This window comes from Mercenaria mercenaria, chromosome 18 (genome assembly GCF_021730395.1).
Source record: "Mercenaria mercenaria strain notata chromosome 18, MADL_Memer_1, whole genome shotgun sequence".
Taxonomy (NCBI): domain Eukaryota; kingdom Metazoa; phylum Mollusca; class Bivalvia; order Venerida; family Veneridae; genus Mercenaria; species Mercenaria mercenaria.
The window spans coordinates 51,044,524-51,160,606 of record NC_069378.1 but is presented as its reverse complement, the minus strand read 5'-3'; the positions used below and the strand labels follow the sequence as shown (position 1 = coordinate 51,160,606).

The 116,083-nt window shown below is 35.6% G+C and overlaps 3 protein-coding genes across 5 annotated transcripts; all 3 read right to left on the bottom strand.

Moving 5' to 3' along the window:
* Nucleotides 1-33,905: 33,905 nt before the first annotated feature.
* On the bottom strand, nucleotides 33,906-56,909 carry LOC123538200 (methionyl-tRNA formyltransferase, mitochondrial-like). Of its 3 annotated transcripts, none has more exons than XM_053529635.1 (11): nucleotides 56,836-56,909; nucleotides 51,697-52,478; nucleotides 51,123-51,177; nucleotides 47,571-47,713; nucleotides 44,753-44,875; nucleotides 42,944-43,046; nucleotides 41,156-41,231; nucleotides 40,582-40,673; nucleotides 38,906-38,978; nucleotides 37,765-37,871; nucleotides 33,906-35,106 (listed from the first exon to the last, which is right to left on the bottom strand). In XM_053529635.1, exons 2-11 carry the CDS (start codon nucleotides 52,464-52,466, stop codon nucleotides 34,939-34,941), a joined length of 1,710 nt encoding a protein of 569 aa, XP_053385610.1. In that variant the 5' UTR covers nucleotides 52,467-52,478; nucleotides 56,836-56,909; the 3' UTR covers nucleotides 33,906-34,938. The 3 variants fall into 3 exon arrangements, with proteins under 3 accessions (XP_053385610.1, XP_053385609.1, XP_053385611.1); XM_053529634.1 differs by lacking the exon at nucleotides 56,836-56,909 and adding an exon at nucleotides 55,972-55,993; XM_053529636.1 differs by lacking the exon at nucleotides 56,836-56,909 and having other exon boundaries at nucleotides 51,112-51,177; nucleotides 51,697-51,753.
* Nucleotides 56,910-57,973: 1,064 nt separating this feature from the next.
* LOC128550477 (pleckstrin homology domain-containing family A member 8-like) lies at nucleotides 57,974-87,127 on the bottom strand. Its single transcript, XM_053529633.1, has 12 exons — nucleotides 86,914-87,127; nucleotides 84,207-84,323; nucleotides 83,247-83,396; nucleotides 80,666-80,790; nucleotides 80,034-80,210; nucleotides 76,604-76,638; nucleotides 75,547-76,032; nucleotides 67,547-67,632; nucleotides 66,609-66,667; nucleotides 64,662-64,792; nucleotides 63,882-64,014; nucleotides 57,974-63,166 (listed from the first exon to the last, which is right to left on the bottom strand). The coding sequence occupies exons 1-12, from the start codon at nucleotides 87,014-87,016 to the stop codon at nucleotides 62,969-62,971; spliced, it is 1,800 nt and encodes a 599-aa protein (XP_053385608.1). The 5' UTR covers nucleotides 87,017-87,127; the 3' UTR covers nucleotides 57,974-62,968.
* Nucleotides 87,128-99,399: 12,272 nt separating this feature from the next.
* Nucleotides 99,400-113,929, bottom strand: LOC128550476 (ubiquitin-like modifier-activating enzyme 5). Its single transcript, XM_053529631.1, has 11 exons — nucleotides 113,887-113,929; nucleotides 113,257-113,346; nucleotides 109,690-109,799; nucleotides 109,165-109,251; nucleotides 108,313-108,397; nucleotides 107,377-107,481; nucleotides 106,237-106,364; nucleotides 105,457-105,592; nucleotides 103,464-103,542; nucleotides 102,570-102,682; nucleotides 99,400-101,149 (listed from the first exon to the last, which is right to left on the bottom strand). Exons 1-11 carry the CDS (start codon nucleotides 113,923-113,925, stop codon nucleotides 101,072-101,074), a joined length of 1,050 nt encoding a protein of 349 aa, XP_053385606.1. The 5' UTR covers nucleotides 113,926-113,929; the 3' UTR covers nucleotides 99,400-101,071.
* Nucleotides 113,930-116,083: the final 2,154 nt, after the last annotated feature.

The window sequence follows — 116,083 nt, the reverse complement described above, 5'->3', positions numbered from 1 at the left end:
TGGATAACAGTTTGCCCGCTTGCACGCTGTTTTATAAGACTAATTATTGGGAATTAAATGCAAACTTCCTGACATTTAAATTGGTTTAAAAATTAAATAACAAACAAAACAAACATACAAACTAACTTGATTATGCTTAATACATCGCCGGACAACAATAGGTTGATTTTCACACCTTGCAAATAACATGGATATTTTTGAAAAGCTGTGATATCGACGAAACCAGGTGTAGAAACAGTACATGTAAGTTGACGGGACTGAAAAAATCGCATCGAGCTAAACAAAATATCGAGCTAATCATATCGAGGTAATGATAAATAATTACATTAAAATATATAGGGAAAATCGGGACCGACTAAAACACATCGTGCTAACCGGAGTATCGAGCTAACCGATATCGAGGTAACGATATTCAAATGTATATTGTTTTTGATTAAAAAAAATAAAATGAAAATTCAAACACATGTTTAACACGTGAGTTTTTATTGATTTTCCCGATAGATCAAAATAACATGTAATTTAATATTTTTATCAGAATTATCTGATACTATCGGCTACACAATATTGTATATAGAACCATCGAATACATTTGCCCTTCCCCTATCCTCACAGTAAGTCAACAAATTAGAATCAACAAAGTCAATAACGTAGACCTAGTGCAAAGTAACAAAACAAATTGTTCCTTCTTTTTTTCAGCATCTTGGTCGTCATTATACAGTGCCCTGAATCTCTCGAATGTCAGGCTTTAACTAAAATACAAACCAAAATATTCATAGAGGCCTCAGGCTATGTTAAGAAAAAAAAGAAATATACAACTTTGAGCTATCAAGGAGTCTATTCAACATGTGTAGTAGTGTTCCGCTTTAGCCGGTGCTACGGGACGTGAGAGGTGTTGCACATTTCATTACCTCTCATCAACATACTCATTCAATCTGAGCCTGCTATTATTCTTCTTGGTTGCATTCTATGCTTCGAAAGGATCTTTGTACAGACTTTATTTACAAATTTTGGTCGGATTGCTAAACTCAATAACCTCTCGAACATAGGTTCAAAACCAGATCATCAGCCACATCTGAATTTTTATGAGAAATATCAAAATATAGAAGCCGTCGGAATAAAATTTTGTACAACACAAGGCCAAAGTTCTATTTAATTAGCCATGTTACGTAAAGGCAGACAAAATAAAGGGACGTAAAATGAAGTGTGTTTTGTACGTGAGTGTCTGCACTGCTGTATTTTACGTTGTAGGGTAACTGTGATTAAGGAACGTAGCATTTCCTTTTGAATATTTATCCTTGTTCCACCTTCCACTTCATCCCCCATTTCCTACCACTATTTTTTCAATATTTTGCATAAAATTTAAATATACTTGTTAGATATTTGAAGCAACTCGTCTATAATAATTTTCCGTTACAGCTTTTTTTAGTTGTGGGCTTACTTTTCAAATGCGTGGCTCTGGGGCTGTGTTTGTGGTGCTCTGTGCTTCCGAGAAAACCACCCTTACCTATCATCTTTTCGTCGCCTGATTCTTATAGTGCTCTATCTCCATTTTTTTTACAAAATGAGATTTTTACATCATTTTGTTTGTCTCGCCGAGCTCTATCGTTCTGGAGCAAGAAAACGTAACTTTTGACGTCATAGAGGAAGACCCTGCGTAATACTTTGCTCCATGTCCTCTGTTTAAATGTAACAGTAACGATTAACGTACTTTATCTCCAGGACTTAAAGCACTGTAATGTTTAAAATTATTCTGACTAATCATACACATAAACTAACATCATGTGATCATCACTAGACTTTGTAAAGGAGTGTTCTATCTCCAGGTAACTTAATCCAGAATTGCTCTAACTCTATTTTAACCAATAGAATGCACAGTTACATGCGTGTGATCACAACAAAATATGGCGGATAGGCATAGTTGTAGCATGTTTGAAATATTCTTAGAATGTCTTATACACGACATGCATAGGTGAGATTGCTTACATAGGTTATTTTATCATTTTATTACTTATACAAACACATAGCTTTGTCAAGCCACAGGCAGAAAATGCATGCAAGATTTGCAACAGACCTTTAGTGATTCATATTTCGGATAGAAACTATTTTCGTCATTTTGAAGCTGTATCTTAAGAAATACCATTGAATATAACAGCGGTATTTGCAAACATGTTTCCGAGAAGCAAATTTGTGATAGTAAGTTATTGTCTATTAAGAGCAGTAGAAATAAAACCGAAACAGAAAATATTTTACTTTACAAAGTTACAATAAGGCGCCAACTAATTTTGTTGTTGATCACTTGTTTTAGCTATGCAAATTTTGCTGAATGCAGGATTTGTAGGACAATAAGAACTGCCAGTACAATAACCCTACTACAAGAAGGAACTGTGAGGAATATAAATAATGATTGTGTTTGTTGAGAGAATAGATATTTCTTAGAATTTAAAGTAGTCAATACTTATTACAAATGGTTGGTGTTAATCAAAATCAATGCCACAAAACTATTAAAGTATCAGATGATGTAACTGTACCAAATATGAAACATGTGTGCTGTGACAGCAAATGTTTAATTGCAAAATAAATGCTATGCATTCTTGTTATGATACTCAGTATTAAGTTGAAATGTAGATTTGAGTACGACATGCAAAAACTAAATTGAATACTGTGAAATCATTTTTATTCGCGTAGGACGCATTTTCGCGTATTTCGCGCTAGGACCGATGCGCGAATTTAAGACCGCGCTATTATTAATTTTTGATTATATTTTTCATTGCTAAAATTGAAAATGCGCGAATTAAAGCCCGCGCGAAACAGTCCTTCCTCACGTTTGCGCGTTTCATGCCAGCGAATTTAAATGATTTCACAGTATATACAATAAGATTAGTATGAAAAGTATGACCAGGACATATTGTTTGCGATGTAATATCTTTGAGCCTTGATTTAATTGACAGAATTATGTGAAAAGTTAACAAGAGGCCTAAATGGGTCTAAGTCCTTCAACCGAAGAAAACCTTAACCATCTGACTTTGCTTCTAACTAGGTTTTGTGAAAATCTTTTAAGCTGATCATTATTTTTTATTATCATTTTGCTGTCACGCACCAAAACACATAACCATCGGAAGAAATCATTTAAAGTTATTTCGTTTTCAACACTAGTGGCCCCTAAAAGAGTCAAAGTGTCCCTATTTGAATATAAGACATAACATGGTAAAGGACCTTATAATGATGCTTCAGACAAGGTTTTATGAAGACCAATTCAGGAGTTAGAGAATAATTTAGTAAAAGATATCACTGTTTTCAACTCTAGCAGCCCTAAAAGAGGCCGCACTTATTGAATAAATTTGTTAAAGGACCCAATAAAAGTTTGATAAAGATCCATTAAGCGGTTGAGAAGTAGTCATTTAAAGGCATTATTAGCTTTAGGTATAGTGGCTCCTTAGAGGGTCAAGCGCTGCCCCACCCAAACCCACAATTAAAAAAAATGGAGGGGACCTTATAACGATGCTACGGACCGAGAATGATGACAATTCATTGGGTGGTTCATAAGAAAAAAAAACAAGGAAGAATATCCAACAGGGAAAGCCACGTTCAAAACACGCAGCCTCCCCAAAGACACACATGAACAACCCTCGCACACAACACAGAAAATGAAACACCAAAGGACAAAACAAACAAATACAGGAACACAGTGGGGCACCGCCTTGGAACGGTCGAAGAACTACATTAGAAGTAGTCATTAAAAGTAGTTTTAATTTTAGCCCTAGAATGAGCAAACAGCCTCCGTTTGAATAAAATTGGGAGAGAGCCCACTAATGATGCCACTGGCCATCTCTGATGAAGATAAGATCCGTCAAGCGGTTCATGACAAGACAGTATTTCTATTTGTAGCTCTAGTTGCCCCTAAGAAAGTGCCCGTAATCAGACAAATTTGAGAAAGGACCTTATACTGATCTCTAGACCAAGTTTGGTATCCATCAAGTGGTTCATGAGAAGTCGTTTAAAGGTATTTTTATTTTGAATTCTAACAACCCCTGAATGTGACCAAGTGCCCCAACAGAACAATTGTGGTGAAGATTCTTATAATGATGCTACAAATCAAGTTTGAAGAAGATTCATCGAGTGGTTCATGAGAAGAAATCTTTTAAAGGCATTTCATATTTTAGCTCTGGTAACCCTTCAAAGGGGCCAATCGTCCCCATTTGAACAAATTTGGGAGAGGATGTTATAATGATGCTACAGACTATGTTTGACCCATGAAGCGGTTCATGAGAAGTTCTTTAAACGTTTTTCTTTTTTTCTGGTCTGGCGGCCCTTAAAGGGGCCAAGATTAAGCATTTGATCAAAATTGATAGAGATCTATCCCAAAGTTCTACTGACCAAGTTTTGGTATAAATGTAACCAGTAGTTTCATAGGAGAAGAAGTTTAAGTACAATGTTGACGCAGGAAGACAGACGATGGACGCCATACAATCCACCTATACTAATAGCTAAAAAGAGACATGAATATAACATTAGTTGTGTTTTGTAAAAGAGAACTGGTATGACTGAGAAGTACAGTTACATGCAGAAATTGAACATAATATAAAAACTGTTGTTTTGTGAATGAATACAGTTATTACTGAGAATATTTAGTTGCAAAGACAATGTTATTAGGTATTATTATAATGCTTATGTCAAACTTAATGCAAACTGATAACAAAACATGGAAAATCTTACTCGGCGTAATGAAAAGCTAGTTGTATTTGGCAAATAGAATAGTTACGACTAAAAAGATTTTTAATCTGTTGTTCATTGTTGACAATAATTATTGCGGTTACATCTTTTTGTTGTTGTTGTTTAACACAATACCATGATATGGTTTTACGAATACCCATCTGCAAATAAGTAGGACCAATATGCCTAGTTTAATAGCCAGTTATGTCTGTAGCGTAGTACATGTAGTTCTGTTAACCCTGAACAATTTGGACAGCATGGTAAAAAATTAGCAAATCACTCCAAATCTTCTGACTTTTGAACACCTGCCCCTCACCACTGTTTGAAACCTCGCGTTTTCATGTGAGGAAGCCATCCAGTCGAGACGAAGGAAGTCAAATACCCAGGTGTATCCGCCCATGCCAAAACTAAGGCATCTAGAGTCCTCCTCCACAATACAATTCTTGAATGTTGCAATATGGCTTATAATATTGTGTCAGTTGACGATACTAAAACCAAAACCAATCCTCCTTTAATTTCAAAATGAGTACAGTGACTGTCATCACTGTTTAAGAGCTCTTGCCCTATTTTCAATATACATTTGTAATAAATATGGTACACCTTTCACATATTTTTATTTTTATTTTTATCAAATTTGCTCTATCTCCAAAGTGAAAAATGTATAATTGCAGAAAAGTAAAAACGAAATGTATTTAAAAGCATTTACAGTCTGAAAGAACTAAACTCAAGGAACATGTAGATATATTTATTATCGTTTTCGCCCAGAAATAAAGAAACTAGACGAAATTTAAACTTTGGAAGCGATTTTCGCCACGTTTAAAAAATGGTATATAGAGTATCGTTCCACTCAGGCGACGTTTGGTAGATTTTTATCAGCCTATTACCCGGACAAAATGACATAAAATATATTGTTAGTAATGCAATTGTAAAACAGACAAGTTGGTCGACAACCTTGCAATAAATACACACTGTTGCAAATGCAGTAAGAATATAGAATTGTGACAGTCAAAATGGGGTACTTTTCCAATTACTTTGATATATTCATCATTTTAAACTGTAAGTATAACCAACTTATGGAATTTATAATCCTGTCAAACAATTTATAATCGTGTAATGCAGGACTATCATTTAACTCTTTCCCAGTTACAACTTTTGCCAATAATTATTCCAACGTGCAATATGTTATAATTGAACTGCAAAACATAATATCTTAGAAGCCGATCCAATGCCCAATGCATTTGAAAAACAGATGCGACTTATCTATAAAAACCTATCAATAAGGTCTGAAAAAATATATGTATGATGAATTACTAGATTTTGAAGGACTATTGAACAAATAAACGTAGAATGATGGCAGGCAATGATATATATGTAGTTTGCATTTCTAATTAAACGCACTGCAAAGGCGATCACGTATGTACTTCTTTCTGCATTGGAAATCTCTTATTCTTTCTTTTTCACACAAATACTGTATCTTATTTGGTTGGGGCTTTGATTTTCTTCATAGCTCACCACTACTTCCTCTTAAGTATGCAGCATGTATATATATAAAACAAAACAGAAATGAAATAGAAAAATAAACAAAAAAATCAAAGAATATGAAACTAAATTAAGAATGATTCATTTGAATTATATTTGATAAAAGTTACAGACAGTCAAAAAGAGACGCGATCTAGTCAGGATCCATGGCTGTTCGCTAACGGTTTCTCTAATTGAAATAGGCTTTGAAAGCGAACAGCACATATCTCGATCCGACTGCACAAACGCATTATGTTGGTTTTCTCATGGGGCTGCTAAAATATAAAAGACATCATGTATGCAGATCAATATGGAAAATTTCAAGAACGTGTAGCAATACTTACATTGAATATCTTAGCTCTTAAAACACCTGTGTAAATTCAGATTAGATGTGGTAATACGACTGAAACTTAAACATTTAATCTATTCAGAATATGCTTTAGGTGACAACACATAATCCTTGAGAGTATACAAACGTTCCTAACAATTATTTAATCAGTAAGGCTCTACAAGTTTTCCTAACAATTATACGATATTATGTGTCAGTAACAAAGTTTTGGTGTATATGTATTTTATCCGACACCAAAAGAAGCTAGCTCTATAATGTACATCTCTACTGTACATAGAACAGCAGCATCATGCATCTCGAGCCATTAATGATGTCTCATGAAAAAGACGCTGGTCATAATAATAAATATAACTGTTATCGGCTAGCAGTATTCCATGTTTTATTTCTTCCGGTATAAAATATGAAGTTGTATCAGTTTAATTTTGTGTCGACACATTTCACATAAAGTACGGGGAAAAGTCTTTGCCGTTTGGTTCGAATATTTATTCCTACATTCCAATTCTGGTCTATTTCTTCTCCAATAATGATCTCATCTCCTCTCTTAAGTAGTAACTCACCAAGCTCTTGTGGAGCGAAGTCGTACAATACTTAGGCTTTCCTCTGAAACACATAGATGTAGAAGCAAAATGAAAAGGAAAACAAAACAGAAAAAAAGTAAAGAGTGTCTTTTTGGAGGGTATTCATGTATATATGGAAGTATCATTGATGTTCATCCAATAAGGGAAAACATTTTGTTTAGGGTAAGTATATTGACAAATCCGTTTCAAACCCTCAACTATAACAATTATTTATTTCTGTATTAGATTACCCTAGTCTGTATATGAGAGGTGAAGCATTGTGCAGCACCTCCCATGCCCCCAGTCACTGACTTATAATACCATGATGCAAACGGTCAAGATTATATAATAATCTTATATATCAATCCAAATTATTTCGTGAACCATATTTGTTTCACATCTATATATGTTTAACCAATTTGAACCTTTCTTTCTTTCACGTGACAATACAATAGAAACCAGTATTGTACTGTGTGTCACATTTTCTTAAGTATATATAGTAACATCCGAAATCTACAATCCAAAAACTCCATATTTTATTCATATTGGACTCCAGTCCCCAAAACCCGTATCTTTTTTCATATTGGACGGGACAAATCTTCCGATTCCTTTTAATGAGATTTGGAATTACTTCCCTTGTATATAGCGACAGCAGTAATTTTTATTCTGAAAAAAATGCAATAACTTTCTTATTTTTGAACGAAACATGTTAGTGTGAGCACTCAATGTCTTAATTAGAATGTTTCCTATCCAATTATATTGGTTTCGGTTCAAAATTTCACGAAAAGTTGTTTTCGAAATTTTTGGCACCGGGAGTAAATCTAACTTATAGAATCTATGTGTTATCAGAAAAGAACGTATTTTAAGTTAATGTGTGTTGTGGGTTACGAGTTGAAATGTATGAAGTTTTTTCTACATCTATCTTTTTATGGTATGAAATAAAGAAGTAATTTAACAGTGTTGAGTACAATACTGAATTTAATTGGACTCGTACACAGCAGTAATTATTCATATTTGGACGAGGCCGAGTCCAAATATGGATTAATACTGCTGTGTCTGTAATAGAATTCAGTATTGTACTCAACACTGTTAATAACCTCATATATATTTATATGAATGCTGTAAATGAATACCGTGAGAATGAATCGGCATCTGAATATGATATAAGGATCAAGCGTTTTACTTTGAGACAACCGAACGAGAGTTGAAAATGCCCTCGAAATAATCGGAACTTTGTGATAAGCGTGTTTGAGATATCAAGTTTCAATTTTATGCATTTTTAATTCTTCTTGGAAGAAAATCTATTGAAACATTTTATTCTGTTTAAGTGTTACAATTCAAACGATAATACACATACAGTAAGAATCTGAGGTTCGTTCTACGTGACTTTGACATAAGAGTCACCCCCAACACACACCCCAAAAACCACTCACACGCACGTTACTTTGTCAGTTGGTAATATGTAGTGGTGTGTAGAGACTTTGTAAGTACGGTCTTACTGTATCTGCATTTGCTGTGCCTGTGGTATTAGTGTTGATGCTCTGAAAGCATTGTGTAAGTAAATTTGTTATATTTCGGCCGTCTCAGACCTTATGATATGTAATGGTCCGTTGAGGTTCTGGAAACATTTTGAAGTAAATTTGCTTTAGTATGAGTGTGCCTTGTTCGGTAATATGCCACGGTTTGTAGAGGTTATGAAAGTAGTGTGATATTGAATTTGCGCCTGTGTTGGAAATAACAATAGATACAGGGAAAATGGCCAATTTGTGATAACAAGTAGCTGTATTGATAGGGATTTGATGTGATTTGGAGGTGGAGAAGATGTTGTACCGGAACTGTAGGGGGAATGTTTAGCTGCCCCCGCACACTCCCCACATTTCTGAAGTCATCCCTGCGCCTATCTTAAATACATTTAATAGTAGTGTGGAGGCTCTGGAAGTTTTGTGTAAATATATTTGGTGTATTACGACTATGCCTTGGTTGATAACATCTTGTTGTGGAGCGGAGATTCTAAAAGTTTTGTATAAGAATATTTGGTGTATTACGACTATGCCTTGGTTGATAACATCTTGTTGTGGAGCGGAGGCTTTGAAAGTTTTGTATAAGAATATTTGTTGTATTACGACTATGCCTCGGTTGATAACATTTAGTTGTGGAGCGGAGGCTCTGAAAGTTTTGTATAAGAATATTTGTTGTATTACGACTATGCCTTGGTTGATAACATTTAGTTGTGGAGTGGAGGCTCTGGAAGTTTTGTGTAAATATTTTTTTTTTCATTTTTGGCCCCTTGCGGGTAACCCCGTTCATTTTTTAATACATGATACTTAAACATACAGTTCATATATATACGTAATCTTGACAATATTATGGTTAACATAGTCTTATTTTCAATTTAGATTTTAATATCGTGTATTTAATAACATGAAAAGTAAAGAAAAATAATGATATTTTTGTTGCTATCCCACTTAATAGAAGAGTTTAGAAATAAAATAACATGAGAAAAGGACTACGTCAAAAAGGATAAAAAGGACAAAAGAAAAAAGTGTGTGTGTTGGGGTGGGGGGGGGGTAATGATTGTATCATCTTACACTGTTGTAGATGTTTAAAAGATTGAACAATTGAGAGACAGTAATGAGATGTCAAAGGAATCTTTGCCATTTTTGTTTGAAGAGGTCTAGTTTTTCCTTTCTAAAAGCTATTTCTTTTTCCAGTAAGATTCTGTTTTCTAAGATCTTAATAAAACTTTTTATTTTTGGGATTGTTTTACAATTTTTCATTTGCAGAAAATAATACTTACACAGAATACTTATAAAATTTATAGTGGCATTTGTTAAACCTTGTTCTTGTATACCAAAACAAATTTTCTGAATATTGAATTTTATATCGATGCTTTTTGTTTTTAAGTAATCGCTAAGTTTACTCCACATATTTTGTGCAACTGGTGTATTGCGACTATGCTTTGGTTGATAACATTAAGTTGTGGAGCGGAGGCTCTGAAAGTTTTGTGCAAATATATTTGGTGTATTGCGACTATGCCTGGGTTGATAACATTTAGTTGTGGAGCGGAGGCTCTGGAAGTTTTGTGTAAATATATTTGGTGTATTACGACTATGCCTTGGTTGATAACATTTAGTTGTGGTGTGTAAGCTCTATAATATTGTGTAAGTAAAGTTTCTTTTATCAAGACTGTGCCTAGGTTGATAACATTGAGTTAATGTATGGAGGCTCTAGAAGTTTTGTGTACTAAGTACATTTTCTACATTACGACTGTGCCTAGGTTGGATACAAGAACTGGTGTTCTGGAGGCTCTGGAAGCTTTGTGTAAGTACTTCTATATTACGACTGTGCCTAGGTTTGTACCATGAACATGTTTTCTGGGGGCTCTAGACGTTTTGTGTAAGTACATTTGCTGTAAACAACAACTGATCCTAGATTGGTAACGTGTATTGGTGTTCTGGCGAGTCCTGACATGTAATGTAAGCACGTTCTTTTTACAATTTTAACGATATAACCAATCTTTCAAGTATTCATATCTTGTCAACTTTTATCTGACTGTATGATTACAATCTACTAACATTTGTTTGTGGTGTTTCTAAGTGTCTTATTTAAGATAGTGACGTGCCGTCGTTTATCTTGAAACCGGATTCGGCATACCGAAACGTAAATAAGACCATAAATGAACTGCAACCTTCGTATTAATTGATAAAATCGACAACGTTATCTTTATGACCAAATCTCAAAATTAGTCATAAAATCAGCTTGTACTTAGTCTCTTAAGTCATGGGAAAATATCTTAAATATAAGCACACGGATTTATAACTTGCATTTTTTAAAACCAAAAGAAGATAATACGAAAATTTATAATATGAGAAATTTCATTACATTGTACTAAAAGACGTATTTTCTGTAAGTAAAAATTGTGTCCGAACAGTAAAGTCATTTACTTTCTCTTGCCTAGTTATGTTCGTGCTATTTATTAAAAATCTTTTTTAGAATCGCTAAAGGAAAATTATTTTTAAGAGATTTAATCACTTATCTTTTCATGTTCTAGTAGATATCTCCTTATGTGTTACACTTTAATAAAGAGCCATTGCATAGTTACTTATAAGCTGCATATCAGTGGATTTAGAATGGTATTTGTATGACAGGTAAAATGTAATAGTAGTTGAATGACACTCCTGTATGAGGGTATCAAAATCTGAAAATCATGGGCATGTTCTTAACATGATCTGCCTATTTTGACATACATCAAATGTTTGGCGTTCAGTCCGTTTACATCTGGTTTCTGATTGTGTCTGATTAAATAAGACGAACGAGAGTTGCTTTTTTGCATAAAATTGGTCCTGTTGAGTGTATTCACAAACACACATTTAACCTTAGGCCAATTCTGACATTATCTAAAACGTGCTTTAAGGGCATTGTGTACACACGCATCTAGCTTAATTTTCAGCGTATGTTAATAGACTAGTTTACAATGGCAGGTCTGTTCTTCTAAAGTTAACATGATCCTAGTTAGTCAAGACCAGGCAAAAGCCATGGCCATTCACAATGAGTAGTTTTGACCTGATGTTCGGATTGCATTTTGTAACTCTTACCATGCTAAATTTCTGTAATGAACTCATCCCTCAAATTTGGAGAGTACCATTCACTTTTAAAAGGGGTGTTTACCAAAAACATACTGGCTGAATAGCGAGAAGCGCATATCATGATCAGACTGCGCGACAAAGAATTGTTGTCCTGTTTTTATCACAGAAAAAGTTTTTACGGAAGACATTAATTAGAATAGACACAAAATTGCAATGTCAAAAAATACATTTGAAATTTGACCACTCACGATAGGAACGGCTGGAATTTTGGACTTCAGAATTTCAAATAACTACAACGACCCGGAAGTACACCGGGCTTACAACGCTTGTCGTATCGGAAGTGACCGCTTTACGTCATTTATCAAAATAACCTCGAATAATCGAAACTGGCAACACTTACATCATTCTAAATATTAAATCAAATTACAAATTTGTTTGTAGTGGAGAGAGTGACTGTAAGCTCTAGTAGCTTTCAATTCAATTCACTTGTCTTGATATTTGTATTGTATGGTTGTTATACGTATGGATATGATATGTCATGTATATCATGATAAATGAACATGTTTATACCAAATTTGTTTACGTGTTGTGAACGCCAAGAAGGAAAAGAAATAAATACGTGTTGAATATTAATAAATAATACTGACATAAATAAACAATTTAGATAATTTAATTTTGTTTTAAGCAGGGACTAAATTCTAATACCAGAATTAAAGAAATTCCACCAAAGAAGTAGGCAAATGTGTTGTTCTTTGAAGATTCTGAAGTGGTCGTTTTTATATGAATATGATACAAATCTTATTTAGTGAACTTTATGAATAGTCTAGCATCACCATTGCAGCCAAGAAATGGTACAACAAAGGAATGTTCAGCGTTTTGCAAATTCTTTTTTCTTTTTGCAGAGATTAACCGCAAACGAGCGTTTGATTCTATTTTATTTTTATATTTTTCAGCCATCGCTGAATGAGCTCTTGATATTGACAACTGCGAGCACTACATCATATGGATCAAATATGTTTTTCTTAATACCGGCTATTTATAGTCTTCTGGGCGATTTGAGGTCATTTGTTGAAAACTAAAAAAAACTATTCATAGGACAAACAAATTTGTGTGTAGGATGCATAGAATGTTATAGTATCTGTCCTTAGAAAATACTTCTTCAATTATTCATATTTATTTTCAGAAATATTATAGTGGATTCTTATGCAGCAAATTTACATGTAAGCCGCGCCATGAGAAAACCAACATAGTGCATTTGCGACCAGCATGGATCCGCGCAGTCTGGTCAGGATCCATACTCTTCGCTTTAAAAGCCTATTGCAATTAGAGAAACTAATAGCATACAGCATGGATCCTGGCAAGACTGTGTGGATGCGTAGGCTGGTCAGGATCCTTGCTGGTCGCAAAAGCACTGTGTTGGTTTTCTCATGGCGCGGCTCATATTTCCAAATTGGAGTAACAAAATGAAGCGTGACCTTGAAGTAAATTATAATCAATTGTTATACTCAAACGTTTCGATATTTGATCCATCTTTGCGACAGCTAGATTGTTATCAATGTTTCAAATAAATACTTAAGAATAATTAGAAGTAATTTAACAATCGGTTTATAATAGTTTTGATGACGACTAACAATTTTATTTTCTTCAGATTTTACTGCATGACTTAACAGTAACTTGCAGTCTTTAAAATATATGGCAACATTTCGTGTATAACCTTAGGCAATTATACAAATTTTATTTTAATAAATCTATATTAAACTTTCATTGGACGTAGCGTGTAGCAATAGCTTTATTCATTACTGGTTTCTTTTTTCTTCTTTTTTGAAGTATTTACTCAAATTTCTTTGATTTTTTGCGGGTTTTTTTTTTGGTAACATTTTGAATATGTGCGAGAATGATTGAAATTTTAACCAGTTTTCAGCTCCACTATTCGGAAAATAGGGGTGCTATTCTACTCGCCCCGGCGTTAGCGTGAACTTTCTTTGTTCAGGTTTATCGGCAAACTTTGTTTTTCTTTATGACTATTTCTTATATATTCTGTAACTTCACATTAACATTGTTCAGCATGCAGACAAAGTATGTGCAGAAGATGGGGCCATTATACTCAAGGTCAAGGTCACCAAGTTGTTACATATAGGTTATATTTAAGGTTTTAAGTTTTCCGGCAACCCTTGTCTTTCTGTCATATCTTTGTTACTATTGCTTATATCTTCCGTAAACTTCACATAAACATTGTCCAGCATAGACACTAAGTATGTGCAGCGGCTGGGCACATTATACATAAGGTCAAAGCCACCAAGGTGTTATACTTAAGTTAGTTTCGAGAATATCGTTGTAACTATTGCATATATCTTATTGTCAGTTCACATAAACATTGCCCAGCATACACATTAAATATGTGCCAGGGCTGGGCTCATTACACCAAAGGTCATGGTCGCCAAATTATTATACTCATATTATTTTCTTGTTTTTGTTGTTGTTGTTGTTGTTTTTGTTTCTTTATTTTTTCAAAAGCAACGTTATAAAATAGAGAAAAGTAGAAACTTCTATAAGTCATATCTGTGTTACTTTAAAATAATATGACTTGAAATTAAAAACGTTTCTTTATAATCATCATTTGTATGTATGGTTACAATCCCCATACCTATAATTATATTTTAACAGCATTATGAACCATTCATACTTAAAGTTCTTTTGGCATCTTCGCTTGCTGGATAAAAATTTAGTACAATATAAAGTAATGACTTGAAACTTAAAATGTATCTTTATCATCATCAGCTGCAAGTGTGGTAACAATCTCCATAACTCTATAATAATTTCTGGTCATAACTTTGGCATCATACAAGATAATGGCTTGAAACTCATAATTTATCTTAACCATCATCAAAATTCATCATCTGCACGTGTGGTAACAATCCAGACAATGCTAATTTGTATTCTTGAAAGAACTATGCCCCTTTCATACATCAAGTTTTAGGGCAAACTTTGTTTTCTGGACATAACTTTAGTAATATAAAAGATAACTTGAAACTTAAAATTTATTTTTGTCATCATCATCTGCATGTCTGGTAACAATTCACATAACTCTGATTTGTATATTTTTACCAAATTATGTCCCTCTCATACTTCAATGTTTTGATAAACTTCGTTTTCTGGACATAACTTTGTAGTAACTTTGGTACCACATGTGTATATACGATAATGACTTGAAGCTCAAAATATATCTTTAGCATCGTCATCTGTACAGTATGTGTGATAATATGTTTTCTGGACAGAATTATGCCTCCTTAATACTTAATGTGCATGTTTCTTGGACTTTTTTTCTGATACAATTTAATTCAGTCAACATAAAGAATGTCAGTACCCCTTCTATACTTGACCTTTAACCCCTCTGTGTAGTAGGGTGTTTCTATATATTGGTGTATCTTCCTTTTTAAGTAGAATTCTTTTATTGAGACATCAATTCATTTTACTGTCAAATCGCCGAATAGTGGAGTGCGCTTTCTTTCGGACAGCTCTTGTTCCATATTTAATTATATTGAATTTATGCGAGTGTTTGAATGCTTTGGTTTTATTGGTATATTTATCTCTAAGGGGTATTTTTGTGTTACGTCTGGAGTATTTAATCTATGGATAATAAGCTCACGTGAGCCAAAGGCTCATGGTGAGCTTTTGTGACCGCTCAATGTCCGTCGTGTATCGTGCGTCGTCCTTCCGTCAATTCTTTTTCTTTAAAACTACCAGACAGAATTACACCAAACTACATAGGAATGATCCTTGGGTAGCCTTCTTTCAAATTATTAAAAACAAATTAATTCCATGCAGAACTCTAGTTGCCATGGCAACCGAAAGGGAAAAAAAATCTTCTTGTCCAAAACTTGAAGGCGCAGAGCCTTGATATTTGCTTGTGACATCATCAAATGGTCTTGTATGAAGTTTTTCCAAATTGTGCTCCTGAGAAGAAAAGAGGTCCCCTACCGGGGGTCACAAGTTTTATATTGACTTATGTGGAGGGAAAGAAACTTAAAATCTTCTTGTGTAAAACTACAAGACCTATGCCTTTGATATTTGGTTAGAGCTTTGCCTTGTGGTCCTCTACTAAAATTGTTCAAATTATAACCCTTGGGTGAAAAGAGGCCCTGCCACAGAGCGTCTCAAGTTTTACATAGACTTGTATAGGAAAAAAACTTTAAAAATCTTCTTGCCTGAAACTGCAAGGCCTAGGCTTTTTTATATTTTGCATGTTGCATCGTCTTTTAATCCTACACCAAAATTGTTCAAATCATGCCCCTGTGGTGATAATAGGCCCTGCACTGGCGGTCCCAAATTAAACATAGACTTATATAGGGAAAAAATAAAAATCTTCTTGTCTGAAAGTTCAAGCGTTACTTTGATATTTGATATGTAGCACTGCCTGGTGGATCTCTTACAAGATGGTTCAAATTATGCCCTTTGGGTGAAAAAAGGCCCCGCCCTGGGGTTCACTTGCTATATGAGTTATATAGGAATAAATACTTCAAAAATTATTAGATTATATGTCTTAAACTATTTAATTTCAATTACCTGATGACCCCAAGCGATTAGGGATCTCTTGACTGTGGCCTTGACATACTGATCTACTTTCTTGTTTTTAAGATACAGTCTTTAAATTTGGATGACAGTAGTTTTGCACACCAATCTTAAAACTGACTTTCAGTGACCATGAATGTGACCTACTGACCTACTTTCTGATACTTTAGCATCAGTTTCCCATTTTAAACATGTGGCTCATATTACCCAGGTGAGCGATCCAGGGTTATCATGACCCTCTTGGTTTACCGTAAATAATCCTATATCAACATTCATTCAAGATTGGAATAGGAGAATATTTGAATAGGAGAATATACTTTTAAGTAAAGAATTTACCACTTTTATCAACACATTTTTCTGTCACTCTAAAACAAATATTGACTCTCGAGTACATACCCTGTTCTATTGAAAGTAGTATATAATGGTTGAAGAGTCAATGATTGTATTGATAGAAAAAAAATGACAACCTTGTTGATTCGATGCTAGAACAGTCTTTCAATACATGTTTTAGTGAATAATATTATTTGGCTATTAGAGTGTAATATATATGAAGGTTTCGTAGAGTAGAATATCAGATATACATGAATTTTTCAATGGCTAGAAACCACAAATGGGTAAAATTTAGATACAAACATGAAATAACAAAAACAAGCGTGTTTGTTTTTGTGAATAAAAATGTTTCACTCGTGAACACCTTGTCTGATATTCTCCTATGAAATTATTGCATCAGACGTTTACTCGGTCACAGATAAATATATTTTAATTTTACAATGAAACAAACACATATCCTCTACATCTAAACATGTACTAGAATAGCTCCAGTTTATTTTAATATATATTTTTTTCTTTTATGTATTTTCTTTTTAAATTATTTTGCTCGAGCGATCATACAGAGGGAGGTAATTAGTGCATCCTGAGTACAACTTTTACAGCAGTACGTAATAAGAGTTGTCGTCCTGAAACTAACGCTATCATATTGCTACGTGACGTTTTTTGTCGATATATACAAATGTAGAATGTAATTTCTCATGTTTATTACTACAATGTAAGTGTAAATTAATATTAAAGCGAGGTCAATTAAGTGTCAGTATTCATTTATAAAGTCACTCCAAGTGTAATGTGTAAAAGGCTATTTAGTATTGTAGTCATGTTGTTTTAAAAAATATACCATTACCAAAAATGTCATATTAAGCTATACTGATTAGGAAGCGTTACGTTTATACAGATACTTATTAGTATTGATTTTGTTATATACGTTTGAAAGTGCATATCTTGTCTAAAGGAGGATTATTTCTAAAACTAAGACGTTTCTTTCAAGACTGAAGGCGTGACTCTTTTAACTTAAGGTTTGTCTATTAAAACTGAAGGTGTTCTATTCAAGTTAAGTGTGTGTCTATTAAAACTGAAGGTGTTCTATTCAAGTTAAATGTGTGTCTATTCAAACTGGAAGTGTGTCTATATAAACTGAAGGTGTGCCTCTTTACACTAGAAACTATTGTAGCTGTAGCATAAAAATCTTGTTACTCGCACTGGAAGGTACAAAATGCCGTATATGTTTGTTTACTCTGTAATGTGGGACATATGCTAAATAAATCTGGTAAAAATATCTGTCTTTGTCTTCTATTTATTACTGAGAACTCAATTCTCTGCCTGTTGTAGCGGACAATGTTGTTTCAATATTAACCCACATCATGCTGCACACGATTGGTTCTGCCTTTGCGACCAATGTATATCATGATCAGCCTGCACTTTATTCTACTCCACTCATTTTAATATACACCAAGTTCCTTTCAACAGGATGTTATTTGTACGAGTTATGCACAGCGTTCTGTTGTAGTTTTAACTTTTAGCCTGCTAAATTTCTAAAATGGACTAGTCCATTATTCGATTTGGGCAAAACCATTTATTAATCAAAAGGGGTGATCACTGAAAATTTACTGATTGAACAGCGAACAGTGCAGACCGTGACGGTTGTGCAGGCTGATCTTGGTCGGCACTGAATCATTTTAAGCATGGTGAGTGTTAAACTATTCAAGGTCAAAAATTGGGTCAAAACAGTACTACAAAATAATCAGATAAGAAAGTCCTGACAACACAAGCGTATCTTTTTTTGATAATGACGTATACAAAGTTTTATTTAATTTGGATGATAACTGTAAGAAGAATTGCGTACACAATGTTCTGATGTAATATTTCTAAGTCTAAGAAAGGCCATTACTTCAGAAAACAAGAGCTCCGCCAAGCGGGCGGTATAAGCCCGAAGGGTTTTATCAGAGGATGGGGACAAAATCCAAAGAACTTGACTGTTGAAGGGCTAAGAACAACAACGGGAAGAATTTAAACAAGAGTGTCATGATGACCTGAGAAATATGAGCTACTTGTTTCAAATGTCAAACTGATGCTAAAACATTACGAAAGTAGGTCAGTAGGCCACATTAATGGTGACTGAACGTGAGTTTTACGATCAGTCTGGAAAACTACGTCACATCAAAATTTCAAGGCTGTATCTTAAAAAGCAAAGTAGGTCATTAGGTCATATTCATGGTCACTGAAATTCAGTTTTAAGATCAGTCTGCAAAATTGTAGAAATTACATGTCATTCAAATTTAAAAACAAGAAAGTAGGTCAGTAGGTCAAATCCATGGTCACTGAAAATCAGTTTTGAGGTCGGTGTACTAAACTGTACATGTCACCTAAATTTCAAATCTGTATCTTAAACATTAAGAAAGTAGGTCAGTAGGTCACATTCATGGTCATATCCACGGTCACTGAATGTCAGTTTTGAGATCGGTGTACTAATCTGTACAGGTCGTCCAAATTTCAAGGCTGTATCTTAAAAACAAGAGATCACAGAGTGATCTTGGCGCCCACCAATGTGCCATTTTTGAGTGTTCCAAATTTCAAGACTTACTGACTAGCTCAAGGTCAAATTTCATTTCCGTACACAACACTGTGCATGTGGTCCAAATTAGAAAGATGTAGCTTGAGAAATGTGAAAGTAGGTCACTAGATCAATTTCAAGGACAAAGTTCTTTGTACACAAAACTATGCATGTGCATCAAGTTTGAAGGCTGTAGTTTGAGAAATTTGAAAGTAGGTCACTAGGTCAATCTTAAGGTCAAAGTTTATTTCGGTACACAAAACTATGCAAGTGGTCCAAATTTGAAGGCTGTAGCTTGAGAAATGTGAAAGTAGGTCACTAGGTCAAAATCAAGGTCATATTTCACTTCACAACACAAATCTATGCATGTGGTCCAAATTTGAAGCCTGTATCTTCAAAAATGTGAAAGTAGGTCACTAGGTCAAAATCAAGGTCAAATTTTATTTCGAAATACAGAACTATGCATGTGGTCCAAATCTGAAGCTTGTACCTTCAACAAGAGGGCCAAGATGGCCCTAGGTCGCTCACCTAAGAAACACTCCATAACAGTGTAAAACATGTTTGACCTAGTGATTTCAAGGAAACAAATATTCTGACCAATTTCCATTAAGATTGGACCAAAAAATTGGTCTCTTGCGATAAAACAAGCATTTGCTTAGATATGACCTAGTTTTTGACCCTAGATGACCCATTTTCAAACTCGACCTAGATTTTATCAAGGCAATCATTCTGACCAAAATTCATGAAGATCAACTGAAAAATACAGCCTCTATCACATACAGAAGTTTTTTCTTTGATTTGACCAAGTGACCTAGTTTTTGACCTCAGATGACCCATATTCAAATTCGACCTAGATTTCATTAAGGCAATCAACCTGACCAAATTTCATAAAAATCAATTGAAAAAAAAGTCTCTATCGCATACACAAGATTTCTCTTTAATTTGACCTAGTGACCTAGTTTTTGACCTCAGATAACCCATATTCAAAATCGACCTAGATTTCATCAAGACAATCATTCTGACCAAATTTCATACAGATCAATTGAAAAATACATCCTATATTGCATACACAATGTTTTTCTTCGATTTGACCTAGTGACCTAGTTTTTGACCCGAGATGACCCATTTTCGAACACGGCCTAGATATTATCAAGGTAATCATTCTGGCTAAATTTCATGAAGATCAGTTGAAAAATACAGCCTCTACTGCATACACAAGGTTTTTCTTTGATTTGACCTAGTGACCTAGTTTTTGACCCCAGATGACCTATTTCCGAACTTTGTCTAAATTTCATCAAGGTAATCATTCTGACCAAAATTCATGAAGATCAATTGAAAAATACAGCCTCTATCGCATACACAAGGTTTTTACGTGATATGACCTAGTGACCTAGTTTTTGACCCCAGATGACCCATTTTCGAACTCGGCCTAGATTTCATCAAGGTAATCATTCTGACCAAAATTCATGAAGATCAATTGAAAAATACCGCCTCTATCGCATACACAAGGTTTTTCTTTGGTTTGACCTAGTGACCTAGTTTTTGACCCGAGATGACCCGTTTTCGAATTCGGCCTAGATTTCATCAAGGCAATCATTCTGACCAAAATTCATGAAGATCAATTGAAAAATACAGCCTCTATCGCATACACAAGGTTTTTCTTTGATTTGACCTAGTGACCTAGTTTTTGATCCGAGATGACCCATTTTCGAACTCGGCCTAGATTTCATCAAGGTTATCATTCTGACCAATATTCATGAAGAAGAATTGAAAAATACAGCCTCTATCGCATACACAAGGTTTTTCTTTGATTTGACCTAGTGACCTAGTTTTTGACCCGAGATGACCCATTTTCGAACTCGGCTTAGATTTTGTCAAGGTTATCATTCTGACCAATATTCATGAAGATTAATTGAAAAATACCGCCTCTATCGCATACACAAGGTTTTTCTTTGATTTGACCTAGTGACCTAGTTTTTGACCCAAGATGACCCATTTTCGAACTCGGCTTAGATTTCATCAAAGTTATCATTCTGACCAATATTCATGAAGATTAAATGAAAAATACAGCCTCTATCGCATACACAAGGTTTTTCTTTGATTTGACCTAGTGACCTAGTTTTTGACCCGAGATGACCCATTTTCGAACTCGGCCTAGATTTCATCAAGGTTATCATTCTGACCAGTATTCATGAAGATTAATTGAAAATTACAGCCTCTATCGCATACACAACCTAAATGTTGACAGACGACGGACGACAGACGACAGACGACGGACGACGGACGCCGGACATCGAGCGATCAGAAAAACTCACCTGAGCATTGCTCAGGTGAGCTAAAAATGTGAAAGTAGGTCACTAGGTCAATGTAAAGGTCAAAGTTTGTTTCGGTACACAAAACCATGCATGTGGTCCAAATTTGAAGGCTGTAGCTTGAGAAATGTGAAAGTAGGTTACTAGGTCAAAATCAAGGTCAAATTGTATTTCGGAATACAGAACTATGCATGTGGTCCAAATTTGAAGCCTGTACCTTCAAAAATGTGAAAGTAGGTCACTAGGTCAATGTAAAGGTCAAAGTTTGTTTCGGTACATAAAACCATGCATGTGGTCCAAATTTGAAGGCTGTAGCTTGAGAAATGTGAAAGTAGGTCACTGGGTCAAAATCAAGGTCAAATTTCATTTCGGAACACGAAACTATGCATGTGGTCCAAATTGGAAGCCTGTACCTTCAAAAATGTGAAAGTAGGTCACTAGGTCAATGTCAAGGTCAAAGTTTTTTTCAGTGCACAAAACTATGCATGTGGTCCAAATTTGAAGGTTGTAGCTACAGAAATGTGAAAGTAGGTCACTAGGTCAAAATCAAGGTCAACTCATGTCAAGGTTCATCTTGCCACTCAAAACCATACATGTGGTCCAAATTTGAATGTTGTAGGTTATTGACAAGAAGTTTTTAAAAGCTTTTCCCTATATATGTCTATATGAACCATGTGACCCCCAGGGCGGGGCCATATTTGACCCTAGGGAGATAATTTTAACAAACTTGGTAGAGAACCACTAGATGGTGCTACATTACAAATATCAAAGCCCTAGGCTTTGTGGTTTGGACAAGAAGATTTTCAAAGTTTTTCCCTATATAAGTCTATGTAAACCATGTGACCCCCGGGGCGGGGCCATATTTGACCCTAGGGGGATAATTTGAACAAACTTAGTAGAAGACCACTAGATGATGTCACATACAAAATATCAAAGCCCTAGGCCCTGTGGTTTTGGACAAGAGGTTTTTCAAAGTTTTTCCCTATATAAGTCTATATAAACCATGTGACCCCCGGGGCGGGGCCATATTAGACCCATAGGAAATAATTTGAATCTTCTTGGTAGAGGACCACTAGATGATGCTTCATACCAAATATCAAAGCCCTAGGCTCTGTGGTTTTGGACAAGAAGATTTTTAAAGTTTTTCCTTATATAAATCTATGTAAATTATAGAAATAAACAAGGGGCCGTAACTTACTAAAAAATTGTTGAACCAGTCTGATTTTCAGGGGGACACAACTAGGGTACCAATACATCATTCTGACAAAGTTTGATCAAAATCCCCCTGGTAGTTTCTGAGGAGATGCGATAACGAGAAATTGTTAACGGAAGGACGGACGGACGGACGGACGGAAGGACGCCGGACCACGGACGCAGAGTGATTTGAATAGCCCACCATCTGCTGATGGTGGGCTAACAAGAAAGTAGGTCAGTAGGTCACATTCTACATGACCCAGATTGGCCCTTGACATTAAGATAATCAAGGTTGACATTCTGACAAAGTTTCTTGAAGATACAGTTATAAATGTGGAGTGTTAACAAGCTGTTCCTTTGATTTGACCTGGTGACCTAGTTTTTGACCAACCTGACCAAGATTAAAAAACTTGACCTAGAACCATCAACATTAACATTCTGACCAAGATTCATAGAAATATTTTTATAATGTGGCATCTAAATACCTTTTCCTTTGATTTATTCTGGTGACCTATTTTTTTGAACCCACCTGACCCAGATTCAAACCAGACCTAAAGATCATCATGATTAACATTCTGACCAAGTTTCATGAAGATACAGTCATAAATGTGGCCTCTAAATTGTTAAGCTTTTCCTTTGATTTGACCTGGTGACCTAGTTTTTGATCCAAACTGACCCAGATTCGAACCAGACCTAAAGAACATCAAGATTAACATTCTTAATAAGTTTCATGAAGATACAGTTATAAATGTGGCCTCCAGAGTGTTTACAAGCTTTTCCTTTGATTTGAACTGGTGACCTAGTTTTTGACCCAACATGATCAAGATTTGAAGATGACCTTAAGATCATCAAGATTAACATTATGGTAAAAAATACAGTAATAAATGTGGCTTCTAGAGTTTTTATCAAGCATTTCCTTTGACCTGGTGACCTAGTTTTTGAACCAAGATGAACCAATTTCGAACTCGTCCCAGATTGTATTGAAGGTAACATTCTGACCAAGTTTCATTAAGATTAGGCCAAAATTGTGACCTCTACAGTGTTAACAGTCAAATTGTTTACGACGCCCGACGGACACGAGGCGATCACAAAAGCTAACCTTGAGCTCTTCCTGCTGAGGTGAGCTAAAAAAATACAAAATAAGCTATTCGTAGTAACATAAAAAGGAAGTAATTAAAACTAGAAATGTGTCCATGGGACACAGATGCCCCCACTACAAGACATTAAAATGACAATTTTTTCCCAGGTCAGGGGCCAGAACTCCTACAATACTGAATGAATCCGGATGCGAAACCCCAGGTGCACAACTGCACATGCTGACCAACATTCCTGTAAACTTTGGTGACTATAGGTCAAATACTTTTGGAGCTACGCTCGACACAACATTAAAATGACCCATTTTTAACTAAGTCAGTGGCTATAACTTCTACACGACTGAATGAATCCGGACGCGTAACCCCAGGTGCACAACTGCATATGCTGACCAACATTCCTGTAAACTTTGGCGAGTCTAGGTCAAATACTTTGGAGCGATGCGCAACACAACATTAAAATGACCAATTTTTTACTAAGTCAGGGGCCATAACTCCTACATGACTGGATGAATCCGGACGCGAAACTCCAGGTGCACAACTACACATGCTGACCAACATGCCTGTGAAGTTTTGTGACTCTAGGTCATATACTTTTGGAGCTAGGCGCGACACAACATTAAAATGACCATTTTTTACAAAGTCAGGGGTCATAACTTCTACATGACTGAATAGCGAGTAAGATATAGAACAAAAAATGGCAAAAATGTTCCCGTTTGTGAAGAAAGCACCAAATTTTGCATGAAATTACTTTAAGGTATCCCAAATCCTACAAGAGGAGGAGACACGCTATATCTGCCCTGGAACCTCCTTTTAAATCAATTTAAAAAAGGGAGGTAAAAAGGTCTTGAAAAAAGTAATTTTTTTCTTTAAATCAAAATTCATCTATAAAATAATGTTTCATATGATCTAAACATGGATAACATATCACTATCATAGACAAACAACCATTTGGTATTGACAAATATACGAAGTTTACTACAAAATACTCTTATTTCTTAAGATACATACTAAAAAGGGAGGTAATCAGATCTTACAGTAATGTTTAATTTCAAAACTGCGTGTGAAAAGATGTTTCTTATGAAGAAAGAATGAAAGTTTGTATTTAAGTATTATAATGTATACTGGATCAGAAATGGACTACATATACGATTTGTTGGCTTGAATAGACCAAAACATGAGGCTCCAAAGGGGATCTACCTTTCATTTAGTTCAATTAAATATATCTAGAACAATTTCAAAAATGTTAATTCATTACCTTAACCAGTTAGAACCCTTGACACAAAATTTATTCAGTTGCATTTTATACACATTCAATATACTTGATTCAGGAAAAATAATATGAAGCCCTTAAAGGGGAAATTGTTACATATCACATTTTAAGGGCAAATTAATTTATTTCAATCGTTAAAATATCATATTACTGAACTAAACATAAGTAAAGAAACAGAATTCATGGATCTTATGTATAAAATATCAAAAAGTAAAAAATATTCACATGTTTAGGTCCATGAGGTAACATGTATACCTGTATTTATCAGGACAATAGATTTATATAAAAAGAGAGGCCCTTCAATGGATCATTTTTGTATGTGACATAACAGTATATGACATAATCATGTTTTCAAATCAAATGACTCATCAAAAGACAAATAAAATAAAAGAAACTGATATTTACACTCTTTGAGTCCCTTTCAGTAGATATCTAAGAATTGTAATAGGTTTCCCAGTACTTCTCTAATACATTTGTTTGACAAAATTATATTTCTTATACATGAATGTGTTATTGCACTGGCATTTACTTGCTTCTATGAAGTGCACATAGTAATGAAAGTCAAGTGTCATTACTGGTCAATCCTGATTCAACAGAATTAAGCAATGCAAGGGTCATAATAAGGTATACAGACAAAAAATCATGATAGTCGCAAAATGGCGCATTCAAAGGGTCCTCCTTCTTTGCTCTGAGCTTTATTCCTTCCTTTTACATTTTTTTTGCTGAAATCACAAAACAGATCTATCCTTGACATATAGGAAGCATTTTCACAAAAATATGATAGCATGGCAGATTTATTATGGAAATGTAGGTCATACAATTTCGGGTATCATTTTAGTTGATATTGTAGTTGGTTTGTTTGACTGAAGTACATGACCCCCAATTTTCTTTTGATGTTTTTTTTTCAGCACTGACAATATTCTTTAAGAAAATGTAAAAATGTAAGCTACAGACATTTAAAATGGGTCCTGGCTTGTACTGTAGCCATTTGAAATCTGTTAATTTTATCTAGAATAAAGAAGGCCAGCTATTAAGTATGTTCATACCTTAATGTCTCTCCCCAAACATGGCTGCTTATATAAATATTAGAAATGTGAACATCAGGTAGTTTAGATGTTTTATGCTGTCTATTTCCTTTAGGAACTAGAATTTTATCTGGCACCATTTACTGACTAACAGCTTGATACTTCTGTTTATAACATGACCATGTATTGTTCCAAAAGTCTGAAGTCACAACATGTGGTGCACTAACTGGTATGTGACATGGTACACATTTGTTTGCTGCAGATGCATCAAAACAAAACCACAAAGGGATAATGTTACCAGCAACCAATACTGATACACACTGTTATTTTCTATAGTAAAATAGTTTGCTAGTTGTTAGCTGTAGCTTCATTTGGCCGTTCAAAACAGTTCTGATACATGCTGACTAATACCGTAGTAAGCCGTCTTTTTGGCATAAAAACAAGGACAAAAATCCAACTGGAAAAGACTCACCAGAGAGAGTAGACTTTGACTTAAAGCTAACATTCTTTATAATATATTATCTGGTTGTGATTCTGTCTCAATACGTTTAAAAGGCATGGGATATCTTTACTTATGGTTATGCCGTGTTAAAAGATTCAAGAAGTGCAAATGACAACTGGAAGGATAAATTGTTCTATCATGCAAAGAAATATCAAAATGAAACCAAAGAATATATTTTCTTAAGCAATTAGACGCATTGAAAGCAACCCCATAAGAGATGTTCACGTATGTAGCAAATACCACTGTATCAAACAAGTTGTAGACAGGCATTTATAGCATACATTGACATTTCTAATCCTGTCAACTGGAAATGGTCAAGAGAACAGATACTTGGCTTTAATTATGTAATACGCTTCATAATTAGCTGCTATAAGTTGGAGGAAACGCATCGATATAACAGCAAGAATACATAAAAAGGCAGATATAATTGTATTAAGCCAATTCTGTGTACTTAGACATTTTGAAGACATGTGTGCCAGAGAGTGAAATACTGGCAAATCTGTTACAGTTTTTGTTAAATATTAAAAGGGATGTTACGCCTAAAATTAAAAGCTGTTTGTTTAGGGTAACCAGATCGTAACTTTTCTTTCAACGTTTGTAAGTTTACGAAAAATGCTTGAGGCATTGCACTAAACAAGCAATTATTCTAGGACTTATAATTGCGCTACTGAGAGGTATTCCTAACTAGGTATTTGACAGAGAGCACATATCAGCTATGATTATAACTAGGATGGTCTGCAGTGCTGAATGAGCTCCATTGGCTGTACCGAGATGCAGAGTATACTGAACTCTGACCCACAAGTACAGTTCTGAATTATCATTTCTTTATCAAATACATGATATCATTATATAGGCCGAGTTGGAACCTAAGACAGAAAATACACTATTTCGTTGCTTGTCAAAGGCTTAATATGCAAAACAGCTGTAGCTTAGTATATTTTAAGGAGACAGTGTTTATAAACTAATCGATTTATCTTTACCTATCTAACTTTATTTGGTACGACTTTCTTTATTTCTGTGTCATATTTTCATCTTGAACAAAATTTTATATGTAACTATCTGCGTTTTTGGGGTGTCTGCAGTAAATCCCAGCACTTCAGAAATGTTTATAGTTATAAGCTCTGTGGATGGGTACAGTGAGAGAGACCGTCTAGTGGTAAAGGTATTGTCAGATCAATAGGAAGGTCGTTGGTTCAAACCGTACAAAGGTTAATCTATCGTACAATACCAGTGCTCTTTTCAAGAAAGCGGAATTTAGACTGATTCTAAAACTTGAAATTTTAATCAAATTCAAATAAATTAGTATCATTGAATAAAGTATAAATTAGCAATAATAAATACAACAATACATTTAGTTTACATTCCATATTCTTGTTGTAAAGAAAGCATTAGGATGATCGTATGCTTTAGCTTGAAGTCAATAATTGTCTTGAAAAACATAAATTATGTTTTATGTAATACGTTTTACATGAATTTAAATTAAATATTGAAATACAAGAAAAAACACAAAATAACTCCTTCTTTAGCTGCTCTTTTGAATGCTTAATATTAATATTTATAGGGAAATCGAACTATCGGTACCACATGTACAGTAATCGATTATATGAATTACAGTATGTACGTATATGTGAACTTGTTTTATAAAATACCCTTAACGAACCTCAAAATGTAAAGAATGTTTAAATAATATTTTGATATAATTAGATACTAAAGTTAGTTTTGTTTGTCTGAGTGATATAATATTCACACTTAAAAATAAAGTCATCCTGTAAATGAAATTGTTAAACAATTTCCCCCTTTTAGGGCCTCATCTATGTCCTATATACTATATGAGTATAAAATTTAAGAAAATAAATATTATGTCTATAATATTTACTTACTTAGGTTATAAAATTAAACTTTTAGACATTGCTGTCAAAAATATATTATTAAAATAAATAAAATATAGGTCCCTTTTTGGGGCCTCATTTTAAGCTAATTGAGGTTAGCGAACTGCGTGTCTCCTCCTTTTTTTGATTCAGCATACTTCAAAATAGTTACATACAAAGTTTGGTGCTTTCTTCACAAAAGGAAACATCTTTTTCCTATAACCTACTCACTAGAATGAATCCGGACGCGAAACCCCAGGTGCACAACTACACATGCTGACCAACATTCCTGTAAAGTTTTGTGACTCTACGTCAAATACTTTCACAGCTACGCGCGATACAACATTTTCGGAAGGACGGACGGACAAGAGCAAATCTATATGCACCCACCCCCCACCAAAGTGGGGGCATAAAAAAATATTGTAAGTGAACAAACAAGAGGGCCAAGATGGCCCTTGATCACTCACCTGAGAAAAACACCATTACAGTGTAAACATGGGAACAAATATAAAAACAAGAGCTGTCGGATGACAGCGCGCTCGACTATTTGAAGAACTGATTGAAGAACGGGGTCGAAATATTACCAAGGATTTTCAGACAAAAGAAAACAGTTAGATCAGACAAAAAATGTTCCTGTATTTGTAGATTTCGATAAGTCTTGCACTAAATGGCAATGTGTAACCATGATGATAAGGAAGTGTTCAAAGTTTCAAAGTCACATATCAAACAGTTAAAAGAAAATATGGAATGATATGATAAACTTATTTCTATGTCAAAAAGGGCTAAACTGAGTTAAAGTCCTTGGCCTAGTTATGAAGTCTTGCCTGTAATATAATGTACACTATGATGGTAAACAAGTGGTCAACGTTTCAAAGCCATATGACAAACTGGTAAGGCAAAATATGGACTTGTATGATTTTTTTTACTGATTTCCAAGTCCAAAAAGGGCCATAATTCAGCCAAAATAGTTGACATAGTTACGTACTCTTGCCTACAGATCGAAATCATGTTGATAAACAAGTTTCAAAGTTTCAAAGCCACAGTTCAAATAGTTTTGACAAAAAGCTGAATTGTACAAAACAAAGAACCAATTTCAAAGTCCAAAAAGGGCCATAATTCAGCCAAAATAGTTGTCAGAGTTATATACTCTTGCCTACAGATGGAAATAATGATGAGGAACAAGTGTTCAAAGTTTAAAAGCCATATGTCAAATAGTTTTGACAAAACGTGGACTTGTACGAAAACAGAATCAATTTCAAAGTCCAAAAAGAGCCAAAATAGATGACAGAGTTATGTACTCTTGCCTGTAGATAGAGACTATTATACTGAACAAGTAATAAAAGTTTTAAAGCCATGTGTCAAACACTTTACACAAAGTATGAACTGGTACGAAAAACTTAATCATGATCTTTAAGTCAAAAGGGGCCATAATTCAGCCACAATCGTTGATGGAGTTATGTACTCTTGCCTATAACTGGACATGGTGATGTTTAACAAGTGCTGAAAGTTTCAAAGCTTTATCTCAAAAGACCTTGTCAAAATGTGGACTGGTACGAAAAACTTAACCAAGATTTCTAAGTCAAAAGGGGCCATAATTCAGCCAAGATCCTTGATGGAGTTATGTACTCTTGCCTATAACTGGACATGATGATGGTTAACAAGTGCTGAAAGCTCCAAAGCTTTACCTCAAAAGATTTTGTCAAATTATGAACTGGTACGAAAAACTTAACCAATATTTTTAAGTCAAAAGGGGCCATAATTCAGCCAAAATCCTTGATGGAGTTATGTACTCTTGCCTATAACTGGACATGGTGATGGTTAACAAGTGCTGAAAGTTTCAAAGCTTTATCTAAAAAGACTTTGTCAAAATGTGGACTGGTACGAAAACCTTAACCAAGATTTCTAAGTCAAAAGGGGCCATAATTCAGCCAAAATCCTTGATGGAGTTATGTACTCTTGCCTTTAACTGGACATGATGATGGTTAACAAGTGTTGAAAGTTTCAAAGCTTTATCTCAAAAGACTGTCAAAATGTGGACTGGTATGAAAACCTTAACCAAGATTTAAAAGTCAAAAGGGGCCATAATTCAGCCAAGATCCTTGATGGAGTTATGTACTCTTGCCTATAACTGGACATGATGATGGTTAACAAGTGTTGAAAGTTTCAAAGCTTTATCTCAAAAGAGTTTGTCAAAATGTGGAATGGTACGAAAAACTTAACCAAGGTGTGACGCCGACACCGACACCGACGCCGTGGTTAGTAGGATAGCTCTACTTATTCTCCGAATAGTCGAGCTAACAAGAGGTATGGAATCAAAATCTGCATACCTGTTGAAATCACAGAGTTACTGCAAAACCGAATGTTAAGACCCTATTAGTCGCCTCTTACGATCATGCAAGGGTAAGTCAGTGGTTCCAGTTCTTTTCATACACAGATCGTCCAGAACCACATGGGGCAAGATATGGTCATAAACGTGGCCTCTAAAGTGTTATCAAGATTTTCGTTTGATATGACTTGATGACCTAGTTATTTTCCCCAGATGACCCACATTTGAATCTGGCCTAGATTTCATTAAGGTAATCATTCTGACTAAATTTTATGAATATCCAGTGTAAAATGCAGCCCCTACCGGGGCTATTGCATACACAAGGTTTTTCTAAGTTTTTGACCCTAGATGACCCATATTCGAACTTGACCTAGATGTCATCCAGACAATTATTCTGATCAAAATTCATTTACAGTGTAAAATGCAGTCCCTATTGCATACACAAGGTTTTCCTTTGATATGACCTAGTGACCTAGTTTTTGACCCCAGATGACCAATATTCGAACCTGGCCTAGATTTCATCATGGCAATCATTCCGACAACAGGAGGCAAACAGGGATGCACAATGTTAGGGTTTCTGTTCTTACAAGCAATTGACTTTGGCTAAGATTCAAACACCAGTTAAAATAGACCAATTTATCTATTTATTTAGTTGGGTTTAACGTCGCACCGACACAATTATAGGTCATATTTTTTTTTTTTGGATTTAACGTCGCACCGACACATGATAGGTCATATGGCGACTTTCCAGCTTTAATGGTGGAGGAAGACCCCAGGTGCCCCTCCGTGCATTATTTCATCACGAGCGGGCACCTGGGTAGAACCACCGACCTTCCGTAAGCCAGCTGGATGGCTTCCTCACATGAAGAATTCAACGCCCCGAGTGAGGCTCGAACCCACATCGATGAGGGGCAAGTGATTTGAAGTCAGCGACCTTAACCACTCGGCCACGTATAGGTCATATGGCGACTTTCCAGCTTTAATGGTGGAGGAAGACCCCAGGTGCCCCTCCGTGCATTTTTTCATCACGAGCGGGCACCTGGGTAGAACCACCGACCTTCCGTAAGCCAGCTGGATGTCTTCCTCACATGAAGAAGTCAACGCCCCGAGTGAGGCTCGAACCCACATCGATGAGGGGCAAGTGATTTGAAGTCAGCGACCTTAACCACTCGGCCACGGAGGCCCCTAAAATAGACCAAACAAACATAGAAGATGCAGAAACATTCACATATCTTGGTGGAATAATTACATCAAAAGGAGGCAGTGACGAAGCCATCGATAGTTGAATAGGCAAAGGCAGAAATCAATTTCGCAGACTGAGAAAAACCTGGACATCTTTTATCTTCTCCATTCAGACTAAAGTCAAACTCTTCAATAGCTTAGTCGTGTCAGTGTTACTTTATGGAAGTGAAACATGGAAAACAACAGAACAAGACAAAAGGAAACTTGACACATTTCAGAACAGATGCCTGAGACAGATTTTTAGGATAAGGTGGCCCAAACAAAATCAGAAACGAAGACCTACACAAGAGAGCTGAAACGACCAAAGCCAGTGAAACATTCACAATCAGAAAAAGGAAGTGGATTGGCGAAATCTTAAAACAAGAAAACAACATCTGCAACACAGCACTTACATGGCAGCCAAAAGGGAAAATAAAAGTGAACAGGCCAGAGACAACATGGAGAAGGAACCGAACAAGAACGAAAACAGCTCAGATCGAACAGTTGGGCAACAGCTTGAACAGTTGCGAAAGACAGGAATCAATGGAAATGGCGCATTAAGGCCTTATACACCAATAGGTGTGAAGAGAATAGGTGAGGTGAGGTGAGGTAATCATTGTGACCAAATTTTATGAAAATCAATTAAAAAATACAGCCTATATCGCATACACAATCTAAATGATGACAGACGACAGACGCCGGACATCGAGCAATCGCAATTACTCACATTGCTCAGGTGAGCTAAAAAGTGATCTGCCAAATAAAAACAAGAGCACTGAAATGCAGAGCAATATACACACGAAACAAAGTTATTTGGTATTTGACCCCCAAGTGTGACCTTGACCTTGAAGCAAGCTATCCGAAACATGCACTCTGCAAATCGTCTCGATGTGATGAACATTTGTGCAATGTTTCTTTGAAATCCTTCAAGCAGTTCAAGAGTTAAAGAGCAGATATAAAACAAAAGCATGCAATGGTTGTATTCTCCAGCTCACCGCGCATGTTTCAACAATGTGTCATTTTTATAGTTTATTTCATTTCATTATTTAATTGTTAAAATGTTTATTGGGGGTTTTCCCCCTTAAAATTTTTGAAATACGGGCAGGCAATGGTGGCCTCTGGTGCCTTTTTAGGTCCAACTTTGAGGCAATGGTGGAGTTACCGATAGTACCCTCTTGATGGGGACGGCTTGTGGGGTGGAGGGTGGGGTCAGGGGGCTTTCCCCTGGAAAATTATGTAATACAGGTTTGGAATGGTGCATAGCCTCTATAGCGTTTCGGGTCTAAATTTTGAGAAAATCTTATTATTCCTTTGCCAAAATAGGAGGGTGCATCTTTGATGAGCATACTGTATAGGACACTTCTCAGCTAATTGAATGGGGGATGGGGGGAGGGGCGGGGGTCTAGAGCCTCATAAGCTGGGCCTGGAATTATATTTCAAATAAAAAGCGTTATAAATCAAACAAACAGTCTGATGCAAGATTAGAGTCTAATAGAGATTTTTGAATCTGACAATCTGATTTTAAATAAAAAATACATTTGCATAGGTTGGTCTCCTATAGTAAACAACATAATTCTCTTCTTAAGTTACGTATCTCCAAGATTGATTTATCAAACTCTTGCATACTCGTTTACTTAAGTGTAAAGGAAGCTTATTAGTCAATACACAAGATCATGTTTTGTTATCATGAGATTTCGCGAGATTTCACATTGTATTCTTACTAGTTTCAAATCTGCTATATTCTAAAGATCTATAGTTAACCCTAACCATGCTGGACACGACTGATTCAGCCTTCGTGACCAGTGTAGATCATGATCAGCCTTCACATTTGTGCAGCACCCCTTTTAACAGTCAATGGTACTGTCCATAATGGAAGGTGTACATTCATTACATAAATCTAGCAGGTAAAGAGTTTAACCTTGATAAGAGTTTTCTTTACTTTATTTTATCAATATAAATTTTGTGAAGTTTGATATCCCATGCAACTCTTCTCAACTTACTAAAAAATACAATAAACAAGATGGCCATAATGGCCGTATATCGCTCACCAGAGTTTATCTGGCCTACTGACCTAGTTTTTGACCCCAAATGACGCAGTTACGAATTTAACTTAAATATCGTCAAGACAAACATTCTGACCAAGTTTCATATAGATCGAGTCACAACTGTTGCCTTTGGAGTGTTCTCAAACTTTTCCTTTGATTTGACCATGTGACCTAATTATTGACCCAAATGACCCAGATTAAAACTGGACCTAGAGATCATCAAGACAAACATTCTGACCAAGTTTCATAAAGACTGAGTCAAAACTGTGACCTCTTAAAGAGTGTTCACAACCTTTTCCTTTGATCTGGCCTACTGATCCAGTTTCTACCCCACATGAACCAGATTCGAATTTGACCTAGAATTCATCAACACAAACATTCTGACAAAGCTTCATAAATATTGGGTCACAACTGTGGCCTCTAGAGTGTTCACAAGTTTTACCTCTGATCTGGTCTACTGACCTACTTTTTGATCGCACATTCTGACAAAATTTCATCAAGATTGAGTCACAACTGTGGCCTCTAGAGTGTTCACAAGCTTTTTCTTCGATCTAGCCTACTTACCTAGTTTTTGACTGCACATAACCCAGTTTCGAACTTGAACTAGAGATCATCAAGACAAACATTCTGAACAAGTTTAATAAAGATTGGGTCATAAATGTGGCCTCTAGAGTGTTCACAAGGCAAATGTTGATGGACGACGCATGACAGACGAAGTACAATGCACGACACACGCCGGACGCCGGACAATGACCAGTCACAATAGCTCACCTTAAGCACTTTGTGCTCTGGTGAGCTAATAAAACTCAAAAGACGAAATCACATTTTTTTTTGCTTGTGAGCAGCTTCAATTACAAATTTAACAGACATGAATTTAGCAATAAACAGAGTCTGTAAAAGCACAGTCTATGTTAAGCCTTTGATTTCACAGGAATCTTCTCTACTTTTATATACTTATTCAAATCATTGTCAAGGCTCGTAAATTTCGTGCACATATTCTTATTAATGTAACCATTGAAGAAATCTAAACCAGTCAGTCTTCTTCGAAACACAGCCTTCCTGAATCCAATTAATCTACTCTGAAAGATAAAATAACTTCTTTTTGGTAGGATTTAACATCACACCGACACAATTTTAGGTCGCATGGCGACAGCTTTTAATGATGGAGGAGGACACCAGGTGTACCTCTGTGCATTATTTCATCATAAGTCACCACCTGGGTAGAACCATCAGCTGGATGGGTTCTTCAAATGAAAAATTCTATGCACCATAGGAAATGATAATGTCATGAATTATAGCGACCTATGAATAAATTTATAACAAGAGGGTCATGATGACCCTGAATTGCTCACCTGAGTAATATGAGCCATATGTTTAAAATGGCAAAATATTACAAAGTAGGTTAGTAGGTCACAATCATTGTCAATGAAAGTCAGTTTTAAAGTCGGTGTGCAAAACTGTACAATCATGTCATCCAAATTTCAAGGCTGTATCTTAATCATCCAAATTTCAAGGCTTTATCTTAAAAAAACAAGAAAGAAGGCCAGTATGTCAATGTCACAGTCAAGAGACACCAAATCACTTGGGGTCATCAGGTTATTAAAATTAAACAGTCTAGAAATATGATCTGATTATTTCTGAAGTATCTATTCCTATATATAACTCATATAACAAGTGACCCCAGGGCGGGGCCTCTTTTCATCACAGGGGCATAATTTGAAAAATCTTGTTAAGTGATATGGTAGGCAATGCTACATTCCAAATATCAAATGCTTAGGCCTGGAGCTTTCAGACAAAAAGATTTTTAATTTTTTTCTACATAAGTCTATGTTAAATCTCCCCCTGGACAGGGCCTCTTTTCACCCCAGAGGCATAATTTGAATTATTTCGGTAGAGGAACACTAGGCAAGGAAACATACCAAACATCAAAAGCCTATGCCTTGCAGTTTCAGGCAAGAAGATTTTTGAAGTTTTTTTTCTAATATATATTAAGACTATGTAAAACTTGCGACCCCCGGGGTAGGGCCTATTTTCACCAAAGGGGCATAATTTGAACAATTTGGTAGAGGGCCACAAGGCAATGCAACATACCAAGCATCAAAACCTTAGGTAGGCCTTGCAGTTTCTGCAAAGAAGATTTAAAAACTTGTTTCCTATATATGTCTATGTAAAACTTGAGAACCCCCGGGGCAGGGCCTCTTTTCATTCCAGGGTTATAATTTGAACAATTTTGGAAGAGGACCACAAGGCAATGCTACATACCAAATATCAAAGGGCTAGGTCTTGTGATTTTAATTAAGAAGATTTTTAAAGTTTTTTCCTATATTGGCCTAATAATATGTAAAACTTCAGACCCCAGGGCTCTTTTCATCCCAGGTGCACAATTTGAACAATCTTCATAGAGGACCACTAGATGATGTCACATTCAAAGTATCAAGGCTCTATGCCTTGCGGTTTTGGGCAAGAAGATTTTCAAAAAATTTTCTTTTCGGTTACCATGGCACCCAGAGTTCTGCATGGAATTTAATTCTTTGAACACTTTTGAAAGGGAGCCACCCAAGGTTCATTCCTGTGAAGTTAGGTGTAATTCTCCCCAATGGTTTTCAAGAAGAGTATTTTTTTTAAGAAAATGTTGATGGATGCATGACGCACGATGAAAGACTGACGACAGACAATGGACAGAGCGGTCACAAAAGCTCACCATGAGCCTATGGCTCAGGTGAGCCAAAAATCTTTCTAAAGACAAAATTCGAATTATGATATTAAAGTTTGACACTTTAAATAATTTTTGATTACATCTTAACATCTGCTAGAACTGTGCAGATTTCTTTAACTCATAGACAAATATCTCTATAGAACTAGCATACTGACTTATACATTTTATTTAACCATATTTCTGACCATAAATTTATTAAAGAATTTTGATTAAAATCTACATTCAATTTATAGAAAATTTTCAGATCTGTAATTTTGACACGAAAACTTGTGTGAAAGCTTCAGTCTTCCGTGGTGCGTCCATCAGGTTAGAAAAAACCCAATCTCATTATTCGCCAAATTTTTATTTCGAAAAGTCATGATTTATTCAAATTCTATACTGTAGAAATAAAATTGATCTAACATCTAACATGCAAAACTCCCTTAAATATAACAATCCTTAGTAATAGCCATTTGTCTTAAAAAAAATTCCAGCTTTTTTATGCAGCATTACATATTCATACTGAATAAAATTGTACACACATTTGGTATTATTATTTCAGTACTGTTTATACTCTCAAGTCTATTTTATATTTACATAGATACAGTATAATTACTGTTCAAATCTTCAGATAAACAAGAAATACAGAAACTCGTGCCATGGCAGAATTTTTTAAGCATGCAGATTAAATTATGTCAACCTTGAACTTGACTCCAATTACCCCATATACGATCCAAACCTTGGTCCTTCAATAAGCTTCCAACAGAGTAATTTTGATTTCAATATATAAATGCAAACAAAGTGGAAACGGTTTTTCCTAGATCTATTTTTAGCAAAAGTAACCTTGACCCTACTGATCTCAAATTCAAACCCAAATCAACCTTTATACAAGCTATCTTTATACTATATTTTCTAGCAATCGGTCACTCTTAAGCTGTTAAGTGGAAACTGCCTGCTAACCCAACGCTATTTACCAATATAATAACCAGATTTTTTGAAACCCGGTTAATTAATAATCTTTAAATATTTAAGAAAATGTTACCTTGCATTTGACTACAATACATTTCAAATGTTTATGATAAACAACAGTCCCCGGTTCAGCACTGATTATGTCTCCATGGTAACCACGGACATCCCTTCTGTCTATTTCTGAAAATAAAAGAGAATATTTATCGTTTTATATGAGCTGTGCCATGAGAAATCCAACATAGTGCGTTTACGACCAGCATGGATCCAGACCAGCCTGCACATCTGCGCAGTCTGGTCCATGCTGTTCGCTAACAGTTTACAATAGGCTTTGAAAGTTAACAGCAAGGACCCTGACTAGACTGCGTGGATGCATAGGCTGGTCTGGATCCATGCTGGTCACAAACACACTATTCTGGTTTTCTCATGGCACGGTTCATATCATTAATTTTGTAACAAGTACAAATTGCTGTCAATAACGTTTTTACTAATAAAAAGCTATTTACAATTTATTCAGTTTGAGTCATATGAAGAATTTCCAGCTTCCGGTGACTGAGGAATTACCCAGTAGCCCTTAGGGCAATAATTCAAGCATAGCTATCTACTAATTTCTACTAGCCTATCAAGAATTTGTAAATTACTTTTTTGTATTCAATGTACCAGAGACAAACTTTGCAAAATGAAAGAAGAGTCCATTCTTATTCAAATACGCAAGACGTTTAGGACGTATGCTAGAATTCCCTATATATGAGATGGGCGAAATTATTCCCCAATAAAGAATTTCTTCAAACTTTGGATACTGAATGACAGTCATCTAAGAAACAAAAATATGCAATTAAAATCATAGGTCATCAGTACTGAAAAAAGAGTTATCTGTCCTTGAAAACAGCATTTTAGGGTAAATGATGTTTTAAAGGGCAGATAACTATTCTTCAATACGGGTGACCGATGATTTCTATAGCATATTTTATACTGTGAACTCATTAATATTCGTGGGGGATTAATTTTCTTGGATTTCGTGGTGGAGTCAATCCACAAAATTTAATCCCAACGAACAAGTAAAATTCCCATTCATTTTATGTTGAAAAGTTGAAATCCACGAAATTGCCATTTTGACCAAAACCACGAAATTTCATGCCCATAAAATTTAATGACTTCACAGTATATAGCAAAATTTAAAGAGAAGAGTGACTGAATATGGTTGTTTGAGAATTTACCTTGTAAAAGACAAGGGTCAACCACATCAAACAGTTTTAATGTATGCTCATTCATCTCTGTTTTCAAAGGTATCTGTAAATATAATAAAAGAAATCACCATAAATTTCAAAAAATATTTTAATATCCATATATTAATTAAACTAAAATGATCCATTAAGATATATATTATTATATTATATAAGTTCTGTAAGTGTTGAGTTGTAGTTTCTACCTATTAAATTTTCAGTGCATTTATTTTTGTGTGTTATCTGATATGTTTACATGTAGAATTCAAAGAATTATAAGACTGACAGGCATTCAGAATAATAAACAAGAGGACCATGATGGTCCTGAATCGCTCACCTGTCCCCACGTGACCCAGTTTTCAACTGAGTGTGACGTCGTTTTTTCTATTATTTGACATAGTGACCTAGTTTTTGAGCTCATGTGACCCAGTTTTGAACTTGACCTAGATATCATCAAGATAAAAATTCTGACCAATTTTAATGAAGATCTCATGAAAAATATAGCCTCTAGAGAGGTCACAAGATTTTTCTATTATCTGACCTAATGACCTAGTTTTTGACCGCACGTAACCCAGTTTCGAACCTTATCTAGATATCATCAAGAGGAACATTCAGACCAATTTTCATGAAGATCCATTGAAAAATACGGCCTCCAGAGAGGTCAAAGGGTTTTTCTATTTTTAGATCTACGGACCTAGTTTTTGACTGCAGTTGACCCAGTTTTAGATCTGATTTAGAAGTCATCAAGATGAACATTCAGACCAACTTTTATACAGATCCCATGAATAATATGGCCCCTAGAGAGGTCACAAGGTTTTTTTATTATTTGACCTACTGACCTAGTTTTTGAAGTAATTCCTATGAAACATATAAACATGCAAAACTTTAAAGAAACTTCTATGTTAAAAAGGGAACTAATTTTGATAAAGTAAAAGCTGGAGCTATGTACTTACTACATGAGGTCATCTTGATGCCCGAGTCATATGCGAAGTTGGAAATTATTTGACCAAGTCGTTTTTGAGAAACATTCTTTCATACAAAATTTTAACCAAAGTTTTTAATTTACAATGGACGATTATTTTGATTATATAAAAGCTAGACTCTTGAAGTATTATCATTATACCAAAGACATGAGTGAAGTCTGAAAGCCTTTTGCTCAGTAGTTTCTGAGATATCTGCTTACGTGCCTGTTTATATTAGCCGAGCCTCGAGAAAATCAACATAGTGGCTTTGCGACAAGCATGGATCCAGACCAGCCTGCGCATCCGCGTAGTCTGGTCAGGGTCCATGCTGTTCACTAACGGTTTCTCTAATTGTAATAGGCTTTGGAAGCGAACAGCATGGATCCTGACCAGACTGCGCGGATGTGCCGGCTGGTCTAGATCCAATCTGGTCGCAAAGCCACTATGTTGGTTTTCTCATGGCGCAGCTCATATTTAAAACTTCTGTGATGGAGACACCAAAACAAATGAAAAGGTGACATCTATAGCATTACTATTGTACTATTTAACTGACCTGTCAAAACATGTTCCCGGCTTTCATGTTAATCTTATATAGGCTTGAACAGAATATAATGAAAGCCGGGTCCATATTTTGACAGGTCAAATAAATTGGACAATACCTGGAAAATTTCAAATAGTCAAGCTGAATTATAATAATAAATTACAAACCAGTTCTGAGATGGCTCTATACTGACAATCTATTTCCTCTGCAGTACTATTTTCCCAGTCTATGTTGGCATTCTTATGCTTAAGTTTGTGTGCTGAAAAAAATATTATATACACTTTTTTATTAAGCACCAACTGAATATATAACAGTATCATATTATTATGTTAGATCATATTCGAGGGGTGAATGCGAAAAAGTTCTAAGTGCTTCTTTATTTATATGCACTTAGAACTCTTTTGCATTCACCCCTCGAATTATGTAAAACTGACAACTTTAAATGGTGGAGAAATCCGGGGCGCTTCTGGTGGTATTATCTCACAAACTGGCACTGGGGAAAATAATTTATCTAAATACATTTTTTACCAGTATGGAACTTGAACTGAACGCTAAACCCAGAATAATAAGAATTATAAGCTTTCTGAAATTCTTTGTAAAAAGGTACTTTAAAAAAGGCACTTCTAAAAAAGATATCAATTTGTGGATTTCAAAGTTTTAATGTAAAATGAACAGAACTTAATTTAAGTTACTAGAGCTTTTTTCTATAAAATTTCCAATCTGTAATTTTACTGCTCTCACCATATGTTATACCACTCCTGTCCTGCTCATGTTCCAATCTTTCGAGGGTCAGAAGATCTTTTAAACACTCTAACATCTGTAATTATAGAAACATATGCTATGTAAACAATAATTCTAATTAATATGAGCTAAGAATGTTATACACATATGCATCAGCACATCTCCTCCCACCTTAAGTCAGAGATAAACAAATGTTGCAAATCAACTTGTAGACGTGTGTAACACCTCTCCAAGATAAATAAATGTTGCAAATCAACTTATAGTCCTCTCTGAGATAAATAAACGTTGCAAATCAACTTATAGTCCTCTCTGAGATAAATAAATGTTGCAAATCAACTTATAGTCCTCTCTGAGATAAATAAATGTTGCAAATCAACTTACAGTCCTCTCTGAGATAAATAAATGTTGCAAATCAACTTGTAGAGATGTGTAACACCTCTCTGAGATAAATAAATGTTGCAAATCAACTTACAGTCCTCTCTGAGATAAATAACTGTTGCAAATCAACTTACAGTCCTCTCTGAGATAAATAAATGTTGCAAATCAACTTGTAGAGATGTGTAACACCTCTCTGAGATAAATAAATGTTGAAAATCAACTTGTAAACAGGTGTAACACCTCTCCAAGATAAATAAATGTTGCAAATCAACTTATAGACATGTGTAACACCTCTCCGAGATAAGAAAATGTTGCAAATCAACTTGTAGACGTGTGTAACTAAGTTGTATATTGTCAAATTACCAATAATTAATCCCTTGAATCCATTAATCCCTGTTGACATATTTCTCTATTGCAACTCACTGCTCTATAGAAACTGAAACCTACTAGATATGCCCAAGATTCAATTCATATTTTGTTTTTTTACTCAAATTAAGATTTACTACATTTCTTTTGAAATAGGAGCTGCAAGGTCACCTTGAAGATTAACGCGTTCAATGGGATACTACCAGTTTATTTGTTTAAATGAGTTTAAACCCTTATTATGCTAAACACTACTGATTCTGCCTTTGTGACTAGTGTAGATCATGATCAGCCTGCACATCCATGCAGTCTGATCATGATCAGCACTGTTCGCCATTTAGTCAGTATTTTTTGGTATGCATCCCCTTTTAACAGTTAATGGTACTGTCCAAATTGAAAGATGGATAAGTTCATTGTAGAAATGTAGCAGGTTAAGAGTTAAGTCACAGACACAAATCAGGTCCTGCTGCAATTTTCAAGCTTTTAATTAAGGGAATAGACTGCATGTGGCCTTCAAACTATAATAATAGTTACATATGTAGAAAAAAAAAACTTTACGCATGCCACCCTGATAGTTTAATAGATTCCTTTCATGAATTAAAAACTAATGTTCCTGTGCATGGATCAAAGGCACAGCTGTAAGGGCATGAGTATCAAAGCATAAACAACTTTCACCACTTTACACCCCAAATCTCTCACTTCCACCTCTGGTCCAGTGGTCAGACTAATTCACACTTCTAATACCGGTGAAACGAGAATGCAAGAAAATATGAGCTGCACCAAGAGAAAACCAACATAGTGGCTTTGTGACCAGCATGGATCCAGACCAGCCTGCGCATCCGCGCAGTCTGGTCAGGGTCCATGCTGTTCACCAACAGTTTCTCTAATTGCAATAAGCTTTAAAAGCAAACAGCATGGGTCCTGACCAGACTGCGCAGATGCGCAGGCTGGTCTAGATCCATGCTGGTCATAAAGCCACTATGTTGATTTTCTCATGGCGTGACTCATAATTATGTATCTACAAAAGACTGCAAGACAGAAATTTACCATACTGGCTCCAAAGCGTCCTAGAATATCTGCTAGCTGGAAGGACGTACATCGGTGTGGGACTTGGCACTTTCTCTGGAGTAGGATGGGTCCAATATCGAAACTAGAAAACAAAATAAAACTCTTGAGAAAAAAGTTATGCTTCTATTCACTTAAACTTTTAGTGTGTGTGCACATTCAGGTTTAAGATCTTTTTCAACATTTTTTCACTCACATATAATCATATCAACAACAGTGTCAGCTTGTAGCAGTGAGCACAATGCCCAACTTTATAGTGCTGCCTCCTGGAATATCACACCACAGTCACATGACTTAATACCCCACCCAGTCAGAAAAACATAAGAAGTACTAGGTATCATTATTATACATCAAACAAGGAGACAAAAAGTCTCCAAAATCTTTCTGTAGGATCAAACCTGTGCTAATGGTCACCTGAAACAAGAAACACCTGGCAATAGAATTGTTAGTTTCCAAATCACATATTTTTAGTTTGTTTTAACTTTTCAATAAAGGCCATCTGTACATAAAGACAACCTTTTACTAGTAACTTTCCCTAGCATGGTATTCATACCTGTTTATAATCATACATCAAGAGTTTGCTAACTAAAAAACAAAGTTCTGTGAAAAATTTAAATACCCTTCTGGTATTCAAATCTAAAATAAACTCTTTTTGTTTCACTGTTAGCTTTTTTGTTTTGTTGTCTTTTACGTCATTCTGATGTAAGTTCAGATCCCACAACCAATGGTTGAGGAAGACTCTACCTACCCCTCAGGGTAATATCAGCTGCAGACGGGCACCTGAATAAACCCAACATTTAATTTTTTGATTTATTTAATTTAAAGCTACTGACATTCAACTTGCCTTAGCAGCAAACTGTTTTATATGTAAGCACACACTTCTCTCAAGCAGCCAGTCAGCTAACCTCCTGAACCAACATTTTGTTTAATTTCCACTTAACTAAAGCAGCCACCAGCCTCTAGCAGCTACCAGCCTCCACCAGCCATCGGCCTGTACAATGTAGCAGCCAACAGCCTTTAGCAGCCACCAGCCTCTACAATATAGCAGCCACCAGCCTCTAGCAGTCACCAGCCTCTAGCAGCTGCCAGCCTCCAGCTTCAAGCAGCCGCCAGCCTCAAGCAGCCCCCAGCCTCAAGCAGCTGCCAGCCTTTATCAGCTGCCAGCCTCTAGCAGCAGCCAGCCTTGAGCAGCCATCAGCCTCTAGCAGCCGCCAGTCTCGAGCAGCCGCCAGCCTCTAGTAGCCACCAGCCTCTAGTAGCTACCAGCATCTAGCAGCCACCAGCCTCTAGTAGCCACCAGTCTCTACCAGCCTCTAGCAGCCACCAGCCTCGAGCAGCCTCCAGCCTCTAGTAGCCACCAGCCTCTAGCAGCAACATTTTGCCGGTCCCTTGGTTGGCTGCTTATTACTGTACAGCTTTAACTGTACATGGTGGCAAATGACTTAAAAATCTTCATTTAACTTTTACCCTGATAAATTTCTAAAATGGACTGATCCATCATCATTCAAATTGGGCAGTACCACTTATTATTCAAAGGGGTGTTCGCAGAAAATTCACTGATTGAGTAGTGAACAATGCAGACCATGATCAGCCTGCTCAGACATTCAGGCTGATCTTAAGTCTGTACTGGTCGCAAAGGCAGAATCATTTGCAGTCAGCAGGCTAAATGTGAAATGCCAATAAAATGATTGTGAATTACTATGTAAATTGACCTGTTGCAAACATACAACATGGCTTTTAAAGTCTAGGGAAAATACTATATTCATGCCGAAAAACAAAATGTAAACTTACTGTTTCGGTCGAATCTCCATCACAGAAACCCCTGTCACATCATCTCCATTTAGAACTGTGTGAATCACAGGTGAAGCTCCACGCCATCTGGGCAACAGACTAGGGTGCATGTTGAGAATTCCACTGTAATTTGATTTTGAAAAATTCTCACTGACAAACATGAACTTAGGCTGAACAGTCCAAAAATAACAAGGCAGTCTGAAAGACAGCTAAATCCCCCGCCACTGCTATAGATAGTGAAAGGGAAAAACCTTTGATTTTAGCTGTGACCTTGACCTTGAACTGACATGGCTGACTCATGAATTCTGCACAACATCTTGATGAGGTGATCATTTGACCAAAGTTTCATGAAAATCCTTCAAGGGGTTTAGGAGATACAGAGCTGAAACCTTTGACCTTCAGTTGTGACCTTGACCTTGAGTTTACATGGCTGACTCATGAGTTCTTGATGAGGTGATCATTTGACCCAAGTTTGATGAAAATCCTTCAAGGGGTTAAGGAGATACAGAGTGGACACCAAATGGAAGGCTCAAACCTTCGACCCTTAGTTGTGACCTTGACCTTGAGCTGGCATGGTTGACTCATAATTTCTGCACATCGTTCTGATGAGGTAATCATTTGACCCAAGTTTTATAAAATTCCTTCAAGGGGTTTAAGAGATATAGAGCGGACACGAAATGGAAGGCTCAAACCTTTGACCTTCAGTTGTGACCTTGACCTTGAGCCGACATGGCTGACTCATAAGTTCTGCACATCGCCTTGATGAGGTTATCGTTTGACCCAAGTTTGATAAAAATCCTTCAAGGGGTTTAGGAGATATAGAGCAGACACAAAATGGAAGGCTCAAACTTTTGACCCTAAGTTGTGACCTTGACCTTGAGCCGGCATGACTGACTCATGGGTTCTGCACATCGTCTTGATGAGATGATCATTTGACCCAAGTTTTATGAAATTCCTTCAAGGGGTTTAAGAGATATAGAGCGGACACAAAATGGAAGGCTCAAACCTTTGACCTTGAGTTGTGACCTTGACCTTGAGCCGGCATGGCTGACTCATGGGTTCTGCACATCGTCTTGATGAGGTGGTCATTTTACCCAAGTTTTATAAAATTCCTTCAAGGGGTTTAGGAGATATAGAGCGGACACAAAATGGCAGACTCAAACCTTTGACCTTGAGATGTGACCTTGACCTTGAACCGACAAGGCTGACTCATGGGTTCTGCACATCGTCTTGATGAGGTGATCATTTGACCCAAGTTTCATGAAAATCCTTCAAGGGGTTTAGGAGATATGGACCGGACACGATTTTGTTACGGACGGAAGGACGGAAGGACGGACGGAAAGACGGACGGAAGGACGGACGGAAGGACGGAAGGACGGACACAGACCATTCCTATAATCCCTCCGCCACGGCGGGGGATTAAAAAGGCTTTACAATTACTGTAAAATCATTTAATTTCGTGGGCACAAAATTTCGTGATTTTGGTCAAAACGGCAATTTCATGGGGATATGAATTCGTGGATTTCAACCTTTGAACATAAAATGAATGGGAATTTTACTTGTTCGTTGGGATTGAATTTCACAGATTGACCCAACCACGAAAATTAGTCCCCCACAAATTTTAATGATTTCACAGTATATAGGAACTTTTATGACAAGTACATTTTAAGAAAGTATAACTACATTTGAAAAGTCTGACCTCTAGATTCAAATATTCCAAAAAGTACTGTTTTACAAGATTAAGGATCTTGATTAATACCTACTGTACACACATGGCTGTACTTACAACACTATGTTAGTGTGAAAGCATTTAATTTTGTGCAAATAAAATTCCTTGATTTTGCCTGAAATGGCATTTTTATGGGGATATGATATTTCTTGTGGATATCTACATTTGAGCTCTGCCATGAGAAAACCATCATTATAGCATGTTTGTGACCAGCCTGCACATCCGTGCAGTCTGGTCAGGATCCATGTTGTTCCCTTTCAAAGTCTGTTGCAATCAGAGAAACCATCAGCAAACAACGTGGATCCTGACCAGACTGCGCAAACGCACTATGTTGGTTTTCTCATGGCACGGCTCATTTATGGATTAAAAAGAAAAGGCATGACATATTTGGCACCTGGGCTTAATTTTGTGGAATGACATAACTGCAAAATCCATGATACTAGCAGTAAGTTTTCCATGAATGATAGTGTTTTCATATATTTTTAATCCTTACCCTTTAAAATTTCTAAAACGTACTTGTCCATCTTTCAATTTGGACAGTAGAAAGAACTGTTAAAAGGGATGTTTACCAATAAGATACTGACTGTATGGCGAACAGTGCATATTATGATCAGACTGCACAAATGTGCAGGCTGATCATGATCTACACTGGTTGCAAAGGCAGAATAACTCGTGTCAACCATGACAAGTATGTTGATACTGCCAAAATTTCATCCTTCCATTATATGAAATAAATAAGGCACTGCCTCAATCAGGAATCGATCCAACTTTAACTCATAACATTTGAAACAAACTGTCTAATGACAGCACGGAAGGACACATTTTTTAATTTTATAGTAAATATCTCATTTGGTATATCCAATGTTACCACAGAAGGGTAGATCACGATCTTCATCGCTAAGCGCAGGATCAATTCCCTGTCAATTTAAAGGTATATTTTGGAATAAAAACAACACTGCCCATAATACAATATATCCATATTTGTACTGAAGTGAAAAATGCGATGTGAAGTCTCAACATAAATGCAGTAAGCTGTTTTGAAATTTTCAGTTTGCATACGTTATATAGTAAATATAAATATCTAGTTACTATGGAAACATGTGTATCACAGCATCAGGTATGAGGTGACCAAATGACACAAGGACGCCAACATCATATTTCTCTGTCTCTATGGCAACTGGCCATTCATGTATCTTCAAATGTACTCTCTCTGCAAAGGCACGGACTGCTCGCTGCAAATGAAATTAAGAATAAGGTTTGAATTAAGGGCTATCTTTGTTTAATCTACAGAAAAAGCTGTTTATTGGCCTCTTTCCCTTTATTTTTTTTAAATTATGTGTTTCTTTTTCTCTAAAATTAACTTTACAAAAGGAATTTAATTTCCCTTAGTCAAAATATGAGCCATGCCATGGGAAAACCAACATAGTGGCTTTGCGACCAGCATGGATCCAGACCAGCCTGCGCTTTCAAAGCCTGTTGCAATTAGAGAACCTGCTAGCAATCAGCATGGATCCTGACCAGACTGCACGGATGCGCAGGCTGGTCTGGATCCAAGCTGGTCGCAAACCCACTATGTTGGTTTTCTCATGGCACGGCTCATACAAACTTTTCCTCCATCTCCCCAATACCACACAAAATAACAGGCTCAGGCCTATTCCCCTTTTGGTAAAAAGCCTTGAGATACTAACACCAATAAATTTCACCCTGCAACAAAAGTATTACGCTTGAATTAAGAAATAATAAATCTGTTCCTATATTTTATTAGTTAACAAGAGATCACAGAGTGATCTTGGCGCCCACCAATGTGCCATTTTTGAGTGTTCCAAATTTCAAGACTTATTGACTAGCTCAAGGTCAAATTTCATTTCCGTACACAACACAAATCTATGCATGTGGTCCAAATTTGAAGACTGTACCTTCAAAAATGTGAAAGTAGGTCACTAGGTCAATGTCAAGGTCAAAGTTTATTTCGGTACATAAAACTATGCATGTGGTCCTAAATTTGAAGCCTGTAGCTACAGAAATGTGAAAGTAGGTCACTAGGTCAATCTTAAGGTCAAAGTTCATTTCGGTACACAAAACTATGCAAGTGGTCCAAATTTGAAGGCTGTAGCTTGAGAAATGTAAAAGTAGGTCACTAGGTCAAAATCCAGGTCAAATTTTACTTCGGATACAAAACTATGCATGTGGTTCAAATTTGAAGCCTGTATAGTGCATATTTTCTGACCTGGCGGAGATATTTATAGAAAGGTCATAAATGGGCCATTCTATCATTGAGTTTAGGGTAATCGGTTATATCATTAGAATTCGTTTTATTACGTCGGATAAATCCGATAAGCACCAAGTTATGATTTTAATGGTAAAGCCTGTACTAAAAATATCTTCGCCAGGTCAGAAATACGCACTATACCTTCAAAAATGTTAAAGTAGGTCACTAGGTCAATGTAAAGGTCAAGTTTGTTTCGGTACATAAAACTATGCATGTGGTCCAAATTTGAAGGCTGTAGCTTGAGAAATTTAAAAGTAGGTCACTAGGTCAAATCAAGGTCAAATTTATTTCGGAATACGAAACTATGCATGTGGTCCAAATTTGAAGCCTGTACCTTAAAAATGTGAAAGTAGGTCACTAGGTCAATGTAAAGGTCAAAGGTCATTTCAGTACACAAAACTATGCAAGTGGTCCAAATTTGAAGGCTGTAGCTTGAGAAATGTAAAAGTAGGTCACTAGGTCAAAATCAAGGTCAAATTTTATTTCAGAATATAAAACTATGCATGTGGCCCAAAATTTTTGAAACCTGTACCTTCAAAAATGTGAAAGTAGGTCACTAGGTCAATGTCAAGGTCAAAGTTTTTTTCGGTACACAAAACTATGCATGTAGTCCAAATTTGAAGGCTGTAGCTTGAGAAATGTGAAAGTAGGTCACTAGGTCAAAATCAATGTCAAATTTCATTTTGAAACACGAAACTACGCATATGGTCCAAATTTGATGCCTGTACCTTAAAAAATGTGAAAGTAGGTCAAAATAAAGTCAAAGTTTTTTCCAGTGCACAAAGTTTATGCATGTGGTCCAAATTTGAAGGCTGTAGCTACAGAATGTGAAAGTAGGTCACTAGGTCAAAATCAAGGTCAACTCATGTCAGGTTCATCTTGCCACTCAAAAATATACATGTGGTCCAAGTTTGAATGTTGTAGTTACTGACAAGAACATTTTAAAAGCTTTTCCCTATATAAGTCTATATGAACCATGTGACCCCCCGGGGCGGGGCCATATTTAACCCTAGGAGGATATTTGAACAAAACTGGTAGAGAACCACTAGATGATGCTACATTACAAGTATCAAAGCCCTAGGATTTGTGGTTTGGACAAGAAGATTTTCAAAGTTTTTCCCTATATAAGTCTATGTAAACCATATGACCCCCAGGGCGGGCCATATTTGACCTAGGGGTATATATTTGAACAAGCTTAGTTGAAGACCACTAGATGATGTCACATACAAAATATCAAAGCCCTAGGCCCTGTGGTTTTGGACAAGAGGTTATTCAAAGTTTTTTCCCTATATAAGTCTATATAAACCATGTGACCCCCAGGGCGGGGCCATATTTGACCCCAGAGAAATAATTTGAATCATCTTGGTAGAGGACCACTAGATGATGCTTCATACCAAATATCAAAGCCCTGGGCTCTGTGGTTTTGGACAAGAAGGTTTTCAAAGTTTTTCCCTATATAAATCTATATAAATTATAGAAATAAACAAAGGGCCATAACTCACTCATAAATTGTTGAACCAGTCTGATTTTCAGGGGGACACAACTAGGGTACCAATACATCATTCTGACAAAGTTTGGTCAAAATCCCCCCAGTAGTTTCTGAGGAGATGCGATAACGAGAAATTGTTAACGGACGGACGGACGGACGGAATGACGGACGGACGGACCACGGACGCAGAGTGATTTTAATAGCCCACCATCTGATGATGGTGGGCTAACAAAATATGGGCAGGAGTTTAGATGCGTAATAATCAAATTAGGTTAGTTGACCTGTGTTACGAGTTACAAGCTTAACTTAATATATGGCGTCACATCATTATGATGTCATACTTTTTGTTATACATTTATGACATCACTGCTGAATCATAATTGAGCTAATTGAACTTGCTCGCAGAGATCAAAACATGTTTAACAGTCCTACGCATAAGTCAGTATGACTTTTTATCTTAACAGTTACTATGGATTTGAAATGTTGTTTTCAACCATCTGGCCCAGAAATAATTTGCATGTAATGGAACAAAAATAGAATCCCTTATGTCACAATCATAATGGGGTGAAACATAACAGCCAACCATATTTTATCATATATTCATGTATAGGCAATTTCGCTATAATGTTTTATAGCAATTGCTGTGGATCATGTTAGAATATTTTTTTTGCTATTATTGTTTCATTCTTTCCATTTTATTTGCTAGTAAAGTAATTGCCATTTTAATGAAAAGGACAAAAAACTTTCAACATGAATAATGCCTGCTGATTTGTGGTCTTAAAAAGGTACTCAAACTGTTTAATCATGTTATTGTTAACGTTACCAAAAATACATAAAACTTGCATAAGTGTGCTATAATATAAGAAACATACAGCCAGCATACCTGTTCCTTCACCGTGACAACCTCCAAGGATTCTACTAAAGTTCCTCTACTGATCCTGTAAAATTGAATTTGGAAGGTATTAAAACAATTCAAAAATTAAGTGGGTAACTATTGCATAAACTTCCAGCATAACATCAATCACATTAACAGATGTTTTGATCTTAAACCCTTATCATGCTGGACATGATTAATTCTGCCTTTGTTACCAGTGTAGATCATGATCAGCCTGCACATCCGTGAAGTCTGATTATGATCTGCACTGATCGCAATTCAGTCAGTATCTTTTGGTAAGCACCCGTTTTAACAGTTAATAGTACTGCTGTCCAAACTGAAAGATAGAACTTAAGCTGAGAAAGGGTTAATGGATTAATATATATGCTAAAGATACTACATTATTTTTTACTAAAATCTCTGAGTTCAAATATGCTCAAATATTTTTTTTTATTTAATATTTCCAATGAGTGATAACTACTTAGTAAACATATTATTTTTCATTTGACATTTTCAATGATTGAGGACAACTTTAGTAAGATTTTTCAAAATCTGACACTTTCAAAGATTGATTGCTACTTACATTTCAATATATAAATCTTTCAAGGTGGGAAGCGCAATGTCATCAGTACCAAAGAACAGTATTCTCCAGGGAGGCTGCTGTCTAATACTGCCTCCCTGATCACCGTGTGAACACCATTTCTCTGCTGACGTATGAAATGAGCACTCAGTTGCGTAGCAATATTTTGTTTTTCTGTTAAGAAGTTTCCCACTCACTGGAATAAGTCCATTAAAAAGATTGTATTTGCATGGCTTAATACTGCTGACCCTAAACGTACACTTTCTTCTCTGAAAAGCTGTCAAACATTTAAGTATATTCACCTTCCTGTTTTCTTCCTCCACCATTTTCAAGTCAGATTTGTCAAACAACCAAGTATTTATTATGTTACATGTCTGACTGTGTAACTTTGAAATATGTTCATAACGTGCCCTGTGTAATGCACAGATGAACTTTTGATCTTTATTTTCAAATGCAGTTTTTGATTGAATACATGTTTCTTTGGTATTTGGTGTGTCAGTTTGTCTTCCTGTGGAATCTTGCCTTTCAACAATTTCCATTCCATTCAGATGACCTTGACTTCTAATGGCCACATCCAACTTCCCTGACTTCCAAGTCTGTTCACTAATGAATTTGAAATATGCAGTAGCTGATTCCAGTTTTAACCAACACGCGAACTTGTTTGACCGCTGTGTGTGAATTGCAACATAATGTCTGTTAAAATGGGCTTGGTGCCTACATGCATGGCATAGAGGTATTGAAGTTCTATATACATTTGAGATGGTTGACCACATCTTTCAACATGTCTGAAAATAAAAATAATAAAGTAAATGAGCTGCGCTATGAGAAAACCAACATAGTGCATTTACGACCAGCATGGATTCAGACCAGCCTGCATGACCGCGCAGTCTGGTTGGAATCCATGCTGTTCACTTTCAAAGCCTATTGCAATTAGAGAAACCATTAGAGAAAGCATGGATCCTGACCAGACTGCACAGATGCCCAGGCTGGTCTGAATCCATGCTGGTCACAAACGCACTATGTGATTTTCTCATGGCGCAGCTGAAATCAAGTTCACACAAATATACCTCATGCAACCTGCCACAGACAGCATCAATTATTTTTTCAGGACAATTTCAGGCTGAGTCCAATGGCAAAAAGTATGGGGTTTTTTTTACCCCAATTGCATCGTTAAAATTCCCATAATTCAGAAAAAAATGTAAAAAAAAAAATAATCAACCAAGATTAATGAACACTGAGACATGCATTTATGATCATTTTTTCTATTTAATGAAACATTTTCATAAAACAAGAGCTGTCCATAAGACAGCCAAGCTCGACTATTCGAAATATTGTCACAGAAGCTGGAAATTATTACCCAAAATGTTAAATATCAAAAGAGTTTTAAGTTCAAAAGGGGACATATCAGAGTTATGGGACTTGATGCTATCAACTAGTTTTATAACCCCGAAGAAACATGTTAAGTTTCAATTCAATATCTGCATTAGTTTTGGGGATAGTAACTTGCATGTAAAACTTTAACCAGAATTTTCTAAGTCCAAAAGGGGGCATAATTTGCTCAAAATACATGTTAAGAGTTATGGAACTTGACCCAGTGAGGTAGGTAATTGATCTAGAAAAAGAATAAATAAGTTCCAAATCTATATGCCTTTTAGTAATAGCTGTATGTACTTGCACGCAAAACTTTAACCAGAATTTTCTAAGTCCAAAAGGGGGCATAATTTGGCCAAAATGAAGGTCAGAGTTATGGGACTTGGTGCTATCAACTAGTTTTATAACCCCGAAGACACATGTGAAGTTTCAATTCAATATCTGCATTAGTTTTGGAGATAGTAACTTGCATGTAAAACTTTAACCAGAATTTTCTAAGTCCAAAAGGGGGCATAATTTGCTCAAAATACATGTTAGAGTTATGGAACTTGACCCAGTGAGGTTGGTAATTGACCTAGAAAAAGAATAAATAAGTTTCAAAGCTATATGCCTTTAAATGATAGCTGTATGTACTTGCATGCAAAAACTTAACCAAGGTGTGACGCCGACGCCGACGCCGACGCCAGGGTGAGTAGAATAGCTAGACTATTCTTCGAATAGTCGAGCTAAAAATATCACTTTCAACAAATCCCAGTTTAGCCATTATATGACATATTTGTCCCAGTATTTTGTAAAGGCCCTGTCGCTATTTCCAAATCAGTGGAGAAGAGCACTAAACAGCCAGGTAAAAGTTTACCTGAATAAATGCACATGGATTGCATAAAACAGCTGCCCCCATTTGCCAGGCTGGTAAAAAATCAAACGGCAGAAGGCAAAACTTCATAATGAATTGCCTGTTCATCATCAATTTACTTATATCATTAGTCTGTTCATTTTATGCGCTCCCCTACCTCAAACGCTCACATGGGTGTCACAGGCCTGTGCTGAATGTAGTGTTTGAACTAATTGCCTGTCAATCACACTCCATGTGTTACTAACCTTACAGGTTCCATCCAACTGAAATTAAACTATTTTTTTGGCACACATCATCAACATGAAGGTGACATGTGCATATAATAATTTCGTCACCTCAACGCAACAAAGTTGTATCTTCTTATAAATTTATAATAAGATCGACTTTGTTGCATTGAGGTGATGTTAAATGTCAGGTACAGCGTTTTAGTGTATAGGGGATAGCTTAAAAACTTTCCAGGCATTCCACTTCAAATGGAATGTACATGTAAGTATTTAGCATGAAATGTACAATCATGTAAGTATTTAGTAGTTTTTTCTCCTGTCTTTCAAAAGGAAAGTGACTATTATTTTCAAAACATTCAGCTTTTAATAAAAATTAAATTGTTTTTTTCTTTCACTAGCTGCCATAGTTTACACACACATGGATTTAGTGTGTAAGGGCTAAATTTGTTCACCTTTTAATTTTTAGTTAAAAAAGCCATATCTTAACAAACTTCCAATTTTTTTTTTACAATAAATCAGAATAATAAAGACATTAGTATACTCCTTTGAAAAACAAGCAGTTTTTCATAAATTTCTATCAAATACTTTTCATTCATTAATCAGTATTTTTTTTACCAAAATATTCGGCGAAATTCGGCCCCATTCCCCCCCTAAAAATAGTATGTTTTTTCCCCTTCTTGATGCATAAATTTCCCCTCCGAAAATAAATAAAAATTACCAATAAATAAAATCATAATTCACTAGTTTGTTTGTTTTTATATAAAAAACAGTTCACCGTGGTATCTCTAATTTTGTTAAACTTGTTTACATCGGTACCTGTATTATACGAGTAAATTCTCTTGATAAATCAATTTCATCCAAGCACTTTATTACACCACTGTTGAAATGTAAGTTTGTAAATGACTCACATTCTATTTGTTTGGCCGAGTAGTGTTGAGTTTTCCATTTTCTGGACAGTCAGGGTTTGATTTTATGCTTTAGAAGGGACTAATCCGAGGCATACACTTGTTTTACTGTGACAGGTCAAATGTAACAGTGCAAATGTCAGAAATTAAAAGCAGTCATACAGTGACAGTAAACTTGTCTAGGAAGGGACCTAATGTCTGTTATAAATTTTGGTAGGCCAGTTTTACTGAGGACTGAATGCTCAACATTTTCTGGTCAAAAATGGATGTCTTATCCTCCACACTTGAAAAACTTATCTGATTATATAACAGTTGTTTTGCCATCTGGTGTTACTATGCTACACTGTGTTATATGTCATGTCATATGCTCTAATGGGCCCAGAATTTATCAATAAACTTGAAACTTGTTTATTTCAACCACAACAAAAATTCCCCTTTTCTTGGTTTTATGCCATTTTTCCACCTCCATATGGCACCGACCCCTTCCCCTAAAAGTGAAAAAAAAAACCCAGTTAACATTTTTGACATACACAGTGATATCAATTTAGTCCACACAGGACTAAAATTGGATTTTCATATGATGATAAAATCTATGAAAAAATAACACAACCAGAAATGTAACATGTATATCAGAATGTCAGTTTGCAAGCCAGTCAAAGAATGTGATGCAAAATGTTGTCCACTCTTTTCATGAATAACATAACAATTAAGAACTCTTACTGTCTTTTGTCTCTGTTAGGCTGACATACCTTGTAACAAATTTTATTTACTATCTCTCCCTGTCATCATTAAAGACCTAAGACATAATGTCACATGTGCATTGCTACCCTAACTTTCTGCTTTTTCTTAATACTTTTTTATCCAGTTTGCCTGAAACTTTTCAAATCCTGACTGAAACTGTTTTTAGCAGAGATATGCCTCCTACCTGTAGAATTCGGGGTCCCTCACCAATACAAGGAATCAATCCAGATTGAAACAAAAGTGGCAGACTGTCACAAATTATGCACTAAGATATTATAATTATGCCCACAAACATTGTAAGCAAGTTTGGTGAAGATTGGATGAAAACTGTTTGACTTTAGAGAACAGACAATGCTAAATTTGCAAATTTCAAGTAATTCAAGGGCCATAATCCAAGAGTGCCTTGGGCGATTTAACTGGTTATCAAACTTGGCCGAGATAATATGCCCACAAACATTATCTGCAACTTTGTCAAAGATCGGATGAAAACTGTCTGACTTTGAGAGCGGACAAGACTAAATTTGCAGATTTTTCAAGTAATTCAAGGGCCATAAACCAAGAGTACCTGGAGCGATTTTGCTGATTATAGAACTTGGCCGAGATATTATGCCCACAAACATTGTCACCAAGTTTGGTAAAGATCAGATGAAAACTATCTGACTTAGAGGGCAGACAAGGCTAGTAACTGAAGGGCCATAACTAAAAAGTGCCTGGGGCGATTTTGCTGGTTATCGAACTTCAGGTTGAGACATTATGCCCACAAAAATATTGTCGCAAAGTTTGGTGAAGATTGGATCAAAACTGTTTGACTCAAGAAAGCGGACATGCTTTTGGACGCCAACCGCCTGCCCGCCACCTGCTACGGGTGTTCACATAATACCCCAGCTCTTACGGAGAATGAAAATAAAAATGAAAACCTAGTCGCGAAAATATATTTCAAAAAGAAAAATATAAATGCATAATGTATTGATATTAGATTAAATAGGTATTGTTACAATAAATAAAATAAAGTAATTAAAATAGACTAGTTCTTGTTAGGCTGACATACCTTGTAACACTTTTTATTTACTATTTACTCCCGTCGTCGTTAAATTTGTTGTTGTTGTTTTGTATGCTGGGCTATTTAATATTACCCGTTCCATATGCCGTATCGCTAAGACGTACGGCAAACTGACGTTCAGTCTGATAAAAGGCCTCTAGGCAATGTTCATCAAACTCAACGTACCTATCTGGAATCCCAGTGCATTGAAGTCCTATAGGACGTTCAACTGTAGAATATTCTCACCTAGCTGTTTGGTTCCCTGAAACTTGCATCAACTAATCATCATATCTGCAAATGTATACTTTTTGAGACATTTATAAATGATGTAAATAGAAACCAAAGAAAAGCATCCATAACAAATACTAGTAGATTGATCCATTGGCAGGAGAATATTCTCAGTACATCATCACCAACACCACTAGCTTTCACCACTATCACCATCCCAATCATCATCATCATCATCATCATCATCACAACCACCACCATTATCTTCATCATATCACAACCACCACCATCATCTTCATCATCATCAACAATAACAAAAACATCATCACCATCATCATCATCATCATTCTTTTGAGTAAGTATCTCATTTCGTGAATGGTATATTTATGATATGATTGAACCATCTGCACATGTGCAGCAGGGAGATCTGACCGACTTACTCCCAAATAAAACATCCTCCATGATACAGTCTAAATTTCAAAACACTCTGACACAACATCAAGAAGTCTAGCTGGAAACTGGGGTGGTCTGGTCAGCAGCAGCAGGGATGAAGCTGTTCTGGCAGATTATTGTTCAGGCATGTGTGATGCAGTAATTTTGATCATGGCCTCTGATGGCCTTGGACTTGAGAAGTGGTACTACTAGGTTAATTAGGTGTTTCTTGGTTTTCAAGTTAAGAGTTACATCTTTAGAGTATTCCTCTCCAGTTCAAATGTTGAAGCATACTGGGATTTTCCTTTCTCACTGTGAAAAAAAATGTGTTTTAGAAATGTATTTTCGAAGCTCAAAAAAAATATAGCCCTTAGTGATCCGGAACTGACTAATCAACTGCATGTTAACTTTATTTTATTCAAAATACCGGACAGCTAGACACTTCCTATACAATGCTATGACAAATTTTCAAACAGAAAAAATAACATCAATTTTAGTTTCTCTCTTTTATTTTGAGTTCCCATCGTGTACATAATCTTAAGAATAAATCAACAACAGTGAAAATGTAAACACATTAACAAAAATATAACTAATGTTTTCACCCTTTTCATGAATAAATAACAAGGACTCTTACTGACTTTTGTGTACTGTCAAAGCAGAAATTTTCGCAAGGGCTTAATTTTCACTAAATTTCCGAGGCACTACATGTTGCGAAAATTAATCCTCACATAAATATTCACCATTAGTATAATTCAAATTTAAGTATACTATTAGTATTTTTACAATTCCGTGAATATTAAACCTCACGAAGATACTCAAAATTTCAATTTCGTGAAATTCTGACCGAACGAAAATATATGCTTTTACAGTACTGTAGCTGACAAACCACATGTAAATCTGTTCATGCAACATTTACAGCTTCCAAAATGGATGAATTATTTTTAAAGCAATATTTTTACAAGCGAAGCGAAGATTTTCAATACCTCTGCTTTCTCACAAACTGACATACAATGCATATCCTGGCATTATATCGATACAATCCCAGGAATATCTTAACAAAAACAAGATCGAAAGTAAAACCTTTTATCAAATATATACAAATAAAAAAGTCATGACATTTATTCTACTGACAAAAGAATTCATAATTATAATATATTTTATATATAACCTTCTTAAAAATATTTTAAAATTTCAATTTTATTTCAAACATCTGTGAATAGCTTTCTATAATCAAGAACAATCTATGATAGATATGTTTCATCAATGGAAAATCAACTTTTATCTGCCACAGCTCTACTCTAGTGCAAGTATCTGTATAAGCAAGGAGTACTGTTCAGGGAAATGACCATCTAATTCTTATAGATTTATGTGAATTGTGGCTTTAGTTTGCAATATCCAGATATAAACTGAACACAAATCACCTTAATTACTAAAGATACATTCAACAATTATTGTCAAAATTGCTGCCATCAATGTATTCCTCCCAGTGTAAAAAGAGGACAAACAAATTCAAAAAAATATTTTCTGAAACTTTATTCTAAATTTTCAAAATGAATAATTATGTTGATTTTATGCTACCTATAACATCCTGAAAATTTTATTATCTACTCATATCTGAAGGCAAAAACTGATCCATGTTGTTTTTTTTTTTACTATAAATTTGAAACTAATGAAGATATTTTGAAAAATTAATCAGAACGTATTACCCCTCTTGGAGTTCTTGATAACGTTGTATACTATCAATGGTAATATCTTATATAAAAAAAATCAAGGAAAAGCCCTGCAATGTAAAAGATAGAACAAACAGTAAATATGAAATAGTTCATTACTCTGACTGTGACTTCCTAAAACTATACCAAAAAAAAAAGTTACACAATTAAAACAAACCTGGAGAATGTATTTTAGGCCTGTATCATATGACTGAAAGCTTGGAAGAAATATTTAAAGTAAGCCCATGTTTATAATACCGAGGTGAAATGGCGAAAAAAGCAGATGTAAACAAAATCCAAGATAAACAATCTTCTAAACAATTTATGCTAAACAAAACACAATGTGTCAATTATGCCATACATCATGGCCTGTTGGAGGTAACTGGGAAGGTCACTTTCAGTATTAACCCTTATCATGCTGGACATGATTGATTCTGCCTTTACGACCAGTTTAGATCATGATCAGACTCCACGTCCATGCAGTCTGATCATGATCTGCACTGTTCACCATTCTGGCAGTATCTTTTTGGTAAGCACCCCTTTAAACAGTTAATGGTACTGTCAATTTGAAAGATGGACAATTTCATTACAGACATTTAGCGGGGTAAGGGTTAAGAATGCCATGACCTTGACCTTAGACCTAATGACCTTGATCTTTGAAATAATGACCAAGGATCAAAAGGGTCGTCTACTGAACACAATAATGCAATCACTCTACGAAGTCTGGCAACTGAAGGTATAAGAGTTATACAGTGATTGACTGAAAAACATTTTCACTCACAAGGTTAATATGATGACCATGACCTCTGACCTACTGCCTTCAAATTAACCTGAGCCACTAACTGATCACAAACTACCATCCTACACAGTGCAACTTCTGTAGGCGCAATCATTTAACAGCTATTGATCAGAAACCATTTTCGGTCTAAAGGTGACTGTAATCTTGACCTTTGACCCATTGAACCCTAACAATAAGGTTCTTTTTCTGACCACCTATAAGTGGTTTGACCAAACTATATTTCAGTTTCCATAATCCATTCAAAAATATGTTATTAACAACAGTTAAAAGGTATGCATTTTCATCTTAACTATTTCAATCTGAAATAATTTGCCCAATAAATTATCATCCAACAAAAAACAAAAAACATAACTAATAAAATGGATTTCAAATTAAAGACACATCTTTAACAAAGAAGGGTATTCCTAATAAAGCCAGCTCAATGAAACAAAAACAATAATAAATTATTAAATAAATAAAAACATTCACAAATTACATAAATACTGTACAACATGGAATGGTTGCAAACTGCTCCACAAAATAAAAGTTTACATAACAAAATTCAAGCGCATTAAAATTTGACATGTATAATTTGGACTTAGTCCATAACCTTTAAAACATGTAACAAAATGGTATAAACTCTCATTCAAAGTATTTGCCTATGAAATTCAGACCTGAAGTCAACAACAGACATTTGTAATATCTGAATGCCAATTCTGTCCAATACTTGTTGAAATGAACTACAATACTTGCATGCCATACAGGATTTTTCTTTATTTCTGCCAGTGCTAGAAAACGTGTCTTACACCCCCAAGATTTAAGGTGATATGCATGCTGCAGTTAAGGAATGGATGTGTAAATTCATATGCTACTACAATAAAGATAGAGGGGCCTCCGTGGCCGAGTGGTTAAAGTCACTGACTTCAAATCATTCGCCCCTCATTGATGTGCGTTTGAGCCTCACTCCGGGCGTTGAATTCTTCATGTGAGGAACCATCCAGCTGGCTTACGGAAGGTCGATGGTTCTACCCCGGTGCTCACTCGTGATGAAATAATGCACAGAGGGGCACCTGGGGTCTTCCTTCACCATCAAAAGCCGGAAAGTTGCCATATGACCTATAATTGTGTTGGTGCAACGTTAAACCAAAACAAGAGGGCCATAAAGGCCCTGTATCGCTCACCTGACCTATTGACCTTAAGATCATCAAGATAGTTTCATTAAGATATGGTCATAAATGTGGCCTCTAGAGTGTTAACAAGCTTTTCCTTTGATTTGACCCAGTGACCTAGTTTTTGACCCCACCTGACCCAAATCTGAACTTGACCTACAGATCATCAAGATTAACATTCTGACCAAGTTTCATTAAGATATGGTCATAAATGTGGCCTCTAGAGTGTTAACTAGCTTTTCCTTCAATTTGACCTGGTGACCTAGTTTTTGACCCTACATGACCCAGATTCTAAACTGACCTCGAGATCATCATGATTAACATTTTGACCAAGTTTCATGAAGATACAGTCATAAATGTGGCCTCTATAGTGTTAACAAGTTTTTCCTTTGATTTGACCTGGTGACCTAGCTTTTGATCCCAGATTAAAAAATATTGGATTCGTCCAAGATTTTATTGAGGGTAACATTCTGACCAAGTTTCATTAAGATTGGGCCAAAATTGTGACCTCTAGAGTGTTAACAAGCTTTTCCTTTGATTTGACCTGGTGACCTAGTTTTTGATACCAGATGACCCAATATTGATCTCGTCCAAGATTTTATTGAGGGTAACATTCTGACCAAGTTTCATTAAGATTGGGCCAAAATTGTGACCTCTAGAGTGTTAACAAGCTCTTCCTTTGATTTGACCTGGTGACCTAGTTTTTGAACCCAGATGACCCAATATCGAACTCGTCCAAGATTTTATTGAGGGTAACATTCTGACCAAGTTTCATTAAGATTAGTAAGATTAGGCCAAAATTGTGACCTCTAGAGTGTTAACAGTCAAATTGTTGATGACGGACACAGGGCGATCACAAATGTTCACCTTGAGCACTTTGTGCTCAGGTGAGCTAAAAAAAAAAATAAATAAAAAAAAAATAAAGATAGTGTGGCATGCAAAAAAAAAGAAAGAATCTATCTCTGATTGTAGGTGTGGATGAAAATATCGGGCTCTCAAGTAACTGTTCTGCCACAATGCTGCAGGGCATGGTTACCACCTATTTTCCCTCAAGCCAGATATTTCAATCTACAACTTAAACTAGCAAAGAGTCTCATATTCATATACAATGAGTTAACTGTGATAAGACCATACTTAGATTAGACCATTAGGGACAAGACTTTGCTAACTTGCAAAAGAATTTCAGAATGATTTTTCAATTTTCTGGTTCTAAATTTTGGTTTTGCACAACACAGAAATAACTTATTAAGTTAAAGCACTTTTAATGAAAAATATTTTGTTCATTATAATATTCTTTTATCATGTATATCTGGGATTCATTGTTAATATTTTATGTGAGGCGACTTATAGGCCAGTTTGACAGGCACTTTTAGAATTCAGAATTATTTTTTTTTTGTACATACCATTTTCAAAAATGTACACATGTCACAGACTAAAAGATTGCCTTAATACACTTCCTTATCTTAGAAAGTTGTGTTTTCAAATAGCCAACCTGGAAAGGATTTTGACAGTATTTTTGTTCCAAGTATTACGTCTCGGTTTGAAATACTGGCAATTTAGGGTCTTAGTTTTAAAATAAAACTAACAAGAAAACTTTGTTCGATTCCAATCATAAATATTTTGGCTATGCCCAATTTACTACAAAACTTAAACAAAAGTTATCTTTCCTGAACCATGCTTAGAGTGTGGTCAAAATTTGGTTTCAAACCTTGACAGTTTTGCCTATTAACAAACAATACACCTAGAAATATAGCAATATGCTTAAGGCCCATAAATGTAATTAAACATTTGTAATAAAACGTTGCTTCACAACATGTATAAATATATTAAATTTGTTCATCTATATTTATATTATTTGCAGTGAAAAAGTCATCTAGAATTTTCACAACAACATCCGATGCACAGCAGAATGCATCGATGTCAGTCATAAGGCTGGATATATAGGCCTGCTCATCAACATCCCCCTCATTAGGATTCAGTAGTGACAGGAATGTGCTACGGTATGGTAGAGCTTTTACAGCTACCTGCAAATATAAACAGAAGTTGTTAAATGGTATGGTGGTGATTTTTTATAACTGAATATCACATTATACCTTTTGTTTGAGCAAAAAAGCAAACTAAGGCACTGACAGTGTTCTAAACGTACACAGAGTAACATTTAATACAGCTGTACAATAAATTACGACGCAAATTGATTTGCTTAATGGCACAAACCACAAACATTCAGTAGGGAAGGCACAATCACTTCTTTTCTGCAGCTTCATTAGAATTACAACCTGGCCAGCAAAACTGCACAAAAATTGTTTGCTTGCTTTTTTATCAACTGGTAAAACGTCCAACTATGTGACCATGTTAACTTGTGCAGATGGAATATGTTGTTAAGCATAGTGCAATAAACTTCCAGTTTAAACAAAAAGGAAATAGCATAAAAATTATGCCCTTATTTTTGCTGAATTTAATGAATCTATATGTCAGCTATTTCTATAGAATTATTTTCCAGTTTCATATTTTATATTTTAAGTATCTTTCAATGCCTGCAGATATACTGGTAAAAGCACTGACTTAGAATTATGCATGTATATTAATACCAAGAAGTGGCTCAAATTTCGTGTAAGGCACTCAAATTTCGTGTAAGGCAAACTATTTGAAATCAATCCACAATTTGGAACCGGTGACCTTAACCACGAAAGCCATGAACTGCGCAACAAGTTTACACATTATGCTAATAAACACACTTACCGCAAAAACTCCCCTCACTACCCAGCCGTGGAAAGGTTTTAACGATGCAGCATATGCATTTGATGCTGCTACACCTAAATTCTCCTCCCCTTTCTTAATTTCTGCCAGAAATCCAGCAATAAATTCTAAACTTCTGAAATAAGAAACAACTTATGCACAAAATACTTATATACTGCTGTATCACAACTGAAAAAAAAGAGTTTGATAAACTTATGATGTTTTCTTCTCTTAAGAAATGCTGACAATCAGCACATAACTTAAATTACGTATATAAAAATACATTATGCATTAGTTTACTATAAATAGTAACAAAACTGCATAGGACAAAATCCTGTTACCCAGGCCATATTAAAGCTTGAAGCAAGCATTATAACTAGATTCAGGCATTGTAACCATTATTGGCCCACCACTGATGAGAAACATTATCTTTTATGTCTTTTTACCCTGTGCCGTTGCGAAAACAATTCGCAAAAGTCAATTTCTTAATATGATTAACCGATACAAGCAACCAAGTAATCCTTACTGTGTTTACGTACATGTATATAAGAAACAGATAATTAAATGGCGATGATGTTCCTTATGTGGTCACTAACACTCCTAACTCCCAACAACACACGGGACTATGCACTCATGCAACATAGGTCTAGTCGTGCAAATAATCACTTTAGTTTAGATCTGACATTATTGTTTAATGAGTGTATAAAACAACCTCTGTTAAGAGAGTTCTGCATGTTTGATTCAAATCTTATTCAACAACACTGAGGAAATATGATGACAAACCTTTTCATCCAAAGCAAGGCCATGGTTGCTGAGGAAGCCAGATGTTGCTGCTTTTTACTAATCTCATGATGTATTATGCTTTGTAAAGTCGTAAACTCCTCTGGATGGACCGAATACTTAGTGCGCACTTTCTGTAACGAGAAAACATAGAACTGAGCACTTCCAGTCAGGAGGCAATTGACCTATTGACCTAAAGATCATCAAGATTAACATTCTGACTAAGTTTCATGAAGATACAGTCATAAATGTGGCATCTAGAGTGTTAACAAGCTTTTCCTTTGATTTGACCTAGTGACCTAGTTTTTGACCCCACCTGACACTGATTTGAACTTGATCTACAGATAATCAAGAATAACATACAGACCAAGTTTCATTAAGATACGGTCATAAATGTAGCCTCTACAGTGTAAACTAGCTTTTCCTTTGATTTGATCTGGTGACCTAGTTTTTGATCCTACATGACCCAGATTCAAACTGGACCTTGAGGTCATTAAGATTAACATTCTGACCAAGTTTCAAGTCATAAATGTGGCCTCTAGAGTGTTAACAAGCTTTTCCTTTGATTTGACCTAGTGACCTAGTTTTTGACCCAACCTGACCCAGATTTGATCTTGCCCTAAAGATCATCAAGATTAACATTCTGACCAAGTTTCATGAAGATAGAGTTATAAATCTGGCCTCTACAGTGTTAACAACTTTTTCCTTTGGTTTGACCTGGTGACCTAGCTTTTGACCCCAGATGACCAAATATCAAACTTGTCCAAGATTTCATTGAGGGTAACATTCTGACCAAGTTTCATTAAGATTGGGCCCAAATTGTGACCTCTAGAGTGTTAAGCTTTTCCTTTGATTTGACCTGGTGACCTAGTTTTTAACCCCAGATGACCCAATATCGAACTCGTCCAAGATTTTATTGAGGGTAACATTTTGATAAAGTTTCATTAAGATTGGGCCAAAATTGTGACCTCTTGAGTGTTAACAAGCTTTTCCTTTGATTTGACCTAGTGACCTAGTTTTTGACCCCAGATGACCCAATATCGAACTCGTCCAAGATTTTATTGAGGCTAACATTCTGACCAAGTTTCATTAAGTTTGGGCCAAAATTGTGACCTCTAGAGTGTTAACAATCAAATTGTTGACGACTGACGCCGGACAGACGACGACGGATGACAGACACAGGGCGATCACAAAAGCTCACTTTGTGCTCAGGTGAGCTAAAAATTGTCTAGTTCATATCATGAATACGGGGACTTGACGGCTCAAATATTCAATTCCTGTTTTGTTTTTTGTTGGCTTTAAAGCCGCACCAAGACAATCTAGAACACATGGCGACTTTTCCAATTTTTTTAACAGTGGAGCAAGATCCAAGGTACCCCTCCAGGCATTAAGACATGGGCTTGCACTTGGGTAGAGCTAGCTGGATAACTTCCTCACATAAAAGAATTCTACACATCAAGCAAAAAAAAGGGCTATTCTAAAAATGCAAACTTGTAGTGTTTTTAACACAGGAAACTCAGAATTCATTTTCTACCAAAAATTTACCATACATTGCAGATTTATCAATTCTACCAGAAAATGAAATTTAAATTCTAACACGACCAGTGAATAACCTACATACATGTAGAGCAAAATCTATCTCGGGTTATTCTGCAATAAACCACTCGTGTGCAATGACGTCATCCGGTCCAGGTGCGTAGCACGGTCGTAAAAAGTAGTTACCACTTTTTTTTAACACTGTTGATACTAGTATGTCGTGTTAGAATCAAAATAACAAGTTCCCAAGTGTGGTTTATCGTAGAATAACCCTAGTTTTTTGTTCTTATGCGAAACAATATATCACTCATGCCTACGGCCTTCGTGATATATTCTTACGCATAAGAACTCAAAACACGGGTTATTCTACGATAAACCACACTTGGGAACTTATTATTTCTTAAATAAACTTACTCTAATATTTCCTTGGAAATCCATTTTCACTGGAGCGAATGCAGTGGAATTCAATTTATCTGAAAGAAAGCCATACTAAATCTTACTAGTTCGCAAAATTATAAAGAAAACAAACTGATAACTTTAAATACTGACTGTCATTAGTTGATTTTAATAACAGTGAAAGAATGATCAGAATTCGCATAATAATGAGATGTTATTAACAAATCTTAAAATGGCGGACATTCTTTTCCCTTTTCAACAAAAAACAAAACAGTAAAGTAAATTGTACTTTAGATATCTATTTGACCCTTATTTCTTTAATTCTTAAAATTCATTTCTATATTTACAAAAGAATTTACCATGTTTTACACCTTAAAACTCGTGAATCTTTTTAACCCAGTATTTGCTAATTAAACATTCTCCATAAAAGGGGGCTCTAAAAATGCTGACGAGAAAGTGACCATGACATCCATATTTGCATTATCACTGTGTGACACACAACATCAATACATGGACGCCAACATTTCTGCGTATTACTAACGTATGTCGTAACTTTGCCAAATGTGGATGTGATTACTGACAGTCTAAAGTTTAAAGTATCACACCATATAAGTTTCTTAAGTACTTTCAAGAAATTAATTTCTTTGTTTGTCGCCATTTTTTAACAGTATTTCAGTTATGTAACAGTGGGCATTTAATCTAACCAGTCTTCCTGTATTCTGTACCAGTAAAAACCTGTGTTATCCGCAAGTAACTGCCAACTTTCCCGCATGCATCAGGTGGAGAACATATGATTTCAGACACAATGTGTTTTATGAAATCGTCACAAAGAGCATAGTATTATTATGCCACACCTGGGGATCAAACTCACGACCTCGCAATCCATAGATCTGAGCTCTCCCTATTGAGCTACCAAGTTGGAGGGCCAAGAAATATGAATCAGGCAATATTCTTACCAAAAATAGGCAGCATGTTTTTACATGAGTCGAGGAAAGGTTCCACTGGTATACCAGCATCATCTGCTATCTTTAGATCCATAAAACTGAAATAGAAATAGCAATGCTTTTCACACAGCAAAATTACTTCCCCTGGCCAACATTTTGAGGGACATTCTCATAAAAGCTGCTGTGAAATTCTGTTAACTGAAAGAAAGGGGTTCTGAAACTGACTATCCTGGGGCATCCAAAGGCCTGGCCGAAATGGTGCAACCTGACATTATTTGATATAGTTTTAGTATGAATATCTGACATAATGTCCTCTGCAAATTTCTAAAGAAAGTAATTTGACACAGATGATAAATTTTTGACAGTCGTTCCAGTGTCTCCACTTCAGAAACTGTAAATATTATATATGATATCAAGCTTTGCGAGGATAGAGAGCCAAAAATTTTGACTTACAATTACTGATGCCTCAATTTTAGTCTTTTCAAGAATGTAAGCTCACTGCATTTTAAATGCACAAGCTAGATCCACCCTTTAATGCAATATTAACAAGTGTAGATGAGTACCGTAAGACAATTATATACCATACAAAACTTTACTCTTTTTTTTAGGGCCTACTTTCTGAACTATCTGAATCTTCCAGTAGTATATAATGACCCAGAGATTGGTTTGTTGAGAAAGATAATTATTTCAACAATAGCTCGTAGAACACAAAATGCCCCCCTTGATGCATTCAGTAATTGCACAAGGAACAGAAATTATTTGGTCAATATACACAGAAGTCCTCTATTCTGGATCAATGTGACCTTGAACTTTGATCTACTGACCTCAAAATCAATAAGGGTCATCTGCTGGTCATGATCAACCTCCCTATTAAGTTTGATGATCTTAAGCCAAGCGTTCTCAAGTTATCGTCCTGAAATGGTTTAACAGTTCTGGGACACTTTGACCTTGACCTTTGACTTACTGACCTAAAAATCAATAGGGGTCATCTGCTGGTCCTCCCTATCAAGTTTCGTGATCCAAGGCCAATGCATTCTCAAGTCATCGTCCGGAAACGGTATAACTATTTCGAGTCACTTTGACCTTGACCTATGACCTACTGATCTCAAAATCAATAGGAATCATCTACTAGTTATGGCCAACGTCCCTATCAACTTTCATGATCCTAGACCCAAGAGTTCTTGAATTATCATCCAGAAATCGTTCAACTGTACCAGGTCACTGTGACCTTGACCTTTGACCTACTGATCTAAAAATCAATAGGAGTCATCTGCTGGTCATGACCAACCTCCCTATCAACTTTCATGATCCTAGGCACAAGCGTTCTTGAGTTATCATCCGGAAACCGTTTAACTGTTCTGGGTCACTGTGACCTTGACCTTTAACCTACTGGCCTCAAAATATGAAGTATGAAAATAACAACAGCGTGCTCCACTATTCAGGCGATTTGACAGTAAAATGAATATATGTGTCAATAAGAGACCTCTACTTTTAAAAGAAAGATACACCAAGGGGCATAATTCTGTCAAGAACACAAATTAGAGTTATTGGGATTGTTACCACACATGCAGACGATGATGGTAAAGATATATTTTGAGTTTCAAGTCATTATCTGATATAGTACCAAAGTTGTGCCCAGAAAACGAAGTTTGTCAAAACAAATTAAGTATGAAAGGGGCATAATTTGGTCAAAAATACAAATCAGAGTTATGGGGATTGTTACCACACATGCAGATGATTATGATAAAGATACATTTTAAGTTTCAAGTCTTTATCTTATATTGTTCTAAAGTTATACCCAGAAAGCGAAGATTGCAAAAAACATTAAGTATGAAAGGAGCATAATTCTGTCTAAAATACAATAAGAGTTATGGGGATTAAAACCACACATGCAGATGATGATTATAAAGAAATATTTTTAATTTCAAGTAATTATCTTTTAAAGTACCAAAGATATGTCTATAAACATAGCTTTCCAAAAAATTTAACCTTACAAATAACCTAAATATAACACCTTGGTGACCTTGACCGTATGTATAATGGGCCCAGCCCCTGCACATACTTTTTTTGTATGCTGAACAATGTTTATGTGAAGTAACAGTAAGATATAAGCAATAACTAGAAATTGCTTTTGTAAAAAAGTGCATGTCTCCCCCAATGCAAAGTCCTATAGGCAAGAAGTCAATAGGGGTCAGGAGCGAAAGTCAAAGATACACTGATGGTTGGCTGCAATAGGGATCATCTACTTGGCATGCGCAGTCATCCCGCTAAGTTTCCACACTCTTGGCCTAGTGGTTCTCAAGTCACTGTTCAGGCTCCTGTGCCCTTGACCTTTGATCAAGTGACCCCAAAATAAATAGGAGTCATCTACTCTGCATGTCCAATCATCCTATTAAGTTTCAACATTCTAGGTCAAGTGGTTCTCGAGTTATTTTCCGAAAATGATTTTACATGACCAGGCCCCTGTGACCTTGACCTTTAGACTGACCCAAAAATCAATAGGGGTCATCTACTCTGCATGTTCAATCATCCTATGAAGTTTCAACATTCTGGGTCAAGTGGTTCTGAAGTTATTGATCGGAAAATGTTTTCCATGTTCAAGCTCCTGTGACCTTGACCTTTAACAGAGTGATCCCAAAACCGATAGGGGTCATCCACTCTGCATGTTCAATCATCTTATGAAGTTTTAACATTCTGGATCAAGAGGTTCTCAAGTTATTGATCGGAAATGGTTATCAATGTTCAGGCCCCTGTGACCTTGGCCTTTAACGGAGTGACCCCAAAAAAAATATCATGGGTCATTGACTCTGCAGGAACAATCATCAGGGCTTCCATTAAGCAGCGTCCCGGCGTAAAATAAGCCAGAAATTATGGTCCGTACGCCAATACACAATGTTAGAGGCGTACAAAGGACTTCCAATATTTTCAAAGGACGACAAAATCAATACACCGTGACGTAACTTTACTAGAATGACGTGATTAGCTCTGCCCCATAACTAATCAAAGCGGTTTAACTCTTGATGATTGACAGCATCGTAAAAACTGTCGGCAGTGTTTGAAGTGTGTGACAGTGTGAAAGCATCGTATGTTTAGAAGGCGTTAATTGCCGACAATAATAGGCTTGGATTAAATTGTTGAAACAAGCTCCTAAGTCGGAAGACAAAGTACTGTATTATTTTTAGAAGAAAAACAAGAGCTGTCGGAGGACAGCAACGCTCGACTATTCAACAGCCTTGTCGATTGAATGAATACGAAAGTCTAAAAATGGGCATAATTTAAAACAAGAGGACCATGATGGTCCTGAATCGCTCACCTCTTCCCACATGACCAAGTTTTGAGTATGACGTCGTTTTTTCTATTATTTGACATAGTGACCTAGTTTTTGAGCTCATGTGACCCAGTTTTGAACTTGACCTAGATATTATCAAGATAAAAATTCTGATCAATTTTCATGAAGATCCATTGAAAAATATGGTCTCTAGAGAGGTCACAAGGTTTTTCTATTATTTGACCTATTGACCTAGTTTTCGAAGGTACGTGACCCTGTTTTGAACTTTATCTAGATATCATCAAGGTGAACATTCTCACTAATTTTCATGAAGATCTCATGAAAAATATGGCCTCTAGAGAGGTCACAAGGTTTTTTTATTATTTGACCTACTGACCTAGATTTTTAAGGCACGTGACCCAGTTTCAAAATTGACCTAGATATCATCAAGGTGAACATTCTGACCAATTTTCATGAAGATCCATTCAAGGGTATGGCCTCTAGAGAGGTCACAAGGTTTTTCTATTTTTAGACCTACTGACCTAGTTTTTGATCGCAGTTGACCAAGTTTCAAACTTGACCAATATATCATCAAGATACACATTCAGACCAATTTTCATACAGATCCCATGAAAAATATGGCCTCTAGAGAGGTCACAACGTTTTTTCATTATTTGACCTACTGACCTACTTTTTGATGGCACATGACCCACTTTCAAATTTGTCCTAGATATCATCAAGAGGAACATTCTGACCAATTTTTATGAAGATCCATTCATAAGTATGGCCTCTAGAGAGGTCACAAGGTTTTTCTATTATTTGACCTACTGACCTAGTTTTTAAAGGCACGTGACCCACTTTCGAGCTTGACCTAGATATCATCAAGGTGAACATTCTGCCCAATTTTCATGAAGATCTCATGAAATATATGGCCTCTAGAGAGGTCACAAGGTTTTTCTATTTTTAGACCTAATGACCTAGTTTTTGATCGCACGTGACCCAGTTTCAAACTTGACCTAGATATCATCAAGATGAACATTCAGACCAAATTTCATACAGATCCCATGAAAAGTATAACCTCTAGAGAGGTCACAAGGTTTTTCTATTATTTGACCTACTGACCTAGTTTTCGACAGAACGTGACCCACTTTCAAACTTGACCTAGATATCATCAAGGTGAACATTCTGACCAATTTTCATGAAGATCTCATGAAATATATGGCCTCTAGGGAGGTCACAAGGTTTTTCTATTTTTAGACCTACTGACCTAGTTTTTGATCGCACGTGACCCAGTTTCGAATTTGATCTAGATATCATCAAGATGAACATTCAGACCAACTTTCATACAGATCCCATGAAAAATATGGCCTTAAGAGATGTCACAAGGTTTTTCTATTATTTGACCTACTGACCTAATTTTTAATGCAACGTGACCCACTTTCGAACTTGACCTAGATATCATCAAGGCGAACGTTCTGACCAATTTTCATGAAGATCTTATGAAATATATGGCCTCTAGAGAGGTCACAAGGTTTTTCTATTTTTAGACCTACTGACCTAGTTTTTGACGGCACGTGACCCAGTTTCGAACTTGACCTAGATATCATCAAGGTGAACATTCTGACCAATTTTCATGAAGATCTTGTGAAATACATGGCCTCTAGAGAGGTCACAAGGTTTTTCTATTTTTAGACCTACTGACCTAGTTTTTGATAGCACGTGACCCAGTTTCGAACTTGACCTAGATATCATCAAGATGAACATTCTGACCAACTTTCATAAAGATCCCATGAAAAATGTGAGCTCTAGAGTGGTCACAAGCAAAAGTTTACGGACGCACGGACGCACGCACGGACGACAGACACCGCGCGATCACAAAAGCTCACCTTGTCACTTTGTGACAGGTGAGCTAAAAAGCAAAATAGGGTTATGGAACCTGCATAGTGCTTATCAGCTCATGACAGTGGACAAGTGTGTGAAGTTTCAATCCATTCCCATTAGAGGGTACTGAGATACCAGCTTACATATAAGAATTTAACCCAAAACTCCTAAGTTTAAAAAGGTGCATAATTTTGTAAAATGCAAAGTTGAGTTATTGACCCTTTGCACTGCATGTCATATCATGACAGTGAACAAGTGTGTGAAGTTTCAATCCTTTCCCATTAGTGGATACTGAGATACCAGCTTACATACAAAACCTTAACCAAAAAATTCTAAGTCGAAAAAGGGGCATAATTTTGTAAAAAAGCAAAATAGAGTTATGGAACCTGCTTTGTGCATGTCAGATCATGACAGTGAACAAGTGTGTGAAGTTTCAATCCATTCCAATTAGTGAGTACTGAGATACCAGCTTACATACAAAACCTTAACCAAAAAATTCTAAGTCGAAAAAGGGGCATAATTTTGTAAAAAAGCAAAATAGAGTTATGGACCTGTGCAATGTAAGTCAGTTTATCACAGTGAATAAGTGTGTGAAGTTTCAATCCATTCCCACAAGTGGTTACTGAGATACCAGCTTACATACAAAACCTTAACCAAAAATTTCTAAGTCAAACAAGGGGCATAATTTTGTAAAAAAGCAAAATAGAGTTATGGGACCTGTGCAGTGTAAGTCAGTTTATCACAGTGAATAAGTGTGTGAAGTTTCAATCCATTCCCACATGTGGTTGCTGAGATACCAGCTTACATACAAAACTTAACCAAATCGGGACGCGGACGCGGACGCAGACGCCGACGCCGACGCATGGGCGAGTCCAATAGCTCTACTATTCTATGAATAGTCGAGCTAAAAACACTTTCAATTTGTCTCCTATTAAAAACTGATATCTCTAACACACTTCCACCAGCACATGGCAGCTAGACATCAAAAGGAGTGTCGGCAAAATTTTCCTTTATTGATTTTCTTTAATGTGGGATGAAAGTTAACTGGTTGGGTATAACAAGGTGAATGACGTAACTTGACATAATTCTACTCCAAGTAAAATGTAATTTAGATTTTTTAAAGTGGATTTTCGTTTTGTAGCTGAACAACAGTATTAAAGTCTGGTGATTTTAATAAAATGCTGACTGTTGCTACATATAACAAAAAAAACAAAAAACATTTTTTGTTTTAAAAATAAGATGTTTTCTAATCAATCTAGAGGTCCTTTTCTCTAAATTTTATTACTTTACACATTGTTCTGAACCAATAAAATATGATGATGATAGTAATGATTATGATGATGATGGTGATGATGATGTTGATGGTATTGAAGGTCATTGTACAAAGTGATACTATGTAGGACTCCAAGAAAATTTAAGAGGGACTCCAAAATCTGAATGCTAGGCAGTCCTGACTCTATGAAATTGAATCCTAATGGAAGCCCTGAATCATCCTATGAAGTTTCAACATTCTGGGTCGAGAGGTTCTCAAGTTATTGATCAGAAACGGTTTTCGATGTTCAGGCCCCTGTGACCTTGACCTTTAACAGAGTGACCCCAAAATCGATAGGGGTCATTTACTCTGCATGACCAATCACCCTATTAAGTTTCAACATTCTGGGTCAAGTGGTTCTCAAGTTACTGACCGGAAATTATTTTCAATGTTCAGGCCCCTGTGACCTTGACCTTTAACAGAGTGACCCCAAAATCAATAGGGGTCATCTACTCTGCATGACCAATCATCCTATGAAGTTTCAACTCTCTGGGTCAAGTGGTACTCAAGTTATTGATCGGAACTGGTTTTCAATGTTCAGGCCCCTGTGACCTTGACCTTTGAAAGAGTGACCCCCAAAAACAATAGGGGGTCATCTATACTACATGACCAATCATCCTATGAAGTTTCAACATTCTGGGTCAAGTGGTTCTCTAGTTATTGATCGGAAATGGTTTTCAATGTTCAGGCCCCTGTGACCTTGACCTTTGACGGAGTGACCCCAAAAACAATAGGGGTCGTCTACTCCAGCAGCCCTACAACCCTATGAAGTTTGAAGGTTCTAGATCAAATGGTTCTCCATCTCGATCGGAAATGAAGTGTGACGTACGGACGTACGTACGGACAGGGCAAAAACAATATGTCTCCCCTGGGGGTGGGGGGGAGGGGAAAGACATAATAACAAAGATATGACAGAAAAGCAAAGGTTGCTGAAAAACTTTAACCTTAAATATAACCCAAGTATAACACCTTGGTGACCTTGACCTTGGGTATAATGGGCCCAGCCCCTGCACATACTTTGTATGTATGCCGGGCAATGTTAATGTGAAGTTACAGCAAGACATAAGCAACAGTAACAAAGATATGACAGAAAAACAAAGGTTGCCGAAAAAATTTAACCTTAAAGATAACCAAAGTATAACACCTTGGTGACCTTGACCTTGGTTATAATGGGCTCAGCCTCTGCACATGCTTTGTTTGTATGCTGGACAATGTTTCTTTGAACTTACAGTAAGATATAAGCAATAGTAAGATATGACAGAAAATGCAAAGGTTGCCGAAAAACTTTAACCTTACAAATAACCTAAGTATAACACCTTGGTGACCTTGACCTTATGCATAATGGGCCCAGCCCCTGCACATTCTTTTTTTGTATGCTGGACAATGTTTATGTGAAGCTGCAGTAAGATATACGCAAAAGTAACAAAGATGTGACAGAAAAACAAAGGTTGCCGAAAAACTTTTACCAAGAAAGGTCACGCCGACGCCGGGGCAAGTAGAATAGCCCCCCTATTCTCAGAATAGTGGAGCTAAAAAGGAGAAACTACTAACCTTGTTCCCATCACTGTAAAAAAGGTGGGCACCCTTGGTTCCACTGGATCTAAAAACACATCTCCTTCACTTGATACCTCATCATTTGAATGATAACCAGTCTCTGAATTGTTTCTCCTTGACACTGAACCAGTCAGTTCTATTTTTAGCCCAGTATGACTGGTTACTGCACTGTTGTTTAAATTTGCACCAGGATTCATTGCACCAATTTCACTTATGTTATGAAGTTTATGGATAGATGGTATAAAACCAGTCGAATTTGATTGCACTATGCCCTCTCTGTCCAAGCCTTGACTCAAAGTTCTTCCTGCATTTTGACTATTTAATGCACTGTTTGGTATATTTTCCACCAAATTATGATCTTTTGCTGTGACATCAGAAAGTGATGCATCTGATTCTGTCCGATTTCTGGAGTTTTGTCGGGTAGGTGGAGTAGCGTCGACACTCGATGTGGATGGAGATCTAGAATGACTATGGACTGAAGTTCTGTAAACAAGATATCATTATTTATTGTTTGCAAAAAACTGAAATAAAACTTGTTTCATCCAATAAAGGAGTTTCATGAAATGTGGCTTTATTTGCAAGCCTCAGGCAAATTATAAATCATTCTATAGGTCTCCAAGGGTTGTTGCAGAATCTTTTTTTAATTTTCAAACTATCTTTCATAATGTCAACTTATAGCCAAAAAGACACCTTATGACCTCCTAAACGTTACATCGGGCAAAGATTGGCATCTGGGTAGAACCAATGATCTTCCACAAACAAGCTAGACATCTTCCTTGCATTAAACTTCAGCCTGCTCGCGGCAAGTGATTTTGCCTTTGCGACCAGTGCAGACCAAGATCAACCTGCACATCTGTACTGGCTGATCATAGTCTGCACTGTTCGCTATTCAGTTAGTAAATTTTCAGTGAATACCCCTTCGAATAATAAATGCTACTGCCATACTGAATGATGAGCCAATCCATTTTAGAAATTTAACAAGGTAAAAGTTAAACTATTCTACAACTCATGTAGGATTTGAAACCAAAAGTGGTTATAAGTCTATGTCACGTACCTATCACTGGAATTCTGTCTGTGAAAATGTCTGTTCTGAAATAAGATGAGTAACAGAGTTTAGGTACATGTATCAGTGGTTTAAATTTTCATTTTGCTAAAAACATGTGCAAAACACTAAAATGTAGCTATGATACCTATACTTTTCCCGACTGCAATTAATAAAAGTTTTGTACACTGATGGAAAAAAAACCTGCAAATACTCTAGTCTTTGTCCATTTCTTACCTTGCCACCTGATCACCTTGCCACCTGATCTACTGAATCAGATCAAGAATTAATTCTTAACAAGAGATCACAGAGTGATCTTGGCGCCCACCAATGTGCCATTTTTGAGTGTTCCAAATTTCAAGACTTACTGACTAGCTCAAGGTCAAATTTCATTTCCATACACAACACTGTGCATGTGGTCCAATTACGAAAGCTGTAGCTTGAGAAATGTGAAAGTAGGTCACTAGGTCAATGTCAAGGTCAAAGTTTGTTTCGGTACACAATCCTATGCATGTGGTCTAAATTTGAAGCCTGTAGCTACAGAAATGTGAAAATAGGTCACTAGGTCAATGTAAAGGTCAAAGTTCATTTCGGTACACAAAACTATGCATGTGGTCCAAATTTGAAGGCTGTAGCTTGAGAAATGTAAAAGTAGGTCACTAGGTCAAAATCAAGGTCAAATTTTTTTTCGGAATACAAAACTATGCATGTGGTCCAAATTTGAAGCCTGTACCTTAAAAATGTGAAAGTAGGTCACTAGGTCAATGTAAAGGTCAAAGTTCACTTCGGTACACAAAACTATGCATGTGGTCCAAATTTGAAGGCTGTAGCTTGAGAAATGTAAAAGTAGGTCACTAGGTCAAAATCAAGGTCAAATTTTATTTTGGAATACAAAACTATGCATGTGGTCCAAATTTGAAGCCTGTACCTTCAAAAATGTGAAAGTAGGTCACTAGGTCAAAATCAAGGTCAAAGTTTTTTCGGTACACAAAACTATGCATGTGGTCCAAATTTGAAGGCTGTAGCTTGAGAAATGTGAAAGTAGGTCACTAGGTCAAAATCAATGTCAAATTTCATTTTGAAACATGGAACTATGCATATGGTCCAAATTTGACGCCTGTACCTTCAATAATGTGAAAGTAGGTCACTAGGTCAAAATCAAGGTCAAAGTTTTTTCCAGTGCACAAAACTATGCATGTGGTCCAAATTTGAAGGCTGTAGCTACAGAAATGTGAAAGTAGGTCACTAGGTCAAAATCAAGGTCAACTCATGTCAAGGTTCATCTTGCCACTCAAAAATATACATGTGGTCCAAATTTGAATGTTGTAGTTATTGACAAGAACATTTTAAAAGCTTTTCCCTAAATAAGTCTATATGAACCATGTGACCACCGGGGCGGGGCCATTTTTGACCCTAGGGGGATAATTTGAACGAACTTGAGAACCACTAGATGATGCTACATTACAAGTATCAAAGCCCTAGGCTTTGTGGTTTGGACAAGAAGATTTTCAAAGTTTTTCCTTATATAAGTCTATGTAAACCATATGACCCCCAGGGCGGGGCCATATTTGACCCTAGGGGTATAATTTGAACAATCTTAGTTGAAGACCACTAGATGATGTCACATACAAAATATCAAAACCCTAGGTCCTGTGGTTTTGGACAAGAGGTTATTCAAAGTTTTTCCCTATATAAGTCTATATAAACCATGTGACCACCAGGGCGGGGCCATATTTGACCCTAGAGAAATAATTTGAATCATCTTGGTAGAGGACCACTAGATGACGCTTCAAACCAAATATCAAAGCCCTAGGCTCTGTGGTTTTGGACAAGAAGGTTTTCAAAGCTTTTCCCTATATAAATCTATGTAAAACATAGAAATAAACAAAGGGCCATAACTCACTCATAAATTGTTGAACCAGTCTGATTTTCAGGGGGACACAACTAGGGTACCAATACATCATTCTGACAAAGTTTGGTTAAAATCCCCCCAGTAGTTTCTGAGGAGATGCGATAACGAGAAATTGTTAACGGACGGACGGACGGAATGACGGACGGACGGACCACGGACGCAGAATGATTTTAATAGCCCACCATCTGATGATGGTGGGCTAATAAAAGGTGCCAGTTATTTTAACAAATTTGATCAATAATGACTCAATATAGCACATTGCCTTGTGTTTCACATGTTTAAGTTTTCATAAAAAAGGAAAATAATTAATTTTGGGAAATTTACTTTAAAGGGACTGGACTCAAGATCTTGGCTAAAAATGATATTTCTTTAAAATTGAAGTTTCTTCATATTAGAAGTCTACAAAAAATTCTTTACCAGGTAGAGACACCTTAAAACACACCTAAAATTTGAAAGTAACATCTTTGTTGTACCACCGGAAAGTGGCCTTGGTCTCTCCCTACAGTCAATTATAAAAAAGTTACAATACAAGTTATTTATAGTAACAACAAAGGGAGGAATCTTAAACTAGGGACCTGTTTCTTGCACATGACACTCCGTCTCATGGTGGTGAACATTTGTGCCGAGTTATATCAAAATCCCTCCATGCAAGAAGAAAAATTAATTCGGACAGTCATTCTTGAATTTGACCTTTGACCTATAAATGTGACTTTGACCTTAGACCTAGGGACCTGGTTCTTGTGCATGACACTCCTCATGATGTTGAACATTTTGCCAAGTTACATCAAAATATCTCCACGGATAAAGAAGATAAAGTTTGTGCACTCTGCCAGACCTCCCGCCTCGGGCGTTCCCATAATACGTCCCATTTTTCAAACGGGCATATAACCATAATACAACCCATTTTTCAAACAGGCCTATAAAAGTCATATCAAGAAAAAAAATTGCCCAATTTGGGAATAGTACCAGGCTCTCCGCGGCAATAAATACTATCCCTCGTTCTTGATCAATACACCACAGAGGACTACCTATTTTAAGTTAATGATCATTAAATATAAAAATTTATAATTAAGGCAGTTTACCTTGGACCCCCATTTCACACATTTTCAATTTTGAATGGAAAAATAGGAAAAACAACTAACTCTCATGGGTTTTCACAACATATATCAGAAATCTGTCAGTAACTTAGTTTCAAACCTCCTTAAGAAATAGAGTCATAGTTTCCAAATGTCTAAAAATTTTCTTTTTCTTTTTTTCTTGTCGTACAATCTTTACTCAAGGTCAGTGCCTTTAAAATTTGGGGATGAGGAGATACACCACAAGTATTATCTGCTGTGATTTAGGTAAAATGTCAGTCTGAAAAACCCCTATGACCTTTAACATATTTGAAATGCACTTATTCCTGTCCGTACAATAGAGGTAATGTAATCCAAAACCTCAAATTTTTCTACAAAAGAAATAAAATTAATTCACAGTTATCCCATGAGACTGTCCGGAGCTCACAAAATGTACAATATACATCAAACTTACCTTTTTATTTGGCAATTTTAAAGGAGAAGGAGGGAGTGCAGCATCTGTTATCGGAGTATTCGGAGAACGGGTTCCTTCGTACGGTAATGACGATTGGATCAGCTGCATGCACTCCTCCATAGTGCGAATAAACGTGTCGCATGTTGGACTTATCAAGGACGTTGTTTGGTCTAATTTCTGAATATGCAAACAATAAAACATAATTCAAAAGTGTTCCTGTATATAACAAATAGTCTAACAGGTGATGACATCAATGCTTTTGTTACGACCAAAAAAAGAGCAATACTATAATTTTATTTTCCGTTTCAGATAAGAGCATGTAAGAATCAATACAATGTATAGCAAAATCATGTTTTATTGTGTTTTATTTAAATTAATACACTCAAAATCAACTATATACCACAGGTTAATTCACTCTGGCTATGCCCTCTTGAAATTATTCTACAGATGTACAACCTCTTTTTCATGTATTTATATTAACATTAAAACACAGTTTTTCTTTACAACTACTTTTAAATAAAAGTGCATTCACAACAAACTTTAATTTACTGGCCACAAAGTCTATTTTTAGCCTTATTCTTGCGTTGGTAAACATTTATTTTAACGATATATAACTCCTGTAAAAAATTCACCTCTATATCTGGACCATCTTTTTGTGTTGCCGCCATTTTGACAGAGTGAATTTGTTGCACAAGTAAATCACAGTACAGCCGTAGTTCTGAACGTTTTGTTTTCAGCAGATCTTGTGTTACAAGTTCTGAAAAATTTCACATGATAACTACAAGTTTCTTTACGAAAGCATTTTATGTTCTGAAAGATTTAGTTCCACGTTATAATTTCTATAAATTTACAAAAGTAGCTATAAGATTTACATTTCATAAGGGTACAAAGACAATACAAATGGCACCAAAACCGTATTAATATTTATATAAAATACTCTATTTATTTATATACAATATACTTTATTAAACTCTGCTAAGTTACAATTATGGGTAACTGAATGGCACTATTTTTCCATTTTGAAGTGTAAATTTCATATCTGGTTTGTGATGTAATTCATGACTAAGATAATTTTTTATATCATCTGTGATTTCATTTTCATATGGTTGCCAAGATAATGAGTTTGTAGGTGAACAACTTCACATGCTGAATAATATTCCTATAATGTATCATAATCCTGGGTCAAACACTTTTTGAGATACATGCTAGTGATGCTACACAAATTTTTAGGCCCTTTATATGCATATTTTTGACTAAGTCAAGGGCCATAACTTTGACCTGTCTGTGTGAAATCCCAATTTAAACATTAGCTGCCCAACTTCACATGCTGAATGACAATCCTGTGAAGTTTTATAACCCTGGGTAAAATACTTTTTGGGATATGCACGCCAAAAATTCAGATCGACAAACAGAAAGACAGACAGATGGATAAGAGCACCAAACAAGAGGGTTAAGATGGCCCTAGGTCGCTCACCTGAGAATAACAGTGTAAACATGTTTGACCTAGTGATTTCATGGAAACAAATATTCTGGCCAATTTTCATTAGGACTGGACAAAAAATGTGGTCTCTTTAGTTTAAACAAGTATTTTCTTTGATATGACCTAGTGACATAGTTTTTGACCCCAGATGACCCAAGACAATCATTCTGACTTAATTTCACCAAGGCAATCATTCTGACTAAATTTCATGAAGATCAATTGAAAAATACAGCCTCTATCACATACACAAGGTTTTTCTTTGACTTGACCTGGTGACCTACTTTTTAATCCAAGATGACCCATATCCATTCTCGACCTAGATTTCATCAAGGCAATTATTCTGACCAAATTTTATGAAAATCAATTGAAAAATACAGCTTGTATCACATACATAATGATTTTCTTTGATTTGACCTAGTGACCTAGTTTTTTACCCCAGATAAAACATATTCGAACTCGACCTAGATTTCATCAAGGCAATCATTCTGATCAAATTTCATGAAGTTCAATTGAAAAATACAGCCTCTATCGCATACACAAGGTTTTTCTTTGATTTGACCTAATGACCTACTTTTCGACCTAAGATGACCCCTATTCAAACTTGACCCAGATTTAATCAAGGCAATCATTCTGACTTTATTTCATGAAGATCAATTGAAAAATACAGCCTCTATCGCATACACAAGGTTTTTCTTTGATTTGACCTAGTGACCTAGTTTTTGATCCAAGGTGACCCACATTCAAACTCGACCTAGAATTCATCAAGGCAATCATTCTGACCAAATTTCATGAAGATCAATTGAAAAATACAGCCTCTATTGCATACACAAGCTAAATGTTGACAGACGACAGACAGACGGTGGAAGCCGGACATCCAGCAATCACAATAACTCACCTGAGCATTGCTCACCTCAGGTGAGCTAAAAAGACTAAGTGTTTAAGTTTTGCACCAAGAAAAATGCATTCCTTTTTTCACAGAGTAACATGGCACTCCTCAGTTGCAAAATGCCCCACCACAGAACTCCTGCATATTTCATGTAATTCTCAATACATATTTAATAACAGCTGCTTCAAGTTCAAGAATTCTTTCACTTCAAATCATTTTTTAAGTTTAAAAGTTACTGTCTTCGGAAAATCATAATTATTAGACCAACCATCCAGATTTAAAAAAAAAAAAAATATTTTGAAGAAAAAAATCAGTGCACCCTTACCCAATCTGACTAAAGTACATATCCTACTACGCTATGCATAGGATCTGAGAACGACCTATTGATAGCCTCGTTCTGACGACACTTTCGCTAGCCAATCAGAGCTTAACTTACAACATTTTGCAAATTTACATTTAGCCTTGATTTTTGATATTTACAATTTTTATGTCTGATTGGTTCAAATAAAAATAGATTTGCGAAAATAAAAATAGCAATACTGGAAATCCAAAATATACAGAAGACGTCTGTGAATGGGTCGTTCTCAGATCTTTGTTTAGAAGATCAAGTACTTTAGTCAGATTGACCCTTACCATGCTGGACACGACTCATTCTGCCTTTGCGACCACTGCAGATCATGATCAGCCTGCACATCCGTGCAGTCTGATCATGATCTGCACTGTTCGCTTTCAATCAGTATCTTTTTGGTATGCACCCCTTTTAACAATTAATGGTTCTGTCCAAACTGGAAGATGGACAAGTTCATTATAGAAATTTAGCAAGGTAAGGGCTAATGTCTAAACCAACCTGGATCTTCATTCAGTTTGCCCTTTGTTGCTTTTGAACTTCCCAGGGCTACCAGCCACTCTTGTCTTTCCTGTGCATTAGGGGCCTTCACATAGAAATGTTGTTCACCAGGTATGATCAGGTCCAGCCTTGTATTGTCTGATGCATGGACTGAAAATAAACATTAAATCTGTGGATTTTCTTGTACTTCAATACGTGAGAGGCCTACCATGGTTCCCTAGTTAACATAATGCAGTATTTCTTACACTTTTCAATTTCTTTACATTACTGGTTTATGTTTAAAGGTTTCAGCTGATCAGCAAAATCCTGGCAAATAGCCTCTGCCAATCAAAATTGTCTGTGAAATGTTCTAACCAACCAAAATTTTCCCACGTAGCCTCTACCAATCAAAATTGTCTGTGAAATTTCTAACCAACCAAAATTTTCCCACATAGCCCCTACCAATCAAAATTGTCTGTGAAATGTTCTAATTAACCAAAATTTTCCCACATAGCCTCTACCAATCAAAATTTTCTACGAAATGTATTAACCAAACAAACCTGTCTGCAAGATACTTTAACTTATCAAAAGTGTCAGTAAAATGCTCTAAGCAATCAAGATTGTTTGTGTAAAGCATGGCCTCATTCTCTATTTAAAAATCAATGCTGATTTATGGAGAGAAAAAAAATGTTTCTTAAGCTCAGTTTCTAATTATCCATTTGTGAATAAAGTATATTACAGCAAAATAATGAGTACCTCTTCAATTCAAATGCAATCCAACATTCAAGAGTGGCATAATTAACTGAAATTTATGAATACTAGCAACTTAACTGAAGGACAAAGTACCTCAATTACTAACTTTAATGGCTGCTGCTTGCGACTCTGTGGACAGACTGTCTGGGGAGGTAATTAAAGACAAGGAATGGAACTAACAAAAGCCCTGCCACACTTAATTGTATCATATCTGAAGAGAGACGTTACCTGAAATATCACAAACTGACATCTTAACGGAACCCTTACACCCTGAGTTAACATCATCTTGTGACTTGTAGTATGAAAGAATTCCATTGTCCAATACAAACCACCTTTCCTGCCAACCTAAAATGTATATAAATGAACATAAATATAAACTGCTGAATATGAATGTGTATCTAAGGTTTATACATGTTACTGGTTATCTACAGTCAGGGGTGTAACTGTTTTAGGTTATGTAACCTATTTCAGTTACTTTTTCAAGAATTTTATAACCTGTATTAGTTATAAAATAAGGATAACCCAGGTAAGTTATTCAAAAAAAGCCTTTTTACTGTTCTCACAAAGTGAGCTTTAAAATGCAATAAGTAGCAAACTGTGGTTAATCAAATTCTCTTTTAGTCTGATAATGACCTGATGAGCATAATGGGATGTTAAGAGTTTTATAGCTTAAAAACCATTTGCGTAAGACTTTATCAGCCTTGCGTAAAAAAATTTACTGCACAGCTGGAAAGATAAAAGGCCAAGGATTCAGGAAAGGATTGCATTAGTCACATTCAAAATGAGGAATTGACACAGGAGGGCTTTGTAATATTTTATGATAACTGAAACAAGTTATGAAAGTAAACGCAGTAACTCAAATGGGTTATAAAATGTGATAACTTGAAACAGTTACACCCCTGACTGATATATATTGGTCAACTCCTCCTGAATATTGTTACTTAACCTTTCGCCTGCCAAAGGCAAGTAATTTTGCCTTTGCAGCCAGAGCAGACCAAGAAAAGCCTGCACATCCGTACAAACTGATCATGGTCTGTCTTGTTTGCTATTCAGTCAGTAAATTTTCAGTGAACACCGGTCACCCCTTTGAATAATAAGTGGTATTGCCAAAATTGAATGATGGACCAGTCCATTTTAGAGATTTAGCAGGGTTAAGGTTAATTTAGATATTGCTGGCTTCAATTCCAAAATCTGTTTTCAATCCAATATGAAGCACTACTGCAATAGCTACTGCTTTTGAACAAACAACACCTAACGTATTAGTCTAGAAAATTACAATAATTAAACTAGACTTTCTTGTCACTCACATAACTACAGTTCATTTGTTTCAAAGCTGGCACGATAATTTTTCCTTGCCACACACAAGACAGGTGTACAACAGGGAGGGTATTACTAAACTAAAGTGGCCTGTAAGTGTCTTAGAACTTTCCAGTTAATGTTAAGAAGTGTATATAAGTCATACAGTTACAACAAGTATCAAATAATTATTTAGCAAATAATATATAAAACACAGTTGGTGACTAGTGAAATACTATGACATATATAATACACAGGATAATTAACATGTAAAAGCCTTACTGCTTATTTCAAACAGGGTCCTTGTACTTTTAATTGGGCCCTATCTCAATGAAGAAAGCTCTTCACATAAAACTGCTAGTACTACTTCAATTTGAAGTTCGAAGAACATTGCATAATGCTTGAAGACATCTTTCAATCACTTCGTTAAAATACATACTTTGATTTTAACTTTCTCACAATTTCTGATCTATGTGATTACCAAAATCAGTTTCCACTCAGCAAATACCATTTAAATGCTTGTTTCTGATTACCAGAACACTTGACAGGGTTCAAATTTAAAATCTGCAGAATTGCAAAATGCGAGTACGTTTTGAAAAATGCAAGTGACTTTTGCCCAAATTTGCAAAATTTTGTGAGTGCAAAATCTCAAGTAGAAACTACGATGGTATTAATTTCTTTAACTCTCAGTTCCAATCTTCTGTAAATACATATTTAATGGTGATTTTTCACACAGTAAGCACCGACTGATGAAATTTTACATAGTGCGCATTTGATTATGCATCACTGTAACTACTGTACTACACACGCTTACCGGTAGTGTTATGGAGGGCAGAGCCTTTGTAAAAAGGAAGTGGCTATTCTTACGGTCCCGTAGGAATAGCCTCGCAGGCTATTCTTACCGCTCTCCCATAAGAATAGTGAAAAGCCCGCAGGTGTCTATTCCTACAACTCTCCCGTACGAATTATGAAAAGTCTGCAGGAGTTTATTCCTACGGCAGTTTTGTGTTACACATTGTACTGAATTCATTGGACCGATATAATTTCACCCAACTTCTTTACTTTTCCGGTAAGGAAATTCAGATGAGACAAAAAAAGGAAGTGATTTCCCCTAGTTTAACGTATTTTGCGAGGCTATTCCTACGACCGTAAGAATACCACTTCCTTGTAAAAAAAAGGTTGAATTAAATTGTGACTAAAGTTGATAAATTGCAAGTTGAATTTTTTTGTACTGGCAAAAATTTGCAAGTGCAAAAAACTGTTAAATTCTAACCCTGTCTAGACAGCCTCTAGTTACTGAACCCTAGCCACTGCCTTTGCTTTTAAAAGTCCCATCTGAAATAACAATGAAATCTAAACTGTAGTGAGTCTATATCATCCAATATTTCAGCAAAGATTGTTTCAAGAAATATTTGTATATATGCAATTTTCATTGTATACAACCGAAATATGTTCAAGGAAGTCGCTCAAGTATGTGTCCCAGATTGTGACAGGTTGTGTCATGCACCAAATTTACTCCAGAAATGAACCGTTCTGACGCATGGCATACATAATCAAGCTCTCAGCATACAAGAATAAGTGTATAATCTTTCAAAAAGAATAAAGAGCAAATACAAAATGCATCAAGTTACTACCATACCACTAAAATAATTTGTCCATTTCCATAACGTCCCTGCCATGTACATTTTTCGTGAAACGTCAACAAACAAGTAGTGAATAGTTGAGTCAGTTTCGGAAGGCATCACTTAATTAAAAGATGGTGATAATTATACAGACAGGAGAGCAAAATGTAGTTAATAGCTATATTGTGAACACATTTCTTCCAGAAAAATACGGTAATAATTCGTTTTATACTAAAAGTCAAGTTGAAACATGTTGGATACTATTCACTCATTTTACAGAAAAAAAGAATTACCCCAAAGATATTTGAACACCAACAAGGCGTCTACTTAAAACAGTAATGCAGGATAATGTAGCAAAATTGGACGTAATGCACCAGCGCTAAATATGTTTTATTGCATATGAAATAATTCCTCTCATAAATTGATAAGAAATATTATTTTAGGCAGTGGCTAGAGAACAGGAACCATTTTTAATGGGAATGACTGATTAGCGAAATCTAGTAGATTTCGCGAAATCTAATCAAATTAGCGAAATCTAGAGATAAAATTTAAACTAATAAATATTTTTAAAAATCGTTTTAAGCTTTTATTAAAGATATAAATTTACTTGTGTATGTCAATTTTCAAGAAAAAATATTTATATTTAAGGTGTTTTTGAAGCGAAAAACGTATACGGGTCTAGATTTCGCCCGATTCTACATGCGCGGAAATCTCAAGTTTCAGGCAAAATCAAATTGTAAAATCTAAAGTGATGAATTTTCTTCCTAAATCTTTTTAGGTTTTTATTAAGAATATATTTATAAGTTTGGATGACATTTTTCAAGAAAAAGTATTTATATATATGTTGGTTTTGAAACGAAAAACGTATTCGGGTGATGATTTCGCCAGAGTTTATATGGGCAGAAATTTAAAGTGGCAGGCAAAATCTAGACATAAAATTTAAACTAATGAATATTTTTAAAAATCATTTAAATTTTTTATTAAAGATATAAATTTACGTGTGTATGCCAATTTTCAAGAAAAAATATTTATATTTAAGGTGTTTTTGAAGCGAAAAGCGTATACGGGTCTAGATTTCGCGCGATTCTACATGTGCGGAAATCTCAAGTGTCGGGCAAAATCAAGATATAAAATCTAAAGTGATGAATTTTCTTTCTAAATCTTTTTAGGTTTTTATTAAGAATATATTTATAAGTTTGCATGTCATTTTTCAAGAAAAAGTATTTATTTATTATACAGTGGTCGTCGCACTGGTCGGCACATACAGAGCAGGGATAAGAATCCGCCATAATGAAAAGCACATATAAATAATAAGAAAAGTCACTGTCTTTTCAACAATTAAAAATTCACATGAAAAGCCACTATCTTTTCAAAACAACTTTTACACACACAAAACACAAAAGTTTTAATCCAGAAGAAAAACAATAAGTCACTGATTAAGAAAAATCACTTTGAGTGCCAACAATTCATATAATGAATACTAGCAAAGAATGGGGAGAAATCTTTTACTACTTATAGGGACGTTTTCCAGCAAAATCGTTTGATATATAATTATTGTCCATTTTGGTACAAGATCAAAGACATTCTTGCTTTAATTAGATTAACACAGTGATAATTTAAAAAAAAATGATTTGTTAATCAAATTAAACTTAATCCAATTAGTTAAGCGGGGATAAACGATAATTCAATTAAAGGTGGTTTTCTCACACGTTTGCAAAGGTGTGAACTGCAGCAGGTATTCGGTCAAAATTGTGCCGATCTATATCATTTGACAATTATTAAATTATTACATGTAACAAACAGTAATTATTCATATTTACAATTTATTTTTCATTAATATATTTCCATATGAAAATGGCTGTCTAAGAACTATATTGAAGTTATATGTTTAGAACGTAGCCCATTTTCTTAATTTCATTCATATTATATATACATATTCATATTATATATATATATATATATCTTAAAGAAGACTACGTGGATTTAGGAAAAAGGATTAAGTATCCAACTCTTATTGTCAAGATCATGTGCATCCGGGGACGAGTGGACTTATTAAATTACGCAGTGCTATAATTCATTGCTTTCAATCAACAATGCCAAGGAGTATTGTCAGGCGTAAATGAATGAAAGACTCGTTGTGGAGAAAGTTTTTTAAAATGTGTCTGTAAATATATTTGTCTTTTATGAATTTTGCATAACTACTAGAATCTATTTATGACTTTGATTGTAATAAAAATCATGGCATACGATGTGTGTATTGTGTTGAATATTGTCACCGCGTGCATTGCATGTAACACTGTCCCACTGCAACACGGTCCAATTTTTATCACACCTTCCTTATTTGATTAAATTACCAAATTATTACGAAAATAAGTAGCAACTTTAAAACCCAATTTAGATTTAATATTGGAATAATGCATCAAGGTACACCCGTATACGTTATACAAAACAATACTATTTTTCGATATAATATACAATAAATAATACAAACTTATAATTAACGATTTGAATACATGTCTCGATTCTGTCTGACACATTCCTTAAAATTTTAAGATTTGATTTTGCCTCTCAGTTGAGATTTCAGCGCATATAAAATCAGGCGAAATCAGCTCTAGTATATGTTATTAATCATACTAAATATAAATATTTTTTCTGAAAATAGACATGCACATGCAGAAATTTATTCTGAATAAAACTTTAAAATGATTTTCAAAAGATATCCATTAGTTTCAATTATATGTCTAGATTTTGCCTGCCACATGATTTCTGCGCACATAATCTCTGGCGAAATCATCACCCGTATACGTTTTTCGTTTCAAAACCACCATATCTTTAAATACTTTTGACGTGACATGCAAATTTATAAATATATTCTTTAAAAAAACCTAAAAAGATTTAGAAAGAAAATTCATCACTTTAGATTTTATATCTTGATTTTGCCCGACACTTGAGATTTCCGCACATGTAGAATCAGGCGAAATCTAGACCCGTATACGTTTTTCGCTTCAAAAACACCTTAAATATAAATATTTTTTCTTGAAAATTGGCATACACACGTAAATTTATATCTTTAATAAAAGCTTAAAACGATTTTTAAAAATATTCATTAGTTTAAATTTTATGTCTAGATTTTGCCTGCCACTTTAAATTTCTGCCCATATAAACTCTGGCGAAATCATCACCCATATACGTTTTTCGTTTCAAAACCACCTTATATATAAATACTTTTTCTTGAAAATGAACATGCAAACTTATAAATATATTCTTAATAAAAACCTAAAAAGATTTAGAAAGAAAATTCATCACTTTAGATTTTACATCTTGATTTTGCCTGACACTTGAGATTTCCGCGCATGTAGAATCGGGCGAAATCTAGACCTGTATACGTTTTTCGCTTCAAAACACCTTAGATATAAATATTTTTTCTTGAAAATTGGCATACACACGTAAATTTATATCTTTAATAAAAGCTTAAAATGATTTTTAAAAATATTTATTAGTTTAAATTTTATGTCTAGATTTTGCCTGCCATTTTAAATTTCTGCCCATACAAACTCTGGCGAAATCATCACCCGAATACGTTTTTCGTTTCAAAACCAACATATATATAAATACTTTTTCTTGAAAAATGTAATCCAAACTTATAAATATATTCTTAATAAAAACCTAAAAAGATTTAGGAAAAAAAATCATCACTTTAGATTTTACAATTTGATTTTGCCTGAAACTTGAGATTTCCGCGCATGTAGAATCGGGCGAAATCTAGACCCGTATACGTTTTTCGCTTCAAAAACACCTTAAATATAAATATTTTTTCTTGAAAATTGGCATACACACGTAAATTTATATCTTTAATAAAAGCTTAAAACGATTTTTAAAAATATTCATTAGTTTAAATTTTATGTTTAGATTTCGCTAATTTGATTAGATTTCGCGAAATCTACTAGATTTCGCTAATCAGTCATACCGATTTTTAATCTATAGATGTAACATTTTGCAAATATCTCGTATTCTGTTTGCAGATAGGCTGTTACTCTATTAATGCACAGACGTCAGATTAAAAATGAAATGACTAATTCAAATCCATGTATGGTTACTAATTTAGCGGTAACCGCCGCCCATACATTCTAGATCTAGATCTAGAAACATTCATCTATCCAACCATACTGCCTCGCACCTCTTGCGAGTATGTGGACATGGTTTTGCATCAGTGGTTAGTGAAGATAAAAATGAAACTGTAAGACAGTTCTTGCGGTGACAATGAGACTAAAACAAGTGATGCTATGTTAAAAATGTTAAACAAAGAAATAATTAAAGTAGGATAAAAAAAATTGTGTGATTAATTAGAAGCTGAGTGGTGGCACTGCCATATGTCAGACAGAGTCACAATAACGTATTTAAAAAGACTGTTGCGGGGGATAACTTGAAATGATTTGAATTGACATGGACTTGAGGAATAATATAAGGAACTCATAAATTGTGGAAACTAGTGTAACACGGGAATATCTAGTCGTTAATGACCTACCTGGACAATTTTCAGCTTGTATCTATTGACCTTTGTGCGCGGCAACCAAACAGATGAGGAATGTTCGAGTAATGATCTGACTTGGAGTGTTTTGCGAGACAATGACTCGACCTTTTTACATGACTATGCGCTTGATGGAACCTAATCGTTCTGTAAATGCATTGTTTGTGAGATAGTTGTATATATAAGGTCATTACTGAGTGCGGACGATGTTATAAGAAAGTCTATCATATATGACATGTATGATTATTATTTTCTTAACTTTGAAAGGGTTTCAATGAGCATTCAAAACGTATTTGAATTCTGATTTAAGCGAAAATTACAAAGTTGTGCCCAGTGTTCTTTTTCTTTTTGTAGTAAGAACATTTAAACGTACAAATTGAATTAAATAAAACGATGTGGTTTTAAGGCTTGTTTTTATTACGGCCATGGGGTGGCAATAAATGCTAGATAATTATGTTACATCGTGACGAACCTGGCATTTACTTGGAATAAATTCTTTGTTCAACAACTTTTTCCATTTTGTCTAATATTATTAAGGAGATCAATTTGTAGTCTGTCTAGGAAGTTACAGAAAAGTATACAAGTAGAAACATATGAGACGTGAACGAGTCGAGGAGGTCATTTTTATAAGTAGGAAGAGAAGGGGCATATAGACAGATCCCTGGGGGACATCGGATATGGCTGTAACTAAGTTATATGCCACACGAGTACAACTGACTAAGATTTACTAATAGGACAAATAACCGTATCCAAGACACGATTCCGTCTGCGACACATTGGTTTGGATCTTTTATAACAGTTTTAAATGTTAACCTTGTCGATCAAGAAGGATTGTTAACTTGTTGCGAGATTTGTTTCATAATCCGTGCAATGTGCTTGGTGTGTCAGATCCTTATTCACGCAACCTGTATAGTAGGTCATAGGATGTGTTGTATTTTGGGAAATATGTGGATACGCTAGATGCAATATTGTGCTCCGTGATTTTACACGTAATGCATAGAAAGAAATTGGCCTATAATTTGCTACAACACTAGTATCACCTTTATTTAAGCAGGGAGGTGCAAATTGTCCGTCGGATGGGAGCTAACCAAAACTTGGGAAGTTTCGGAATACAAGTGATGGGAAAAAAAGGCTTTGTTCTGTCTGGGTGTGCATCTTATTCCGTTTTAAGATTTTTGATTAATTTTAGAATAACTCATATATGTTATGTATTTTTTAATACAGATTTTCTCTTAAAATAATCAGGCGGGTTTACCCATTTAATGTCTGTGTAAAGGAATTCTACGCAAGTCGGTGCTATGGTGCGTACAAATTGTTGCACTTTTCATTATAAGTTTTCAATTATTTCGATTGGTTGCAGAGATCCCCTAATATATTGTATTAATAGTAGTTTGCTTAGGAATGGTCACATAACACTGTTATAATTTGGTGTCGCAGTTAGAACTGGAGTGGGTTTGTCCGACTGAAAATATTTTTCCTGCATCGAACATATCTTGTATCACTTTTGGTTTTTCATTTATCACAGACACTGTTATTCAAGAAAATGTAAGTAGAATAAATTTTAAAAGTTTATAAAAGGTCGATTTTAGACCGTGGAAGTTTGTTTGTTTGGCAGAATTATGGCTAGCATTTCATCTTGCATCATTCTAACATAGGATGTTTATTTTCTTCTTGAATAAAAGGCTTCGTATTCGTATTTAACATGATGTCTTGACCTCCATCCTCTGACCCCCAAACAAGATCGAAATTCATTCACTGCTCACAGACACTCATAAAGTTTCACGGCAGCAGCTTATCGCATTTTCCAGTAATTTATATGAAACCTTTTTTTCAGATTTGAAGTCACTGTTACCTAAATCCTTAATCTAATGACCACCCAAAAACAACCTAAAGCCATCTAAATACCAAAGGCATTCATCAAGTATAGGTTGACAGTCACTGGCCCAAGACTGTTCATGCTGTGGATAGGGAACAATTTCAGTCTACATCTACATCTACGGGGATACTCCCAACAATCAATTTCTGATCATAACTGGGAGGTCGGGCAGTTGTTAAAAACATGTTGCTATGTTACATGATACATGATATGCCTGTGTTAAGAGAGTAAGAGCAGTAATATGTACAGCTTTGTTAAAAATAAAAACAGGATGATGACATTAATACATATGCGAGTCTAGGTCAGATGTGAAGCACTGAAGGTTCACACTGTCCTTGATGTTATAAGACAAGGCGTTCCAGTATCTGATCGTGAGGGAGAAAAAGGAGTTCATATGATATTGTGTTCTTGAAGATGGAATGATAAAGTTTAAATTTCTAGAGGCTGTCTGGTTGTTATGATCTACAGAGACGAGGTTGTGTGATATTTTATACAACATAATTAAAGATGCATGTATTCTTCTCTGTTCTAATGTCTGCCATTTAAGAATTTCAAGCATTGATGTTATGCTAAGTTTTTCTGCCATGGATGCCATATGGTGTTACAGTATTCTAATTGTGGGCGGACATATGTTTTATAGGCAGTTTCTTTGATATTACGGTTATTACATTTTACATTTCTTTTTATGAATCTGAGAGTGTTATTAGCTTTTGAAGATGTAGTTTCAATATGTTTTTTCCAACTAAAGTCATCACTAATAGTAATCCCAAGATATTTAGCATTTTTTGTGGTTTTTAGTTCTTGATTATGTAGTTTATATGGAAAAATGATATTTTTTCTTTTTTTGGAGATTCTTATGATTTCGCATTTATCAGGATTGAATTCCATAGACCATTTACGTTCCCATTCTTCTAATTTTGTCAAATCATCTTGAAGTTTGTTAGAGTCTACTAATGAGTCGATGGTGAGGAATATGATGGTATCATCAGCAAATAAGCGTATTCTACTTTTAACAAAGTCGGAAAGGTCATTGATGAAACAGAGGAAGAGACAAGGACCCAACACTGAACCTTGGGGAACCCCTGATAGAACTGGTTGGTAGAGAATCAGAGTGTGAGCCTTCAACTACTACAGACTGAGAGCGATTACTAAGAAAAGATTGAATCCAAGATAGAGATGTTTTGTTGACACCAAGTTTCATGAGCTTAGAGAAGAAGTTGATGATCGACCTTGTCGAAAGCTTTCGAGAAATCCATTACAATGAGATCTGTTTGTTTTCCAGATTGGAGATTGTCAAACATTTCTTGTGTAAAGGATAATAGTTGAGTCTCACAGCTATGTTTGGAACGGAAGCCATGTTGGAAAGGTGTGAGAAGATTGTTGCTGTCGAGATGGCGCATGATGTTAGAGACCATGATATGCTCCATTAGTTTGGAGGCTATGCATGTCAAGGAGATTGGCCGATAATTGCTAGCTTTATATTTAGGACCCTTTTTATATACAGGTGCAACGATAGCAGTTTTCCAGTCCTCTGGAACTATACCAGTTCTCAGTGAGTTCTGGAAGACTTTAGTGAGAAAAGGAGCTGTTTCGAGAGAAAGTTCTTTAGGACCAGACGCCTTGTTAGGATTCAGATCCTTGAGCATTTTCAAAACACCTTCTACAGTTATATCTATATCGGTCATTTTATTTACTTGCTGAATTTTGTCACTTTCAAAAAGATTTAATTCACAAAGTTGTTTAAGACTGACTGGTTTAGGTTTTGAGAAAACAGATTCAAGTTGTTTGTTTAGAATTGTTGTTTTATCATATGGTTTGGTATAAGTTTTACCTTCAGATTTTAAGGGTGCTACATCATGATTGTCTGTTTTTTATGTTTCACAAAAGAATAGAACTTTTTGTTTTTACCAGTCTCTGAGTCATTAGAAAAGATTACCGATTCTAAATATTCCCAGTATGATTTGCGTATTTCTCTTTGAATGGTGGCTTTAAGAATAGCAAGTCGATGTCTCATTTTGCTATAATGTTCTTTTCGTTTAGCGATTTTACATTTAGTGTGTAGTTTATCTCTTTTATGTATCATTTTGATGATCTGTTTTGTTACCCAGGGAAGATCACTTCTGGGTTTAGTCATTTTGGTTGGTATATATGTATTTACTTTATAGCTCACTGACTTTATTTTTAAATTTTTCCCACAGTATGTTTGGGTCATTAGATGAAAGTTTAACAAAAACATTTTTAAAGTATTCATTGAGATCAGACTTGAATGAATCCCAGTTGGCTTTTTTAAATTGTTTGATTTCACGTTTTACTTGACGAGGTCTACCAATTTTAATGTTCATTTCATGAAAGACAGCATTATGATCTAAGGATCCAAGACTGGGTAATATTTTGGTAGAATGAACTTGAGAAGGTTGATTTGTCAAGAATAAATCAAGAACATTGTTTTCTCTTGTGGGTTCTTTTACTACCTGATCCAGGTTGAAATTTGTAAGGTTTTCCAAAAATTGTTCATATAATGATTTAAATTTACAAGAATCTCTAACTGTACCAGACGTCCAATCTATATCAGGCATGTTTAAATCGCCTAGTATCCAAACTATACTATTTCTAGTACATTCTGTAGAGAGTTCCACAGGACAACAGGCTATTTGATCATTTCATGAGGTTTGTAAAATGCTGATAAGTAGATAGTTTTGACCCCTGGAATGTTTAATTTTGTCCATACTATGTTACAATCTGGATCAGTCTTTAAGTCAGGTTGTTCCTCACAAACAAATCTATTGGAAACAGCTAACATTACACCACCCCCTTTACCACTGGTTTTATCATCTCTAAAAACTTGAAATTGGTTATCTTCGGGAAAGATTTCAGAAGAACAAATATCTGGTTTCAACCATGTTTCAGTGAACGCGATGACATCAGGTTTTATCTGGTCTAATAGAAGGTGAAATTCTGGAATTTTATTTCTTATAGATCTGCAATTTATATTCAAAATGGTTACAAGTTCATCATTAGCTTTTCCTGTGTTTACTTTATATGCGATACTGTTATCTCCGGGTGATGACATGAAACCTTTTTCCACCCTCAAGGACATGGTAAGAAACAATTTTCAGCCTAAAGGTAAAGACAGGAAACCGCTTTCAGCCTCCAGGTCAAGGCAGGAAGTCGTTTTCAGCCTCCAGATAAAAACAGAAAACCGTTTCAGCCTTCAGGTCATGCTATGAAAATATTTTGAGCCTTCAGGTTGAAGTATGTACCGTTTTCTGCTCCAGGGTCAAGATAGGAAACCGTTTTAAGCCTCCAGGTTAAGACAGGAAACCGTTTTCAGCTTTCACGTCAAGACAGGTAGCTGTTTCAGCCTAAAGGCCAAGATAATGAAACCTTTTTCAGCCTGAAGGTAAAGATGTGAAACAGATTTCAGTCTCCAGGTCAAGAGGAAACCGTTTTCAGCCTCCGTGTCAGGATAGGAAACTCAGGAAACTGTTTTCAGCCTAAATGTGAAGACATGAAACCGTTTTCAGCAACCAGGCCAAGAAAGGAAACCGTTTTCAGCCTCCGTGTCATGGTAGGAAACTGTTTTCAGCCTAAATGTGAAAACATGAAACTGTTTTCAGCAGCCAGGTCAAGACAGGAAACCGTTTTCAGCATCCAGATCATGAAAAGAAACCATTTTCAGCTTAAGTTAACCGTTTTCAGCCTTAATGTGAAGATATGAAACTGTTTTTAGCATCCAGGTCAATAAAGGAAACCGTTGTCATCCTCCAGGCCAAGATATGAAACTGCTTTTACAAGCAACCATTCTATGAAGTTCGACAGTTGTATACTGCAAAGCCCACTTCTCGAGTTTTTAAATGGAAGCCATTTTCTGTTTCCAATTTACTGGGTTTTTTTTAGCCCACTGCTGACAAGAAATCATAATATGAAGTTTTTACCACTTTTATGCCAATGTGTTCTGTGTTACTAAGCGAAAAACCAGTGATCTACTAATGACAATATATCCTGGAGGGTGGTGGGGGGGGGGGGGCATTAATACTTGGCAGTAGTCAGGTACTGAAAAGAACAAGCAAATTCGATGAATTGGTATCCCCCGCCGAAAGGGTTTGTGGTGAGGAATGGCAAAAAGATATATCCGGCAAAAAGTTAAGGATGTTAATAAGAAGCAAATAATTTCATTAGTCAAAATCAATTTAACAGAAAACAAATGTTTAATTAAAGAGTACATAATAAATGTATGATACTTTGATCCTGACTTAAGAATTTATTTTGAATGGGATATGCTTACTGTAATAAGCTTAGCTTTTAAAATTAAATGCAGTTAATTGAAATGTGAGCTTGAAGTTTAACTGGAATGAAATATTGTCTTGAGTGGTTTGGCACCAGGTGTTGCTGTTTTACATGTACATTTGAACTTAAAAGATCAGATGTCCTTAAGAGAACACAGGTAAGATATCTTGAAACGGCTGAGGGCAAGGTTTGTGCAGTCACAACTTAACATGTTGAAGGTTTGAACATTTAAAAAAAAAAAAAAAAGGAATGGAAATATATATATCTTTATATAGATATATGTATATATTTATTTTTTTAGGGGGTGGGGGTGCAGGGGAATGGGAGAGGAAACAAAATTTCACATGTTGATTATAAATATTGATTGAAAATTAAAAATTAAAAAAAAAAAAAAGGTAAAAGGGTGAAGTTGGAGTGGGGTGGGGGGGGGGGGGGGGGAGAGGATGAATGATGAGGGGTGGGCATGAAGGGGTGGGGAAGTGAGGGGGGGGAATGGTACAACTTGGAAGGTTTGAAAAAAATCTAAAATAAGAAATGAAAAAAAAAAAATTATTTTTTTGTGGGGAGGGGGAGGGGGTGTGACCAAGGCAAGTGGGTGACCAGGTGTGGGTGCGCAACTTCACATGTTTATAATAAATGTTCACAGAAAAGAATGAAAGAAATTTAATAAAATTCTGCCAAATGGTAAGTTTGTAATGTACAAATATGTGGATTTTTAGACAATTAAAGGGCAATAACTCTGAAGTTACAAAAAGAAATCCTTACAAAATTGTCTGTGCACAACCACATTATAGTGCTCTAAATTCTGTTAAAGTTTCATAGTTCTAGGTCAAATATGTCAAAAGTTATGATGCAGAAATTGGCATATCTATAGATCTATAGTACCCTATATAGTTAACACTAGAAACTTCTAAGGGCCATAACTCTGGTGTTACTTGGGCAATCTGTCTGAAACTTGATGGGCCCCATAACCTCATAGTGGTGAACATGTATATGAAGTTTGTTTGAAAAAAATCTAAAATAAGGAATGATTTTTTTTTTTTTTTTGGGGTGGGGGGGGGGGGGGGGGGGGGGGGGGGGGGGGGGGGATAAGGGGGGAGGTGTGTGATCAAGGTAAGGGGGTGACCAGGTGTGGGTACACAACTTCACATGTTTACAATAAATGTTCATGGAAAAGAATGAAAGAAATTTAATGAAACTGTACCAAATGGTAAGTTTGTTATGTACAAATATGTGGATTTTTATACAATTAAAGGGCAATAACTCTTAATTTACAAATAAATCCAAATGAAATTGTGTGTACACAACCACATTATGGTGATCTAAATTCTGTTTAAGTTTCATAGTTCTAGGTCAAATATATCAAAAGTTATGATGCAGAAATTGCCATATTTATAGTACCCTATATAGTTAACACTAGAAACTTCTAAGGGCCATAACTCTGGTGTTACTTAGGCAATCTGACTAAAACTTGACGGGCCGCAAGAACTCATTGAGGTGAACACGTATATGAAGTTTTAAATAAATATTCCCAACCATTTCCTAGATATGGCTCCGGACGGACGGACGGACGGACGGAAAGACGGAAGGACGGACGGACGGACGGACGGACGGAAAGACGGACGGAAGGACGGACGGACGGACGGACGGACGACGCCAAAACTATATCCCTCCGACTTTCGTCGGGGGATAAAAACCATTAAAGCCTGAACATCACTTGAAACAGTGCGCTTCATAGTTTAGTATGCACTAAACAGACAACTATTCAACTGTCTGAAAAATGAGAACCGAGAAAAATGATTCCAGAATATATAATCTTGCACCATTTTATTGATTTTATCAAGTAAACAAAAAATAAATAATACATATCAACAGAAATACTTTGATTTGACATAATAATAATAATATATAATATTAAACACAGAATTGAAACTAAACACAATTATAATTCCCAGTCATACTACATACAAAAGCGTTTTCCTTAAAATAATTGTACATCCACACAAAGCACTGAATAAGGACTTTAGCTGCAACTTTAACTGCAAGTAAATAATACTTCACAAAACCGTTCCAGACTCTTTAACAATAAAGTTTTGTATATATATATTTCCATTCCAAGGAAATATTGCTGTTAAATGCAGTAACTCACTGCTGTTGAATCCCAGTATCTACTACTGTTAAATGCCATAATTCACTGCCGTTTTATCCCAGTATCTACTGCTGTTAAATGCCGTAATTCACTGCCGTTTTATCCCAGTATCTACTGCTGTTAAATGCCGTAATTCACTGCCGTTTTATCCCAGTATCTACTGCTGTTAAATGCCATAATTCAGCATTACTTTAAGGAATATTTTTGTCTTCCTTTCTACATTCACTCAACTTATTAAGAGTATGTGCAGAATCTTCTGTGTAATCAAAGGAGTTATCCTCAGACATTTAAAGCAAAAAAAAAAAAATACATGTAAACAGAAAATACATTGTGTATTCAAGCTTTTGCAGACAATCTTAAATTCTTGAAGTCTTAAATGATACAATTCTGAAAATGAAGTTAATCTGTATCTTCAAATGCAGAGTTTATAAATACACTGTCAGGTTATTTGTCTGTTTCAGTGTAAGATTGAAATGAGCCGCGCCATGAGAAAACCAACATAGTGGGTTTGCGACCAGCTTGGATCCAGACCAGCCTGCACATCCGCGCAGTCTGGTAAGGATCCATGCTGTTCGCTAACAGGTTCTCTAATTGCAATAGGTTTTGAAAGCGATCAGCATGGATCCTGATCAGACTGCGCGGATGCGCAGGCTGGTCTGGATCCATGTTGGTCACAAAGCCACTATCTTGGTTTTCTCATGGCGCGGCTCATATTTGATATACAAGTACTTCATTCTGCTATTTCAATAATTCACTGAAAAGGAAGTACCAAATGAAAGGTATGAACGTTTTGCCTTCCATGCAGGCAAAGTTCAATGAAACATGTTCTATTACAAAATCTATTAGAATTCCAATACTGTAGGTATATGCCAAATATTTAATTAAATTTGTCATTTTTAAATGACGCAATCTATCTATCTAAGTCTTTGTATCATTAAATAAATAAATAAATTTATAAATAATCATTCTAGCATAAGACTGCTGTTTTCAAGGGGTGCTTTTAATTAACAGGAGAGTTATATGCGTTTACACTTTTTCTTATTTGCCAAGTCCATGTTGAAACATATACATACTAGGCCCTGCAATGCATAAAAAACATGTCTTACATGTCAATATTACATTTATTTGACATAGCTTATTACATGTTTCCTGCTGGAATAGCATTAAAGCATGTTTGTTTCCTGTTCTAACATCAAATTAACATGAAAGGAAAACATTTGTTATCCCTATAATATGGCAAACTTGAAAATTATAATGAATTCTCATAAATTCACGAGATTCCATGCAACAGGACTGTGTGATAAAAATGAACCAAATACTAATAGTTGTCTAGTATCATAATGATTTCATCTGATTCATAAGATCTTCTAAACTTTGTCCCTCTGTCTCAACTGTAGTATTTGCTTGGTCCCCCTAAAATAGAAAATAAAACTACGAAATAAATTCCTGGAAAACTCAAAATTTTCGTGGATTTCGCAGGTACTGCAATAAATGAAATCAAAGCCCTACATTTGAGCCACGCCATGAGAAAACCAACATAGTGTCTTTGCGACCAGCATGGATCCAGACCAGCCTGCATATCCCCTCAGTCTGGTCAGGATCCATGCTGTTCACCAACAGTTTCTCTAATTGCAATAGGCTTTTAAAGCGAACAGCATGGATCCTGACCAGACTGTGCGGATGCGCAGGCTGGTCTGGATCCATGCTGGTCACAAACGCACTATGTTGGTTTTCTCATGGCATGATGGCTCATTTTTTCTTTAACATACATGAAAACAATTTTACGATAATTATTTTTCAACAGATGACAGATATGATTTGTGTTTTCATTCAGAACATTTCTACAATTTTTGTTAGTTTGATGAGGGTATAATATCACATTTCAACAGTGCATTAGGTAATCTAATTTGTACCAGTACAGATCTGTGCTGCAGAAGTAAGTGGAAATTTCACCATATTTAAAAGACAACTTCCTCCCCACAATAACTGACAACTTTTCCGCATGTCTCTACAAGTTCCCCTCATGTAATTGACAACTTCCCCACAAGTAACTGACAACTTCCCCACATGTAACTGACAACTTCCCTATATGTAACTGACAACTTCCCCACATGTAGTTGACAACTTCCCTATATGTAACTGACAACTTCCCCATATGTAACTGACAACTTCCCTATATGTAATTGACAACTTCCCCACAAGTAACTGACAACTTCCCCACAAGTAACAGACAACTTCCCCACATGTAACTGACAACTTCCCTATATGTAAATGATAAGTTCCCCACATGTAACAGACAACTTCCCTATATGTAACTGACAACTTCCCCACATGTAACAGACAACTTCCCTATATGTAAATGACAACTTGCCCACAAGTAATTGACAACTTCCCCCACAAGTAACAGACAACTTCCCCACATGTAACTGACAACTTCCCTATATGTAAATGATAAGTTCCCTACATGTAACAGACAACTTCCCTATATGTAAATGACAACTTCCCCACATGTAGTTTGACAACTTCCCTATATGTAAATGATAACTTCCCCACAAGTAGCTGACAACTTCAATATATGTAAATGACAACTTCCCCCCATGTAGCTGACAACTTCCCTATATGTAAATGATAAGTTCCTCACATGTAACTAACAACTTCCCAATATGTCAATGAAAAGTTCCCTGCATGTAAATGACATAATACCTCACAAGTAACTGACAACTTCTCTGCATCCTACATCTGAATTTGAATACAAGATTTCAAAATTTTGCATCAGAAGTTTTCCAAAACCAACACAATACCACAGGTTTCTATTACTTTCAACAAAACTGACCTGTTCCGGTGCGGGTACTGTGTATGCAACCTTTAACCCCTCAGCCAGCTGAGGTTGAGACCCCTCTGATGCCTGCGCCTCTTCTAATGTGGTTTCTGACACAAGCTCTATTTCTGTGTAAAATAAAATCAGAGTCTTTGATGGTTATAAGTTTTTAAACAAGTTTCAATAATGAAATTGTGGTCAGTTATTATAACCACTGTTCCTTGTTTCTATACCAGTACCAACCTATTCTTCACAAATACATATGACTGACTGATTGTTGGGTTAAACGTCACACTGACACCCAGCTTTTGAAAGTTGAGGAAGACCCCAGGTGCCCCAATATGGATCCTTTTATCACAAGCAGGCACCTAGGTAGAACTAACATTCTTCCATAAGCGAGCCGGATAGCTTCCTCAAATGAAGAATTCAACATCCAATTTGAAAGTGAACCCACATCAGTGAGGGGCAAGTGATTCGATGTAAGCAACCGTAACCACTCAGCCACAGAGGCCCCCTTCACAAGTATGAGTAACTAGCAACTTCTGACTAAGAGGTAGAGGATGAATGACTTCCGAGTAACAGTCTTCTGTCAAACTCTCTTGAAAAACAATCGCCTCATACCCAGAGACCAAACTCGAGACCTTTCCAATTTATAGCCCAAATCTATGCTCTAAAAATGAACTAATAGGTGTGTTGGCTTGTTTGTTTGCTTTCGCTTAGCACAGTTTTTCAACAGTATTTCCATTATGTAATGACAAGCAGTGTGCCTGGATTCTGTACCAGTATTAACCTGTTTCCTGCAAGTAAATGCCAACTTGTCCACATGAAGCAGAGCTGTAGAATGTCTTGAGAACAATTTTAGACTTTTATTTTGTAACAATCTGTCACAATTTTAGTTTTTGTACCTACCAAAAGGATTGTCTTCATGTACAACTTCTTCTTCCTTTGTTTCTTCTATCACAGGTTTTGGTTTGGCTGCTTCTCTTTTCTGAAATACACAACAATATTTACTGTTCCTCTGCTTCAGCAAATACTAATAAAGAATATGTAAACTCTTTCTACAGTGTGATCCACCTAATCCAAGACAAGAGTTGCTTTTTTGTTTTGCAAATTGCAACTTTATTTTGCAAGATCCAGATATTAACTACATTGTATGTATCATTCTAAAGGTCTCTGAGGGTGGAAGAATACTCTTCTTGTATTTTTAAAATTAGAATACTCTTCTTGTACGAGAGTTGTCCAAGAAAATCGTAGACTTTTTTTATTATTTCGAAAATAACTGATGCATAAGATAATTATTTTAACTGATGTTATTTCATTGTATACTCTACAAGACTATAGAGTTTAAAATTAAATATCTGTCATATCATTTGAGTATTTTCAGTACATTTGAGTACAGTCAGTGCTAGTCGGCGCACGCTCAATTTTCCCACTCAGCATTAAACAGCTTCATTTTAAATTAATGTAACTTACCCGATATAAATCTCACAAGATTAAAATTTATATCATCGTTAATGTATTTTTGTATTTTTGTATTTTTAGAATTAGAATACTCTTCTTGTATTTTTAAAATTAGTATACTTTTCTTGTATTTTTAAAATACAAAATGAAGTTAAATTTCAAGTCAATCAGGAAACAAGAGCACTGCCTTGCGGGTGCTGACGCTCATCTGATTTTTTTTTGTATAATAGAAAAATTGTCCTACCCATGAAGTCCAAAAAGGGCCATAATTCTTGCAAAAAGCAGGATGGAGTAATGTTTCTTGATGTACATAGTCAGCTTATGATGGTGAACAACTGTTGCAAGTTTCAAAGCAATAGCTTGAATAGTTTAGGAGAAAAGCTGACCTAAACATAAAACTTAACCAATAAATCTGATATTTTCTAAGTCCAAAAGGGGCCATAAGTCTTGCAAAAAGCAGGACAGAGTTATGTTTCTTGCTGTACACGGTCAGCTTATGATGGTGAACAAGTGTTGCTAGTTTCAAAGCAATAGCTTTGATAGTTTATGAGAAAAGCTGACAAACATATTACTCAACCAAGAAAACTGATTTTCACTAAGTCCAAAAGGGGCAATAATTCTTAAACCTTAAACAAAGCAGGATGGAGTTATGTTTCTTGGTGTACAGGGTCAGCTTATGATGGTGAACAAGTGTTGCAAGTTTCAAAGCAATAGCTTTGATAGTTTAAGAGAAAAAGTTGACCTAAACATAAAACTTAACCAAGAAATCTGATATTTTCTCAGTCCAGAAGGGGCCATAAATCTTGCAAAATGCAGGATGGAGTTATGTGTCTTGCTGTACAGGGTCAGCTTATGATGGTGAACAAGTGTTGCAAGTTTCAAAGCAATAGCTTTGCTAGTTTAGGAGAAAAGCTGACCTAAACATAAAACTTAACCAAGAAAACTGATTTTCTAAGTCCAAAAGGGGCAATAATTCTTGCAAAAAGCAGGATGGAGTTATGTTTCTTAATGTACAGGGTCAGCTTATGATGGTGAACAAGTGTTGCAAGTTTCAAAGCAATAGCTTTGATAGTTTAGGAGAAAAGCTGACCTAAACATAAAACTTAACCAAGAAATCTGATATTTTCTAAGCCCAAAAGGGGCCATAAATCTTGCAAAAAGCAGGATGGAGTTATGTTTCTAGCTGTACAGGGTCAGCTTATGATGGTGAACAACTGTTCCAAGTTTCAAAGCAATAGCTTTGATAGTTTAGGAGAAAAGCTGACATAAATCTTAACCAGGCAACGCCAACGCCGATCAAGTGATGACAATAACTCATTTTTTTTTCAAAAAATCAGATGAGCTAAAAAACTGATGTGTGAGATTCCATTGTAACTTAAAGGTAATTTAAAATTTAGTAGTACACATATTATCATTTTAATCTAAAGTTCTCTCCATTTACCTTATATTCAGCCTGTTGTCTCTGACAGTGTCTATCATCACATTGTTCATTTGGTTTCATTGACATGGTGGGGAAGAAATCTTGTAATGCGTTATAACCCAGATAGTGTGTTACATCTCCAAAACCTAGTAGATATCTGAAACATAGCATGTGAAAAAAAATCTGAAAAGTAGATCCTTCGGAAGCAAAAAGAACAAGGCAAACAGAGAAAATTGCAGACTTGGTTTGATTGAGTGTGTACATGAGAAGTAATGAAAAATGCAACACTGCCAATGCACCCTAGCACCAGCTTATGCTGTATTCAATCATCAAATCTAAATGAGTTGAAATCAATTATCCGGAAGAACCAGAAAATATAACAATCTATAAATGAGTTACTGTTGATAATTCTGAGTTGCTTTTTCAGTTTGATTTAGAACTGTTTTGAGGCTAAAGTAGAATGTTAAACAGCTAAGAGGCTAATGCAGAATAGTTTAGAGGCTAAGGTAAAATCAGTTTAGAGATTAAAGTAGAATGTATAAAAATTTAGAGGCTAAAGTAGAACGTATTAAAGTTTAGAGGCTAAAAGTAGAATGTAGAACAGTTTAGAGGCTAAAGTATAATGTATGAAAGTTTGGAAGCTAAAGTAGAATGTATTAAAATTAAGAGGCTATAATGAAAATGTAAAAAATTTTAGAGGCTAAAGTAGAATGTATAAAGTTTAGAGGCTTATGAAGAGTGTAGAACAGATAAGCCGCTAAAGTAAAATATAGAACATTTCAGAGGCTAAAAGTAACTTACTTTAGAGTATTCTGCACAAGAAATCCCGCAACAACTGCCATGGTGGTGGGAAGGCTAGCTGCACAAACACCTTCTCTTTTCAATGTCTTCTCATCTGTTTTTGTGGCTACAACCAGTGGAGGAGCACACTGAAATATGTAGCCAGTCAATTATACAGTTCATACAAATACGGCAAAATCTGAATTTTTTGGTGGGGATTCATTTTTACTACAATGCCGTGTTTGTGAAAACAGCCTTTGCTCAACTAATAATCATATTTTGCTACATGTGCTCAATGTATATGTGAAAACAAATACTTGCAAAAGTTAATAATCCTACTTGTATTGTTTCAAAAGATGGCCATACATCTTGTATGTGTTCCCTTTTCAACTTAGTCTATTATTAAACAAAATCATAAAGGTTTTGCCTCATGAAAACAATCACCTGATTTTAAATTAGAAAAATGTTTTCATTTCAAAAGCAGTTGTAATTCATAGCGGCACATTTGTTATATGATAAACTGATGTTCTTGATGACCAAGACAGCTCCAAGCCCACTGACAAAGAAAAGCACAACATTTAAAAGCATCTCTTACTTCACTATCATTTTATCACTAAAATTATTTGACAGTAAGTTGAATAAACAAAACAAATAAAGGATAGGGCAAAGCAGTTCCCAATCAAAAGTAAGTCTCCTGTGTGAAACCAAGAAAATGATAATAATTAGTATTAATTACTATACACACAATAAAAATCATTTCATTTCATGGGCATGAAATTTAGGGTTTTGGCAAGCAAAGCAATTTTTTTAATTTATATTTGACGACAAAATAAACATTAATTTAACCTTAAGCCTGCTGGTGGCATGTGATTTTGCCTTTGCGACCAGTGCTGACCAAGACCATTATGCATTGTTCGCTATTCAGTCAGTAAATTCAGTGAACACCCCTTTGAATAATAAGTGGTACTGCCCAAACTGAATGATAGACCAGTCCATTTTAGAAATTTAGCAGGCTAGAGGTAAAATTATTCACTGGAATGCAATTTCATGGATTCTGGATTAACATTACTAAAAAATCCATGAAAATTTATATTAACTCCACTAAATGATTTCACAGAAATAAGTTTTTTTACATGGAAAATCTAAGTTTGAAATGCTTACAGCGAAACAAGCTGTTTCTCCTGGTATAACAACCTGTATATGACCTGACACAGCGTTTTCACTGACACCCGATTCAATCCATGTCTGACCTACTTCGTTACAAGCCTGAAACAAGATAGAATACAGTCAAAACTTGTCAATAATTTTTTTTTGTTGGGTTTAACATCGCACCAACACAATATAGGTCATAAGGAAACGTTCCAGCTGTGATGGTAGAGAAAGAGCCCAGGTGCTCCTCAGTGTATTATTTCATCACGAGCGGGCATCTGGGTAGAACCACCTACCTTCCGTAAGCCAGCTGGATGGCTTCCTCACATGAAGACTTCAATGCTTGAGTGAGGCTTGAACCCACATCGAAGAGGGGTAGTTGTCAATAATGATCACCTTTGGAAAATATAAAAGCATTTTTAAGTTAAAATTTCAAGAATAACTTGCCATGAAACACCTTTAGTTCAGAAAGATTGTCATAATGATACTAGTGTGCTTGCAATAATCTAAGATGGAAATAAAATGTAACTGTGACTTCCTGTTTGATCTATTAATGACTGAAGTTCTTGACAATTATACATTTCTGACTCAGCATGTATCATACACGTTAATTAACACTGCCTGCTTTGAAATTTTAAGATTTTTTTTGTTTGTTTTAGTTTACAATTTAAGTATCTTTCACCAGTGAACACTGGATGCAATATTTTCACAAGTGGCGTAGCCATGAGTAAAAATCTGAGATACAGAGTTCAGGAGTGAAAGATATTTTGATCTGACATACATTAAAACAAACAAAGTATATATTTCTTTCAGGTTTTGACAAAACCTACCCACTATTTAGTTCCTTCCAAGTGAAAAATATATCGGATATTATCATGGTGAAAATACCAAATCAATTTTACCCTAATATTTCTGTAATTCACTGAGAAACATGTGACAAAAACTAACTGTATTGATGGCCATTCTAGCCTCGAAGTTGTCCACACAGCTCAGTACTAAATCTACATGTTCACCTTCCTTTAAACCACCTTTCCTGAAATATACAGACACACAAACATTAATACAATATTGCTTTATTACAGAATTTCAAAGATTTGTTGAAACTTAGAGTGAAATATATCTCCTAATATCACACTTTATCATGTAAATAAAACTTCTCATTTAGTAAAAAATATCAAAATCTTACAATTTTACCTGGTACAGAACTATAAAAAGAGAAAGATTTGGTTTAACTCATTGAGAATAAAACGTATAAAAAAACCTTTTGGAGGCATAGGAAGCAGCCAGACAAAACAACTACAGTCTTGGTTTGCCTGAATCTGTTCATGATATGCACGAAAATGTGCAACACTCCCATGCTCAACTTGCATTAGCTTAAGCATTAAACTTTATCAATCAGATATCAAATGGGCTTGATGATCCAAATAAACAGAAAACAGGGTCAAATAGTGAATGCTGTAAAATTATAATTTTCGTGGATATAAAATTTTGTGGTTTTGGTCAAAACGGCAATTTCGTGGTGGATATAAATTCGTAGATTTTAACTTTTGAACATAAAATGAATGGGAATTATACTTATTCATTGGGATTAAATTTTCGTGTATTGACTCAACCACTGAATCCACGAATATTAACCATTTAATGGTAAACTATTTACTGTGGCTAGACATCACTTAAATAATGAGAACAAAATTTTTTTTCAAACTTTTAAAAATGTATTTTGAAAATGACCACAATTGGAAAGATAAAACTAATAATTTGACATCACAACAGGACTCACTTGATAAAAGAAATACTTACGTGATTCTATCAACAAAATGATTGAAATTCTCCATTGTGGTAATGTTGTAATTGTAAATTTCAAATTCTACATCAGGGTTGATTTCTCTGCAACAGAAAAACATTTCATGACTTTTTATTGCTAAAACCAGGATATTTTTTTCTTGTCAAGCGACATAATAAGTTATTCAAATAAGCTTCAAATAAAGTATGTAATATTATGTACTTACTTAATAAACTATGTATGGAATAACTTGATATATTTAACTATGAATGGACTTACTTGATGTGTTTAACTGTGTATGGACTTACTTGAGTAACTTGATATAAACTATACATGGACTTACTTGATGTGTTTAACTGTGTATGGACTTACTTGATGTGTTTAACTGTGTATGGACTTACTTGAGTAACTTGATATAAACTATATATGGACTTACTTGATGTGTTTAACTGTGTATGGACTTACTTTATACACTATGTATGGAGTTACTTTATATACTATGTACAGAGTTACTTTAATATATAAAGTATGTATGGACTTACTTCAAAGTTTTTTCAGCAGCTTCTACCTTGCTCAGTCCAGCTTGATGGGGCTGATAAAATAAACGGTTCATGTTGGCCAGCTCTACTTTATCATAATCAAACAGCAGCAACTGTAATATAACAAGAGCTCGTCGAACACGAAATGCCCCCCTTGATGCATTTAGTAATTGCACAAGGAACAGAAATTATATGCTTACTGCAAACGAAAGTACTACCATTCTGGTTTAATCTGACCTTGACCTTTAACCTATTAACCTAACAAGAGATTACAGATTGATCTTGGTGCCATCCACTGAGCCATTTTTGAATGTTCCAAATTTCAAGACTAGCTCAAGGTCAAAATCAAAGTCAAATTTCATTTAGGTACAAAACAATGTGTATGTGGTCCAAATTTGAAAGCGGTGGCTTGAGAAATGTGAAAGCAGGTCACTAGATCAATTTAAAGGTAAAGTTTATTTCGGTAAACAGAACTATGCATGTGCTTCAAATTTGGAGGCTGTAGCTTGAGAAATGTGAAATTAGGTAATAGATAAAAAATTAATGTAAAATTTCAATTCAGAACACAAAAATATGCATGCAGTCCAAATTTGAAGCCTGTACCTTCAAAAATGTGAAAGCAGGTCACTAGGTCAATCTTAAGATCAAACTTCATTTCGGTACACAAAACTATGCATGTGGTTCAAATTTGAAGGCTGTAGCTTGAGAAATGTGAAAGTAGGTCACTAGGTCAAAATCAAGGTCAAATTTTATTTCGGAACACAAAACTATGCAAGTGGTCAAAATTTGAAGCCTGTACCTTCAGAAATGTGAAAGTAGGTCACTAGGTCAATCTCAAGATCAAAGTTCATTTCAGTACACAAAAGTACGCTTGTGGTTCAAATTTGAAGGCTGTAGCTTGAGAAATGTGAAACTAGGTCACTAGGTCAAAATCAAGGTCAAATTTTATTTTGGAACAAAAAACTATGCATGTGGTCCAAATTTGAAACCTGTACCTTCAAAAATGTGAAAGTAGGTCACTAGGTCAATAACAAGGTCAAAGTTTTTTTCAGTACACAAACCTATGCATGTGGTCCAAATTTGAAGGCTGTAGGTACAGAAATGTGAAAGTAGGTCACTAGGTCAAGATCAAGGTCAACTCATGTCAAGGTTCATCTTGCCACTCAAAACTATACATGTGGTCCAAATTTGAATGATATAAGTTATGGACATGAAGATTCTAAGTTTTTCCCTATATAAGTCTATATGAACCATTTGACCTCTGAGGCAGGGCCATATTTGACCCGAGAGGGATAACTTGAACAAACTTGGTAGAGAACCACTAAATGATGCTACATTACAAAATACCAAAGCCATAGACTTTGCGGTTTGGACAAGAAGATTTTCAAAGTTTTTCCCTATATAAGTATATGTAAACCATGTGACCCCCAGGGCGGAGCCATATTTGACCCTAGGGGAATAATCTGAATAATCTTAGTAGAGGATCACTAGATGATGTCATATACAAAATATCAAAGCCCTGTGGTTTTGGACAAGAGTTTTTCAATTTTTTTTCCTATATAAGTCTATATAAACCATGTGACCCTAGGGGTGGGGCCATATTTGACCCCAGGGAAATAATCTGAACAATCTTGGTAGAGGACCACTAGATTTTGCTACATACCAAATATCAAAGCCCTATGCCCTATGGTTTTGGACAAGAAGATCAGAAACCATTTAACTGTTCCTGGCCAATGTGACCTTGACCTTTGACCTATTGACCTCAAAATCAATAGGGGTCATCTGCTGGTCATGGCCAACCTAACTATCAATTTTCCTGACACTAAGCCCAAGCGTTCTTGAGTTATTGCCTGGAAACCATTTTACTGTTCCTGGTCACTGTGACCTTGACCTTTGGCATACTGACCTCAAAATCAATAGGGGTCACCTGCTGGTCATGACCAACCTCCCTATCAACTTTCGTGACCCTAGGCCTAAGTGTCTTGAGTTATCATCCGGAAACTGTTTTACTGTTCAGGGTCACTGTGACCTTGACCTTTGACATACTGACCTCAAAATCAATAGGGGTCACCTGCTGGTCATGACCAACCTCCCTATCAACTTTTGTGACCCTAGGCCTAAGCGTTCTTGAGTTATCATCCAGAAACTGTTTTACTGTTCAGGGTCACTGTGACCTTGACCTTTAACATACTGACCTCAAAATCAATAGGGGTCATCTGCTGGTCATTACCAACCTCCCTATTAACTTTCATGATCCTAGGCCCAAGTGTTCTTGAGTTATCATCCGGAAACCGTTTTACTGTTCAGGGTCACTGTGACCTTGACCTTTAACATACTGACCTCAAAATCAATAGGGGTCATCTGCTGGTCATTACCAACCTCCCTATCAACTTTCATGATCCTAGGCCCAAGTGTTCTTGAGTTATCATCCGGAAACCGTTTTACTATTCAGGTTCAATGTGACCTTGACCTTTGACATACAGACCTCAAAATCAATAGGGGTCATCTGCAGGTGATGACCAACCTCCCTATCAACTTTCATGATCCTAGGCCCAAGCGTTCTTGAGTTATCATCCGGAAACGGATAGGTCTACATTCCGACCGACCGGCCGACAGACCGACCTACCGACTGACCTACCGACCGACATCTGCAAAACAATATACCCCTCCTTTTTCAAAGGGGGGCATAAATATATATAATTCCTTCACATTTAACAATAAAAGAGGTTTTGATCATGATGTAACTATTCCACAAAACTGGGCACCAAAATGTTTACTCCGGCATTATAATAACATTATTTCATTCCATCATTTGCACAAATACCAGAGTCAATGACCATTTTGAAACTTGCTGAATGATCTTGTGAAAATATTTGAGATTTTTGTTTTATTACACAGTATCATTCTGAAATGAGTGTTGCATTGATCGAGAGTTAAAGGCCCCCGACTTTTCTTCAGAGCTTGTCCAAAAAAACTTAGTGTTTGATGCCTTGCGTTGGGTGTAAAATTCTTTCATGTGAGGATGCTACCCGGCTGTGAGGGGTTGGAGGTTCTACCCAATAACTTACCCTTACATAAATGCCATTAATTTTAGTTCCACTGTTTAAAGGCTCATGGTGGCATTGTTATTAATGTGGCTGCCACATTTTGTTATGAACATAAAATGCATAAATTATTTTTAAATCTTACTTTTGATAACCATTTTCTCAAATATTTGTCAAAGGTTTAAATAATTGAATCTGTTGTTATAAATTACCTCCCTTTATGGCACTGACTGTAAGATCATGTGCAATACTGGATTTTAAGTCATAAGATTCATCTATATAGTTTCAATTTGTATCATTTTCTGAAATTCAGCTGTAACAGCTGCTACTTTTCATTGATTGCATCTTATAATTTGCCCAATCTCACATTTAAGTATATTTTACATTTTTACTTTTGAGGGTTTGAGATGCTTCCGGCAAATATAAACTATAGTGAAATTTTGAATACAAGCAGAACCATACTGAAAATGAAGTTACAATTTTTTAAAGTATGGACTAATCTTTACATTCATGAAAAAATACAAACCTTTCCAATACCACATCTTGTCAACATTTCAGCAGTCACACTCCCTACTCCCCCGACCCCAACAACAGCTACTGTGTACTCTCGAATTTTCTGGAATAAAAATCATGAATGTGCGTAAACCTACTATTACAACCTAAAATTTGTGTTTAGCTGAACTAGTGCATCATTAGAACTGCAGAAATAAATGTTTGAATACTGGACTGCTGCTCTTGCAGTAACATCAAAACTTCTTCAATACATTACCATATAATCATTCTTCCAACAGATACATCAGTATGTTTCGTTACTCATGTTGTTCCTTAAAGTCACTTTTTATGTATAAATGGATTATGGAAATACTATTTGCACTGTTTGAAAACTAGCTTGGTTTCTACTAGTAAGTGACAGGATTCCTAATAAGCATGTTTGGCTGCATATATATTTACATACACATTAACAACATTCTAATGTTCAAGCGCCAAATGTCACAGGGGGAAAATATTCAGTCAGTCTTTGCTTCAAACCTGTCACCAAACCTTTACCACCAACTCAGCTGCCTAAACACATAGATCACTTTTAAAAATCCTAAACACCAATATATTGAATAAATTACAAATTTTTCAGATTTTTTTTTTCAAATAAAAGGCATACCTCGTAGTTGTCAACAATTCCCATACGCTTCAATGCCATTAACCGACTGAAATGACAACATGTATAATTTTTACACTGAAACATTCCATTTAAGTTTGACAGGCACTAACATCAATATGCATTTCATGAACAATGATTAAACAGGGTAATCTGGCAAGTATTTTCCATCAGAAGCAAGTTATTTCATGGGTAAAAGAAGTGAACCCTTCCAAATTAATGTAAACAAAAAGTACATTATGAAAATCCAGTACTTCTAATCATAAAGTATAATTGATTTGTTTAGTTCAAAGGCAGTGGTTAGGGGTCTGGACACTCGACCCCTAGACTTGCACAAGTGGGTATATCCTGACTATTTGTGGGTACCGTACGTTTTCACTTTTTATTTTTGGGTACATTTTGGTTTGGGTATCTTTTGACATAGTTTTGACCCCAGTACAATGTACATTATATATTTCAAACTGCTATATGAATAGCCACTTGCGGGCTATTTCACTTTTCGTACAGGAGAGCTATATGAATGGCCATTTCCATTATTATTCCATTCATACTTTATTTATTTATATATTTATGTATTTATACATAACTTACACATGTTTCAAAGAGAAATGACACTTGGGATTTATGTTCTTTGTCTATCAGTAAAACCACATGTGCGTTGCCATATAATATATTCTTTGCCTCATGCTTAGCATACGATATAGAATATAGAAAGAAAGTGTCTAGGGGTACGGATCCGTACCTCTAGACAAGCCTATTAGGGGTTTTCTAGGGTACGGACCTTCGTTTTTCTAGAGATTAAGGGTCATTTACATTTAAAATTTTGTTGGAAATGAAATAACAAATAACATTTCAACAGAATTCACCTTAAACTTAAACATCCGATTTGTTACATTTTCTTTCGGAATGTAAATAACCGCGGAACACCAAATTAGTCACGAGAATTCGAACTGGCAGAAAAAAAGATATAAAGATTAAACAAAATTATGTTAAATATGTTGGGAAAATAATATTTTGAATAATAATTAACCCTTACTTAGTGTATTTAAGTTTTTCACACATTTGGTAGCTGTTATGAGATACAAGGGACGTTTTCACAAACAATGTCTACTTAATTGATTATATTAAACAATCAGTTCCGTGCCGATTATCATTATACTTTGTTAAAAAACAAAATAAATAGGTGCATATTATTATGCCTGATTTATTCTTTTTTTTTTTTTGCTAAATTTCAAATAGAATTCATTCAAGGGATAGATTCATTCATTAATCTAGCTGTTATCAACAAACTAATCGGCACGGACAGTGTATTTGGAGTTCCTCGGTAATTTAGGTTTTGAAAGAGAAGGTAAACAATTGGGTGAACGCTGGTATCTGTAAACCAATTAGATCAGGGATATAAATTAACACTCAGACCCTATTAGCCAACTGGGCTCCTTACAGGCAAATTCTAGGGGCCCAGCCTAAAAGTTAGGGGCCCAGCTATTATTAGCGGAAAAATATACTAACAGTGGTTTAGATCGACATACTTGATCATAAGTCTTGTAATTTACTTCCTGCCAAAATACATCAATTCTTAAATATAATTACAGAACACTCATCAAACTCACACTGAAAAATCCTGAAAGTTGTAATCAACCAGTGCATGACATGTTCTAAATATTGGACATAGCCTCTCAAACACAGACGCACTTAAAGTTTGAATGATTTTTGCAGCACTAGAGGATTTTGGTTGTTTATGGACATTTTGATTGAGGCTGCACGCTTATGGACATCTGAATTCTAGTATTTTGTTACATTGTCGATTTACAGGACTCACAACCCGTCACGAAATTATTACATGTTGCGGTCGGTGTTCTATGCAGCCGCGGTCTGTTAACAGACCATTTTTTTCATTAAAAGTCCTCATTGGCCTTTAGGTCTTTTAATAATCCTGATAATATTTCCTTTTGTCGCCGCGACCGGCCGTTCTAAGCTCTTTAACAACCTTCAATAAACCTCTACTTTCTAGTGCTGTATTTCTATGGGCGCAGCCACTGTTAGTGACGGAGCAAATGATACACGTATTCCGATTGGCCTTAGTATACATCGGTAATTTTGACTGGTCGATTTAAGTGACGTAGTGCATATTAATAAGACAGTCTCGGAAAAACCCAAAATATTGACATTAATAGGAGAATCCAAAGCCATTCGCCGGCTG

Coding starts and splice junctions, on each gene's coding strand:
- LOC123538200 (XM_053529635.1), bottom strand. CDS start 52,466: ATGTGGTCAACCATCTCAAATGTATATAGAACTTCAATACCTCTATGC. Junction 47,714..51,122: donor TTGTCACGGTGAAGGAACAG/GTATGCTGGCTG, acceptor TTTCATTTGCAG/CGAGCAGTCCGTGCCTTTGC. Junction 41,232..42,943: donor GACGCTTTGGAGCCAGTATG/GTAAATTTCTGT, acceptor CTATAATTACAG/ATGTTAGAGTGTTTAAAAGA.
- LOC128550477 (XM_053529633.1), bottom strand. CDS start 87,016: ATGCCTTCCGAAACTGACTCAACTATTCACTACTTGTTTGTTGACGTT. Junction 80,211..80,665: donor AAGATGGTCCAGATATAGAG/GTGAATTTTTTA, acceptor TTGCATATTCAG/AAATTAGACCAAACAACGTC. Junction 67,633..75,546: donor TTTACAGTGATGGGAACAAG/GTTAGTAGTTTC, acceptor TTTCTATTTCAG/TTTTATGGATCTAAAGATAG.
- LOC128550476 (XM_053529631.1), bottom strand. CDS start 113,925: ATGGCATTGAAGCGTATGGGAATTGTTGACAACTACGAG. Junction 108,398..109,164: donor CATTTTGTTGATAGAATCAC/GTAAGTATTTCT, acceptor TGTATATTTCAG/GAAAGGTGGTTTAAAGGAAG. Junction 105,593..106,236: donor CTTGTGCAGAATACTCTAAA/GTAAGTTACTTT, acceptor GCTATGTTTCAG/ATATCTACTAGGTTTTGGAG.